This window comes from Sylvia atricapilla, chromosome 5 (assembly GCF_009819655.1).
Source record: "Sylvia atricapilla isolate bSylAtr1 chromosome 5, bSylAtr1.pri, whole genome shotgun sequence".
NCBI lineage: Eukaryota > Metazoa > Chordata > Aves > Passeriformes > Sylviidae > Sylvia > Sylvia atricapilla.
In genome coordinates this window covers 16289281-16400526 of record NC_089144.1, presented here as the reverse complement: position 1 = coordinate 16400526, position 111246 = coordinate 16289281, and the positions used below count along the sequence as shown (strand labels likewise).

Below are 111246 nucleotides of genomic sequence, written 5' to 3'. Positions count from 1 at the left end.
AGTAGAGCTTTTCACTGCCATCAAATTACATTTGTCTACCTCTCCTTTAATTTTTTCCCTTCTCTCTCCATATGTTTTCTCAGCCATAACTCCAATTCATTCTCCAGAACACTGTTTCTTTTTTCATCACTGGACCCATATCCCTGTAATGCAGAAATGCCTTAATTTTTATGAGCTATATTTAATTTGATTTAATACCACACAGGTTTCATTTGGTTCCCTTCTCTTTCCATTATATTTTCCAAATAAAATGGAATGGAATTTTTTGACAGCTGTGACAGACTTTCCTGTATGACTTTTCTCAGCTCTGCTTCCAAATCATTACGTTGTTGAACATTCTCCCAGGCAGTCTAATGGTGCAGTGCTAACATTATGGGATGCAAACCAATACCATAGACATTATTTACCTTAAAATAAGCAAACTGCATTTTCCAACAATTAAGCAAGTGTAAACTGAAATATGTGAGCTGACTTCTGCTATTCTTTCTGTTAAAGATGTAGTAGAGAGGGGAAGTTTCCACTTTCCCATAAGAGACAAATTTTGGAAGCTTTTCACTGAAAAATCAGCTGTCTGTGACCTCTTCTAGTGCTCTGCCAAAATATACTTACAGCAACCTCCCCCTTTTCTTCCACATGGAATCACATTAGAAAACTGTTATTTGATGCCATAAAACAATGTGAATCAGTCTGTTATGTGTTCATTTGATTAAACTGAATACATTTTATTGCTGCATTTGCATGCTTTTCTTTCAAATCTGGAGTCAGGCAACTGAATCTCTTTGAGGATTAAGCACATTTTAATGGTGTCTGTATAAATTATTGGCAAATTAGCAGAACGTCATTGTCTCAGCTTTGACACTGCTTGCTAGGGGGGAAATGCACAAAGAATGTGTTTTGGCTTGGCTCTGATTGTGTTAGTTGGTGTTTGTAATACAGAATACAATTGATTAAGGTTTGGGGAAATCTACGTGTCTTAGAGCCACAGTGGGAAATTACTAAGTAGCTTCAATGGTCTGTAATCTTTGTTCAAAGAAAGGATTTGACTATTTGCTTTTGAAAAACAGGTTTTGGGATTCTTTGATAGTAGAGGGGAAAGTTTGTAGGTTTTGTCCTTCCAGATGCAGTAGTACCTGTAAAATCAAGGTATTATAATCAGATAGCAGCAGGTGTCACCATTGAGGGGAGAGTGGTTGTTGACTCTTCTCTAGCAGTGACCAACACAATGCTTCAATGTAGTTGTAGAAGCAGCTTCAATTAATGCTGGCACTCCAGTGGGGATGACATTTCCTCCTCAGTGAGGAGTGCTGCTGGTTGATCCAATCATGAAGCATAGAGGACTTAAATAGCTACTAAATAATATTCCACTTCTCTGGGAAGCATAGTCCAGTCCCTCACCACCCTCGCAGTATTTTCTCCTAGCATGTAATCTGAATATCCCCTGTTTTGGTTTAAAACCATTCCCTCTTGTTCTATTACTATCTGCCCATATAAAAAGTAACTTTTTTAGAAGCTCCCCCTTAGGTACAAGAAGACTGCAATGACATGTCCCCAGAGCCTTCTCTTCTCAGTGAGAACCTCAAGAGGACTCTAGTGAAGTTCTGCTTGTCTTTGGTGGTGTTCTCTCTTAGTCTTTCCCCTTGTGTGCTACATTCACTGAATCCCTTGTTTTTATTTCTTGTTGAAGACTTCTGAACTTTGCTGCTTTGATAAGATGTAAGGGGAGAAGAAGAGAAATAAAAGGAAGTCAGGCTCATCCTAGAATATGCAGCGTGACATGCACAGTGACACCCCCAGTCCCCTGGCTGGGTGTGCCACTCTGAAGTCATGCAGCAGGAAGGAGAGACACACAAGAATAGAGCTGATCATAGGCTGCCATTGTAGTTTGGTTGTTCCTCTGGATCTGTAGAGTAGGAGCTCATCAGGAGGAATTCTCTAAGGTCTGTGTTCTGTGAGGATGCTGCTGTAACAGCACCTAAAAGCCACAGGAGGGTTTTGTGGTGTGTATTTGCTACCCCATCCTCTTCCTCTTGCAAAACCAGCCCAGCCTGGTCCTGGCCTTTTCTTATTGCAGCAATAAAGCTCAGTTTTGCCTGTGTTTGTGTTGTTGAGAAGCTTTGAGGTGGCTCTGGATAAACAGCTCCTGCCCTTTGTCTTGCAGACTGCAGGCATTAATGAGTAGGCAATGGCACCATGGACATCAGACTGTATTTGGTGATGAGTTAAGGGTTTGTTTTGGTCTCCTTACTCTAATTGTAGTAACAGGGTGAAAGATCGCAGTGGAAATCTCCTTAGACAGAGATGAAATTTCTGGATGTGGTCAGGATATTTTGGACATCTTTTTCCTGATTTCTGGAATTTTTTCCATACTGGGAGGACATAATATATTTTAAATAGCTTTTGATTTTTAAATTTGAAAAGGCAGCTCATTTTTAAATTTGTTTGGCTATGAGTGAAACCAGCTGTGTTCAATTAATTAAGGAAAAGCAATCACTTGAAGAAAAAATAAAATATTTTGGTTTTCTACAGTAAATTTTGGCCTTGCTTTCAAAATTCATTAAACATTTAAAAACCAAACAACTCTTCTAGAAAAACCAAGCCACCAAAAAACACACCCAAACCCATGAACAAAGACAAAAAACTCACAAACTTTATTTGATTGGCCTGCAGTAAACTTTTTGAGTCTTATTTTACTACTCTGCTAATAAATAAAAAAAGTGATCAGTTTTTCACAAACCTTTCTGCAGTTGTGATTTTTATCAGAGAGCTGAAATATTTGGAACTTGGGACTTCTGAATAAAAACCTAAAGTTTTCTTCAGCCTCCAGTTAGGCATTGTAGATGCCGGGTTAAGCCTTGCTCTCATCCACAGCATTTCCTCTGATTTCAGCGTTTTAGTCCTGAGTGTGCAGGGCTCAGACTGGTGTGGTGACTCTCAAGGCTCACAGTCAGGGTGCTTGGAAGGAGCTGTGACAGGACCCCCTCTGCTTTGAGGTGAATTGCTCAAATTTTTAAATATGATGGGAGCAATAGACTAGAAAAGGTTTGTACTCTAAACACAAGTTTTACATAAATGGGTCCAAAAACTATAAACTGTTAAAAATAGAGAAACTAAAATATTGATGTGAGACAACAGCAAAGAAAAAGAAATTAAAATTCCCTTTCTTTAAAGGTTTTCATGCCAGTATGGTGTGGAAAGCCTCTGCTTTGTCATTTTCCTTTTCTGTCCTGCTGTGTTTTGAAACTGGATTACTTCATCAGGCAGTACCAAGCAATCTGCATCTGTGGACATCCAATGGAAAATAGTGAAAGGCTTTCAAGACAAAGCCAAATAAAGTACAAGAATGTCAGGAACATTCAGTGGGGATGGAAATCCAGAGCTCTGTATGTTTTCGTTATTGGGTTTTTTTTGTATGGAAACCCCACATGAAAGTGGCTTCCAAAGCAACTAAGTATTCACCGCAGGTGTTCAGACACAGACACTGGGTCATTTTCTCAATAGTGCTATCAAAATGAATGAAAACTCCAGCACAGTGAGATCCTCACCTGCTATAAATTAGCTTCAGTAAAGTCAATTTAGATTCTGGGGCTGGAATTCATCTGACACAATGCCTTAATTTTTAGTGCAAACTCTGTGATCTGAGCAAGCTGTGCTCGCCTTTATTTGGAGAGTTTCCTCCCTGCCTGAAGTGTCTGCCCGAGATAAGCGAGGGGAATTATGTGTACTTCCTTCCACTGAGTACAAAGGGAGAGGGGTTGACCATCTCAGAGGTAGCTGTTTACTTTGTCCTTGTACACAGTGAGTGTTAGATGAGGTACATTTGACTCTGATTGTGACTTTCCATAAAAATTGAGAAGAAACTGTCATCAGCCTAGGCATTTTTAAGAGCTCCATAAAGATGAGACGTCAGAATTATGGTCAGATAGTCTAACCTTTTGTCACACTGTGATCAGCCTCTTAGACCACAAAAGAGCATACCAAAATCAAATGAATGTAGCTGCCCAACGTGAAGTGCTTTAAGAGGTCTTGATTTGAAAAGGAAGGCTCCCAGCCTGTCAAAACTTGACCCTGTGCCGTGCATCAAGGTGGGAAACAAGCCTGAAACATCAGGCATGGCAGAGGTTTGGAGATGAAGGATCTGAATGCAGAGCTCTGCGTGTAGGGTGGGCTGATCTATGGCTATTCTGGGGAAAGTCACAGGGATTCCTGTTCTGGACAGATCCACGATGAAGAGGCTTAAATGGCTGCCTCTGTCATGGAGGTGTTGACATCAAGAGGTCTTTGCTGGTGGACATGGGGATGTTTAGAAAATACAAGCATCCATCTATTGTAGAGGCATCCATGGACGGCAGGGACAAGGAACTCTGCAGACCTGAGATATTCTAGAAACATGGTTTTATTGCAAGGCTCATGGGTAAAGAGGGCTGCTTTCAGCCACCAGCCTCGGCTGAAGGGAAGCCCCAAAGAGAGAGGGAGAGAGACAGGGGGTATGAGGTGAGGGAGGTAAAAAAGCTACGAGGGGTAAGAGAGGTAAGAAGAGTGCCGGGGTCAGGGCTGTAGGAGAGAGGGAGGTAGAAGAGGCAGAGGGAGAGAAGCGGGCAAGAGAGAGGGGAAAAGAGGAGCAATGACCTTGTTCCAACACATTATATCTCCTTTTGTGTTGAATATTCTAATTTACAGTGACCAACCAGCGCAAGATACAAAACCTACAAACTTTGCATGCAACCTATAAGAACTGCTAAATTACCATATCATCCTATATTCTAAACTCTAAAGACTACTCTTCTTGTCTATTTTTTCCTTGATGCCTTGGCAGGGTGGAGACCGGGCTGCATTCTTGGGTCCTTTTGTTTTCTGTCCTTCAACCTATCTCCAGTTAATCACCGTCTTCCTGCCTGCCATGCCTACATCTCAGAGTTGATTTTCATTTCTGTTTCACTCACAGATTTTATATCTCCAGTATTTCTTACCAGACAGTCATATCCATAAGCCCTTCCTGTCCCATCTTTCCCAACAATCTATGAGTAGGAATTTTAAGAACCTGCATCTTTAATTTTTGCATTCCAAATGACAGCTGCTTCCTTTTGCCGGTTCAGCCCTAAAGGACTTGCAGCTTTCCAGAAATGTGTGAAAACATCTGCAAGTGCAGGAGAATTGGGCTCCAGAGAACATGTACATCCCACACTATGTACCTGTAGTGTCTGACTTTCAAGCCTCACTAGTGTTGCCTTTGAAGTCGATGAGAATTTTGCTATTGACCTCAGCTGGAATGAGATCAATGGGAACAAGCCCTTAGGTAAATATGCTCAGGCACATTAATCAAAGGTGTGTTTGTTTCCTTAATGACTTTTTGGACCTGGCAGAAGAGAGGATTTCAGATTGTTTCAATAGAGTGAGGGCAGCTCTAAGAGTGCAGTTTCAAAAGCTAGACTTTTAAGGTATTTTGCAATTGTCTAAGTAGGTGGTATGTGTGTCTTGAAGCATTTGGTTGGAACACAAAGGTCACCCCAGAGACATGTAAATGTCTCCTGCATTTCTCTTTTTTGACATTCTGGTCTCTGTGGTGCTCCAATTACCTTTTACAGCACTGTTGATGCAGACAAGTTGAACCAGCTTTGTTTGGGCTGGAGATATTAAATGGTCTTAGCTAGTTTTCTGACAGATTTTCTTCCAATCTAATCTAAATTCTTTTTGTTTTTATATGCTACCAACCCATTGTATGCATGACAGAATTTAGTTGTGCCAAATGAGTGAACCAGGAGTAAAAAAATGTTTGCTATCTCATTAATAGGAAATTAGACATTTTCATGTTTGAAAATTACCCTATATTTTAATAACAGAAGGAGAAATTGAGATGCTTTAATGATGTTGGAGTTTTTTTTTAGGAAGAGGAAATTTCTATGTGACCTTGAAAAAGCATTAACCATAAGCAAATGTATTGTGATAGGGTTTTTATAACACAGCACCAACCAACACACAAATACCTGTGTACACACACTCCAGATTTTTTATCCTTTTTACCTAACCTCCTCTCTAGAAAAATGTAATGACCTTGAGAGAGTAAGAAACAAAAATGAAACCATGCTGAAAAACTTTTATCTTTTTATTACTGGTGCCTTTACATTAATACTGCTGTGTTGTGCTGAGAAAACCAATCTGTTACACGTAAGGTAACTGTAATATACAACATAGAAATGCAGTCTAAGTTAATTACAACAAGGAGCTACAAAAAAAATCCGTAGGAAAGAAGTCACCTAACATTGCAACTGTGCTTGCAACAATCACTCCCTTACTGCAGGACTATGCACATTGTGAACCATGGTTATTTACACGTCCCTTACAACCGTTAACAACAGAAGGGCTAAAATCAGTCTAAAAAGTTCCAGAACGTCACTATATACTGTACAATCCTCAAAAATAATTTATTACACTGTTTCTAAAAAAAGGTACTAATTTTGCTTGGACGTCTTTTGTTTTCTGGTGTTCTCTGGAGTGCACAACATGTGCAAAATTTCGCCTAACAGTCTAAAAACTCAAGAACTGAACCACGAGCCACAATCACAGAGACGAAGTGGTGGAGTCCAGAACTTCCCTCCCATTGCACACGGTTGGCACGTACATACTGGCAGATGCTGGAAGAGAAAGAGAGGGGAAAATCAACTGACTTCAGGACAGCAAAAAAGGGGCAACACACAGGATTAGAATTTGTGTTGGTCTGGACCATCTCACCCCATTTAACCAAGGTGCTTAATGAAAAGCCTCTGCCTGTGTCAGCAGCAGAGCTGAGGGAGGTGCTGCTTGCACCTCTACATGGCAACTCAGACCTCAGGCTGAAGCATCTTCTGAAGAAACCTGATTTCACTTTGCACCCCACTGGGAGCACAGAGGGCGATTACACTTCTCCCAGAAGCATCGGAATAAATTACTTTTTTTTTTTTTTTTTTTAATTGATTCTGTGCCACTGGGTCTCACTTCATAGCACTTTGCATGGTAGTGTGAATTAATACGGCTATAATGGTGCTAAAATAGCTCACTAGAAAAAACCTTTGGATTTTTTGTGTTTTATTGGCAAGAAATGCTAAGGTCTGATCCTTTGAGCTTTCACATAATTGAAGCGGACATTAGTCAAGAAAATATATGTAGTTTTAAATCCGGGAGATAATCTACCATATTAGAATTTTGTGTCAATCACCTTTTAATTAATAAAAATAGGAATTATAAGAACATATTGGGTGAAGAAATTTTTTAATAACTGAATTTAAAAGCAAGATTATGTCTCACCTAATCCTGGAATAATTTCTGCCTATAATACACTTCACTTTTAGGAGCTCTGGATCAGGATTCAGCATGCATCCAGAGGTAAGGACCAGATTCTGATAAACTTGTTTACCTGGTATAACATTTTATACATCAGTTTTTCACTGCTTCAGGGGTATTAGGTGACAACTGAAATAGCAATCTGCTTCCAAATGCATTTTTATCTTAAGTGGAGAATATATTACCCTATTCTCTTTAAGTCTTGTGGATTTGAATTTAAAAGCAAACTGTCTTGTCCGTCTTTGTTAAAATTATCCATTGGCCATCGGGAATGTGTTTTCAGATACTCTGTGACATCTCTGCTCAGGGCGCCATGAAGCTGCTTTTTGAAAGATACATTAGGTTAATGGTAAAAGTGACCCAGAGAAATGTGACGCCTTCATCAAAGAAAACACACGGCAAGCAATGACTTAGTAAACTCAATCATCCAGTGTAAAAAGCAATTTATGCAGCTGACAAGGGCATGCTCAATCTTCCACATCTGGTGCTGGCTGCACTCTCAGTTGCATACTGGTTCTGTACAGATGCTCAGTATAGTTTTTAGAAAAAATTATTCTTTCTTCAAATCAGCTGGTATTTTTCATTCTTTCCTTGACTGAATAAATATTTCATGGAAAACAGAATTGCTTTAACAAAAGAAATCTAGAGGCATCTACTGAACTAACCTACTACTCAGAAAGCAGGATATTTTCCTGAAACAGGAGACCCAAGAACAAGCCCCTCTTCTGGATTAGGTCGATGGAATTTGATCTTTCACAACATGGATGTGTGTCATGAGCCATAGGTGTGGAGTAACAGTTGTATGTAAAAGATCACAGGGCATCATGTCTGTGATTTGTAAAAATTAATTTGCATTTTGTATTCTGGTTTTGTCTTCTGTTTTTAACTGAGTATAACGTGGCAGCACAATGACCTAATTTTTTATTGTGGTTTGTTTTTTTTTTTTTTTTTTCTACTTCTTGTTAGGGAATAGAAAAATCAGTTCTGCTCAGGAAACCTGATTCAAATCCTTGTTCTACTGCAGTATGGCTACAGGCAAAAACATTTTGTTTCCATGAACATCAGTCACTTAACCAGAATTTTTTTAGCTTCAGGCTTTTTTTTTTGAAGTCCAACACACTGACAAGCATGAATAGCTCAAATACTATGGTAACTGGGTCAGGAGGATATCAAAATTGGATAGAAATATATGGTGGTAGGCGAGAAATGAGTGGCCTTGCCTTTTAAGTTTCCAGGCTTCCTGCACAGCATGCACCTCTCTTCTAGTGCTGGGATGCAGTTATTAACTCTGCTGGGTGGAGCAAAGTGTTCACACCGAGCATCCAGCTCTCCTGAGACAGAACAAAAGACCTTGCTTTTTATTACAGACCTCAACAGTGTTAATCACTGGCCCTGCAGGGTTCTGAGCTACACTCCGTGTCCTATGGCAGCCGCCAAAGGGTTGCCTGGAATACTGCTGGATATGCAAGAGACACTTCACCTTCATTTTGTGTTGAGACCAAGGATAAAAGTGTGACATCAGCAGAAGTTGTGATTTGGCTCAGGTTCATGCTTTTGATCTCCCTCTTCCTGGCTGTCCCTCATTTTGCTTAGATAATCCAAGGGAAAGAACCAGAGGTACAATGCAAGAGGCCAGCACTGCCACGGTGACCTTGCAGCTTTGCCTGCGCAGCCAAGAACAGGCAGATCTGAATTTGCTGTCAGTGTGCCACTTAGAATCATAAAGTCATAGAATTCCTGTCTTGAAAGGGACCCACAAGGGTCATTGAGTCCAGTTCCTGGCTGTGCACAGGGGAGCCCCAAGAATCCCACCATGTGCCTGAGAGCATTGTCTCCTCTACTCATGCTCACAGCTGGACAACTGTGAGTTAATCTCAGTTATGTCAGGGCTATATGTTTGCAGATACATATATATATTTGGAGCCAGGCCTGGGAAAATCAATCCAGAGGGAAAAAAAATTGTCAGTGTGGCTCTGAACAGTAGGTTCACTTCTCCTGACCCCTGTGCAGGTAACATGGAGGAGCTCAGCTCTTTGTGCAGATCTCCTGTGGATGTTACTTGGATAAATGACTGTGTAAAAGCTTAGTCTGAATTATAAAAGTGCTTATGAATTCAGGAAGGTGAGTTCTCCATGAAGTTTTGTGGGTGCTAAAGTCCATGAAAGAGGAAAACAGGGGAACATCCCAGCTGGGGAGACACTGCTGGGCCAGCAGAATTTATGCAGCATGCTGCCAAACGGGAACTTTCACAACCAAAACTATGTGTACAAATATGTGCATTTCAAAACATGTTGTATACCTACGCACACTTTTACCCTGCCTCTATTTGGCTTAAATCTATATTCTTTTTTTAGTCCAGACTTCAGCTATCAAAATGATCAAAGCTAGACACTTACACTTAGACTACCCAAAAGCATCATGAGTGTCACCTTTTCTCAGTGTTTGACCAGTTTTCATGGCTCAGGAAGCTGTGTTAAACACTGTCTGTGTGTCACTTGCTGTTCAAGAGCCACTATGCTCATGGCATTCATGATCAAAGGAATGAAGAAGTGGTGTCAGCCCTGAGATACAATGGAGATGGAAATCCGTGGAGATAGTAAAAATACTGACCTCTAGAGCTCTGATAATGTATAAAAAACTATCTTTTCAAAGTTACTAGAATGCCCTAAAGCGAATTCTGATGAGTTTGATATTAAGAAGTTTCTGAATGATGAAAATGCCATCGAGACCAAAATAAAAACAAGCTGACAGCCCCAGGAGTGATAAGTGGAATATTTTAGACAAAGATTAGAACCAATTTGGATGGCAACCTTTTTGGAGTTTTATAAATGACTAGTCAGTTAAGAAAAATAATGGAAATTTATTTAAAATAATTTACAAATTAATGGGAGGGAATAAGGGCAGATTTTTCATCTTGAAAATATTGTCACTGTGATAGACAGTGTTATTTTCCCAAATAATTGTCCTAGATGGAAACTGTAGGGCTGTTTCCTTTGAGTGTGATGGACCTTTTAGCCCTACTTCTGTGTCTTTCCATGGTTTCCATTAAAAGCCCAACAAGGTGAGCAGCCCTGATTCAATTAGGTGTAAGCAGTAAAAGTAAATAACTGCAACAACCTTTTGAAACAATGAAGTTGTAAGAGATTGTAAGTCTGGATTTTGATGCTTTTCTTAATGTCCTCAAGCTGTTTGCAAGCCTGAAAATGCAGGTTTTAGTATGAAGATGTGCACTGAGGATGTTTCTCAGCTGCATGCAGGCTTACACACATATGTGTTATCCAGCCATTAAAATAAAAATACCAAATTCCAAAATGCAATCCAGAATCCAGTACAAAGTATTTATGAATCAAAATTATTTGAGACTAAGCTCATTCCATAGCATGAGGGCATTAAAAAACTTGGAAAGACCACTTACACAAAATTGATAATACATGAAAAGAATCTCATGGGACTTGCCATTTCACCAAGGGACCACACTTCTAAGAGTTTTTGGGATTGGTCTTTTAGGAGTGTTCAGCACTTCAGGCACACAGTGCCATTTCATTAAATTTTCCAAAACAGCAAGGAGTGTTTGCTCTCTGGTGTCAGGACAGGATGCAGTCCTGACTGATGACACTGGGGACTTATAAAGTCACATGGCTGATCTCTTGTTAGGGGCCCTGGGTATTCTTGCAGATGTGTTTTGGGATGGGAGAGCCAGGGATGGCTGGGATCCCTTCACTTCCTAATCCCTGCTCATGTGATGCACAGCAGGGTGCCCAGTTACTTCCACTCTCTGTCTGAAATCTGAAGGACTAAAGTTTTGCAACAATTTTGAAACTTAAGTGACACTCAAAAACCTCAGGCTAGGTTTTTGTGAACTTGCTGGAAAAGCCTTGTTCTGTGTTCCTCCCTTTCCTCTTTTTCTATTAGATTTCCAGGGTGGACATGTTGTCCAGAGAGTTCTGTGAATGGGGTGCTGTGTTCTCCCATATTTGATGAGTTAAGTAAGTTAAGCTAGACAGAAAAAAACCCCAAACAAATATACAAGTGACCTATTTTTTTCTGTAATCCATAAAACTCTCTGAGCAGCTCACCCAGAAAAGGAGTGACAGCCTCAAAACAAAATCACAGCTGTGAACCTGCTTGTGATGAAGAGAGTGAAGATGAAGGAAAGAAGGGAATCAGAGCAAATGAGTTGTCCTTGCAACAGAACACTGATTGCTTCTCCAGGCTGTGGCACTGACAAAGGCTATTGATCATGGTCTGCATACAGATGCAGTTTATGGCATCCCTTGGATGCATTTTCTGCAGACTTGGAGCCTTTCCTTATAATGCAGGTGATGAGCCATTGAGAGCACGCTGCGCTGTGGCCCAGATCCTGTCAGCTTGCTGCTCTGACAGGAATACTCCAAGGCAATCTGCTCCTGTCACACTGCCAGAGTGACAGTGGGACCCAGGCTCTGCTTGGTGTGTGCAGCAGGCTGCAGTCAGTGCCCGCCAAAAAACTTTCTGCTGACTTCAGTGAGCTTCAGAGCAAGCTCTGAGCTGACTCCTATGTGAGAGGGATGAGGTTCCCTCTCCGGACACAACAGAAATGGTGCTTTCACAGGGTTAAATAGTTCAGCCCACCTTGTCTTCATAGGAACTCACCCCGACCCCACAGCAAGGTGTCAGCCTTGTTACTTACACTGGGAGTAAGTGGTCCCGGTCCCACTGACGCTGAACCTGTTGAGGTGGAGTCTGTGAGTGACCACGTTCTTCTGGGGCTGGAAAAGGATGATGTGCACCTTGGGTGCAAACAAGCAGCCCAGCACAACAAAGCCACTGAGACTCACAGAGATGCACATGGTGGTGGTTTGCACCTAGGAGAGAGTGGGCACAAAGCACTGTGTATCAGTATGGAAAGCTCTGAAATGTGAAATATTAGAAACATTAGTATATAACAGCACGAACCATAGTACTGGGGGTTTGCACTGGTGCAGGCTGGTATGAACCTCTGTTGCATCCTTCTCATCCACAATCCCAGTATCATGGGAATGAGGTGCTGGTGGTACCCTGTGTCTCTGCATGTCAGGGAGAGATTGACTGTGCTCTCACTCATTTTAGTACAGAAAGATCTGCTGTCTTTCTCTCCTACCCCTTAATCTCTAACCTGATGAGAGAACCCTCTGTAATGCTCTGTCATTTAGTGTCTGAGCAATATTGGCTGCAGTGGGAGCCAGCTCACACACAGTGTACATATGTGGGTTTACATCAGGTGTCTTATGCAAAGCACTAAACTGAAAACCAGTTTAGTCTCTAACTCCAGTCCTAATCAGGGAACGTGAGTAAGCCCTTGCAGAAATATAAGTGTGATTTGGAGTACAGATAATATCTGGTGACTGTTTTCAGACTGGGTCTGAAAGGTGCCCTGATTTTGAGACACCAGTTTTTGGGCTCAGAAATGAATTGTTTGTAAGGCTTCAGGATTTTAGAATAGTTGCCCTGGGGCATTTGTTAGCATAGCTTTGCTGGCACTGTCTATCTTTTACCCTTTTTATTCAATAGTATAACTTGGTGCCAGTTTACTGGCTCATTTTCAGTTTATATTCTTTTCTTCCAAGCAGATTCCTTAATTAAGATGTTGAATTAAACTGCTTTAAACTCTATTGCTTCATTTGAATGATTATACATCTACGGCTCATTTTTCCTTAGTTATATTCCTGCAGTTCTTTGAGATTAACCTTCTTCCATGGGAATGCTTCTCATATCTCCTTGTCAGAAATAATTGGTGCAAATTGGAAAACAGAGTAGGGAATGGACATTGTTGCTTTACATATATACTGAGCATAACTGGTGTTTTGGCATCAATGAGGATAATTAATGTGATCATTTAATAATCAGTCTTTGCACAACGTGGATGTTGCAAGCACCATGAAATGTGCTCAGCTTTCACAGGGTGAGTGAACATGGAAGATCCAACAGAACCTGCATGAGAAAGGAGCACCTCAGCTTCACATTCTCCTTCACCTCTCTGCGTATTGTCCACAAACCTGTGCTGTCAGGTCAGGTGGATATTGAGCTGAGTGCTGTATGGGTAAGGCAAGACAGGAGTTTTCTTATAAAACAAAAATAAATGAAGCTACCTTTATTTTAATTAGTTTCAAGTTATGTTTTTTTTACTATCAGAGCTCACTTCCCCCACCCTGCTTTTCCTAGGGTTTGTGCTGCCTGGAGCAGCTCAGCTGTGCTGGCATAATTATACACTCAATCAATTAAATGATTTGGGTTAAAAATAGCTCCATCCCACAGGGTTCCTTTTAATCCAGGTCACTCCAGTGGTTCAGTGTGTAACCTGGTCTCACAGACTGGAGTGTTGTGCTGGCAGAGGGGAGGAATTCCCACTAGACCACGTGTTCTGCTGAGGCACATGGAGAGCAGGGAGATGATTAGGTTCAGCCAGCACAGCTTCACCAAGGGCTATGGATGTCATTAATCTGGAATTCTGTAAAGCCTTTGATAGGTGCCCCCCAGTGCCATTCTCTCTAAACTGGAGAGATGTGAATTTGATGGGTGGGCTGTTAGATGAATAAGAAACTGGTTGGATGGTAACATCCAGAGCACAATGGTTTATAAACCTGATGGGCATCAGTGACAAAGTGGTGTCCTCCAGGTGTCCGTATTTGGACCAGTGTTATGCAATATCATCATAAATTACATAGATGAAGGGATCAAGTGTATCCTCAGCAAATTTGCAGATAACTCCAGGCTGAGTGGGGCTGTTGTTAAGGCTGTTTATAGGTGGGTGATTCTACCAGACTAGGGCTACACCAGGATGGCACAAGTTGATTCAGAGCCAACATGTGACACTGCATGGAAACTAAATATGGGCTTTTCAGAGGAACCATAGAAGTGTAGACTTGTCATGGAAGTATCAAAAAGGAGGTTAAAAGCATTTTCTGCTGATTTTGTAGTACTTGAGTTGGTTTATTTGGAACCTTGTATATAAATTCAGTGCCTACAAGTGGTTTTGAAAACTCCACTCACGGGATAAGGCTGTTAAATTCTGCTTGAACAATCAAGTCATGCTCCTCTTGGCCATTACTGTCTGTACTGCCCACTCATGTGACTGTCTGCACTGATATTTCCCTCCTCCTGTGTCTGTCTTCCTGATTGCTTTGGGTGTCCTGAGCTGTTCCCTAGTGCCTTCCTTAAACTTTTCCTTCATTAGCTTCAATCCATTACTTGCTGTTCTAACTTCTCTTGAGACTGAAAAATCCCTTCCTCTCATTTTGTTGCCTTGAAATTATTTATGGTCTGTGATCACGTCTCCCTGGGTTTACTCTTGTCTAGACTAAATATATTTAGCTCTTTTACTGTCACTCTGCATGTCTCACTGCGTCATTTGTTACTTATCCTTGTTTTCTAGAGCTTTTCAGTACATTTCCTAGGCTGAGTAAAATAGTACTGAATATATTGTTCCAGAGTGACCACACCAAAACTATGTTAAGTGACATTATTAGCTCCACAGTTTTATATGCTATTTAATGTACCCACTATTGGCAATAACACCCCCTTAAGGTAATCTACCTTTCTTCTGGGCAGAAAGTTGAACTAATTCTCTGCAAACTGCTGCAAGGGCCAACTCCCACAGTCACTTCTCACATCGTAATAACTGTGAGATTTCCAGTGGAGCAGATCTGTGTCTTTTTTCTGAGACAATTTCCTTCTGTTAAAAAATATGATTTTATTGAACTTGAAGCTTTACAACACTATCTGACAATTTAAGCAGTTTAATGTTTCTAAAGTTCGCTGGTGAAGGCTGACCAATACTTGCTACTCAGTGAGGTATGTGTTTTATAAAGTGCAGAAAGGCTAAAAAGTTCAGTATTTAAGTAGAAGATTTGTTGAAATTTTTAACAACCCTGTTTCAAAGGAAATTTTGAAATTCTATCCTTATATTTTTTATTTGGAAGGAAATATCATGTTTTAATATCAGATTCTTTTGCAGAAGAAGATGGGTTAGTACAGATTTTATTTTAAGCTCAATTTCTCCCAAATAACACATTATGACTAATTTTAGGTCACGATCTACTGAGTTTTTCTGTTTGGACTGTGACTTCAGATAGTGATGAACCAAAATGAATACTTAATCCATATGTTATGCCTCTATTGCAATCAGTATTAATCCTTTCCAGCTCTGACTGCAAATGCTCTTTTTGAAATGAGCATTTTCACCTTTCTTAGCCACAATCTGGTAACATTGAAAAAGAACTTGTTTGCAAGGCCCCCAGGGCACAAAAGGAAAAAAAAAAAAAAAAAAAAAAAAAAAAAAAAAAAAAAAAAAAAAAAAAAAGAGCCTTTAGTGATTGCTGACATGGTCCTCTAAAAGTGTTGCATATGATTTATGGAAACAGATGTCCAAAGACTTACTCTGTAGTCACTGGATGTCACATAAAATATAGGGAGGAAGGCCAGCCAAATGATGCATGTTGTGTACATCGTGAAACCGATAAACTTGGCTTCGTTGAAGTTCTCTGGACATTTCCTGGTTTTGAAGGCATAGACAGTGCATAAAACCACGAGGATGACATCGTATGTCAAGGACATTAACATACTGGAATCTTTGACGTTGCATTTCAGGATGACCGTCTCTCTCTTCTCAGGAAGCGTATACCGCCTGGTGCCCGGCGCCTCCAGGATGAGCCACACGGACACCACCACCACCTGCACCAGAATGAGACTCAGGCAGATGAACACCTGGGAGCTGGGGCTGATGAACTTGGGCCTCTGAGCACCATTCTTTACACCATCAAATATCCTGGCGATGCAGTTCGTTTTTGTCAGGAGGGCCGAGTAGCAGACGGCGAAGGAACTCCCCAGCCCCAAACGGCGGAGGGTGCAGATGGCTGGGGAAGGCTTGGCTATGAAGAAGAAAGTCATGCTGTAAGACAGGAAGACCCCAAAGAGCAATATGTAGCACAGTTCACGGCCAGAGGCTTTGACCAGGGGTGTGTTGTTGTGCTTGATGAACACTCCGATGACCATGAAAGTACAAATAAAGCCCAAGCATGCGATGGTAACAGGACCTATTGCCCAAGCATCTTCCCACTTGATGTAGTCTTCTGGTAGGTCATAGCAGCCAGTCAGGTCTGCTGTGGGCCATTTTCCAGGCCCACAGTCTGCACAAGTGAATTCATCAGCCAGGTACTCATAGGTTTCACAAGGAATACAAATCCAACAGCAGACATCTCCTGGCTGCATATTCTTCATCTCATTAGGAGCGCAGGGGTCACTGCACTGGGAGACAGGGATAGAGCTCCTGGACCAGTGGATTGAGTCCACCTCCAGTGACAAAGTTTCTGCCCACTGACCAACCTTCACGTAGGAGTACCTGTCTCCAGTGAACTGGAAATTGAACACATTGTATCGTCCTATCCCATCTCCATAGGCATCAAATTTGACCATACTGTCTGCATCATTGGGAGGGTTGAATGGAGCTGTGGGAATAAAGAAAAAAAGAAAGAGAGAAATGTTATTACCAAAGCTACATATGATATTGTTTTTTCATCCATTTTCAAGTGCAGGCACCTGACAGCTTATAGAATACAATTCAGTTGTCAACAGGTATGTCAAGAGGTTTGTGTCTGTCTCAGTTTTGAACTTAGAGGAAGTGCTCAGATAATGGAACTCTATTTCACTTTATAAATCTAAGATGACCAATGCCCTTACTTTATTTTGTCTTGGGTACAAATTAGTTCTCTCCTCTAATTATTTCTCCCAGTATGCAGCACTGCTGTCTCTCACATTTTCTCTTGAAAGAAAGAGGTTTGGTTCTGAGTCTCAGCATTTTTTGGTGAAACTTGGCTGCCATGATATAAGAAAATTAAATGGTTAGACCATTAAATGTCAGTTTTGATGCTAACAGTCTGGAATGCAGTTGAATAAAGGATTCTTTTTGAGGATGATGGAGATGTAACTGTGAAATCCTCAACAATTTCTTACTATGTCTTTTTTCCTTCTCTCTGTGTTGTAGGTAGTTTTGAATCCCTTCTATTTTGCTTCAGTTTTACCAGTTTCTGATATTTCTTGTATAGTCTGAGTCCCCAGAACATGCTGCTTTTGTCCTGTATCTTGTTTGGCAAACAGATGAAAAAAAACACAAGCTGGGTCTGGGACCTTCTGTGAAATCAATATTGTAACACTTCTAACTGGTAAGCTCTGGAGAGTTTTTTTGTTTTTCCTCCAGCTGAGGCTTATCCAGGGAATGAAGAAATATTAAAAATCTGGGAGGAAATTGCATTTACCATGTGATTTATTGGTCATTCACTGTAGCATCAAAGGTAAAAAGCTTTACAGTCAGGAAGCAAAAGGATTATTTTTACCATTGATGAACAATAAAAGTGATTTTTATTTCCCAGTGTCTTTGGCCATAGAAGTGGTTCCACTGTCATTGCTGGAATAAATCTCTTTCCCTGCCTCTGTGCCTGTTCTGTGCTTGAGCTTGAGCAATATTGTATAAGTGTGTAATACCATCCTCCACTTCAATCTCGAGATACTTTGGATTTCTTGTGGTAGATTTATTTAGCTTCTTTAAAACACTGAGGCCAACTTCTTTCACCTTTATTCCTGCAGAGCATTACCTTATTTTGCAGTACTCAGGCTGAAGTCAGTAAGAGGGACACTGGTTTTTGGCACAGAAGCCCCAGCTAGAGGGTTGAAATTGTGATCTGCAAATCCTCAGGTGCTGCACTTTCAGTGCATTTCTTTCCCAGCTTTCTCCTTATTGTAGGGTAAAGTCAGAATATGATTTACAGCCACCTATACTCTCTTCTGAGTCAAGACTGCTTGTTCTCATCCCTGCCCTCTCCTGCTCCTTCCCACCTCAGCTGTGTCAGCCACAGTGGTGGACAGCCTTGGTTTGCAGGATTGCAGAGCCATGCAATTACAGAATAATTCAGGTAGGAAGGGGCCACCAGTGGGGCTCTCTGATCCAGCACCTCTGCTCAAGCAGGGCCATCCCAGAGCATAGGACACAGGATTCATCCAGACAGGTCTGGAATATCTCCAGTGAGGGAGGCTCCACACCCTCTCAGGCAACCTGTTCCAGTGCTCGGTCACTGCACATAAAAGAAGTTCTTCCTCATGTTCATGAGTTCCAGTTTCTGTCCTTTCCCTCTCTCTTACTGCCATTGAGAATACTATGGCTCCCTTCAGACACCCACATACGCTGAGAAAGTTCCCTTTCAGTTGTGCCTTCTAAAGGCTGAAAAAGCCCAATTCCCTCAGCCTTTCCCCATAACACAGATGATGCAGTCCCCTTATCATCTTTGTATCCCTCTGCTGGACTTGCCCCATGTCTTTCTTGTACTGCACAAATTGGGACTGGGTAGCCCAGGAACTTGTAAGAAGTTGGTTTGTTGTTGTTGTTGGTTTTTTTTTTCCCACTGTTGGCATCTAATTGTAACACTCTGTAGTCCAACAAGACCTCTGAGAGCACAAAAATGAAGATCAGCATAACCCTCCCCCAAAATGGCCAGTCCTGCTGGAAGTGACATGCTCTAAATTAAAAGATAGATAAATTCAAAATATAGGTCAACAAGAAGAGTATTAAGCAGCTTTTCTCCTCCTCATGCACAGGCATGCAAGCTCCCTCATCCAGGAGCAGCATTAAAACAAAATCGTAATGCAGCACTTAACAGCTCCTCAATAATGTGCTGTCATTGCCAGTGTCTTCTTTCATTATTCATAACACTTATATGGATTGTAGAAGTTGTTAACACAGCAGCCCGGCTTTAAGAACCAGTTTATTCACTTCAGTGTTATCCAGGCCAGCTCCTGAGGTGGGCTGAGAGCCTGTGACTGCTGCTGGCTCAAGTGGAGCTGCAGGTCAGGAACACAAACTGCAAACTGGTTGGTTGACATCTTCTCTCAAGTGCATAACTTGAAGGCCACAAACACCCCAGTGCAAGTTACCTGAGGGTCTGAAGCACCAGCACTTTTCAGGAAAGGATTCCCTCTGTGTAGCACGCTTAACAACTTCTTAAATTTGTAATTTAAATACAGCAAAGTATTTTCCTTAGACTTTGTGGGTAAGTCTAGAAGGCAAAGCAGGTAATCTCACACAGAGTTAGCTCGAAGCTCAAGTGTAATTACCTTCCACAGGGCTCTTCCCACGCTACAAGAAACAAAAGATTTTTGTAGGACAACATGTTCTAAGTTAACCAAAGCTTGTAGCTTGAAACATTCATTTTTAGTGGCTGCTGATAGAGGAGAATAAATCACCCTGTTTCAGATGGAAAGGATGAAATCATTTAACCAAACAATGATGTATTAAATTATGGTATGGTGAGCCAAAGCCTACAAATGAGCCCACTGGGTGGCAGCAACTAATATACCCACTGGTTACATATAAAGTCACTAAGGCATTTTAGTATATAATTTATCACCGTGTTCTAGATCCTGTAGGATCACTTCCTAAAAGTCATGTTTTCACAAAATATGATGTAATAATAATCATAAAATTAAGATGCTTATAGGCAAGAAAGATGCTTATCACAAGAAAGCAGGACCTTATGTTTTAGAGTAAAAATAATAGTTTTTGCAAATTGGTTTTCCGAGAGATGATGTCAGGCTGTCATAAATCACTGCAATTTTTTTTATATGCCTCAGTTTTGAGAGGAAACCTATAATCTTTATAGCAGGTATTTCTGGCAGGTCTATTTCAGAGTTGTAGCTCAGCTCTTTGCATTCATCCCTTGGGAGGAGACAGACGAGTCTCTGGATCTCATCAGCTGCTAGCTAAGAGGCTGAGTGACAATATGAACTTTGCCTCCTTTGAGCCTTTGAATCTTCTCTTTCCCTTGCACTTCATGAAATGAATTAGTCCTGTGTAAAGCAGTTACACAAGAGGAATTTTGTAAAAGGGGTTATCAAGGAAAATAAAGGAAAATTTAAAAAGACTTAAAGCAGTGATGTTTTGTGCTCCAGCTTGCAGCATTTCAGCAATGAAGATGCAGCAGCTGTGACATTTGTAAGAGCACGAGGGCAGAGGACAGAAATCTTTGGAACCCTGGTGCAGGCAGCTCAACTCTCTCGGCTCCCTGGAGAAATCCTACTGGAGAGGATTCCATTGTGCAAGTGGAGGACAAACTCCTTCAGCTTCAGATAAGAGAGGAATAACTGCAGATTTATGACTGTTTTAGTAGCAGATACGGATAAGAACATAAAATAACATCATAGCTTTTATGTAGTGAATTATGTCATTTGTTTCCATCTTCTTAAGTGGGATCAATTTTTCCAACAGTCACATAACTTGCAAAAGTGTGCTTATCTGCTGTTGGAAGCAGGTGAGTTGCTTTTATTAAGAAATCTTTAATATTTTTGGTGTCAGTGATGTACAGCGCTTGGTGACATGAAAAATTTCAGAAAGAAAGTTCTGAAGGGGAGATTTATTTTACCTTTGGGCAAAGCCTTTATTTGAAGAAGTATGAGAAATATATTTAAATGCTTCTAATTCTGCACATAGCCTCAGCTGAGTGAAAAATACTCCAGGATTTTTTAACAATGAGATGAGCAAAACAAAGCAGTTTTCATCCTAATTAGGCACTGGGAATCTTTTAAGAGGTTGAGCAGCCTAGAGAAAGATGCGTGTCATCTTAACTGGCTTGGAATCAGACCAGGTTTTGGTTTTCAGCAACATTTTTGGGCTGGTAATGATGTTTTGCACAAATTTTCACATGTCTGGCACAGATTTGAGTGTGTAGATGATGTCCTATAGAAAACATCCTCAGCAACACTTCCTGGTAGGAATGATGACAGATCATTCACCGATCACCCCACATCTAAGAACATTCTCCATGTTCACTAAAACATGGATCTGTTCTATTTGCAAAGTGTATTCTTTCTAAACAAGGTAGCGATCACAGGCACTGCTCACTAGCTAGGATGCAATCCATTAATAGCAAGGCTTGATGAAAGCACTGCAGTTCTTCAGCTTGGCAGTTGGCAAAGCTGGGAGGTTTCATGTCATTTGAAAAGAGATGTAAAAAGGACTATTGGGTCCACAGAAGGTACCTTTTCCCACAACTTGTTGGCCCCAAAGACTATGAGGAGATTGTGATTAAACAGAAATGGAAAAGTAAAGAGGGAACAGGCTGGAGTTTCTGAAAAGTTGAGTAAAAGCTCCTTAGTCTCACTAGATGGTGCTGCAAAAACTCCGAATTTCTGATTTAAGACTGAAAAATAAGACACTTTTTATGTAACAGAAAAATACAGTTATTTTTTAATCCCCTCCTACTCTTCCTGTTACATATCCAGGGCAATGCCTTTTAAAACACTTTAACAAAGAGCCTAGATAATAATGTAACAGGATGTGGTGTGTTTGTCCAACAGGCTCATCTGTGTGTATGATGCCTTATCTTGAAAACTATCAGAAAAGACCCTGAGAATGCACATTTCTTTTCATTCTCTTTTATTTTTAGCTCAATATGGCTTGTTGAGGTCAAAGTGACTTATTTCTGTTTAGCTGAACATTTAGACCGAGCAACAGAGACCTGATGCACCCACTCCTGTTTCTGCTTCAGCACAGAGCAGCTGGTTTCACACCTGATTGACAGAAGGCACATTGAAATTTGGTGATTTTTTAGAAGATAGTGTGGGGAAAGATCAGAGTGATGTGTCACTAGATTGTACCTCACCACAATTAATAAAATGCTGGTTTCTACACAGACAAGCAGTCACTTTTAACCTCTGCACTACTCCTCTGGATGTGTTTGGGTCAGCAAACAGCCTTGATGCTTCTCATTCAAGAAATGAATGAGGCAAATGGGACAGATTAGTCCCCTACAAATGTCATTTTCCTATCTATGTCTACAGATTTTCCATTCAGGTCTATGGTTTCTGTCTTAGGCTAGACACATGCTGTAGGGAATTTTAAAACTAGTCATAGACCCCCACAACTTTTGCACTGGTCAGAGACAGAAATGTTTTCCTCAGGCCTTGTTGCAAAGATCTATCAAGAGATACATGTGGATGAGTTAGTTATCCCAAACTTGTGCTGTACAAAAGAGAATGAGTATTTCTAGGGTTCACTTTAGAGTAGTATCTAGAATAGCCCAGCCAAACTCTTCTGTTGAACACCATGAGTGTGACTATCTGAAATACATCCACTATTTACATATCTGAAGTCAAGTGAGATGCATACACCAATGCCTGGAGCAGAAAGTGGTTGCAGGATGTCCAAGCTCTCTGCAGTGTACCTGAGAGCTGGTGTCTCACAAGATGACTGCACAGGCTGCTGTGGGGGATATCAGAGAGAACACTCTGAACATTTGCAAAATAAGATAAGAAGGGTCTAAAAACTAGAAGGATTCCTTCACCTTGTCATTATCCTCATTATCCTCAGCCTGGCTGAGCACAGAACTCCCAGGCTACCTTTCCTGTGGATTGCTTGCCTCAAGCATAATGCTTTACATTTCCAGGTATGTGTTGTCCTCTTGCTTGGGTGGCTCTTGGGCATAGATGTGGTCTTTAGGACGTGGAGAGAATGAGCTAGATGCTGAGTTACAAACCCTTATCAAGGAAACTGTGAAATTGCCCTTATTATTTTAAAGGAAATTTAAGGAATTAAAGAAAATAATTCCTTCTTTCTTAAAGCATTTGGATTTTTTTATTTTTACCTTCCATTTGGAAGGTAAAAGCATGTAAAAATTCTGCACACCATTTCTCCTTAAAAATATAAACAAATCTCCTCTGAAATTAGAATATTTCTTGCACTTTTTGTTTAAGGTTGTATTAGTTTAACATTAAAATAAACAAATACTTATGGAAAATCATCAAAGGCAGTTTTTTTTTCCTTTTTTTTTTCCAGTAAGTCTGCTCTGTTGATAATTAATATGAGTAATTAATGAGATTCCAACATAGAAATGCCTTTCAGTTGATACCATTCCTTTAATTTAAGTTTATCCACTTAAAGAAATGGTTGGCACAAGAGGCAAAATGCATGCAATGTAATTCAAAATAGTAATCAACTTGCAATTACAAAGGAAATTAAGCCATGGCTTCAAATGCCTAACTCCTCCCTCAGGCCAACTTGCTCTTTTGTACACGGAAACAAGGGGAGCCCACTCCCATTATGGAGAATTATGGCCACCGTTTAGGGTGACAACACATCAGCTCAGGAGCTGGAACTGTGAGTTCTGGGCTGGCCTTTGGTAGCTCCTGAAATGTTTTGATCTGAGGAAAATTTGAGTTGGTTGGGGAGTTCTCTGTCAGTTGCTGAACATTAATGCTATTCTCAGAATCTGTGGTTTTGGTTGTGACTTTCTGCAGTTCAGGAGCTATGAACTTGAACCCAATTTGAACATTTGGGTGAGGGACACTCCCATATAACCTCAGAGCTGAGAACTGGTGCCATGCCTTTTACCCCTCTCTTCCCAGTACATCCGAGGTGCAGCTGGAAGAGATTGAAGCTGTGTTTTAATGTTGCTAAAATTTAATTAAATTTAATTTTTGACAAAACTGGGGACATGGTTATATCACAGGGGCAGGAATCTTTCTCTTTTTGGAGGCACTGTTCCATGATGTGCTAATTCCACCCCCAGACTGCATACGTAGCTGTCTAAGGAAGTGTAAAATACCTAATAATATTTTTGCCCTTCTTTGTCAGCCTGAAGGAAATATGAATAGATTTAGTTATTAAGATATTAAAGGAAGTTGGTTAAAACATTCTCTCCTCTTTGGGCACTTGAGGATTAGAGAGGTGTTTCCAGACACAGCTCTGAATAATTTAGTTAGATAGTTTGCCCTTAGAGATCAGAAGCAAATGAACCATGAAATAGACCCTCTGGCTGTTATTTCCTAATTGACTTGATATGAAGCCTCTCCCAAATCAGGTGGACTGACACAGATTTAATTACTTACACTGCAATGCTATTATTTCGTAGTAGTAATATTGTAGCTGTGACAGTCAAAGATGCAAGAAATTTCAAGTGTCTAAGAAAGGCAGTATTTCTTATTAGAATCACAGATGGAAGAAGCTTTCAGGCCCAAGGTCACTCCAGTAGGTCAGCAGCACCATTGCTCAATAAATTTGACATTCATTTATTTTGAAAGAACAACTCTGCTTGGAGTTTAGTATATCAGGTTTTTATTTCCTGCTGGAAACACAATTTCCCTTTGCAAACAGCCTCATTACTATCCATTTGCAGAGTAATTGCTGAAAGCTTTTTGTTCACTTCTTTAAAAGTATAGAGTTCAGAAATACAAGGTCTGATTGAGATACAAGACAAGATATGACAAAGAGATGTTATGCCAAAAGCTTACTTTTTTTTCTAGATATGTGGGCAGTCTAATAAAGGTATTGCCTCTTCCTACAAATCTTATGACTCTCTGCTATTATTCTTGTTAAGGAGCTAACGAAAACTCTCAGCAATCACCCTACAAATTGCTAATAATGAGGTAATTTGCAAAATGAAATTGTATTTGCAGTTGGAAAATAAAACCCTAAGTAGTGAATTCAAAGGAGTGCATGTATTTGAAATAATTGAACCTCAAATTTATTGAATATTTTGTGGGAAAAAAAGGAGCTGTAGAATGCCTCAGAGCTGGAATAAAGACACAATATCACAGTGAAACACAGGAACCTTTAGGCTCAGATATATTATGCATCTCAGTTACAGCATTTGGCACATCTGGCACAGTGCTGGTAGAAGACAAAGATTTGGATCATTGCTGGAAAGGCAAATGTTTCACAATCACATGGTGTAAGATTCTGGAGTGGACCAGTTTTCTCTAGGAATATAATATATGAATGAAGAAAAGTGACCTATATTTCTTGAAGAAAAGTTTAATTGGAGTGGCTATTTTGGGAGTGCAGTTTTCTTGCAGATTTCCTATGGAGAGTGGAAAGAAATTGGCACCTCCAAAGGTGGGTTCTGCCTAATGTGAGATGCCATCAGGGAGGTGGTTAACTTCCTTCATCAATAATTCTCCAGTTACACTACAAAAGTGTGTCAAAGAACACATGACATCTGGATGGCTTCAATTTTGGTCACTGATACAGAAATAAAACTAATGTTTTCTGTAGGGCCCACCACACACATTGAATGTGCTCATCTTCCTTTGTAAAGGTATGAGTCTGGATTTTATTTTTACTCTTTTCTATATAATAAGGCAGGGGCTGGAAATGCACATTTACTGAAATTGCAAGTTAATTCAGTATTCAACAGAGTCCATCTCAGCTGACCAAAGGCTGAGTCAGACAGAGAGGTGAAAGTGGACTTTAACAACAACGAATTTCAGTCAAAAGAGAGTGAGATAAAGGATAACTCTTGGCTTTTGAGGTTATTCCTGCATGTCACACACAAGCTTCCAGGGTAACACATCACCTCTCCCAACACCTTCAATATTCATCTGCATGTGTTATGCTACAACACACAACCTGCACATCCCATTAATACTTGCAAACTCTTCTGTTCTCAGGGAGAGAAGATAAAGCTGAGAGCACAGAATCATTTTTGCTAATGCTTTGCTCCACTGAATCAGTTCAGCAACAGCAATCACTGCACCTCAGGGGAAAATGTAAAACGAAAATGTTGATTTATTTGCCTGTTTTATGGTGGAAGCAGAGACACATTGATAGGATTAGACTGATAAAATGTTTCAGAGATCTAGAAAAGACATTAACAGTACTGCCTCAAACCTTCCTCTGACTTGAGATAATTTCTTCTCCAAAGAGCCTTTAAAGATGGGCTTTTTATTCTTTCAGTTACTGAAGCACTAACTAGCCATTAGCTATTTATTCAAATGGATGTGCAAATGTAATAGAGGAAGTTTAGCAAACTTTTTCAGCACATTTTCATCAGTTCCCAATGCCAGTTTCATAGTTTTTTCAGCCACTGTCTGTCTGGTGGAGTCCTATCCTGGTATAGCAGAGCAATCTTCGGCACAAAGCTCATCACTTGGAGCAGTGATCAGCTGATGCATTCATCAGGGCAATAGAGAAATGTCATGGAAAAAAATTACTTTTACAGAAATCACAGGTAAAATTTATTTATAGGGGCAAGTGGTGAATAGTTATTTAGTCAAGGGAAGGAACCACAAGAGCACAACCTTTTGCTGTTACAAAAGGCAGTGACATAATTGCTACTTAGGCTGGAAGAGTCTAGCAACAGCACCCAATAAATTTCTTCATACGATCAGGCATATCCTAGTGTTTTGGAGCAAATTTAAGACTTCTTGTAAAAGTTAGAGCCACAGGCAAAGTGTTAGCACAGGAAGAGAGCAGGACAGTTCTGTAGCAGAAGCACAGGAAGGTGCTTGAGGCTCCAGAGTTTCACACAAACTGTTAGGCAACTGATCACTACACAAATTCAGCCTTGGGAAGAAGGGAAGGTGGTTTTTAGGGCATAATTAATAGAAAGAGGAGCATATTTGCAACGTGTGCAAAATTTCCTGTGGATGGTGAAAAAAACGAATGCAGTAACAAGAAGGTACAAGGCCTCTCCAAGAAAAAGACTTGGGACTTTCCCCTGATTGTGAGTGCTGGAACTCATCAGGGCTGCTACCTGAACATCAGGATGTTCTCCCTTCTCTTTGGTGTGTAAAGACCAAAGATTCTGGATTTGCTGCTCACTCTTTATAAATGCAATCTCAACAATCATATGTCAATTATTACTTCTTATTACAGAATTTGGTTAAGTAAAATAAAATTTTAAAGTGGGTGAGTGCTCCTGTGAACGTGCATTTTCATGCCTCTTTGTGTGTTTTACATACAACAAATGTGGTTAATACTGGGTCACAGAATCAAAGTGATATCAGATGTAACCCTTGGGAATCACATTCCACCCTGAAAATCCATATTCTCTCGACTACAGAGTTACATGGGATTTCTGCGGCACACACATTCTGCATGAGGACTCTGTTCAAGCCTGGGCTTCCCTCAGCTTTCTCACCTTTCTCACACCAGTAGTTTCCCTGTTTTCCCTGAGCACAGTGCAATCCCTTTCCTGAATAAAATATGATGTTTTCTTTGCTGAACCTCATATTTCAGCCACAGAACTGGTAAATATTTCATATGTACAAAGGAATTGTTGCCTTAGCTTATTCCATCAAATTGTCTGGAATCTGTGTATAGCAGCAAGTAGAAAAATGTACTACATGAAACCTCCACTGAATTGAGGAGCAATTGCAGATACACATTTAAAAAGTGAATATCTCTCAACCTTCAGAAATGGTCTTGAAATTCTTATGTAAGAAATGTGCTGGAAGTATATGTCATTAGTCTAGAAGAGATGGGATGATTCATATATTGCCAAGTGGAAAGATGAGCTTGTACAAGAAAAGCAAAACTAGGAGATGAAATTCAGATGCAAGACTGAGGGGGCAGGGGTCTTCAGGTTGTGAGGTGGAATAACCTCTGCTTTCCATCTGCTGGGTGTTTGCAAACACCATTCCCATCCCCACAGCTACTGACCCTGAGCTGTTCTTCACATGCATTGAGGAAAGAGTGAGTTTTTGTGTGGAGACCCTACATACCAAATTACTGACCTTGGTAATTTCTTTACAAAATTCATACCTTAAGTTTAAGGATTTATATTTGGAGACATGGTCCTTTCTGCCTTAATGCTGAACCCATTTTCATCCCAACAGTGAGCAGGTGAGCTGCCCATGGATGGAGCAAAAAGCAAAAGAGCAAATCAAAGGATTGCTCCCTTAGCCATGCTACAGCTAGGATTTAATGGATATTTCTCTTGGAAGTTTCTCTGCCTCTGATATTCCTGTGCATGGATATGTGTCTTGTTCCCCTTGCCTTGAAGAGTTTTAATATTCTTTGTCTTCACTTGTTATATGCTCAGACAAATACACTTTCATGGCAGGAAGAAGGAAACAAAAGGAAATGACTCACTCAGATAACAGCAATGAAATATATTTTTACATTATATTCTATATCTGCTAACTAAATAACCATAAATATCGCAGTGATGCCAAGGCAGATATTCTCTGAGATGCTTTTAGAGGTGTTTAGAAACTTGGCTCTGACAAATGAGGAAATGAAAGTCACACACATTTGTCTGTCAGGTCCATCCAGTTTGCAGTTGATGGGAGTTGTGTAGAAGATCAGTTTGTGAAGAGCATGTAAAAGGAGTTTCTGCTCCATGAAGATGTAGAGGGGTTGCTTTTTGAAAAAATGGGGAAAATTTGGGGAAATATATGTTAGTGAAAAATGTTAACAATGGCTGCTTTGAGTTTGGGTTGAGTTTCTTTGTCCCTTTTTATAGAGAAACAGGCCTGTATCACTGGGTGGCAGGGTATTTTGCACTGGGAATCAGAAATGGAAAAGACAGACTTGAAGGGAATAGTTCAGGCTTTGCAGAAAGCTTAAATAGATTCACATACTAGTCCAGGCTGCAGTTTAACAAGTACAAATGCAGCAGTTGGCTTGGGATTGGTTTTCTGAAAACTTGCTGTGTGGAATTGATGTAAAATTCAGGCCATAATGCATGGCTAGATAGCAGCACCAGGCTGGGCTGAGTGTCAGTGTCTCACTAATGCAGCTGTACTGGTCTTGTCCCTGTTTCTGTTTTACCACTGTTAGCCTGGAAATATCTTTGTGCTGTGCTCTACTGGGTGAAGAAAATATCTTCCAGGGATGTCATGAAATTAAGGTTATTTCAGGAGAAAAGGTATTTTTCTATAGATTATGCTTTCACTTCTGCCTTTGTAGTATAATTATTAGCTGCCAACAAGGATATAGGTTTTGTAAAAATAACATAATATTTAGTTATCTTTGGGATTAGACATCTGTTTTTGTGACTTTCTGTAGTTTTCTTCATCACCTTTTGAAAAGATGAGTTTTCTTGGAGACTTGCTGGAAGGCCAGGACGCACCTGGATTACCCAAAAAGGTAGAATGGAATCACTTTCTCATGTGTTGTCCTCATCCTCAACTCTTCTGTGGTCATGTTCTGAGCACAGCCTTTGCCTTTGTCAGCCTCTGTTGTAGTATCTCAACATTCAAGGGAGACTAACTGATATTAGATATGAAAGTGCCAAAGTTCTCTTTTGTAGCAAGTGGTAGAGAAGAATCAGGCCTTTCCATGGGCTTTTCAGAGCCAGTTTGGATGCTAAAATGCAAGGGATAGGAATCCTGAACCAAAGTCTTCTTTCTTACCTGATATTTTCTCTTTCAAGGTCACAGGAAAAAGAAACAGACCTGGCATCTCTTTACTTATGTGTAAACATTTCTCCCAGGTAAATCTACATGAAGAATAAGAATGTAATCCCATGGTATGTCCTGGGTTGCCCCCCTACGGAAAAACCCAGTAGGAATGGGAAAGGGAATGTGCATATTTGGGGGATGAAAAGGTTGCATGAGACTTCCTGCTCCTCTGAGATCTTTGGTGTTTGGGATTCATGTATCATTTGCCAGCAAAACAAAAGATAAAATAATAACTATTATAAAGCAAGCAGCAGGAAAACACAGGAGCCTGATTTAGAGAAATTAGGTTACCAAGCCGTCTGTCTCTCAAATATGTGACCTGAAAGAAAACCATTTTTGTTTGTCAGTCATGGGTTTCTCCACAAACACAGGGTGTCTAATCTCATCTCCATTTACACACGCACATGGATGCTGTGAAATCCGGAGATTTATGGCTGCCTGAAGGCTACATTATTAATAGGAGATAAGCAGCTGAGTATAAATTACATACAAGGCATAGACTATATAATTTTGTGTTCAGTATTTCATAGCACAGCTGAAGTGGTGGGTCGTTTAAATATTCAAGTAGAGGAAACTGAGATGGAGATGTAGTTGCAATTTTAGGGATGTCAAAGTACTTTGACCTAAATATGCCAGTGTAACTAGTTTGGGGCTGCTGCTGGCCTGTGCTTTCTGCAGGCTTTCCAGGAATGACACCCAGCTGGGTAAAGGCCAAAGGCAACACATTTAGATACTTCCTGAGGACTGTGAAGAAAAGCTGTTGCTGCTCTGTGTCCTAATGCTGCATTTCCTATCTTGCTGTCCATGGGAGCTCAGTGCCCAGGTCAGGCAGAGAGCTGTGGCAGCAGGCAGTGGTGGCAGTAGGCAGTGGGGACAGTGATGGCAGCAGGCAAAAAAGTACCTTGTCCCTGAGTTACATGGTGAGCAACGACCCAGCACATCTTGACCTCAGCTTCTGGAGCTTATCTCAAGGGCTAAAACCACAATCCAACCTCTTCTCTTACTCACTCAGGCTAATTACTATGAATTGGTGACGAAGGAAAGCACAAACCAGCAGCTTTTTATGATGGTCTCTGGCTTGATAGCAGACACCCCTAACAGGTAGGTCACTGACCTGCTGTTATGGTGAGAGAAGTTTTAATGGAAATTTTATTTGGAACATGTGCCCTAGAGATGGCAATGATAGATAATTACACAACTGCCTTATCTTTCAGCAGGAAGTTAGAGTACAAACCACCCAATCTGCTTTATTCTTTAATTTTATGATTTTATATATTATGAATCTATAGCATACACAATTAAAAATCTATATAAATGCATTTATATAAGTACATAAATATATTAAGATATACACGTACTAAAATCTTCAGGACAACTAAGTAGAGATTGACTCATTTACTCTTGGAGGGTAAATTTACCCAAAGTAAAGGAGCAGCAGATCCCATGATGCCTGTAAAGAGAGGAGGGAGGAAAAAGCAGATCAGGACTACCAGGCCTTCCAAACCTTGGTGCATCTCTCTCTGTATTTACACCAATGTAACTCCAGTAGTGAGAGAATATGGGAAAATACTGTGCATGTCCAACTATTCCTCTGCTCTGAAACAGCAAGTCTCAAGTGTGCTTCCAGAGACTGTCCTTTAGCTGCTTGCAAGGTTTTAAACACTATGACACATTTGTGGTCCCAGGAAAAGGCAGTAATTTTTTCCTATAAATCTTATACATCTTTTTCATGTATCTTTTTAATTAGTATCTTGGGGAATTCACTCATTTTCCATGCTTTTATTAGCTACAAATCCATCATATATTACACTTTTACAACTCTTATGATTAACAAGATATTGGATGCCTTCCGCCCATGTGAGCTCCGCCTTCATCTGAAAGTATGTTCTGGTTTATTCTACAAATAAGCATCACAAGGAAGGCCACGAGGACCTCACTGCTGACTCAGTGCTGAGGGCAAGGGGGATCTCACCTGATGAAAAGGAGCTCCTTGGGTGATATGATGGAGTAGTAGAGCCATCTGCTGCAGAGCCTGGGCTGTGAGCTCTGGCTTTAGCTTGCACAGGTACTCCCTGCTGCAAACTCATATGTGGCCTTTGAAGTTTCTACAGGTGTAATCTGCTCATGATACCAAGTGAAGCATTCTTTTGGTCTGTGCTCCACACAGCATGGCTGAGCATTCAGTTTTGAAGTGCACTTTTGACAGGAAATATTCATGGCTAAATCCCAGAGCAGGGACCATGCAATGCTGCTGTTCTCAGAGGTAAGGTGACATTGCTTGTTGCAGACCATGACTTAAGCTCTTTCTTACTTGGATGGAACAGATATGATGGAAATGGTCTGTGAAATTGTGTTCCCACAACAGAGGTCACCAGTGTTCAAGACTAAATGAGAAGGTGAATTTGTGTTTCTGCTTAATATTATTTCAGTGTTGGCTGGGGCAGAGTGAGGAGGAAGAGAAGGAAAAAATGGACCACATAGAAATATAAGACCAGGTAAGAATAGAAGTTTTGTCATAAAGCCCAGTGGAGCAAAGGGGACAAATCAGACCTGTCTTGTAAGCCTTATCTCATTTGGAGTAGTCTTTCTGCTTTGCCAGGGGAGAGGATTTGCCCAGGATAAGCTAGTTTTGATAATACAGGCTTTGCTGTAGAAGAGATGGATTTCTGAACACAAGTCAGAAAGGTCCATGACAATGACTCTGGTAACTCAGAAGGGAGAAAGGGATAGGAAAAGATGCTGAGTACTTTAAATATGCATTGCCTAAAAATATTTAATGATCTTTTTTCTAAGTGAATTACTTTAGCCAAATTCCTCCAACCATTAGCTGTGCAGGTTCAGAAAACTGCATGAGATATATGGACATGCACACATCCCAAAATCCAACCCCCCCTCTGCCCAAATGCTCCCACACTAGACTGAGGGCAGGGTTAGTCCTGTTATACCATCAGTCCTGCTAACTGGAGTGGGAAAAGCTGGAGCCCAGCCCCACACTCCTGGGGCTGCAACCAGATAAGCAACCCTGGAGCTGATGCTGGTCTTTCACTATCAGTGCCACCCTTCCTCACCTCCACTCCAATGTCCTGGAGGAGCAGCTGCACCAGGAAGCCACAGGTAGGGCACAGCTGTGCAGGACCCTGCCACTTTTTTATCCCAGATGATGGACATCCCTCTCACGCTGTCCTGGCACTTGTCAAATGTGAGGCATGTAGTAGTGCTGTGGGCAATGACAGCGCTGCTTTTCTGTGTCCTGCTTAAGCAAGCTGAAACAGTCAGCAAAGCTGTTTGCTGCACTGTCTCCTCCACCCTCGTGAGGGAGCAAAGCAAGCAGTGGGTTCATCCCTGGATTCACAGCCCTCCCAGGAGCCCCTCTGTGTGCTGCCCTTCACCAGGCAATGGCTGGGCATGGCAAGAAGTTGAATTTACTCTGTGCCCTCTGCCGCGGACACCTTTACTTTTGTTCAGCACTTCTTTGTTGTTCTGGTAATACAAGTTAACAGCCTCTTGAGGTGGCATCTCTTTATCAGCAGAAAACCATCATGATTTAGAACATCAAGTGCTGCACTTGTGCCCTCAGGAGGGAACGTAGAGGATGGGGAGATCAAGAAGATGAACCAGCTTATATCTCTTTGAAAGGCCAAACAAACACTGAAATTGAGCGAGTGAAACAGTGAAACTGAATTATCAAGGGGCTGGACTTTGCGTTCTCACATCCTGCTGCTGGAAGCTGGAATTAGGCACAGGAGTCTCTTTTTTTCCTTTGTGGAAAAGATTCCAGATATCACAATATATATGCCATATATGTCTTACTAACTTGCAAGAAAATGATGTGCCTGGTGTACCTCACAGACAATAAGGAGTGAAATCTCACCCTGTTTTCATTCCACACTGCAGTTTTGTGGAGTTGTTTCAATTTAATGAAAAAAGAGAAATAAGTAGGAACCCAGAGACATTAGCGAAATATCTGTCACACAGCATGTCAGCAGCAGTGGCAGCACAAGGAGGCACAAATCCTGGCCAGTCCCCTACAACTACCCTGCTGCTAGCTGGTCCCTGAGTATTTCATTGCAAATCACATTTTGCTGTTCCTGAGAGTCTCATTTCAGACTTTCAGCTAAATGGCAAGTGAAAATAAACCTTAATCACCCCATATTCCATCTGTAGTTAGTAGCAAGAGATGTAGGGGCAAATCATACCCTGCATGGTCTGGAGCACTCTCTGCAAGTGCTGATCCCCTCCATTACCTGTAATCAAAGACTAATCAAAACTAATTTGAGTGTAAAGGGTAAATGTCTAAAATTGCTCCATCCCACACCAGTCACAGATCGTTTACTCAGACTGGTGTGTGTCAAATACACCATGTTCCAGGAAAATGGGATGAGGCATTCAAGGCCATTTACTTGATTTCTTTCACCATTTCTTTGCTTGATTTCTGTGCTTGCAGGGCTTATCTGTGTGGACCCTTGCCTTTCAGCAGAGGAGGCATTGCTTAAATAGCTACTTGTGTGTCTGCAAATTCGGTTATCACTGAATTTCTGTTCTGTTTCTTGCCTGCTTTCTCGTGGTGGGGGAGAATCGTTACCCAGGCTAAAGAAGAGAGAAAATTCACAACCTGACTTGGTTGCTGGGCTGCTGGGTTGCTGCTGGGCTGGTAACTTCCATACCACCCTCTCTCTGTGCTGGGAAAACTCTCAGGTTTGGAGGTGGAAATATGAGAGCATCATTGATCAAATGTACCATGCAACAAGATACTCATATTGCATTAACAACACACCCAAAGATTTTCTTCAGCCAGGAAAGAGCTAAGAATAATTCTTGATCCCATATAAATCAATGACAAGACTTATACGTATTAAAATCCAACACATGTATTAATTTTTCACACCCTTCTGAAAGGAAGAAGGGGAGAAGATTTGCTTAATAACTCACTACATAAAAATCACTCACCTGCTTAAAAAATAACTTGCATTAAAACACGAATTCACATTATTATGGAAGAACTAATTATAAAGAAAGGAGATGAGCAAATCATGTTGTAAGCCGGTAAAAAATGTATATGGAACAAAGCTATTGCAAAAGAACTTGACAGGTTTCTTAATGTTTTAAATTGGAAATGAAAATTAATGGAAAATAAAGATTGTCAGCATTTCAAAGATTTCCATGCTGATTTTTAATCAAATTAATTTGGTTCAAAAAAGAGTCTTCTATTATCAAAACTGAAAAATTACAGGCTTCAATTTTTTTTCAAGCTTGAACAGCTTCAACTCCCAATTCATAAAAATATAGAAGATATCTCAGTCAAAAATGAAACTAATTTTTCTAGCTCTAGATAAATAAAAATTTTCCTGCAGTTTTGGACAAAGAAAACTGTGGTCATTTTGACTTTATAGCTAGATGTTGAGTGGGAAAATTCTTGGGTGCTTAAAAATATCTGCATGTTAGAAAAATGATTAAGAATTCTATATTTGAACAAAGGTTACTTAGCCTTAAGGCTGGAATCTATTAATAGTGTTTTCATTTAAGCCCATAAAAATACCTGTAGTGTCAGAAAAATCTTCAAAATAATTGAAGTTTAAAATATTGAAGTGCCTACTCATTTAGGTAGGTCATTACAATCGTGAAGTATCTCCCTGGCAGGGACAGAAGCACACCACTGCCTTCCCTCCTGATCAGCATGCCAGGAACCAGCTCCCATGAAGTGCTGTCCTCCCAAAACCAATTGATTTCAACAATTTAAACATATCCAAGTATCTCGGAGAGTAAGTGCAGGCAAGTGAGAGAATAGTTTCTGTCTTGTAAGTGCTATGAGGAAGGGAAAGAGAAAGCGTTATTCTTAATTTCCAGAACTCTAAACTCAAAAATTTTGTTTCATTCTGACTTGAGTGCTTGGCTACACCAGCTGCACCCCACTGGGAGCTAGAGAAGCACCAGGGGTGTGGTTGGTGGTATCAAGAGGTGATCCAAGTCAAACACTGAGAACACCTCTAAAGGAGGGAAAAATTCAAGCCGCAATTGGACAGTTTTATGTAGTCTTCAGTGTTATTAGGATTGTACAATTACTGAAGATGTCTTGGGATTTAAAATGCTGCCATCTTAAACATGTTTTTCCTTCAATTCCTCTTGCAGCTGGTTCTCACTCAAAACACAGCATGGTGGTTCCTTTACTATGAACTCGGTCAGTTGAGAATATCAGTTTCATAATACATAGAAATGCAAGTTTAACCTAGATGCTACAGAAGAAACTGAGACGTAGCAACATAAAGACAGGATGTTCTACGCTTTACTTGTTTCCTCTGTAGATCTATTTAGCTTTGCCAAGGTGTAATATTGTTATGGTGTAGTATTAATAATAAAGCTAAACTCAGCCATGTGTGGTGGCAGAACCCCAGAGATGCCATGTGCTGTGCAGCTAGTCCCCATGAAGTTTGCTCATATCGTTCCCAAATTGACCACCCTCCTCCACATCTCCCGCAAATGTTTAATGTAGGTTTTTATAGTTTGTCATTAAACCTGTAGTTATGTAACACAGGTAATGAGACTACCCCATATATTTAAATAGCTTATATACATCTGGTTCTATGACAGGAATTATTACTTTACTATTGCAAGGACATTGGCCATGGTCCAGCAATTATGTAAATTCATAGCAAAGTGAGGGAGAGAAGGCCAAGTCTTGGCCTGGCAATAGCAGGTGGCTGCCTGATGTAGCAGGTGGTGAAGGGATCATTGGCTTTCAGACATGCCCAAATTGACTGTCAATTAAATGGGTGTTGGAGTGTGGAATTTTAGAGGATGGAGTGCAACGTTGCCAAGACCAACTGTTGTCACCTTCACCTCTTCCTTCTGCTGGAAGCAGGAGGAGTATCAACCTGTTTTTTTAGGGTTCTCACCAAGCTCCTCTTCCTTCTCCTTTCTGCCTTCTTGTGACAGGAGTGACCTTACCTTTGTACCACCCAGGTCTGAACTGTGTAAATAGTTGCTACCAGAATTTGGCTAGCTGCTACCATGACGAATGAAGGTTTGCTTAATTACATTTTGTAAGTACCAAAAGAGGAGTTATTACCTGTAAAGTTTACTTTCAGGAGATAATCTTTGTACAGCTTCCTGCCATCCAGGTGCTTCATGGCATCACAGAGTTTGGTGGTGTTTGGGCAGAGAGTCCTCTGCATTTTATGCAAGGCGTGAGCCATTGCATACACGGCATTCACAACAAACATGATCTTGGACTCTTGCTCGTAGTTGGAGCTGTTGATGGTGAAGTGCTTTTCACACGCCTTTCTATGCGGTTTCCGGTTCTGCAGGTTACACTGGAACTTTTGCTCCCAGAAGTCCTTGAACCAGGGGTTACGTCTGTTGTTGTAAGGGCTGAGGCTTTGGAAGTACCTGTCAAACTCTTTAACGGGGTGTGAAGCCAGCTCCAGGGTTATGGCCCCGGAGGCTACGTGCTCATTGCCCTTGACGATGCTCTCCTGGGCGCCCCAGCCGTCGCTGGCGATCCAGGTGAAGGAGACGTTGAAGCGGTTGGCGGCCGCAATCAGCTCGCGGGAGTCGTCACCACGCATGAAGAGCACCACCACCCTGGCGTTGGGCTTCTGCAGCAGCTCCCGGATCACGCCATCGTAGGACTTCCTGATGTTGGACCTCCCCACCTTCTCCGAGGTGGCGATGCAGATGTTGCGCAGGCGTGCCTCCTGCTCGAAGGCCTCGATGCCCGTCTCCCCGTAGTCCCCTTCGGAGGCCACAGTCGACACGTAGGTCCAGTTGAAGTAGCGCAGGATTTCAGCCATGGCTTTCGCCTGGTAGAAGTCCGGGGGCACTGTCCGTGCGAAATAATCATAGCGGGACTTGTCGCTCAGCTTGGCACTGGTGGAGGCGTAGCTTATCTGGGGGATCTGGAAGAGCCTGAGCAAGTTTGCCACCTGGAGAACAAAGTGGGGTGCAGGGATTATTTAAGAGTGGCATTTATGAAATGGGACAGAATTATTTAGGGAAAGGAGTTGACAGTGGTTTTTAATGAGAGATGTTCTGACGATCACAGATTGAGGGTGTTGACAGAGGATGTTGATAACAACCTCCAGGGAAAGCATTGCTCTGAGCATATGTACAAAAGCTGTTCTGATGCCCAGTTAATTCCCTGGGTCCTTCTGGGACTGTAATGGACCTTTATTTTCATGAAACTGAGCCTGTTTAAACAACAGATAATTAGACACAAGTGGACAGTATATTTCAGTTTCAGACTGTGTTCCTTACTAAGGCCTGGGGATTTGCAAGCCTTTGCTGTTCATAGTGGGATTCATCTTCTTCAAGATTCATTGTATTGATGACCAAATGCACTAATAAGACATAAATGTCCATTTTGTGCAAATACCACAAATACACAGGCCTTTTGCACAACTTTGTAATCTCATTTATTCGACATAAGTCCCTACCTCTCCTATTTTTTACTCATTTAAACTGTTTTCTGAGATGTTCTGGCTGCAGACCAGCTGAGATGGCACGTTTGTTGCACGTTAGTACTCTTCAAGTGTTTCACAACACCACAGAATCACAGATTCACAGATTCACAGAATCACAGAATTGTGTCAGCTGGAAGGCACTTTCAAGGATCGTCAAATCCAACTTTTAAGTGAATGGCCCATGTGGGAACCAGACCTATGACCTTGGCATTACATGCACTATGCTCTATCTAACTGTGCTAACGTCATGTTGACCTACAGTTTTTAATAAATAATAAAAATTATAATAATCTCTATTTGCCCTTCTGGTTTGATTTATGTGGTCCAAAGCCCTGCTATTTTTTTTCTTTTTCTTATGTGGCTACATCCAATACTTAATTATTTCCAAATCTACCCTGCTGCTCTCACAGAAGTACAACTCTTAATCACATCTGGAAAGAAATTAAGAAAACTTATGGCAGTTTTTTCCTATGATAGTTTCTTAAATGACAAAGGCAAGATTGGTGACTAGAAGTTCTATCCAGTAAATTAAATTTGAAGCTAATCTTGGAGTACAGCCTGATGAAACCATTTGAAAAGCAATAGTGTGCTTGAGATTCCTGTAGTAGTGTACTTGAAATTCCCAAGGGAAACTTATTAAAAATAGCTCAATCATTTAATTCTTTTTAATCTTACCCAGATGTTTTTTTTGACCACAGACTGTCTGTAAGAATTCAAAGGCAAAGGACTGTCTTGAAAAAATGCTGTAGAAGAGGGAAATTTTGAAGGCTCAGACATCAGTAGCAAATTAGATAGTCTAGTAAAACCACCCCCCCCAAAAAAAGAAGAATTTTATTGCTTTTCAGCAACCTGTATGACTTAGGATTTTACAGATTTAGAATCTGTTTTTTCTGTAATGCAGACACTGAACTAGCGTCGTGTTGTAGCTCGGTCTGCTCTTGTAAACTGGTGTAATCCTATCTGGGCCAGACTCAGCCATATATGTACAGACACTTTCACAACCTCTGGGCCACATGGAACTGAAGACTTCAGGAGGTTCTTATCCTCCTGTCCTTCTGGAACACCAGGAAAGACCAGATGTCCTGGCATCTCAGCTGTAGCAGTTGGGTTGAAGTTTGCCTTCACAAAAAAACCCCCACTGGTAGTGGTTTATTTTAGTTTAAGCCAAAATAAAATCTTTTCTACAGTGCTTGGAAGGATTATCCTGAGCTGTGGCTGACACGGCAGTTTTGCCAGTGGGTACAGACAGAAGGCTGGGAAGTGCTGTGGCTGAACGAGTTACCATTCCCCAGAAAGCAGCTGTTGTGTTCTTAACCTCCCTGCTACATGGTAACAGTCATTAAACTGCCTTATACTGGAAGTGTGGGATTTAATTTGCATCTGGTGATGGAAATGAACAGCTTTAAAGCCACAGGATGGGCAGAGAGGCTTGTTCTGTCACCAAGGTACAATGAATGCTTTGAGCATTGTTAAGTCCCTGTGGCTTTGTAACTTTGATTACATGCCCACATATCCACATGGTTTGGTTCACATGTCCTCTCTTAAGAGCACTCCAATGTGGTAATAAGAATGCACTCCATACAGCTATTCTGGAACATTTCCTGCAAAACTGTGTGGGCTGGAATTGCTATTCTTGTCTCAGTTTATTCTAGCAGGAATTATTTTATTTGTGCTAAACCATAATGAAGATCTGCACACGTATCTTTCTACATTTCTCCGCTCAAATTGGCTCAAGAAGTCCATTTTCAGCAGCTGAGGTTGTGCTGGTCAGTGAGTGGACAGGCCTACAGCTCATACAAAGGTGGTCCTAACAAATACAGCAGCTTTATAGTTAGTTTGGTTTATTTTTTCTTTTTTATTTTTCTGTTTGTTTGTGCCCCTTTTTTTTTTTTTTTTTTTTTTTTTTTCTTTTAGTCTAAGCAGCAAATGCATCAATAGAATTACTCTCCCAGTTTACATAGGGGACCTCAGCCTTGGAGGCCACCACACTTCTAGGGCCCCTGAAAACAGCTGCAATTTGGATTCCTGTGCTCTGGGCAGAAGAAAGTTTTCATGTGTTTACAGCTGTTTGCTGTAAAGGTCTTCATTACAAAGCTGTCCAGACAGTAGATTTTTCATGGACTAAAAATTTTAAAATATAAGAAAGCCTGATTAATTATAAAGGACAGTGACCTAATCATCTCTGAGAACTATCACTAGTCATGGAGTTCAGTGAAATTGTGTCTGTTATTAATTCAGATCAGGACTCTTCTCTTGAAATTCTCAAGTGAGGATTTTCTGGAATATTGTAACATCTTGATATTAGGGACTAATTTTTCAAAAAAGCTCAAGTCTCAGGCACTTAGCTGATGCAATTGATTTCAGAACAGACCCTTTTCCCAGCCATTTTCATGCTGATCTGAGCATTTAATCATGGAAATGTTATCCTGGTTAAGAGACTAACAGGAGGAGAGCACAGGTAGCAGGTTCTGCAGAGGAGCTGCTATCTAGGACTGTGTCTGCTCAGTGTAGTAGAGGACAGTGGGATGTAAACCAGGGTTATGTGCACTGAGATTGAACCACCTGAGGCACACCTCCTGTGTAGCTCCACACTGCCTTGGCATGTGTGGAACAGCTTCAAAATTGCAGTGCAGATCCAGCTTTTGCTAAGTGAAATAATTTATTCTGGCAAAGCTCCAGGGAGCAATTTAATCAAGCCGTGGTGCATGCAATTAGTGCCTGAAATCCATATGTTGGCACTTAAGCAGCAGTAGTAGCCAGGTTTTTTCACTGTCAAAGCTGGTGGGTTTTGCAAATACCTTTGAAGATAAGTCTGGATGTTCTGCACCTGCAACCGCAACAGCTACTTTGCATAGCTTGCTATGAACACAGCACGTCAACGCAGTCCACATTCAGAGAGATGGGAAACCTCTATCTGCTCTCATGCTGCTGTCCACTAGTTCACCACTATCCTCTCTGGTCAAGTGTCCACTCCCCAAGCAAACCTGGCTCTCACTCAGCTGCTGGGATGGTGGGTGATTTGTTGCCCAACACGAGCCTGGCAGTAAATCCAGTGCCAGCCACATCCCTCCATAGGGACTTACTGGCACACCAGTCCTGCCAAATCTGGCACACCAAATCCTGCAAATGGAGTGGCAATGGCAGTGCCAGGGGAGACCAGTGTCCCTCTCCCTCTCCACATCTGTCACTTCTGCTTCTCTGAGCTGCAGGGGCAGGATAATGATCGTGGCATATTGCCAATCTTGTTTAAAACACTTATGAAAATGGCTTCATAATAACCACCTGCCATGAATTAGATACAGCTATCAAACACATGAACCTGGTTTCTGGGTGTATTTGTGGCCATATAAGAATACTGCTTGCAAATAGGGGACCTCTGTGTCTTAGTAACCTTGATCTGTCTTATCATTTATTGAATCTCACTGAACATTTTTTTGATCGTCATTAGTTTGGTTTTTTTTTTTTTTTTTTTTCTGGCTGTAGGATTTATTCTCATGTTTTTGTTAAAATTTCCCTTTTTAATGGCCCAGAGATTATTACATGGATTTTTTTTGAATGCGTATGGGACCAGAAAACACAGGTAACATTTTTGAGAAAACAAGAGAAGATGAATCTCAAAAGTGCTAGAACAGGTAGGATGTCTTTACCATAACACACAAGTGTGTATTGCACATTTGTCGGAGAGAGGAGGCCCCTTGTTAGATGACAGTGCTCTCTGCCCTTCTGAAATTTAGCCATGTGAAAATCTCATGGCACTTGGCTTAATGAGTCTAATTTCACAGAGCTCCTTTGAGACAGGAAAGAGCTACTCTGAACAGACAATAAATTAGGCTGAGGAGCAGAATAAGATTAAGGTAAAGGAGTTTTTTCTCTACTGAGAAACTGGGCAAATTTCTGTCTCTCTGAGCTGCAATCTGTTCTAATGGAGATTCTGTTGCAGCCTTTGGTCTCCTGAGAAAGTCTTTCTATTTCTGGGGAAAAAGATTACCACAGCAAGACCATGGCAAAGCCATGTCCCAAGGTTTTCCAAATTTCTATATTATTGCTACAACACAGAGCCCGAGCTTTTGCTTTGAAGGAACATGGGCTGGATAAAACATGTTTTATCCAGTCTATGTTTTATCCATATTAATAAATGATGGCAATGATATCTTGTTGGCTTTTTGTCATTATTTGGGCAGTTGTAAGTCAAACTGCATCTAAAGCATTCATACCAATATACAATGCAGGGGTTTTTCTTATTTAAATTTTTCTTGTTTCTTGAATCTAAAAATACACCAAAACTTTAGCAGAAAGAGCTATTTTAGAAAGGCAGGAAAGAAACACTGGTTCTGAATGGGCTGGAACGTGGGTATGTGGTAGGTGGGAGGCACAAACCTAATGCAAAGACTAAATGAGATACCTCTCTAGTCTCCACCGGTCTGTGCAGTCTCCCCACGGTCCCAGCTCCTGGGATGCACATTTTTTATCAGATTAAAATCTCCCCTTTTTCAATTTATAAGTGTTTTCTTCTATCCTTTGGTCCTACATCATGTTGATAAATACATTTACTTTGTGTTCCTGAGAACAAACTTGTACCTACTGAAAAGCTGATATTAGGTTCCCACCAAACCTTTTCTTCTCCAGTCTGAAAATGTACAGTTTCCTCAATTTCTTCTTGTAGGGTTTGTGCTCCACACTCTCCTCCCCATGATTGTGTTTGTATTTATCCAATCAGCCTTTTACCAAGGGATCCAAAGTTAGAGGTAATATTCTAGATGTGGTCCAATGAGAATAGAATAAACAGAAATATTTATTTCCATCTCTGTACTGGCGATGTTTCTGCAGATGCAGCCCAGCCTACTGAGCTGCCAGACTCTATCACTGGCAATAAAAACGAGCAATACTGAAAAACTGGGCTGCACTATAGCTTTCCCTCTTGTCTTGGGATTTAGTAGGCTCCTACCTGGGGACAGTATGACCCAGAGTGACTCAGTCTGGCCACTTCTGACACACTCACAAAGTTCGGGAGTATTTGGGAGGAGGAGAGTTCAGGGATGCAAATGCAGCTGCTCACCTTGGACCCAAGAAAAAATTCACTCCAAGCAAGTTTGTTTTCAAAGGGAAATTAAGGGCCTCACTGCTTTCAGAACTAAAAAACCTTTATCAGCTTGGAACATGATCTCTCCCTAGCCCTTTTAAAACAAGAGTACCATCTCTGGGATATTATAATAAGCACTATTAAGGGCAGTGACTGCAAAGCGGCTGTGTCACGACCTGGAGCAGAAAGCACCAATTTGGCTTCAGCAGGACTCAAGCACTGACCCCAGAAGGTCACTGGGAATGCCAGTATTCCATTTCTTTAAATCATTAAAGGTCAGTTGTAAGGAGCTCAGCCAGTTGCAGTGAGGTTATTTAGGAGTCACACACTGGCTTGTTCTCCTATGGAATCTTCTGGTGCATTGCAGGACTGAAGCAGTGGGTTCCGTCAGCTTTGTCACTCTTTGGTATTAAAAGGGCTGTTTCCTAGTTTGTAAGTAATGCTCCTTAATAAAATTCCTTCACAAAGGTAACTCAGGAAAAGATAATTCACTATCAAACAAATAAAATTGTCTGGCATTTTTTGTTAGCAGGAAGAGGGGTGAAGGAACATTATTTTTAGCCTTGCTCTTCTCCTGAAAATTTAGGCAATAAAGTTGGAAAAAAAAATGATAAATATTTCCAGAGGACTCAGTAGCTGTCACACAGAGAGAAGCAGTGTTTGAACTGTGAAATAACTTCATCTGCAAAATGAACATCAAAAATAAGGAATACTGTCAGAACAACAGCTAAGATTTCTGCACAGGACCTGGGAATTTGTTTTTATATTTGTGTCTGTCCTGTGCAATCAAAAGTAAACCATGGATAGCATACAGAGAAACGTTGTGCTTTGAAGGAATTGTTTGGAAATGTTTTTTCTTTTTTCCTGCAGGGGACGGCACAGTGAGCTGCCACATATGCACTCTGCCTCCACACAGCATTGCTGTTCAGGTGAAGTAAGCTGAGCACCAAATTTGCATCCTGAAAAGAGATGCAGAAGACCTTGCTTTGCATGAGGAGTGCAACTCATCTCTGAGACTTCATAAACTTGCCTGTGACTCCTGTCCCATTTACACATGATCAGAAAAGATGCTAAAACTGGGGCTGTTAGTTCTAAAGGAACATGGAATTGCTACTGGAGTTAAAAGAGCTATCAGTGATAAATATGGTGATTTGAGACTCATTAACTAATGAGTAAGACCTAGTCAGAAGGGGTAGAATAAGTATAGGTGATGTCTAGGTGGCCCTAGCTAGCTCTTATTTTTGGCCACTTTTTCTTGTAGTACCATCATTTCCCACTTGGAACAGTTTATTACTCCCTACAACTCCCTAAAATGAAATTGCAGCTAGGTGGGGATTGGTCTCTTCTCCGAGGCAACAAGTGATAGGACAAAAGGAAAATGTCTCAAGTTGAGCAAGGGGAGGTTTAGATTAGCTACTAAGAAAAATTTCTTCACTGAATTGGTGATTTCCAGCACTGGAACAGGCTGCTCAGGGATGTGATGGATTCCCCAGCTCTGGAAGTATTCACATGACATATAGAGGTGGCACTTGGGAACATGGTTTAATGGTGGACTTGGCAGTGCTGGGTTAAAGGTCCCACTCAATGATCTTAGAGGTATTTTCCAACCTTGATAATTCTGTGATTCTCTCATTGTATGGTAGAGCTCCTTCCTTCTTACCTGTGATCTCAGTGGTTACTTATCTATCTTATCTACTTATCTAAAGTCTTGAAAATTCCCTTTAGCAAAAGGAGAAAATGCACACACAGAAGAAATAAAAATCATAGCCCAAAACCAAGGGAAAAAAGACTGGAAAGTAGTCAGTCACTGTGGGATTTTCAGAGAAGCCAGAGGGAGGTGCCCATATTCCTTTGAAATCTCTAGGAAAGAAATGCCCAGTGTTCTTTGGACACTTTGAAAATCTCAGCCTAGTGGCTGTTCAGTTTCTGAATGTGGAATAGAAACAAAGAGAGGAATTAACAGCAAGGATCTGGCTGAGAGGTAGTGGAGAGAGGGGAAGAACAGAGATAAAAGAGGCGAGAGTTTAAAGGAGACACAAGGAAGCTGGCAAGTGCATGTGTAGCTTAAATGCGGGTGGTAGGTGGTCCATCTCACAGAACAGATTTTTAATAAGGATCTGGTTTACATTTAGAGCACAAAATCACCAGAGGCTCTCAGTGCACAGCACAAATGGCGTGTGTGACCTGGCAAACCTCTACAACCCCCTGCACATTTCCCCTGCCCACATCCCTGTGGGGTCCGTGCACAGAGGGACAGAGTCCCATATCTTATGTTTTTTTTTTTTTTTTAATTTTTTTGGTTCATTTAAGGATTTCACACTATTTTCAGTGGTGATGGAAGTCAGAAACTACTGTTAAGACTCTGGTTGAAAGATGGTTTCTCCTTGGAGGAAGGAAATGAAAGTGATTAGCTTTCAGGGTCCATGAGCCCTTGGCAGACTTTTGTGGCTAAGGAGAAATGACAGCCAGGAAAAGACTGCCAGTAAATGAGTACATATTTTGAATTTCATGCCAGATGGTCACTCACTTAGGAGTGGCTTTAGCTTTTGTGATAGCAGTAATGCACCGTTAAACCTGCTGCAGTGGTTTTGTTACAGTTTACTTGAGACACAGCAAGGGACTGAGGAGAAGACAGCAGGGCACTGATTTCTGGTCTGCCATTTTTTCTGGATGAGGCATTAACTTGGAAATAACTTTCATGGTCGTGATCTGGAGGTCTCATGGGTTGACAGCCAGGTAAAAATCTTTTAATCCATGTAAATATATTATACATTGAAGTTAAAAATCCAGCCCACATAAAGGAATGTTTTAATTTTTCTAACAGCTGACTGCAGGGAGTGGACCCTAGTCTTCATTTTCAGAAAAATGATCCAGTTTTTGGAAACAGGGAAGAACAAATCCAGCACTTGAATAAAGGTGTTCTTGCTTCCACATGCATATTCCTGACACGAGCTGACCTAAGAATCTTAAACATGGAATTGGGATTGGCTATCCATGTGCTCCACTGCAAATGATTGCTGCCTCTTTTTCTTATCATTTTTACTGTGTCAATCTCTCCAAGGAAAATATATTTGAAATTTCTGTTGTAAACTAAGAAAAAGTGGATGACCTGGCTCAGATAAAAATGAGCCACAACCTCAAAAGAAAACTCTCAAAGTTTTGAGTTCTTCACCTCCTGATGCTAGATTCAACTCAAGTCAGATTTTTTTTTCATGGAAACAGCTTTTTTAATTTGTATTTTTTTTAACATGAGCTTTTCCATTGACTAAGAACCCTGGCTCGAGTTTTGAAGGATCAAATGCTGTGCAGATTGGGCTCACTGCTAATTTAAACACAACATCTAAAAACTAATTATCCAGATCATCATTAACGATAATAGCCTAGTCTGACCAGAAAATAATTAAGCATTCTGCATTCTCATGTTGTTTTTAGTCTCTGCAAAGAGTGCCTATTGCACATACTGACTCAGTGGGGAAGGTGTTCATTGCTGATTTACCAGCAAAATCTTTTATTCCTTGGTGGAAGGGTAATGAAAGAAGTACAAATCTGACAGCAGGAGCATCATGAAGTGATTTGGCACACAGCTGTCCAGACAAAAAGCAGGAGAGGGAGGGTGAAGGGAGGGGAAGAAAAAATATTGAAATATAAAGACAAATTCACAGGAGGGGGGGAAAAAAGCCAGAAATAATTTTTGTCTGAAGAACTCAGCATGTTTTATTTTAAGGCTAAGAAACTGCACTGTGGACTTTATGGTGTTTACAGCTCTCAGCAAAGGAAAAATGCTTGTCAGGGCCACATCTGGAAGCAGGCGGCACCCTGGATGCTGCTTGAAAACACAGGGAATGGGGGTGCTGAGCCTTGCACACACACACACACACCCCTGGTGAACTATTTTCACTTTCAGCAGTGGTGTGATTCTAGTTATTACTGGAGCTACTCTGTACATGTGACTGGCTCTGAAATCGTTGTGGCAACAAAATACTTCCCTTTAATGCTTGAAAGTCCTTACTGTTTCAGGCTTGAGTCTGGCAATGTCTATTATTCCTGACAAGGATTTTCTTTCGAAACAGAGTTTGTGACTGGCTATCTTAACAGGATGGCCAACAGGTGTGAACGGCTTAATTATGTCTTTTCTAAGGCTTAATTACATCTTTTTTAGGTGATATGAAATCTAGAGGAAAGCTAGAAAAGAGAGACTGAAGGAAGGCCACTACAACCCATGTCAAGAGAAAATAAACAACTGAATACTTTTTTCTATAGTTGTATTACCTTTTTTTCAGGTACTTGTTGAGAAAATCTCTAGTCAGAAACTTCCAATTTCCATTGGACAGCTGCTCCAAACCTAAGATTTTGGAATATGAAACATCTATAGACACTCTATTATTTATATTTGATTTCTGCTGCATGCAATCTACTGCCTCATATATGGATTTAGTCTTAGGTCAGTGATCACCAGAGACTGGCTTCAAAGAGACAGGCTGACAGATGTGCAAGAGGCCATAGGCTAATTTAGAAACGTGATCTGACTCCCTCTGGATTTCTGGGAGGGAATGAAACACCTGTATCATTTCCTCTGCTGTAACTACTTTCGCAGGTATGTCTTTTAGGCTACTTCATATCTTCGTGTCCTTTGGACACACGAGCTTAGGGTGGGCTGAGAAACACACTGACCACAAACCAAAGGTACAGCAAGAAAACTGCCACTTCTCCACCAGTGGGATAGGGCAGTCTTATGATGATTCAGAATACTTCACCAGCCTTCAGACAGCTGTAGTTCTGGGAACTGCTGAACCAAAGGAAGTATCTTACAGAATTTCTTTTTTTGTTTGTTTCTAGTCACTTCTGGAGCTCATTTAGCTTTTAGCACCCCTAAGCACCTACCATTTGCTGGTTTCATCTGATCTACTCTTTGTGTGATTGGAAGAGATAATGAATAATGATTTCCTTAACAGTTTGTGCTGCCCAGGGTTCTGTAGCTATCATTTTCTCCCTTCAGATGTCTCTTTTTCAGCCTGAAACTTACTGGTTCTTTATGCTCCAGTGATCAGACCCCACATAACTGGTGAAAGATACATTCCTGCTCTGCTAGCTGGTCCACAGTGGGACAAAACCACTTCTACTACAGGAGGTGGCTGAGGTTCTGCTCTGCAGAAACTGTTCTCCTACAGTATGGGAAAGGATTTGCTCTTATATTCCCTACTATAAACACACAGATGAGTTATACACTCAAATACAAAAGGAAATAAAATGTAATTTCTTTAAATTCTTCTGTGCTCGTGCATGTCCTATGGGATCTGACCATGCTCCCAACTGATGGGATTTCATGTCCTCACAAAAGCAGCAACCAGCTCCCCAGAGTATTTCTGGTTGAAATGAACATTGGATGAACTCTTGCCCTATTTATGAAACAGGAAAATGAGGTTCTTTGGGCTTTCTGTCACTACTAGGAAAGTCTGCAGTACACAAGAACTCTTATTGCTGTTGACACTGGTGCAGTGATTAAGGCCTGTGCTCAGTCTGGAAAAAAATATCCCACACCGAGTCTGAAAATATATCCTGCACATTCAAGACTTGATGCCTTTGGAATCCTGCAGCTGACCTTGAAGAAATACAGATGCAGGGTCTTAGTCTGCATCAGTCTGGGCTTAAGACACCACTCACTTGTGATATTATGAGTCATGTGAGCTGGATTGTTTTATTTGACCCAAAATAACGTGACTACAGAATCACAGAATCATTTAGGTTGGAAAATATCTCCAAGATCACAGAGTCCAACCTTTGACTGATCACCACCATGTCAGCCAGACCATGGCACTGAGTGCCACATCCAGCAACTTCTTTAATATGTCCAAGGATGGTGACTCCACTACCTTCCTCCTTGGGGACTCATTCCAATGTTTAACAACACTTTCTGTGAACAAATTCTTCCTAGTGTCTAACCTGAACCTCACTTAGCACATCTTGAAGCCATTTTCTCTCAACCTGTCACTGGTTGCCAGGGAGAAGAGGGCACCTCTCACCTGGATACAACTTCATTTCAGGTATTTGTAGCTATAAGGTCACCTCTGAGCCTCCTCCAGGCTAAATACCCCCAGCTCCTTCAGGAGGAGTCCTTCATAGGACTTTCTCTGTAGACATCTCCATCTTTGTTGCTTTTCTCTGGACACACTGCAGCACCTCCATGTTGCAGTGAGTGACCAGAATTGGGCACAGGACATGAGGTGTGGCCTCACCAGTGCCTAGCACAGAGGTCACTGCCCTGGTCCTGCTGGACCCACCATTGTTGATGCAAGCCAGGATTCCATTGGTTTCTTGGCCACCTGGACGCACCTGGCTCATGTTCAGCCACTGTCAGCCAGCACCCTCAGGTCCTTTTCCACCGGAACATTTTCCAGCCACTCTTCCTCCAGCCTGTTGTGCTGCAGGGGGTTGTGACCCAAGTGCAGGAGCTGTACTTGGCCTTATTGAACCACTGACCTCAGTCCATTGATTCAATCTGCAGAGTCTTCCTACTCTCCAGCAGATCAGCACTCATGCTCAGCTGAGGGTCATCTGCAAACTGACTGAGGGTATACTTGATCACCTCATCCAGGTCATTGATAAAGATATTAAACAGGTCTGGTTCCAATACTGAGCCTTAGGGAACCCTACTAGTGACTAGAAGCAAGAAAAGGATTTATTTTTTCATTTTAAATATCTGTTGTTAAAATGACAAATGTTATGAACATGCAGCATGGCAGGAACACATATATTCAGACACATAGGTGGTATCATTTATGATTGATGTGAAAGGAAATATCTGCACTTAGAGCTGTAGAAGTGTCATGAAATGCAAAGTTCAAAATAAATACTAAGATTTTGGAAACTTCAGATAGAAGAAAACCATAACTAGAAACTGTGGTTCAGAAACCATAACTAGAAGTGGGCAGCTGCTGGAGGTTTGAACTACAGTAGGTACTTCAAAGGGTGAAGGCAACCAAAGTAAATTCAGTAAAAATCATATGCTAAATTGACCCCTAGGGTATAGTGACCAAGCTAAGACTTGCTTTGTTGGCAAACTTACACAAACAGTGGTTCTCTCACTGGAATTGCAGATAAACCATTCTCAGCTGGTGGGGCTGCTGTGACTCACCTGTATGGAGACGCTGCTGTAGGAACCACCTATGACTCCTGCAATGAGCAGGGGCAGATTCTCTTGGATGGCATACGAGCCGTCAGGGCACATGTACTCTGTTTCATCCACTTTAGTCAAAGATGCCCTGACGAACTCCAAAGACTGTTCTAAGGCATATGTATCCCTGGAACACGTGTCCAAGATGTGGACTCCAAGCTTTATTCCTGGCAGCAAGTAGTTGTCCTTGTTGATTTCATCAATAGCAAACAGCATGGCCTCCAAGCGCTGGATGCCTCTGTCTTCATTGATTCTTCCACATTCCTCTACCCCAGTGCCTTTTTCCTTGATTGGGAATAAGCCTCCTAAGACCAGGTCTCCTTCTATCTTAATTTCTTTTCTGACAAAGCTGTGGTCACTTAGGGAAAGGAAAACTCCTTTGGAAAATAAAGCTAGGGCAAGGACTTGGAGTCTGGTGAACATCTTCATTGGTCCCGTTTTAGCAGTTCTAAGAAACATTGGTGGGAGCAAAACTGCTCTTCAGTCCTTCTGATCCATTGCCAGATAGAAAGTGCTGTCCCACAAGCCAGTGAAGAGCAAGTCAGCAAGTCTTTCCACTGGACCTCTGAAGAAGAAATGGAAAGAATTAGAAAAGGCAAAAGGAGACATAAAGATGTGAGATGCCTTAATCACCCAACCACCCCTCCTTGAGGCAAACCAAACTCTCTTCCAAGCAAATTAAGGTAAATACATAAATAAGAGAGACATAAAAGAGGAGAATAAGAGACATGACAAGGAGTCTCGTGTTTGATGCTTGCTCAGGGCATGAAAATGCTTGCAGATGGACTTTTTCGCTTTAATGTTAATCACAGTTCAGTGCTCAGATCAAAGGGAGAACACAATAGTGATGTGTGTACTTAGGATACGATTTTACTCTCACTAAGGTCAGGACAGTTTGTCTATGACCTGAAAAGGAGAAAAATCAAAACTCAGAGTGAAGATCACAATGTAACAATTTCATAATTAAATATACATTCACAAAGTCTGGTTAAGCAACACAGATGCATGACTTGTCCACAGACTCCTTGTCAGTATCTCTTCAAATTTATCAAAGTGGCTGCCTTGATCTCCCAACCCTGAGATGAATTGTGTGGCAATAGTTAAGCAGAACACTTTAATAATTTATTTCTGTACTTACCTTTTCCTTAACAGAGTATATACTATTAAAGTTGCAAGGTTATTTATAATTTAGAAACACTTAGCACAAAGAAATTGAAATCAGCAACAATTAAGATTTAACACTGAATAATGAATGAGCATGCTTACTGCGAGGCAGTTGTTTATCCTAGTATAATTTCAACATTGCTGTACCAAATTGTGTGAAAGGATAGCTTTTTATTCCAACATTGCTCTCTCATGAATCAGTAATGGGTCAGACGCACTGTTAAAGGTCTCTCTCTGCTATCCTAATAGTCTGAGCTGCAGACTGTCTCAGCAGAATTTTCCATTCAGAAATGTCAATGGAAAAAAGGCTTCCTCATCCCTAAATTATCTTTAAGTAAGCTACTTTGCTTATCACCTGTGGATTATTAAACAGGTCCAGAAAATAAATTTTCTGGTAATTTTTAAGAGAAGTAATGGTGTTGATTGTCCTTTCTGTATCAGACTTAGTGCTCTAATTTACCAAACATTATTCAAGTGTATACAGGGCATATAAAATTGTGGTACTATCCCATTGGAAATCATTATCAGACAAAAAGGTGACATTTTTCATATAAATGGCTGTGTGATTAATAATTCAGTTGCATTGACTTCCATTGTTTTCATCACTAATCCGCCGTTTGGATAAAAACAGGATTTGGGATTTTTTTAATGCAATAGCCATCTTATTTACCTCTGTGGCTTCTGTTGCCACTGTATCTCAGCAAACATTCATACATTTATCCTTATAACGGTGGCAAAATATTTGTTTTCCCTGTTTTACACTTGGGAGAAAAAACCACAGAGATTCTCACAAGATTTGAAATTCAGTTTTTTAGTTGCTCAGCACTCACTACCACTATCAAAATTTGGAAAGGTCAACTGTGCCCTGAACCCCCTGGTTCCCAGTGAGGCACTGAGTCTGAAAAACTTCCTAAACAAGTTCTTCCAAGCTTGTCCCTGAGTGATTTACCTAAGGTCATCAGCACAGAGAATTAAACTTTGATCTTTCCCAGTGCTCCTCTGATACCTTAACAATAAACATCCCTTGTTTCCTATTGCTCTCTCTGGCTTTTATGTGAGTCTTTTATAAGGTCATATTAAACCAATCTGCTTTCATCAGCTCTTCAACATGACCAAGAACAACTGAGTTTCCCCAAGAAAAGGCTTCAAAATGAGACTCTCTGTAAGGTCTTCTAAAACTGTCCTGGGACATACCTGGAGCTACAGTGGATTTACCCTCCCTGCAGGGAGGATGCTTTCATTCCCCTGACTCTTTCACAGGTGCTAGTTTCTGTAAATGGCATCACCTTTCACCTCATATCTCCTCTGTGTCTCAGGAATTTGTGTGTGTGTCTCCGATACACCATCATGAAAGGATAGAAAGGTACTGAAAATCATTTCATGGACAGTTGATTTCCCCAAAAAAGAATGCAAAGGATTTCTGTGTTCTGTCACTGATGCTCGTTACAGTGGTACTGCTGAGGGAAACTGGAATCAGTGATGGCACAGCAAGGGATCAGTGGCTGCAGAACCCAAGGGGTGATCTGAGTAGGTGAGGACTGGGAGTGACCATTAATTACCCTGCTTCTTCCTTGCCAACTTTGTGTTGACAGCCCTGCTTTGAAGGTGTCCAGGGACGTGAAAGGAGGAGGTGGTGGGAACCCCATTTAGGTTGGAGAACACAGGTGACTCAGTGTTGCTCTATCCAGTCCTGCTCTATCTGGGGACACACTGCTTGGTGAGGGGTGTCCATGGGTGAGGGGCACCCACCTAAACCAATTGTCTTCCCCTCTCCAGGGTCTGTGAAGTTCTGAGCTTGTCATGGAGGCTTTGAGACTGCAGGGTGACACCACGGATGCAGCGTCCTGCTTCCCAGGAAAAACATCCTGTTTCATCCTGCTCAAATCCTCTCTTTATAAATGGGAGACAGTAAACAAAAACACAGCTTAGGGTATCAAATGTGCTCCTCTCCTTCATCAGACTTAGCAGGCTGTGCGCTTCTGCCCATCTAGTGGCATTGCAGCATCCTGCTGAGCACCAAGGATGCCGAGCAGAGGTTCAGAGTGAAGGTGTTAATGCAAAGGCTGATTTGTCAGGGGAGGTTTCCCCTTTGGGCTGTGAGGGATCCATACCTCCGGGGTTTCTCATCAGTGGGACTCCTGAAGGAAGCTGTGGGGCAGATTTGGGTGGTCAGTGAGCAGCATCACTATGGTGACACTGAACAGACCTCTTGGTGTGATGGAGGCTGTTTTAAAGCAGATGACGGAGATGGGCTTGCAGCTCAGTTCCTCTCCTGCTCTCTCTGGTGTGCACCTCCCACATGCTTTCTCTGCAGCTTGTGTAACTCAGGACTATATATACAAACATTTCATACATATTCCAGGCTGATACAGCTCATAGTCCTCCTCCTAAACATGCTGAAGGTACCAGTGATCATATCCTTTCTGAAGTGATTTCACCATACTGACCATGCTTATTGGCTTTTGCAGTACTGTCTTCTACCAAAAGCATGTTTCTGGGATATTTCAAAAAGAAGTACTTGCTGATCAAGTGGAAATTCTTTCGTTTTTTGTTTATATTTAAAATTTTAATGTCAGCTACAGGCAGGGTTGTGTTGCTGTAGGTGTTCTGTTAGTATTGAAAATATGAGCATTCCTGTCCTATAGTCTTTGGATCTCTGGTGGAAATAGAAGTAGAGTCTGGGTGTAGAAGCAATGTAAATATCAACTCAAAAAATAAACAGACTGAAGGGGTAAAGTTTCCATATCTGCATCAGAGGGCTTCTGCCAGCATTGGTCTATCTGAACTTTAGCCAGAAGCACTTAGCTTGTGAAACATCTTCATTTGGCACTCCAGAGCCCCTTCTCTTCCTACCACAAAAAGTCCACAGGGGAAAGCTACATCTGCCCTTGGGGGACACTGTCAGCACATCCCTCAGTGAAAGCAACTCACTTGTGTACAACAGCTGCTGTGCTGTTCTCATTGAAAATGCACTTGCCTCTAGGTCTGAATCATCAGCTTTGGTGGATTATTTCTCTCTATGTGAAAAGTTGATTGCACAAATTTACTATTTCTTGGTGTAAGATTGCTTGTTTACTAAGGATGGGCACATTCTTGTTTCTGCGAAAGCAACTAAAATGAGAAAGCAATTTGGGGTCTGGGGTTTCTGTGTTCAATATCCCACTGATACCATCTCCAAAACTAAATCTGTCTTCCAGGGCTATATTCACATGTCAGCTCTGGTCCTCTGCAGACCTTCTGTCTGCAGCTCACGGAGCAGATCCTCCTGTGCTGTTGGTTCAGAGATGAATTCTGATCAGACTAAGCATTTTCAGTTTATTTGTCTAGGTGTCAAACTGCAAAGAGAATTGCAGCTGAATCTTTCATTTAGCCAGATGACTTACAAATCAAACATTTTCGCTCATACATCAGTGGCAATTTTGTTCATGCCTTCCATCATACCAGCACCAATGCTTGGTCCTGGCAATCCAGCATCCAGCAGACACGCATTTTCCAATCTCCCAGTTATAGGGATGGAATGGGAAGCCTTACTGAGAGCTGAGGCACTTCACATTGCCTAGCTATTTTTCAACACCATTAACTAATGAATAGGACAATCTCCACGACTGAGCTAAAACTCTTGAGATGTTTCCTCTCCTCCCTGGAGATGGTAATGTGCTATATCCAAAATTTCCTCACATTTGTTCCTCTTCACAGTGTTTTGCAGGGCTCATCTGTTTATGCAGCTTCCTGACAAAGGATGCAACAAGAGCTGACGTGGGTGCTGGAGAAGATTATGTTTAGTTTTATTATGGGTGGCTCTACCTTGGCAGTTGAGGATTTATACTGCATTATTCAGAACTATAATGTGTTATTGTGGTGCCTGGAGCCATATGTCAACTTGGTATCACCTGCTGTCCTTTGTAAACTTTCTTTGGAGGAGAACCATGTTCAGTGTAAGGTCACAGAGGAGTTCCCACCACACCTGTGCTCCTGTGGCATTTTACAAATACTGAAGCTAATAGTTTCATCAATAGATCTTTCTCCAAGGTCACCCATCAGAGGAGTATCTTTCCCCGAGCCCTTCCTGTGCCCTACCAATTTTATCTCAGGGAAGCAAATTTCTAAAACAATTCAAATTTCAGCTCAAAATTCTGGTGTGTCTTTCAAGAGTGACACAAGAAGCTGAAGGCAAAGATTTCTTTCTCTCAGAGATTATGGATAATTTACACAGTAGCATAGATCATCCAACACATTTATCACATCTATATGTGCCCTGGCAGAACTTGACCTTAACACCTGCTGAAAACTGCACTGAAATTTAACATCTTATTTAATCAGAAAAAAATTATAGACAAGCTTGAGTCTCCTTGCCAATTATAATTAGAGATGTTGTCACCTCTGGAAGAGAAATATCTGTAAAGTAACCCGAAGCTTACAGTGACAGGCCTGTGCCAAGCACACTAATTGCTCACGCCCTGATTCTGGCTGGCTGAAATCTGGTAGCTTAAATCAGGACATGAAAGAAAACAAAGAAACAAACCAGGGAAAAGTTGCAGAACACATGGTGAGGTGGAGAAAACAAGTAAATTTTTTCTATGGAAATGGAGAAGTTCCTTCATGAAATGTTAATCAGGTGCTGACATGTAAATTTGCTGAAAATTAATCAAAGTGCTTTAAATTTCTATTGTTGGCTGTTACATGTCAATTTTCTTTTTCTTGCCTTGTGAAAAATGACAAAAATGGCTTTGTAGTTAGATGATTTTGTGAATTTTATTTCGTCTTGAAAACCCATACATGAAAAACATTAATTATTGCAATTGCCACCAGCAGCATGAGGCTAAAAACCATATAAATGCATGCCATGTCTAGTATATTGTAAAAGAGTTTGAAAAGCCCTAAAAATTTAGGAGGAATTTCAGTATGAAGACATATAAAGCAAGAGATATTGCATCAGTGTAGAAGTAAATTGCTCTTAGAACAAAAACTTATATTCACTTACTTTAGAACAAGAAGAAAATTTCAGAACACTGTGTTACTATTTGTACTGTGTTAGCATCAACATCTGATGCTTTATGTTTTCTACAATGTCAACATACAGCAGATGCCCAGCCCTCTCCTCAGAGATCTATGATATCCTGTTTCAGAAAGAAATAAGTATTTAAAATATTAATCACACAGGAAAACAGATGTCTCTCACGTGTTATTCTTTAAGGTTCCAGATATCAAATAACTCTATAGATTAGAACTAGATGTATTAATTTAGCCTGGTGAGGAACAAGGAGCCCCTGAAGATCACCAGACATTAATATGGTGCGGAAATATGGGCCTTTGTTATTTGTTAAAATACATGAGAGCATTTGGCACCAGCTGAGTTCCTCCAAAGTGAGTTTGGTCTCAGGAGAGGGAGTTACACTGAGCAGACCACCAGAGGCAGAGCTCTGGGTCAGGCCATTCAGGCTCCTAAATCATTAGAGTTTCTCCCTGCTCTGACAATAAGTACATTCAAGTGCACTGAGAAGCCCAGCAGTGAGCCCGAGGCTTTGTGCCATCTGGACAATTTGTGGTGTAATGATCTTGATGTAATGCAGAGTTAGACCTTTGAAAGTCCCACCATCTTCCCTTCTGTCTTCTTTGGAATCAGCTGAATCCTACTGCTTTTTGTCCATCTGCTTATTTCTTCCAGGCAATGGTGACAGCTGAAAGCCCACCAGCAGTGACTGCAATGAGCAGGCAAGTGCTGTGTGCTTATTGATTGTGTGTTAGTTGACTTTAGTCTCAGCCTTCACGTGTGGTCCCAGAAAGGCATGGAAAAGGAAAAATGAGAGTATAGAGCCTCTGGGGACAAAGGAGCAGCTGGCTCCTGTGACCTGTGGATGTCACTGCAATTATTCCTCCTGGGTGGTGTGGGAGCACCAGCACCAGGCTAAGGTCAGGGATGTCAAATGCTGGGTGAGAGGGGTGATGGCACAAGTGTGGAGTAGTCTTGCCCAAAGTAAACCATGATGTTTTCAGTGTCATGTGCTGGGGATGAAATATTTAGCTAAGAGAAGCTTTAACACTTGTGCTTAATGCAAGTGAGGCTTAACTAAGTGAAGTTAACACCATCCAAAGTATAGCTCTCCAAGGGGTATCTGTGCATTTACTCTTTAGACACGTATTTAACCTTTCCCTCTTAATTGATTCTTAAGCATCTATGTTTTTCTGCCCACAAAGAGATCATTGCTGCTTCGTGCTCCTAATCAATTCTCAGCTCTCTGCAATGCCTGCAGGGTTTTCCTTGAGGCTGGATCTCCCCGTGAACCTGTGTTCCAGCTGAGGTGCTCTGCCTGGGCGTTCTTGGCTCACTCCAGAGCGAGCTGCCAGATTTCACTCTTGCTACTGTGTCAAGATGCTTTCCTCACATTTTGGCAATACAGAAAATACAGCTGAGCCTCTGCATATATGTAGTCCTTTGTTATTGTTGTTTCTGTTGATGCTCAGTCTGGCTGGCAGCAAAGGCAGCCTCAGAGCCACACCAGACTCACAGTGTGCACCCTTTCTCGTCTCTGGCTGCGTGTGGGGTGACATCTGCTACCACCCAGCCTGCTCTGATGGGACCCAATCCTGCCTTGGAGCTCCAGGTACCAGCATCCAAACCTGGCTTGGAGCTCTCCACATCACTGGTCAGGATGGGAGAAGCTGGAATAGTAGAGGCGACGGCCAGCAGTGGGCAAAGTTCCCTCTTGTGGCTCCTTCTCCCTCCCCCAATTTAGTGACTATCAATTAATACCTTCCCACGTTGGTGCTCCCATCCCTGTCTGGTCTGAGCTGTATCTCCCAGTTTGCCACAGCAGTACCAGACAGCTGGAAAATTTCCAAGTTAAGATGGTTCTTCTCATTTGCTGATCAAGGCAATATTTCTCCCTCTTACATATTCACTGCCAGCACTTCAGAGCAGGAGCTGATGCCTTGCCTGTGCCTGTGCAGGGCTGAACTCTTGTCTCATCACCACTGAACAAACATTCAGTGATAAGATTCTGCTTCACTTGCTCACTATCATATGGCAACATTTTAGGCACTTCTGACCTCCTCCAGGAGAATCTCCTGCCTATTCTAGTCTAAGAAAGACACCAGGCGTCTCTGGGACCCTCAAAGTCATGAAAACATTCCTAATGAAAATACAGAAGGATCTCTCTTTCTGTGGGTTTATCCAGCATCTACAATATGAGGCCTGATTACCCAGAGAGGGTTTCACCTACTGGCCACTTGTTTTGTTATGTTCCTGGTAACAGCACAAAGCAATAGAAAGGGATCAAAAAGTGGAAAGAATGTTCAGGTTTTTAACTAAAGACATATTTAGCCATGGATTGTAGCTTTTGATGTTTAGTGTTTTTTTTTTCTTTTTTCTTTTTCTTTTTTCTTTTTTCTTTTTTCTTTTTTCTTTTTTCTTTTTTCTTTTTTCTTTTTTCTTTTTTCTTTTTTCTTTTTTCTTTTTTCTTTTTTCTTTTTCTTTTTTCTTTTTTCTTTTTCTTTTTCTTTTTTTAACTTAAAGGGATTAAAATTTAACAACAGTAGCCTCTGATGAAATGATCCTTCCCTCCTCCACCTCCCTACACCCTCCCCTCCCAGAGCCCAGACTGGTAACTCTTCCATCACATGAATGTTACCTCCAGGCAACAGCGTTCAGCAGAGTGTGAAATCACAATTAACCGAGCAAGTGTTTTGTAAGTGAGCAGAGACGGCCACAAATTACATCCTGCTATTAGCAGACTTTAGAACAACATTGCTGAACAGCTTCATGATTACTGGGCTGTGGCGTGTATTAAAAAAACATTAATAAAACATAATTGATTGTGAATTGTGCTTACTGCCTTTATCGTTCTAATCACAAAAGTCTCAGAAGTTTGCTGGAAACAAAAGCTGCCCTCAGCTATTTATGGAAACTGGATTGTACTAAAAATTTTACAGAACTCGTTTTGCAGCTGTTGTAAATCAGTAAACTACTGAAGCCTATGGGGTTTGCTGGCTGGTAGATCCTCTTTGCCTTTTTCTTTTCCAGCCGGCAAATAAAGGCACAGGACTGCCTTACCTCTATCAGAAAGCACCACTGGAAGTGGAAATAATATGCTCAGTCTCTGAGAGTTGCCATGCACTAGGCATGTCCTTAGATGCAGGTGGTGCCACTGGCAGGGAGCAGGAGTTGGTGGCTGCTATTTACTGAGAAACAAGCAAATACAGAGCTATACTTCAAAAATACTCAAATTTATGTCTCTCTTTTGGCTCCCAGATTATTTTTAAGTTTTAAATCAGGTATTCTTACCACAACCTGGAATGTGAATTCTGATTCATGACCCTGTCTGGGCTCATGGAGGGACAAAATATGTCAAAAATCTTTATGGCTATGTTATCAAATTTAGATGCCTTGCTATGAATTTATGGACTTTAAAAAGGCTGCTCACAGTTAAATGTGGGACTTCAAAACAAATTGAGGCCCAGCCAGTAACACGAGCAGTCTGCTCTTCTTCATCAATTAGTGGTTCAGGGATCTGAATCTCACTTTCAGGCTGAGAATTCCCAAAACATTCCAGATACTGCCTGCACTTGCTGGTCAAGGTGATGCCTAACTCCACTTCAAAGCCAAATTTAGTTGGAGGGTGATGGACCTCTGCCCAAGTCCTCAGGGAAACAGGCTCAGGGATGTGGGCAGGATCTTGCCTTAGCTGTAACTATTTATGAAGTTTCCTCACCCCACAGAGAGGTGGCATAAAGTGAGGAATAAACCTCACAAGTTCTGAATCTCTCCTGCTGTGACCACTAAAAATGCTAGTGCTAGGAGTGTTGAAAAATTTCAGAAGTGGATCTAAATTAGGTAATATAATGCTGCATTATTTATTGACTTTTTCTTCAGCCTGTGCTCTGGCAAATAAACTTGTATAAACAGTGGGAGTAGATTGCTGAAAAGCATTTCCTGTTAAAGAGCTAGCAGCAAGAGTTATTTTTAATGAAAATAAACCTGAGAAAGCAAAATTTTCCCATTTCTGCAAAGATTTATCTCATGAAGGCAGCAACAAACATGCCTTGTTCTGAGCAAGGGAGTGACTTCTACTGCTAAGAAATGAAATGTCAGTCAGTTATCACTCAGGCTCATTTCAGTTTAGTACTCAGCTCTTCACAGGTGCATCCTGGAACAAACAACTCCAACCTGCACCAGGCTTCTCCTCTTTCCATACCACCTGTCCCTCCCTCAGATCTGATGCACACTGCTTGCTTGGCTCCTTTCATGCAGATCCACAGCAGGGTATGTACATGCAGACATATATTTTTATGAGAAGAGCCAGAACCTCACACCCCCAACACATACACTGCATTCTCTCACTCTAAATGGCCATTGCTATGGTAACAACATCTTAACTTAAAATTTAGGGAGGCATTTAGCACAAATTATGAAAGAAGAGATGAAACCCTGGGTAAAGCCATGCAGGGTTTGATGCCCCACTGTGGCTCCACTCACTGATTGCTTTGGGACACCCTGGGGACCTTGCCACTCGTAGTCTGTCACCTTCTGCCCAGCACCATGCAGGAAACAGCTTTCTCTAGCACTGGCCTTGTCTTTATTCTTTTCTGTGCTGACAGTAAATGGCCTTTCAGCCCTCTGATTGGCCACAGAACTGAGTTTGCAGTCCACCCAACTTGGTCCTCAATACCTCTGCCAGAATAATTCATGGCCTGGTAGTGTGAGGAGGGAATTCCTTGCTAATGAGGGGAAGGAAAGACACAGGCCCTATTTAGAGTATCTGGAACAGTGCTGGTGTTCTGCAGCAGCATATCTGGCCACAGATGAAGGCCCCAGCTGAGTTGTAGGATAAAGCATAGTGCATGTCTGTGACACTTCTCCTTGCAAGGGGTTGCTCTGTGCTGCCAAATCTCTGACATACTGACAAAGTAGAGGAAAGAGAAACATGAACAACCTCAACAGTTCCCAATGAATTTATGTTTTTCTAAAACCTGTTTGTGCAAACTTGTCATATGTTATTATATAAGGCCACATCTTATATAAGTCAAGATGAAAAGTCTACAAAGGAGAGGAACTTTTTAGAAGGGCATGAGAGGGAGTAGATTTACATTAGATATAGAGAAGGAATTCCTGTCAGGGTTAAGAGGCACTGGAACAGGTTGCCCACAGAAGTTGTCGGTTGCCCATTGCTAGAAGTGTTCAAGGCCAGATTGGGGCTTGCTAAGAGAGTTGAAATTAAATGGTCTTTAAGGTCCCTTCTAACCCAAATCATTCTATGGTTATTCTATGGTGATGATCCTTCGCTTTGGACAAAGCACGAATTTGGCAAAAAAGTATTCAGAGAAATATTCCTATCTAATTTTAGACATCTAAAGTGAGATTACTTCTTTGGAATCTAAAGCTAAGCAAGATGAACCTTGATCTTAACTGTGCTCCTTTCATCCCTCGCTACAGTCACACAAAGAGTTTTGGTCAAGGAGGAGTTAAAACTGCTTTGCATGGATGTTTGTATAGAGGCTTATTATTTCTTGGAAGGTACAGTCCACAGTAAGGATGTACTCCTGCCTCACTCCAGGAGGAGTTAGATCTGATTTATTTTGGGAGGATCAGGACTGGATAGTCTTTCTGTGTGGCCTGTGTGCCTTGTAATAACAAGCTCTCTTGTTATTACAATTCTCATTGCAATCTAAGATTAATACTTGTATCCTGAATTTCACCGAGGCCAGCATGAATGAATAATAATCCCATAAAGAATTCAAGAACTGGCAAGAGTCACTAGCTGTATTTGTTAACGAAACTGAACCAGAGGTGAGGATTTCATTGCTTTGCTTTGCACTTTTTGGCTTTGACTGGGGAGAAACTTCATGATTGCCAACATTTCTACTGACCACAGGAAGGCAGAGCCATCCACATGGGAGCCGGCACGCAATGAAAGCCATTCTGTGATAATTGTCTCAAATTCTCCTGTCAAGCAGTGATCGAAAAATGAGAGCTGAGAAACCACTAGACCAGGTGCACGAGAAAAAAATGTAGGTTAGGAACAGTACATGCCAGATTGTGAATCAGGCTGCACTCCCCTCAAGGGCATACTCTTCCAGTTCCACAGACTGTTTCGTGGAGAGAAAGATGATGGAGAACCATCTCTGGAGATTATTTTTCCCAGGGCTGTGGTGTTGCTCCATGTGTCATGGCTCCCGGAGGCAAAGGGCCCTACACCACAGTCAGTGAACTGCAGAGGTATCTTCTGTCAAGGAAGAAAATCAGAAAGCAAACAGCAGCTCTGGGCAGCAACTTGGGGTGTTGCTGAGCCCGGGGAAAATTTCTGGGGGTCTCACTAAAAGTTTCTGGGAAGATAAGGGTTGCAGAAGGATAACAAGTATAGAAGTGTGAAGGAATGTGAGGGGAAATTTTGAAATTCATTTTCTAGGGTAGATAGCTTTGACAAAATTCTAGGCCTTTAAGCTACTTGACAGCTTGCAGGGAGAAAGAACTTCGGTTCCCTAAGTTTTAAATTGAATGACCTTATGTGCTTTTTAGGACTATCACACTCAGTTTGGCAGCAAGCAGTGAAATACTTTCCCTTTATGGCTCAGGCACAGCTACCTTTTTTCTCAGGAAAGCAAAATCAGTATGGCCAACATCTTCTGCCTTTTCCTATTCCACACAAGAATTAAAAAAAATATACATGGAGAACAGGGGAGGCCTGTGAAAGCAGGTGACAACATTTAAAATGGGAACTCCTATGGCACCTCTCCAATATAAAATGAAGACAACACTTGAGTAACAGCCTACTCTTATCACAGGCTGCATATTTTTGGTACATCATAGTAGGTTGTAGAAGTGACATCTACATTTGCAATAAAAGGTGTCAAAGATGGCCAATACTCCTGACCTGAGGAATTCTCACCAGTTTGGATAAGCTACTGACTGCTTTGACTGTGCCCTAACTGTAACTTACCTGTCTAAAACAAGTCTGCAAGGCATGAAATCAGGGTTACTGAATTAAGAGCCAAGCTTTCATTGATGTCAGTCAAGCACAGGCTATCCCCAGGTGACACTTGTGTTCCAGTTTGACTGTTTTCTTTTTGACATAGAATAAGACCAGGGCATTTTATTTTTTCCAAGACACATACATTATCTGGCAGTTTCCAGCTGATGTAAGATAGGTACAATAGTGATACAGCCTATCTATGGAAATCCTCTTGCCTGTGGTTTCCTCCAGGGGGTTTTTTGGTGCTTGCTATGTGGCTGAGCTCACTCTTCAGCCTTTCTTTATCAAGGGATTTTAATCACATTCTTCTTTCCTTTATTCAGTCACTTTCCTTTCCCCAAAAAGGAAACATGTAACAAGTTAATGTCTTCAAAGTCTGTATTTTGTACAATTTTGTTGACTGGCTAGCATTCAAACTTCATTGGAATTGATAGTTAATGTAATTGCATAAGCACTATTTCCTTAGGAAAACAGCCTTCAAAAGACCGGGGCATGCTACAAGAACTCCTCAATCCTTGCAGGATCCCAAGCTTTAACTTTTAAACCTCTTCTATTGTTATGTAAGCCAAGAGCACAGCTTTATTCCTGGAATTTTTTAACTACAGAATGTGAATCATCAAATATGTTTTAGACATGGGAATAAATTGCACACTGTATATATTTGCCCTGTCATGGACAGTGAACAGGGTCTGCAGAACTGGACAAAAGAATTTCCTGGATGGAGCAGACTCTTCAGACTCCCATTCAGTTAGTCAGGTCAACATGGCCAAAAGTTGTTGGGATGCAATTCATTTCACAGAATCACAGAATCAGAGAGGCTAAATGGGACCAGTGGGTCATCTGGTCCAAACTCCCTGGTCAGGCAGGTTCATCCCAGAGCACAGGATTGGTCCAGGTTGTTCTTGACTATCTTCAGTGAGGGAGACCTCACAGCCTCTCTGAGGAATCTGTTCCAGTGCTCAGTCACTGCCACAAGACAGAAATTCTTCCTCATGTTCAGGGGGAACTTCCTGTGCATCAGTTTCTGCCCTTTGCCTCTTGTCCTACTGCAAGGCTGAACAGGCTCAACTCCCTCAGCCTGTTCTTGTTAGAGAGATGTTTCAGTCCCTCAAACACCCTGCAGCCTCTGCTGGACCCTTCAACTGTACTGAGGAGCCCAAACTGGATGCAGTATCCAGATGTGCCCTCACTAAGGGTGAGTAGAGGGGCAGGATCACCCCTCTTGACCTGCTGGCATTGCTTTTCCTAATGCATCCCAGGATATCATTGCCTTCTTGACTCCTGGGGCACATTGTAGCTCATGAGCAGCTTGTCGTGCCCCAGAACCACCAGGTCATTTCTATTTTAGGCTGACTCATACTCTGCACTTTATTGACTGTATTGATGAGATTCACATATAATTACTCGGGTCACATGAGACATCAAGAACAAAATATCTCAATAAGAGGGACTCTCCTTTATTCTCAGATTTTCAGTATAGCAGAGGTCTGGTCCTTCTGTCACATTATTGGATGTTATCAGGCCTTGGTAGTATCAGACCTTGTGCCTTAGCACTAAAAGCTCTCCTCTGTGAGTAGGAGCAATACCATATGAAATAGGGAGAACTCACATTTTGCAAATCCATTCCCTCTGTGGGCAATGTTTCAGTTTCATTCTGGGATCGTTGATTTGCTGGCTTTGAGCTGTTTTCTTCATCAAGCCCAGAGGATAAGCTTTTTTTTGCAGTGAATCTTCTCTTCTATGGCTAATGCTAGTTATTCTCCTTCAAATCTTATGTAAAGCTTTTACTGGAGAATACATCTGTGATATGCTCTTCGGCTGTTTTTTTTGGAAAAAAAATATGAGTAAACCAGAATAAAGTGGAAGATTGTCAGTGTATTTTGCAGATTATCTGTGTTCCAACTCTACTCACAGGAAAATGCAAAGTCGATTAAAACCCACCAAGTGTAATAAATATGTTTTTTGATTCTGTCAGCATGGCTAAAGATAAAAGCTAATGGCAAATCCATAATACAGTCATACAGATCAAATGATCTATCAATCCATAAGCTTGCATTCATGACAGATAAATGCTCTTATTATCTTCACAGCATGCCCCAGTTAGTCCAGCATGAACTTGGTGAGTTAACTTGGCACTCTGCAGTCAGGGTGTTGGCATGCAGGAAGTTTGTTTGTTACCACAGCATTTTAAATGCTGAAAGTTCCATTTCTTCAGTCTGTGAACTGTTCCTTTCATTGATTACTGCTCAACTCAGCCCTTCAGCAGCTCTCAGGTGTACCCCACTCCTTGTTCCCAGTTGTGACCTCCTTGTGCTCCTCTTCCAAGCATTCCCCCTGTTCATGCCATCAGCTTCCTTCTCCCAAGTTATTTGTGTACTGAGCCTCAAGCAGAAAACACCTTACGTTTCCACTCATCTAGGGCTTGAGACAACCACATGATGGGGAATACTTGACAAATTTAACAAGAGGCACTGCAGTCAGAGAAAACTTGCACATCTTCAAGATAAATTCAAGAATTTGCGGTCAGTTACCAACATGAGATTTTTGTCTGGTCCACTGGTTCAGTGAGTCAGGGGTATTATAGACTTGAACTACAAGTTCTCTTGTATGAGCAGACTGTTTTGAGCTAGGACTGTAATCACAAGTAATAAAACACTGTCTAATGCAATGGTCAAATCAAGTACCAGTGAAAGAGGCTCCATTGTGTCAATCATAGTTATCTTGTTGATGGATCGGTCCCATTGTTAATGTTAAAACCCTCTTTGTTCTCTTGTTCCAGCTCTTCAGAATTATTCATTCTTCCTGAATGAATATTTTGTGCTTAACTGAATCTTAGAAGCTTATTTAGAACACTTAAGATCTTAAATTAAATATGAGTGTAATGTGGGGAGGCATAGAAATGAAAGACCCATAATTTTTCAAGTGTAAAATTAAATTCCTCCCTCCTTTCCTCTCTGATTTGATGCATCTAGTACAAAGTATATGGAATTGAGTAGGTGTACTAAGAAATTCAGAGAGTTTTGATGGAAATCTGCATGTCAGAGATACACAACTATTGTAGATCCACAGAAATATCAATTGATTAGTTTCTTTTATGACAAAAGTTGCAGATTTTCTCCATTTCCATTTAAAGGCCAACAATTGACTTTTGATTTTTTTCTATTTTATCTATTGTATTTCAGGACCCACAGGGAAGAAATTAAAAACTCATCATGGCCAGCATGGAGGCTCAGAGCTTTGATGGTTTCAGCTGTTAAGCCTGCTGTTCCACAGAACCCATTTTTGCTCCTAGCTCTGCTGCCCAAACCAATGTGCTGATGTTTTGGTTGGCAGTTTTGGTTCCTGACAGGGTTAGCAATTTGTAAAATTTCCATCAGCCTAAGCATAGCAGTGAGCATATATGTGCATGCATGCATGTGGGCTTTGCTGCTGTTTTCAGCAGTCAGGAAACAATTACAGGAGAGCATTAGCTGTGCTTCAGTGCAGACTGTGAGTCTAAAGTAATGGCATGATCTTCACTCAGGGACCAAGAGTCCCACATGGATCAGCAAGGCAACAGAGAAGTAACCCTACAACACAACTAATTTTCTCTAGGGCTCTCTGTTTTGAACACCTAATCCTTACACTTAGAATTTTTTTTTTTTTAAGTGGAATTATCAACAGCTCTCTCTTTTTCAGCAGCTGAACCAATAAACAAGATTTTGTGTTTCTCCACAATTACAACTCCCTTTATTACAGGGTATAATGCCATCCCTGTATTTTAGCAATGAGAAGCTGTGGATAAAACAAAGTATGGCCTGAATTAATGGCAGAAGAAGCAAAGATCACTTCTTTTCCAGGTCAGCATAAAACTCTCAGAGATCCTGAATGTCTAAGAACAAGATAAAAGAAGCTGAAGGCAATGGGGTATTACCTTCAGTACAGCCCAGTCCATACACAAGAAGAAATTGTTCCTGTAATAAGACTGATATAGCTGCAAAAATAAACACTGTTTAGGTAACCAAAACACTTTTTCAAGTCTTCATCTTCCAAAATTTTTTCCCTCAAAAACATTCAAGAATACCCATTTTCTGTTTACCAATGCTGCATCACTTAAACAGACAATATGGCCACAGTTCTAGTCTTTACAAAGCTATTTTTTCCACAAAGATAATTGATTCCATGTGGAAATGCCCTAGCCAGCAGCAGAACCAAGAAAAAGTAGGTCTATAATAATAGGTCAGAACTATTTAAAGTGCTCTGAATACTCCATTATATTGTTGATGAGAAGGAGCAAACCTGGAATTTCTATGAAGATGTACCTTTAGCACTATTTTGACTGTATGACAATCATCTAATTGAAATACTGACTTCCCAAATCTAATAAAAACTCATGTATGTCACATATTTCCTACACTCTAGTCATTAAAGTGCATGAGATATTTTTTTTTTTTTTTTTTCTGGTGGTTTTGGGTTCACAATATAATACATAAAATCCCCTTCCAGTTGTTGGAAAGGCTTCAGTCTAGTAGGTTAACCAGCGCACTGAAATCTGATTCCAGTCTCATCTCTGTATTTGGCTCACCTCTTTATACCTATTGAAAATAGAAGATAACATAACTTTGTGACCTTGCAGCTGTGTCCTAAGGATTAATGCTTGGAATGTGCTACACACTCCTGCAAGTGAGCAGCAGTCAGGTCAGTGAGGACACTTGAGTACACGCTGTTCTTCTTTGCATGGAGGTAAATTAGGTGTGCCTCTGATGGCAGCAGAAATTGGCCCCATTGGAAGAATCCCATCATCTCCAGGCTTTAGACAGATTCCTTCATTCTGGCACCATGCCTCAGACCTAACCTCAGTGCTGTGAACATATCTTGCAAGGAAAGGTATCTTTTGGCTGTGAGGGAGTATGTTGATAGGTAAAGCAGAACTAGGGGCACACTGGAAAAAGAGGAGATATTCTCTGGAGAATTTTATCACCTACTCCCTTCTGAAAGGACTGGTGGAAGAATAATGCAATAGGGCATGTGGGGTCATCTCTGCTGCTAGCACATAGGAAAAAATCATAGGATAGCCATTTTTCTGAGGCTCCCTCTACTTTCCAGGCACATGGATGTTCCTTAGGGAAATCCCATGAGATTTTCAGAGCATTTGGTTTGGCAGCTGCTCCAAATTGCTTTCTGGAGAGCCTTTCTAATGGCTGTGGGAAGAGCAGGGAAGCCAGCTGAAATATGAGGGTGTCAATAACACCTATGGAGTCTGAATTCCCTGGGCCAGAGCTGCTGGTCAGACAGACACTACAGGCAGAGTGCTTGGCAGGCTGACTCTGCTTTCTGAAGCCAGAAATCCTACAGCCATGAGCTGGGTGCTGCTGGGAACTCCTCACTGCACAGAAAATAGCCATCCCAGAGCTTGTGTTGCAGCCTATAGTGTGCTGGGGGATCTGGGCAACAAAGGAGCCCTCTCCCCAAGCAACCCTAAGTCTATCATGCCTTGATAAGCGCCAGTTAAAACCTCAGCATACACCAGTTGGGCAAGCACCAGTTATTATTTGTATTAATTATTCATGTATTTCCATTTTATTTAATAACAGAGTTACAACTATTCATATTACTGTCCTTACTCCAGCACTTACACAGACTCAAAGGGCAGATGATAAATACATTTAATACTTCCTCAAATGCAAACGTTTTTTGTTTGTTTTCAATGTTTACTTGCTTGACTGGAGCATTTCACTTGAGCCTCATACCCCAGTTAGTTACAGCAGACTGCCAAAGTGGGATTCACGCCTGGGTAAAGGTAATTTTCTTGCTTTACAACACCAAGATAAATACTGGTCTGAAGCTCCATCACCAGGTCAATCAGGTCTAAGATATTAAATGCTAAAAGATTTACAATTCCATCCTGACAGCCCCTCTGCACCTCCTCATTTTTTCCCCAGCAATAACTCATTTAATCCTTAAAATATGGAAGCAGAAAAGGAGTCATTAGTTTACTTGCACAACAGCATTCACAACTTGTAAGGCTTTGACAGCTTCTTTAAACCCAAAGGAATTCAGATGGCCAGGGCAAGGAATGTGTACCAATACTTGTATTGGAAGGACAGAGTTTTCAGGGCTGAACACATATTTTTGTCCTGCAGGAAACTGACAGTGATGAGAGGCTGGAGGATGCTTCACTACTACAGTCACATGATGCTACTTAATTTCCCATCTCATCTTGTTCAGCATATTCCCTTTGTGTTTCTTAAATCAATAGAACTGCTGCAAGCCAACAGATTTTTTCAATATTCTGTAGGATGCTCTGCCCTTACCACCATATTTAATACCTATTGTTTTTGGTAAGACAAATAAACTCCTTAAATGTTACATTTGCCACTTAGGAGGAAGTTGACTATGTGTTTTGGGGGATAAGAAATTCAATTGCACAAAGCTAAACATATATGCGTGGAGCTGAATGCTTTTGGAAACAAATTCTGTGGGCTTTCATATTTGTATCACTGTCATGATTTTGGATGGAAAATGGAAAACTTGTGATGAATGCATAATAGGCCATTGCATTTCCATCTGAGACAGAAAGAACGTGCTCACTTCTTCAGAAGGGAAGACAGATGAAGGCAAGCAAGCTGAAGAATAAAACAAGAATTAAGTGATTGCCTCTTGATGATCATTGTTCTGCTATCTGTCCTTTATCTGTCTGGATGTAGGTAGCAAACACCACATGAATTTAAACAAAACCCATTACTCACACTCACTTACAGATGTGATGATAGGAGTTGCTTGACAGGTCTTACACAGGAAACTCGGATGTAATTGAGCCCGTTGCTCTGTTGATTCTCCTCCAGCAAAATTCTCTACCTGTGCAGGAATATTTTAAGACCTCACTAAATTTGACAGAGTGTTAGGGCTTTTTGCTTATTTGTGTTTTGTATCATTAATGGGTCTCTACAATAACAGATGGTGAAATCTCCTGAGTAAGCCAAATGCCAGTGATTTTCCTTACAGGATGTCATGCAAAAACACTAACAGCTCGGTTAGAAACCGATGGGCCAGCTCCAGCACCTTTTAAAGTTCCTGGGTGTCTTTGGATCAGCTCCATGGCACAGCTGAATGAGGCAGGCATTCTGCTTTAAACACCCCTTTATTATTCCCAGAGTTTCTGCTGAATATCCTATCAAGCAGGCTAAAAATCTCTCTTAAAGACCACTTTCTTTTTAGAATACACAGATTCTTTTAGAGACTAGTAAAATCAGGGCAGGTAAATTTAAAACACTTAAATTAAATTTAATTTAAATTTACTTTGCAAGTAAATTTAAAACACCCATTTCTTTTCCTTCTTGAATCAGGGACTTCTCACTTCTGAGATAGCCACTGCTGGTGGTTTGTTTGCTGGCAGCAGTTATACAATTGCATTTGGCATAGGTGACAACCAGCTTGGCCAGGCTTGTCTTTCCTTGGTCTTTTCCCTGTGTCTCTTGCTGTGCCATATTGAAGGAATATTGCTTAATGGCTGTAATGGGATATTTATATCTATTTCATGCTCCTAGAGCATGAATTGACTCTAATTGACTCTTTTCTCTCATCATGATTGACTTATCATCTGCTGATCATGAAATCTCAATAGAAATCATTGTTCTCTGTCAAGTGTGACTGTAGGGACATTTCTCCGACCCTCTAAATTCCCCACTCCCCACTGGTGATATGAAACATGTTGGAGTCCTCTCACCACACTCATGGACTTCGAGAGTTTGGATGTATTTATAAAGTCCATAAGTATAGATTGTCTTCTATTTATATCTAACTACATTTCATGTTGAAATTCTTATTTTCAAGCACACATATCTATTTATGATCACTATTAAAGTTACATTTCCTTTTGAATGAACTGCTGGTGGTCCCTTAACAAAGAGGGGTTTGCTTTGTTGGATCTCTGATCTGAACAGGTTCTGAACTAGGGGACAGGTCTGAGTCTTTTCTTTGCACTTAAAAAGAAAAGAAGTTATTTTCTTCTCCTTCCTGGTTCCTCTGAGGAAATAACTGAATTTCTGACAAACACTGTATTTTTAGCAATGTGTAAGTATAAGCAGGGGTCCTGAAGGGGTGACATGCTCACTGCAATAGGCTTCATACCCATGCCAAGAGGGAGTCCTTCCCTCTGTATCTCTGGGACTGTCTATAGGACAACAGTCAACAGCCAGTAATGGACACTGAATGACACAGTAGCAGTAGGGACAAGACGTCTGTCAGCTTCATACACCCCTAGTTATGTACAGATGTTTGTGGGTTTGGGCTTTCATTATTTTAGGCATCCTTGTTTTTCAGAGAGATAAGTCCTGAACTTATCCACTTTGGCATTTTCCATGAGAGAGGAGAAAGGTAGCAGAGACAGAGAAAAGGAGGCAATTCTTATGAAATATCTTCAAGGAGAGTTAATTTCTTTTGACTGATGTCTATGGAGTTTTCATATTTATTCAGAAAGAAATCATGCTCAGCAATTGTCATTACCTCCCAGAGAAGTGCAGTATTCGTTTGAAGGTATATTTGACACATACTGTGTCAAAGCTCATGGTCTCTCAAACATGACATGTGACAACTGAAATTATTTGACATGCTCCAGTTAAAGGAATTGAGAACCAAATTCCCAGAGGCTGTGGACAGTTTCTGTACATAAAGCTCTCTTTGAGTATAAAGAAGATTTTTCAAAAGCATTCAAAATCAGTTTTTCCTGCTCTCATAGAGTTAATTCTGGATTCTTTTGATCACCAAGGTAGTTCTTCAATACATCTGAGCCAGTTTGGCTGAAATGATCTTAGCAAATAGGATGGGTCATGGACCACTCTGATCTGGATACCATCTGACACAGCTGTGCTGTGCAGAGAAAAATCTCTGGAGCTCCAGAACTGAAAGGTCCCATCCCACAGATCTGATGTGAATACTGCTGGGGCTAAGACTCTCCAGTCTCTTCCCAGGTCCTCTCTTGGGAGAGTTACACTGGTCCAAACTCTGTGGCTGGAGACTGTTTTAGCCATTAAATGATACAATCATATTCTGGTGTCTGTCAGTGTTTATGAGCTGTAACTGCAATCTTTAAGCTCCTCTGCCACGAGTACAGGTGACCAGAACTGTGCACAGTCTTTGACATGAGGAGCTGCACCCTTGTGTGTATAGCTGTGTCTGGTCTCATAAATCAAACCTCTGTGGGACCACTCTGAGGCAATGAGATAATTAAGCTTACAGTGGTGGGCACTCATCCAGCTGGCCTCTGCCAGCCTCTGGAAAAGGGGAACCCCATTGTAAAAGTATCTGGTGAATGGCCCCCACTATGTCCCCACACGTGTCAATGAATTATTCAGAACAATGTCACACCCCAAAATAACTCCAGGGACCATTCAAGCAATTTCTCAGTATGGGCAATCAGGATTATATTGTCAATGTCTTTTCACTGGCACTGTTTAGCTCATTACTAATACAAAAAGACAGTCCTCACCACTTCTGCTAGAGAAATCTTCCCTGATGCATCCTAGCACTCAATTTGCTTTGCTAATAGCTGCATCAAGATTGTCCCTGGGTACTATCCCCCAGCTGAGAAAACTCATGTGCCTCTTCCCATGAGGTCTCAATTATAAGGTTCCAGGTGCTAACTGAAAGTCCTCATACTTTCTTCAAGCTGAAAGCTCCCCAGTCAGTGAACACAACTTCCAGAGCACAGACAGAAAGCGTATTTTCTGCAGGTGCAAGATGGCTTTGCTGCCATTGCACAGGGTATAATTTGAAACTTGTATTATATGTTTTATATACACATTATTTAATAAAATCCAAGTATTATTGTGAAAATAATAATTGAAGTAGGTATAGGTATAGAGAAGGAGACTGATGAATACAAAACACAGGAGACTGATGGACCTGTTTTAGGAAAGAACACTGTGGCTTCACGTGTTTAACTTAGTGAAAGGAAAGTTGAAGTATTTGACAGCTATCCATAGACACCTCAGGGGTCTGAGTATTCAAAAGGGAGGCGTAAAAGACATTTCTGGAATGAGAACAAATTACTGTATCCTGGTCCTAAATACACAGACAATGAAAATTATAAAAAATTTCTAAACAGCGGAGGAATGAAGTTTTGGAAAGCCTTCCTGACTGCAGGAATAACAGTCAAAAAAGCAAAATTTAAGAGGGAGCTGAAGAATTCCAAGGAAGGGATTTGGTTATATGACCTGATGGTTCATGACAGCAAGAACTGAACTCAGTGACCAAAGTCATCCCTTCAAGTCCTATCTCTGACCATCTGAAAAGTATTTAAGAAGACCATGTCCCATTGATCTGCAACGACAGAGAAGGTGGAGACTGAGTCTCAATCTCTCCATATCTAAATGCAGCATAATACCCTTGAGCAACAGTCCTGCCATTCCATATAATAGCAAAAGAGCCCAGGAATAGCTTCTATGGCAACAGTAACTTGATTCACCACAGTTGTGAAAGAATGGACTCAAGGAGTTATTTTTCCTACGCTGTAGTATCTTTTTTCCTGGATATGCTATAAACATGAGAAATAAATTGGCAGATATCTAGATACAAATTTTAAATCAATGAGATCTGAAATGCAAGAGCTTTTGTATCCAAATGGCTGTTCCATGCCCTAAATTCTCTGAGTTGTGCTTAATTCTTGCAGCACATAAGGCATGTAAAAACCACCCACTCACTACTTCAGAGCCATTTTTCTTCATCTAAATGAAATTTCTTTAGTTCCATTCATCTTTACAGCTCATTCAACAGGTCCCTCTGCAGCAGTGAAGGGAAGCATGTTTCAATGTGCTAATCCAGCTCTGAGATGGATTAATTGACTCACATGCCCCTCTGATCACTAGCCAGATGTCTCTCCCCAGCTGGCAAGCCTTACTAATTTTCTTGTTGTTGTTGTTGTTAATTCTGGGTTTCCAGCCAGCGGGGGCTCAATCAAGGGCAACATGCCCTCTGCTGACATTTTGTATTCTTTGGTCTGCTTTCCCTTGGGCAAAGGTATTCAGCTATGAACCTCCTTCCCTGGCTCTTTGTCATCTGGCTTGTGGCCCCTGGACAGAGCTCTCCTGGTGCGGTTGCACTTGTGTATCCGGCACATTGGGCTGTGCTGTGAATATTCAAGGTGGGTGAAGGAGGCATCTGGCGCCCAGAGGGGCAATTCCTAGAAGTGACCCCAAATTTCAGGTCTGTGCATTGAAGTTTTAAGGGGAAAAAACAAAAGGCTCATATCAAGAGTTAGAAATGTTTCCTTTGTCAGGCTACAAAAGGAAATTTCTATGAAATTACTTGAGAGAAAAGTCAAGAATGTTTGAGGACTGTGCATGACTAGACCAGTTGGGGCACTAAATTGGGAAGCAATATAACATAAAAAGTGGTTTGAAGATGGGATGTATGTGTGCTCCAGGATCTACTCCTTCTTCTGTCATTGCTCTGATGTCTTGGGTAAGACACTTCACTACTCTAATACTTTCTAATGCCTAGGAAAGTTTGGGGTATTTTTAAGGTACTTGCTAACGAGCAAGGCAGTGTGAAAATTAAATATAATTTACAATACGAAACATACAGCCATGTATTTTCAGTGTGATTTGCCTAAAACCATGATGTTGCTACACGGAAGGGCGTCAATTTTGGCCAGACTGTAGAACATTGTTTCCTCTTCTCCCATTGCTCACCTTGGGTCATCACTGTGATCACATTGAGTAGAAACTTAATGTACAAGAATTCAACTGGATGGTACAACTTTTATTCACCTCATCAGTGGCTTCCTCACACACAAGTTGTCGGGAATAGTCACTGAGGGAGGGCAGCTGAGAACAGAGGCAGCAGTAGGAATATTTGAAGATTTGTACTATTTAACACCAAGACCCTGAAATTCAGCTATGCATGAAGCTAGAGCATTCTGTGAATTATAAAGGTGGAACACTGGTTTTCTAACTTCTCGCTCATGAGAGTTGTTTATCCCAAGCTGTAAAGAAAAGGAATTCCTGGATTATATGAATATTTGCCTTTTCCCTTTTTCCCTTTTTCCCTTTTTCCCTTTTTCCCTTTTTCCCTTTTCTTTTCCCTTCCCAAAATTAGTTCAACAGGATAGAAAAGAAAAGCAAACACTTCTCCTTTTGTTTTTAGTTAGAAAAGTTGCAAAATATAGTTCCACGACAAGGTCAGAGGAGCACAACTTGAGAAGACACAAGTAAGAAGTTCATCTAAGATGTGAACATTAAGAACTCGACTGCATTTCTATGGACCCAGCACTAGCTACTCCAACTAAAAATGTGGATGAGCTCATTTCTTCAGCATCTGAGCAGTTGCTTACCATAAATAGGTAAGTAAATAAGAAGAAAATATCACTCTTGTAATTTAGCATCTTGAGTATTTTTTTAGTTTAGGTACATGCCTTATATAAATCTCTTTCCAAAACCACAAATTTCTTCCCACATCAGGCATAGCCCCAGGGAAGCTGTTTTACAGGGCAATAAAGATTTCGACCTTTGATCACTGTAACCTGGCTTCTGACAATCCTGAAAACAAGTCTCTAAAAAATTGAAATGTGAACAACACACACCATCAATATCAATTACTGCATTGTTAGGAGGTAAATTTTCCCCACAGGGGGTGAGCAATTCACTTGATGTATTTGGCAAAGGGTTTGATTCTCCTCCCCACTGGCAGCGATGTGGTGCTGACAATCTCTCTGTTCTTTGATGGGCCACAGAGCAGAGTAAGGGAGAGCAGAGTTAGACTCAAAGCTCTGCGAGTGCAGAGAAAAGCAGGCTCTGTCAAGAGAGGATTTATGCAGTCTGAACAGCGAGCTGCAATCTTTGAAGAAAAGACTTCAAAGAGGAAAGCAGAAAAGAAACAATGTCTAATCTTCATACAAATGTGCTCAGGGGTCTCTGAAATTCAGAAACTTCTAAAATCTAAGAATTAATTATCACTTGCCAGAGGGAAGCTTTATTCACAGGTAACAGTTACAGCAATCAGAGTCCTCCACGTGTAAAACTCATGGAGTTATACTGAACTGACTAAAGCTCAGTAAATCACCCTCCTTCCTTTTGGTGTACTTGCACACTTTCCAAGTGTTTGATGTTATCCTTCACATTGTTTATGTGTGACACATGACAGCAGCTCCTAAAATTTTGTCTTTGAAAGGCGATGTACTTGGAAATATTTTGGTACAAGATCTGTGACTCACAGGTTCACATTAAAACGTGCAACAGAGGGATGCAGCTCCTCAGTTCCTGTATAGCAATGCAGCCCTCTTGGCTTCTGTTTACTGCAGCAAAAGACAAGATTAAGTAATTGTTCAGGTCCACAGATGCATAAATAACATGGAGCACTGGGGGTGGCTAAAAGCAAAGCATTGCTGTTCTGATTCCTCTTAGCAGAATGGGGTGTTTAAAATGAACCTCAGGCCAAGCATCCAGAATATCTCAGCACCTCATAGGCTCTCATATTTGTTCTCATAATACCCTTTTGTGTAAGCATTCCTCATATTCATTTTACACTTGAAATCTGAAAGCCAAAGAGGTGGTAAGATGCATGGATGTGGGGCAAGTTAGCGGTGAAAGGAAGAATTAAGCATTTAAATATCTGGAGAACCCAGTTACATGATAGTGTTATTGTGCTCAAGAAAGTGAATGATTTGTTGTGGATGTCTGACCAGAGTCATACTCAGGGCATGGTAATGTGTAGTTCAAATCCTGCATTTACTGAAGCTGAGGGTGTGAACCCAGCTGGCTGGTGTGGCTCAGCTGCTGCACAGAAACGCATTAAACTGCAATAACTTGATTGTGCATCCCAGCCCTCTCTTTTTAAAAGCTCTGTCTGTCTTTCATCTTTAAGACTTCAATGAAAGCAGCTGTTGCAGAAGTTCACGAGAGAGCTGTACCACAGCAGGGAAACAGTTCCCTGACATGAGCAAGAGGGTCTTCAGGCCCAGAGCAGCTATATCTGGCATAAAACTGAAAATTCACCTCTCTTAAAATGTCAGTAAGGCAAGGCACCTGTACTGGCAGGAAACGAAATGGAAGACAGAGACCACGTCCAATGCAGCTACTTTGAAATAACAAAACCCTCTGGCAGGATTGGAATTACTTCGTTTTATGTTTACACCCATATGGCTTTTGAGGTTAAATAGAACTTGTCTTGATATTTGCCCACCAGCAGTCAGGAGGCATCTGTCACTGTTGTCTCCCTGTGCATATGAATATTTTGCATCCCAGTGATAAGTAGATCCAACCATTGTGCACCACCAGCATTGCCAGAGATGGCCAGAAACTGAGTAGACATGGCAGTTTGTGATATGAGGGTAGTGGGAGTGGTGGCATTCAGTCAAAGGTTGGACTTGATGATCTTGGAGATCTTTTCCAGGCTTAATGGTCTTGTGATTCTATGATCTACTGCTGCTTGGGAGTCCCTGGCCATCCCAGAAGATCTAAATAACTCAGGGGCATAGCATTACCCCAAGTTAGCATCCAGAAGGATGCAGAGGACAGAGTTTGACCCTGGTGTTGCATTACAGGCAGGGCTGTGGGTGTTTGTTTTCAAAGGAATTTTTCTCCTGCAAACAATCAGAAAAATCCCAGGCAGTCTCCTCTCGCAGACTGTGGCAGCTCCCAAGACGACAAAACCAAAGGTGCTGTCTCTCCCTCCGGAATGGGAAATGTTGATAGATACTTCAAGTATTTGTTTAACTGTGGATAGTTGACACAGCTTGTGAGAAATTATTCTGGGAGGAAAGAAAACTTTCCAAACTCCTTCACTTGCTTTTCTCCCGGCTCCTCTCGGCTCCTGCTGGGTGCTCGGAATCACCCCTCCAGCAATGTCCCTGTCCCGGGGCAGAGCTCTCCATTCCTTTCCCTGGAGGCTGGCGCTCTGCTGCCGGAGCCGGGATGCAGGGATGAGCAGGGAGGGGATGCTCGGCAGGCAGAGAACGCTCCCGGCATCGGTGGGGCTGAGCTGCGACACCCCAGCCCAGCCCAGGTGGGGCAAATCCCGCAGGCTCCAGCCCCGAGTGAGCTTGAACCAATACATACAATCTGGTACTGAGTTATTTTTACCCAGTGGGGGATATCTGCTGTGTTTGTTGGAAGATTTTTGGTGTCACTTATCACATGCTCGTTATAATGCATTGCCTGAGGCATAATTAAATTCAAAGGGCATGTCTGTGTTGAAAGGGAGGGTTGCAATTTGTTGCTGTTAGGATTTTTCATTAAAAACCAAGCAGTTTTTCTGACTGGCAGGAACAATGGTTGCAGAACAAAAATGCTATTAAATAAGGAGAAAGCAAAGGCTTTTCTTTTTTCTTTCTTTTCTTTTTTTTTTTTTTTTTTTTTTATTTTTAATAACTACCTGCCCGACATCTCCACACTGGCTTTGGATAAAGTACAGCATTTAAAAATAGTGGGATTGTAAAAGTAAGACAAGCAAAGAAAAGAAGAACCTTGACATTAAGAAAGGTCTGGCAGGTGACAGGTATATTATATATAGCAGATTATATGTGCATACCTATCAATACATACAAGTATCTGTATATATACGTGTGCATGTGTGTGTTTTATCTCCAGAGGAGAAATTTGCCTTTGCTGCTGAAATTTTCTTGAAAGCTCAGTTAATTAGTTCTCATAATACCCATGGAGGCAGACGTTAGTATCATCCTTATCCAGAGATGAGGAGATAGGAAAGAGCACAGAGAGAAGGATGCACAGAGAGATTAAGGGATTTCTGCTACAGTGAATTCAATGTAGAGCTGGGAATTCAGTCCAGCAGGCAAAATCCTAACCCTATTAAAAGCAATAGGAGACTAACTTGTGAAGAGCCTGGATTTAGCAATTTTTGCTTTCTTTGTTCAAACCTCTCTGATCTATTCACAGCTACGTGTGTCCTGATGATGCTTTCAGAAGAAAACTACACCTGTAACTATGTACAGCTCCTGGTCAAATCTCAGCTGAGTTCCTCAGTCTCAGAGCTTCAAAACGGGGGCTGAATGTTTCTTTGAGGGACTCTGTACCATACATTTACATATATCTTAAAAATAGTCTGGAGTGATAAGTGAAGTAATTTAAGATCTTTCTAAATAGAATACTATATTCTCCCAGGCCACCAGGGTCACAGAACTGAAATTTTACATCTCTAGTTGCTATATTCCACCTCACAGTGCTATCAAAAAATGACTGGAAGGTTTCAGCTAAACAGATGAGCTACTTTTAAATTAGACTGGGTAAAGTAAGCTCATTAAAAAAAAAAATAATGTCCTCATTTTATAATGGCTTTGTTGCCTTCTTGCTTATATACTTGTTCCAGGGCAGTATTTTCAAGTTATTAGGCTGTTTTTAGCTCTTATTTTTAAGCTCACTTCATTAATGTTGGTAGAACACTTTGAAGTACAAAATGTGAGTGCTAAGTGGTATCACTGACACACTTTCAAGGCAACGCTTTTGCCTTCCCAAAGGTCATCTGAAGCAAATTTGTCACACCTGCAAATGTGCACAACTGGTGCTGGCAGTAGAGAGACAAATTTCCCTCAAAACTGCTGCAGCAGCTGTAAGCTGGTTGCAAGTGCCTGGAAGAGGTTTCCTCTTTCCAGCAGGAAGCTGCCAGCCTTGCTGTGAGGAGTCTGGCAGGGAAGAAGCTGTGGAGCAGAGCTCCACTGTCTGATACTTATGTGCTGGATAAAAAATTCCTAAACTCATCTGGAAGCCTCCCAGTACTCCTCCTCCAGTGCTGGGCACCGAATCTTCAATTTCTTTTTCCTCAAAAGGACTTTAATGGAATGAGGAGTGTTGGAAGGAGCAGAGCATGTACTGTGGTGGGCAGAAGATGGACCTGCTGCAGCATCTTCGATCATGGGGACAGTTCCATAGAATCATAGAAAAACTTCGGATGAAATGGACTTTAAAGCTCATCTGGTTCCAATGCTCTGCCATGGACAAGGATACCTTTCACTAGACCAGGTTGCTCAGAGCCCCATCCAACCTTCCCTTGAACACTTCCAGGGATGGGGTGTCCACAGATTCTCTGGGCAACCTGTACCAGGGCCTCACCACCCTCACGTAAAGAATTCCTCCCTAACACCTAAAATCTGTGTCTTGGGGCTTGTCCACTGATCAGGGGTTTGCCAATGGTGCAATGCTGTTGAACACCAGGATTTATTGCTTTCCTTCCTCCAGCCTGGAGCATCCCAGGGCAGAAGACAGGTTTCTAACACCTGGAACAAGGGCTTACCCATGAAGAGTGGTATCTATAGAGTCCTATGGCATGTTTGAGAAGCCTGTGGCATCAAGGTTAATGTTGAAAATTATTGAAACCATGGCTTGGCTACCTATATCCCTTCCCCACCACCTCCTGGAGTGTGGGATCACAGGAGGGATCCTGTCGGCCTTGGATACACACAGTGCTGCTGGCAGTGTGAAATGGGAATCTGTGCTGGCACTGTATGGCAGCCTTCCCTCTAAACTGCAATAGCACAGCTGCCCTGCTTGCTTGTGGCTCTGATTTATTACCTTGTCATACTTCAAAAGCTGAAGCAGGTTGAGCTTGGTCAATGTTTAGATGGAAAAATCTCCAAGGAAAACACAAGAGCTAGAGGAAATGTTCCCTGAGTCAGAGTCAGGGCAATAATCCAGTGTGGTGTTAAGGATGTTGCTTTTGGTCTGATTGCAAAATCAATGTATGGGCCACCAGCGGTCTGTGGGGAGAGACTGTAATACCCAGCATGACTGGGCAGTAACTGACTGGTCTCTCTTTTCCTACAAGGGTCAACTCCAGCAGGTGTAAATAGGATGACATGGAGATGATGAATCTGCCTGATTGTTTTCTCTGTTTTGTCTCATTACTTGGATTTAGAGGTTTGGTTGGGTTTTTTTTTTTTTTTTTTTTTTTTTTTTTTTTTTTTTTTTTTTTTTTTTGTCCTCTTCCTTTGCATGTTTCATAATTCCTTGAATGGTGTGGAATGACACAAAAGACAAAAATTTAGCAATTTTTTTTCCTAATAAATTTCCCAGCTTCTGGAAATCCACAACCTAAGGGTCTTCTTAAAGGTTTAGTGTTTTTTTCTGCCTGAAACTATTGTTATGTGGATTTGAATTTTCCCCTGTCACTCCCACAGAATTGTCTGAAATCTCAGGCTGCTCACCACTGTCTGCAAGGCTGGATGCATTATCCACCCGTTTCTTGTACTGAGTATCACCTCTGTGTCTGGCCCTCAAAGAAAACCAGCTGCATCTCTTACTATTACCTCTGCAGATATTTGAGATACTGGACTCTATCAGTGTCCTGGGATAGTGGATTTTTCCACATTCATCACACAGCTTTTTTGGAATTGTGACAGTCAAGGAACATAGACATTTTTCTCCTGTGAAGCAAGGTGCATGTAATAGAAGTCACAATTCCTTTTGTAATAGTAAAAGCTATGTTAAAAGAACACTCATCTGAATTCAAGGAGATAATGAAAATAAACAATTTCATCCATGCACAAGTTTGGCCTCTCATGTCTTAAACAAATACCTGTTCTTCATCGCTCCTCCACTTTTAGCACAAAAAGAAATATTTTTCCATGACATGGTGGAATTCAGATTCCAAATCTGTGTTTTCATTTCCTAATCCTTTTTTTCTGGTTTAACAAATGGCAAATATGAAGTATGAAAAGTGCTAAATGATCTCATACTAAAAACTGCAAAGCAAGCAGAGAATCTCTACCCACACTGTTATTTTAGGTGGTCATTTCAAGAATGAATCAACCAGACAGTTTTGAGGATGACAAGGTGTTTAAGACCCACTATACAAAGACTCTGTGACTGTAGTAATTAGATGTGGTCCTCTACTGGGAAAACAGAGCCTTGATAAGCACACTACAAAACCCCCGTCAGGAGTACAAGTGCTTTGAAGAGAGCATTGAAAGGAATTTTGCTTCAGAATATAAAGAAAGTATGTAATGTGAGATTTCTCAAAGGAAAAGATTATCCTCTATTTGGGCCTTTCTACACAGATTGAGGAACAGAATGTGAGAAAACTTCACAACTTATTTAGGAACACAGATATTTGCAGGCTGGACTGCACCCAAGTCCAATCTAGCCCAGCATCATGTGTCAGAGACTGGCCAGCACCAGATGCTCCAGGAGAAGGTACAGGAGCATCTGAACAGGTCAGGTTTCCACAAGAGGAGAAAACATCTCCCTAATTTCCAGTTATTGCTGCTGCTGTTATGTGTAGATTTATTTTTTTTTTCTACAGCACAAACATTAAACAGAGGTGTCTATTTCAGACTTTAGATATCATTGCCCAAAGCATTAATTGTTTCCTCCCAGTCATACTGAATGACTATAATGAAGCCAAGAAACCTGACTCCCACCCCTGCATTCAGTAATTCCAATACATATTTCTAGTAGAGATCCCCACAGTCTGGGATATGGCATGGAAATAGCCACTGCCCTTCGGCCACACAGCAGTCAAGGCAAATGGGAATCTACTCTGTGGTTTTGAATGAGGTACAGGACTTTTTCAGCAGATCAGCACTAACATCCCCCAGCCCTCACAGAGGGGACATGAAGGAAGTGTGGCCCAGGCTGGGACCCTGTTGGTGGGGTTCTTATTGGTGCTGGCTGCCTTATAGGTACTCTACTGACTGATACTGGCCAAGATGTTTCTCATCTCTGTGTTGTCTCTATGGAGCAGAAATACTGTCACTTCCCTTCTTTGAAAAGTGGTGTGATTGACAGCTGTGGCTAAAAAAATAACTGTAGAATATAACAGAAAAGATTGTTTCTTAGAACTATCAGCTCCACCACTGAAACTTTTTAAAATCACCCACAAATCTCTTCTATAGACAGGAGAAAAACACATTCACCTCCATGCAAAGCTGTTCCTTCTGTTCCTCTTTCAGAATTAAGCTGAGCCTTTGACATTTAATTCTGGGCTTTGGCTTTTTTGTTGTCGTTATTACTATTATTGAAAACACACAACGTAAACTTAACTGTGGTCAGATCCCTCATTGAGCTGCAGTGGAGGAAGGACATTTGTACTGGAAATTAATATGGCTGGCATGTCTGCCTTGGTTTTGAGGATAGTGTTTTCATGTTCTTTTCCTTTCTTCCCCAGCTTTCTCCTCTTTTGTATCTGCCTGCTTCTTTCCTGTTTCTTTCACAGCCGCTATTTTTGCTCCAAGCAAAGAACTCAGTCATGCTCCCACTCTCTCACGGGCTCTGTGTACACTTGAGGTCAGGCTAGCAAACCTTAGTGGAGCCAAGCTTTGCACCCTTCCCTTGCCCTTTTCATACCTCTGCCTCGTCACGGTTTTCTGTCCCCCGAGTTTTCCCTGTGGTCCCGAGGGCAGTAGTCCCTCCCTCACTGCTGGCACATCTGGCTGAGCTCTGCCTGGGTGCTCTCAGTGGCTCCAGAGCAGAGCTCCTGTTGGACACTGGGCCAGTCACTCATGTCTTCTCTGACGTATTTTATCTATTCCAACCACATGATTTTCAGGGAAAGGGACCGTCTGCTGCTCTTTGTCATTACCCACTGTAGCACAGCACAGCTCCCCAGAGGTTCAAGGCACCATATGCATCCTTAAGAGACACAATCTCTTTGATGTGCCCTCACGTTCCTCTGAACTCACTTCACCTTCATGTCCCTTCTTCTCTCTACTGTTCTTTTAACCACGTCTTCCTTCTCAGCACTGTGGTTCTTCTTCCTTTTCCCCACACTGCCCTTGCTCTCCTCCAGAGCTGTGCTGCCAAGCCTTGGGCAGCTGTCCTGGGTTGTAGATGGGGCTGGGACCAGGGGACACCCAGGGGCTGCCAGGATGAGTTGAGCCACTCTGTCTCCTCTCCCTTGTGAGCAAGCAGGGATTTCCATGCCTCAGTGGGCAGGGAACTAAACAGAAAGAATGGGCAGAGCTGTATAATCAGCCCATCAGAGGTGGCACGGCTTGTAGAAAAGGCTGTATGCACAACGGGGAGCAAATCTTGCTGGGAGTAGTGTTTAACATCTGATTTGCAGAGCCCATTCCTTGGAGGCCTGCAGTAATTTTGTTCACTTTCAGTGCCTTCCATTTTCTTCTGTCTGCCCTAATTTGTGTGTTTCCCTGTATATGTTTTTGCCCAGTTGTATTCAACCTTCCTCCTGCCATTCCCATCGGTGTGGCCTATGGGCTGCTTCATTCCAACCAATGCTCCTAAAGTTCCTTGGGAGAGGTGCTCCAGTGAGGCAACAATTAATTCCTGTATTTGTAATTTGTTTATCTCCTTCTATAGCCTCTTACAACAAGCCTCGGGAGAGGGATATAAATGATGAATGCAGGTTAATAACACGGGAGTCTGCGGAAAATTGCATTAAAATGGCACAGCAATAACGGATATAAAAACAACTGAAGCATGGGGTGAAGTCCCTACTATATCAAAATATTTCCACTGGTAATATACATTGTAGTTTGTGCTAAAAAAAAATCTGAAATTTTAAACTGATAAAAAAATTAATACCTCCAAACTTCTAGTGAGAAGAAAGAAGGTTACGTAAATTATTCTCAGTTTTTACAATAGGTGAAAAAAATAAGCAAAATGAATGAATTTAATCCTATTTAATTTTAATCATTCAAAGGCCTGGAGCCTAGCCATATGTGTCAACAGACCTCCTTCTCTTATCAGTGCTGAGAGGCAGAGACCTCAAGGGAGACAGGTTCATCCCAACCCAGAAAAAAATGCTTAAAATGCAGGGACACTGGCTCTCCCTTAACTGGAGGAGATTAATTCATCTGGCCTTACGTATGCAGGATTTCTAACCCTTCCAAGAGCTACACTTGGGAGCTTCCTTCTTCCCAAAGCCATTTTTTAAAAATGGTCTCAGGTCACTATGGCCAGACTAAGATTAGCAGAACTATTTGTAGCTTCTGGTATTCCAAAAAGAAGGTAAGAACATTTCTATTTGCTTAATAATACAGAGGCAACTCATGGATTTCACCAGTTGCACTGGGCAACTCTCTGCCAGATGTGAGGTGTTGAGCTACACACTCATCAGGATGCTCAACAGCCCATATATCATCTTTGTGAACATTTTGTGTGCCATTTTGAGCTGAGGGGAAGCTACCTGTGTGAGTTGATATCACAGAGGGGTTTCAGGACACCTGCCACAAATCTTTAATCAGGCAAAAAAACTGGTGGAGTTTTACCTTCTCATGACAGTTCACAATTCTGCTTTAACAGGTTGAAAAAAGCTGTCAAGAAGTGATGTGGGAAGCCGTCACACTACTGTGGAATGGGAAATCTGCTTCATTCTTTTCCAGTAATAAACAGAACGGGAACAGAATACAGTCTTGGGGGCACCAATTGGACAAATGTGTAGGACATCCCACCCACGAATCCCAAATCAGACTATGTTCTGTGTCAGGACACAGACATTTGATTCATGGAGACACACATGGAGATGTAGCTTCCAGGATGATGGCAAAAGGGTGGGAGCTACCTGCTGAACTAAGGACACAGGTAGGGTGGGTCATCATGGTGAGATTGTTTCTACTAATACACTTCAGCATAAATAGTGCTGATGCTGGTTTTTGAAATGATAAAGAGGCACTGGGTAAATCCTTTGGCTGGAGGTGTTTTCCTAGGGAGCTAAGAGTGCAGAATCCCACATCAATAGGATAATATAGAAGAAAGCACTGCAGAAAAGTGTTTAGGTAAAGAAAGACTTAATTGATATAGTTGTCTGTTCTTCCAAAGCATTAGCCAGAAATCTGTCTGAAATGCTGCTTTTCAGTGTGTGTTCTGGTAGCTCAAAGTCTGTGTCTATAGTAAAGGTTGTTTTTTTGTGGGGTTTTTCTAATGCTATTCCCCAATAACAGTAAAATTTCAGTTTTCAGCTTGTGGTCTGTGATTCTTCATGGGTCCAGGATTAACTTCCTGATATCTATGCTTTTCTACTTTTTGAGAAACACAATCCTAATGATAATATATTTTCAGCAGAATCTGCTTCCACAGGGAAAAATAGGAAAGGTTTAGCAAAAAGGAGTGAAAAATACTGGTACAAAATGGTTGCTTTTGAACTTGATAAATTGAAATTGATAAAGATTCCTCTGGGCAATTTTATTTTAATTTTAATTTTTTAAATTAATTTTTTAAACACCTTGATTAATGGAATATCACCTACCTCTGTACAAGGAAAGATTTAAATGCAGAGAAGGTCAATGGTAATAATCATTGATAATGTCAACAACAACTGTCGTTGTTCAGGGAAAGTAGTGAGGAAAGTGCTGAACTGGAGTCAGGTTGCCATTTTTATTGCAGAAAATATAAATGTAGCATTGAACTCTGCAAGTTCCCAGCAAGCTGTTCTTAAAAAATCGTGGCATGTATTTTAGCAAAATGCAGATTTTTGGGGGTATTTTATTATACAGCAGGATGGCTGATCTACAGAATGAAATGTTGCTGGATTTGCCACAGCAAATGTCTGCCAGACACATCGCCAGTGAAGTGGTGAAAATATGAGCACATTAAAGATATTGAGGATTCCAACTGATCCAAGATGAGCCTGCAGAGTGCCTTTTCTTTCACCTATCTTGAGTTTGCTCAGTGGAATACCAGTCTGTGAGGTAAAAATAGTTCACAAAAAGAGAAAATGTTTGTTCCTTGGTGTTGTCTCTGTTCCTCACTTCCTACGTGTTGCAGTGTAGTTTGCTTCTGTGACAAGTTTGTGATGAATATCCAATGGAGAATTAGCAGGTAGAACAGAGATCAAAGTCTTTCCCTGCTTAATATCTGCAGCATTTCTCAGCTCTCAGAACCAAACCAAACCACAGAAAAAAAGTCATCCAGGAAATAGACTGTCAAATGACCAGATAAACTCCATGATCAACAGGAACATCGAGGCAAACCCCACATTTTTGAATAAATCATGTGGATGGTTGTTGAAATCACAGAGCTCAGATGTATGATACAAGTTACAGGTAAAAAACTTTATGAAATTACTGTCTTTGCTGTCATCTTAAAAATCTTAAGCTGGTTGTTCGTCTGTATTTGTGGAAAACATGGCCTTAACTCCCTCAGTTCATTGTGCTAGTCTCTTTTTAAAAAGGTAGTCGAATTTTTAATATTCTCCAGGGCTGTTTTGCTTGACTATGACATATTTATTTGTCAAAGACAGATGTCCAGAATTATGAAACATCTAGCCTAATTCACAATTTTTTTAACACAATGTGACATTAGGAACCAAATAATTTTTAGACATGAATTCTGTACCTCTAGTCATCCACTGACAGTTGGGATTTATTTCAAAAATATGTTAACTCTGGGCTGGAACAGTTTAAGAACAGTTTGGACCTAGTAATATATGAGTCATAAGGAGAGTTGTTTCCTGGTTCTGTGAGTACTTTTTGACTGATTTAAGCAGTAAATATGAAGCCTGGTGAGACATAAACAAAGGTTTGTCCATAAAAACAGCTCCCTTAGTCTATTTAACTATAGCTACCATCACAAGAGGGCTAGTACTAGTGGATTTGTGAATTCAAGTGATACAAAAGAATAACTTGGTCTGCTTCCCTGATATTTATGGTGCTGTAACTCAAAAGTTATTCAGGGAAATCGGTGGAGATCCTTCAATTTCATGCCAGAGATACATTTTCAGCTCTAAAGATATTAGGGAAAAAAAATTCAACGTTCCTGGGCACAACAGGAATATATTAATATTAAATTTCAGTTCTGGTAGTTCAGTTCTAGGTTAGGAAAAACCAAATCATCAAGAGCACTAGTGCAACACCAACATCCTGGTGGGTCAGTCCTGGGGATAAAGTGTAGCAGGGCTATGAGCACTCCCTGTGTTGGTGCAGTGGCTGCCTGTATTGCAATTAGTCCTCTGCCACAATAAGAGATATTGGAGCAAAGGCGTATGATTATAGACCCTTGGTACAAGGAGAGAACATAAATGTGAGAGTTTTTCCCAAACCCCTGAACCCAGAAATTGAATACAGCCCAGACTATAAGACTGGAGCAAGGTAGATGGTGTGTTCTTTGGAGGTTCAGCAGGGGAATGTCTTTGTAATTGTTGCTGTTACCTGGTTAAGCCATTAAGAGCCAGAGCAACATCTTGAACTAATCAGTAGGATGATTTTAATATGTAAAGGAATTAACCATTTTAACCAAAGTCACATGCATTGAACAGAAGAGGGATGTTATAAAGGCCTTGTCCTGATTCTGTTAGTATTCCTGTCTTTTGGGGCTAAAATTAGGTGACTTGGGGAACAAGTAGAAAATCCAGCAGGTGAGGAAACCTTTGCAAGATTATGGTACATGGGATTCTCCAGGAAGCTTTGACAACACTAGGAAAGAGTTCCCCTAACTCTAATTGACCCAGCTTCAGAATGAGACACACTGCACAGTGCACCAGAGGAGGAGGAGGAATAAAAGGTACCTTTGAGGAGGAGAAAGGAATACACGAGGGAAATCATGAGAATCCACTCCTAGGGGCTATAGGGCTCAGAGTCCTGCTCTTTTATGTGGAAAGGGCAAAGTCTAGCCTTTAATGGGAGACCTTCAAATGCATGACAGCTTTTAACAGAAACACAGCAAAGGCTAAAGAAAGAAAAGAAAGAACTCAACCCACCAGGCACCAAATTTAAACTAAACTAAACTCTGGTGAACCCTGTCAGGGAATCTGTGCTCAAAAAGGAAATTAGGGAACCCAAGGTCTCAGGGAGTCTTGACGTGAGGAGGAAGAGCAGGTATTTATGATACTGCAAACGCCTCTACATGAAAACTGGAGTCTAGCAGAAGTGACTTTCTGACAGCACCACTTGGAAGGAAATGTATTTGCTTTAATTTGTGCAATGCAGCCTCCTCCACACTCAAACCACAGAAGCTCTGAGCCTAAATCAGCTTTATGAACAGGAAACAGTGTTTTAGTTTAAGAATGTTAAATTCTTTTGGCTTAGGAAATTGTTGTTTCGGTCTTTATTATAACCAAGATGAAAGTTATCACATATGAATAGTATATAAACTGAGAAGAGTTTGCATATCTGAGTACCTTAATATTGGACTAGTGTGTTGACACTGTGAGATGATTGAAAGAATAACTTAATGTTTTCTGAAAGGTCTGAAATGCAAATCTTTCAAATCAACAAGATCAAGACGAACAGTGAGCTTAGACTTGAATGCTTGCCAGGTTTTCTAATATGTATTTCTTTCTCACTTTAACACAGTTTTAATTTGACATCACTGAAGATTATGGATGGCTAATTCACAGATCTTACTGATTTTAAAGGCATAGGGGCCATAACTGACTTTCCAGCTTGGCCTCTTGCATAAGCAAGCAAAAAGACCTCCCTGTATTAATTCCCACTTCAAGACTAACAATTTAGCACTAAGAACTTAGGAAGATTTGAACTGGATTAAAACAAAGGCTCCTGTAGCCCATGTCTGTCATTATTCAGCCTCTGACAGAGGTCATCTGTGTGCACTTAAGGAAGAATAGGTACAAGAGATCCCCAAAGCACAAGTCAGTTGTTGCTTTTATGTGTGGTTAAAAAGTCAAACCTCAATGGAAAGACAAACCCTCAATTCTGGGAGAGAAAATTCGTTTTGCAAGACAAACTTTTCTCTAAATAATAAAGATGGCATTGTGGGATCTCAGACACATTTTGCCTTCCTCCTATGTGTTGCAGAGAGAAAAATGTCTCTTTTTGGAACAGACACAGAGCAGACTCTTCTGGAAATAAGTGAGGGAGGACAACTTGGCAAGGACCAGAGAAAAAACCAGCAGCACCATGTTTTCCTCTCTCGCTGACATAGCACCTTGTTCGAGTTCAGTTACAGAGCAGGCTATGAATAAAATTATGACTAAAATTTCAGTCATGTGAGAAACATGGATAAAACTGATCCTGAACTGCTTGAATCCCATCCTAGACATTTAGGTAAGATTCTTCTAATGAAGCAGTCATGTTATATGGTTGTGCATGTGATCTGGTTATTTAAAGGCCCTTTTATAATCACTTTATCAAAAAATAAATAAAACAATATTTGAACATTATTTCTCTCTTCCTAGATGTTTTAGATGTCTAAAAAAGGTCAGTTGAATCCCTTCGTAAGAGTGCAATTCTTTTTTATCTTGAAATATGACTTTCCAAAGATGTAGACCTCCACACTCTGGCTTCAGGTTATGTCTGCTGAGGTAAATCCCATCCTCAAATGATTCTTTTCCTTGATTTGTACAGAAAAGAATGAGGCTGTGGAATGAAATTACCAGAAGAAGCACCAATTCCTTGGTAGTCACAGAAGTGATCAAAAGTACAAGAAGTCACTACAGATACTTCTCCTTCCTCCTGCTCCCTAAATTTCACAGGATTTTTCTGAACTGAGGAAAGCAAGATTATCTCATAGAAGTGGCAATGGTGAGAAACTTCTTATTCTTCCAGACATCTGAGTGGGAGTCAAGACAGTTTTGGTCTTTTAGAGGGAAATTAAATATTAATTTCACTGTTGGTATTAATCACAAGCAAAAGACTCCAGTAGAAATCCATTCATTTGACTTGAAGTGGAAAGAATTGCTTGCCTGCTTTGGAAAGGTTTTTATGTGGTGTAAGTCTGAAGTGTCTGAGATGTACTGCAAGTATTTGGTTAACTGCAAGGAGTTTTCAGGAAAAATAAATGATACTAGAGACCCAGAGGCAAAACAATTAACATAGCTGTGTAACCAGCTAAGCCTTTGCAGTTGCTCTCCACACACTTGGTTGGGCTGGAGAAACACATGACCTCAAGTGCTTGGGGCACAAGGTTCTCAGCCTGCTGACAGCAGGAAGTTTGTGGGCAAGAGCGAGGAGATCACTGCCTACGTGCCAGGCACAATCCAATCCTATTGTACTCTCTACAGGCCCAAAGGTCCTCTGAGACATTGCAATTTTACTCCAGAAGAATGTGCCTGAGCTGAGACAATAACCCTGTTTTGCAATTTCAGGTATTCTTGCCTGCTGTCACTCTGAAAAAGTCAGCAAGGGTCTTAGAAGTTCAGGAGGACTATCTCCTAAGGATGCAAGAGGCAAAAGAGTTTGCTAGGCAATCTGTCCATACCCTGAAGGCTCCTGGAAAACTTAAGGGAAGAAATCATTAAACTCTGTTCCCGGGTTCTGCAGTGAAATGGGAGGATTATACAAACAGAAGAAGAGCTCCAGACCTAAAGCATGGCTGACAATCAGCAATGAGGACAAGAGCCTTGGAGAAGTCTGCACATATCTCTGACCACCAGACAATGCAAAACTCCATCCCTCCATCTCAGTAGAAGGGAATTGAATTGACCTGGTACCAGGTGAGGTTGAGCAGGGCCAGGAAAATGCCCTAGTGAATCTCCATTGAGGAAATGTCTCCAAGCCCGAGGTTTAGCCAAGGCTGCTGTCTCCAGTTGCTTTGTTAGGGAAGACCAAGCCCTAGTGAAGAGCGATGGGCAGAGAGGATAAAGTGTTATCAGTAACTGTTTACTCAGGAAAGGCTTTGAACCAATTTGTTTTTGTTGCAATAATCAACTTGGGAAGCACTGTGACCCTTGAAGGAGTTTCTATTGATCATAGCAGAATAGGCAATTAATAGAGAAGAAATTATCAGAGAAAAAGACATTTCTGCCATTCTCAATACTGTTTTCATCAAAGCCCTTTTCGCCAGCAATAATTTTTTTCTTTTACTTATATTCTATTTTATTTTCAAACCAATGCTATTTTCCTCACCTAACACTAAGTCCTTTACTTTGATAGAAACTAAACATTTTCTTTAATGAGCATAAGACATAATAATGTAAAGCATTAGTTGGAACCATTATGCAACAAAAGCTCTGTGCCATTTAAAAACACTTAATTCACAGGCTGACGTTTGTCATCTCACTAAAGAACATAAGATTAGAAGTGCTACAACTTAGAAAGAAAGCATTATCCCACTGATGAGGTAGTGCTTTCATTTGTACTAATCACACAGTCTACAACATGTCTTTGTATCTATTTCTTATGTTAAAAACCCTAACAGAATGTTCCTGTAATAGGTGACAAAGGAAAAAAAACCCTCAATCCTAGGTCTCTGTTTTTTTCATGAGCATTACTTTGAACCTTTCCAGAGGCAATGAATGTTTCATGGCTTGATGGCCAATTCAGCAGACTGGAAGATCTCTCAGACTGAGAAGTGTGCCAGTTTCAGACCACTGGAGAAGGCACAGATAGATACACTGGCCTGAGACTCACAGTTTTCCAAATCCAATCAGCAGTCTCAGGTTCATCAGCTGATGCCAGATTGTAAGCAAATCTGCATCAAGCTCAGGGCATGAGAAATTAATTGGGAAGAAAGAACTTTGGTGTCGTTAGCTAAAGCAGAAATGAACTTAAACCATAAGAATAAATATTTAGGCTAGACACTAGAGGAAAATGTTCTCATCATAAAGGTACTGAGGCACAGGACCATGCTGTCTGCGAGAGCTGTGGAGTCTTTATACCATCACAAGATTGCAAGAAGTAACCTTTTTCCGGGAGGGACACAATAATACTGAGTCTGTCTTGGGCCAGGAGATAAATTGAATTGTCTCTTCTGGCTTTATTTACGTTGCACAACCCCTATATAACCTGTATTTATAAACTATCTCTGTCCTTGGAGCTTGTAACAGTGCAGTTACACTGATTTACACTGGCTGGGGGATTGGGACACGTTCATGACTCATGTTCTTGTGCCATCAGCTCCTCAGCAGCTTCCTACTGGTGATGGCCAAACTCAGAGGGCAGCAGCCACTCTCAATGAGAGGGGCAAGAGAGATGTTTTATTACAGCCCAAAGATTTTGCTGCAAAGTCCTCTCTACTGCTTGAGTAAGAGTAAGGGAAGGAAGAGGCTGACTTTGAAAACCCAAAACTGCAGATGTTGTTATCTCTTGAAGCTATTAGATGATGGAAGTGCAGCACTCCTGACAAATTGAGCAGCGCAGCCAGTTGCTATAACATAGACCAGCTCCACTGTTTGTTGCTAATTTATCACAATCTAGTATTTGACCCACTGAATCCTGAATTAAATTTTTATACATTCGTGAACTATTTATACTGTATGAAAAATCAATATCTTTTTACTGTTCACCTGATTTAGGACAGATAAAAGGAATATTTCAGTATTCTCCAGGGTCAATGCAGAGAGGCCTTGAATGATGAAAGATACAGTATCTTTTGAATGGAAGAAAAACTTCAGGATAGAAAGGAAAGAGTGTCATTTGCATGAAATATCTTTCTTATCCATGACATGAATATTTTTTCACAAACTCATGACAAAACGTAATGTCCTTTTAGAAGACAACATCTAATTCTTTATCACTTTTCAAGAAAGAATTATTAATTTGGAAAAATTTTTCTTTCTGAATTTCTTTGCATTTTGTATGAGCTGTAAAGCCTCAAAGGAGTTATTTGAATTTCAATACCATCTCACACTTTTATTAAAATATACTATAACCCTGCTTCAGTAATTAACATGAAGATAGGACTCTTAGTCTAAAAACTGAAATCTTTCTGTTATTTCATATTTTTCCTAAGTAAGCTTTTGATTAAATAATTACTGAACAGCAGTGTTAACAATTTATCTATGATAGAGAGCATGTCACAAATTTCCTACTCGTGTTCCTGCAGTTTATGGTTTTGCTGATGTGTTTTATGAGTATTTATTAAAGATGACGCCTTGAGTTAATAACATAAACTACCTACTAGTTTCATAATCATCACTGCAGTGCAGAAAGCTTTAGAGTTACGGTAGTTCTGCATTGACGACGTCAACAGATTTACTGCATTCATTTCCTTATGCAAATATTCCAAAAACATACAGAAGTTTATAACCTTATATAGCGTGCTGCCTACACATGAGGGTATCAAAGCCTGTGAACACGAAGAGCAGACTTTAAAGTTTGACAGCACAAGTCATGCTGCTCCTTCCTTTCTTGTTGCTCTGTTGTCCTAATATCAGAACTCAGTTAATGCTTGGTTTTGCAGGCACATAGGGACTTCTGCACAGTCCCTACAGTAAGAGGGGAGACTGCTCATGGTCTTTACATGACGTGTCTGCCTTTACTGGTCACTCATAAGGGGTCTGCATACGAACAAAGCAGAGACTTGTGATCTGTTCTTGCCCTGTATAGGCACACGATCTGTCCCTGCAGGGCAGAGTATGACTCTTTTGAAGTACAACTTTGTTTGCTCTTGCAATTTATCTATTTTCCCCTCTCTTCCCCAAGAGGTGTGTGATGCTCTCTGCTCTGACTGCCTCTGCTGCACCTCACCACAAGAAGTTTGCAAAACACAGGGATACGAGCCCTGAATTATGTTCAGGTCACTGAGACAAGAAGAGAGTTAGAAGGGACCCCAAAAAGTCTTGATCTTGATCTTCCTTTGGTATTATCCAAAGCAAGGTCAATTTTATTAATGTCTTATCTATCTCATGACTTAGGTGACTTTTTCCAGACACTTTGGTGAAAGGAACTTCTTCGATTTTCCAGCAGTTTATTCTGTCTTTCCCTTTCCTTACAATTAAAGCTTTTCCTGAGGTCTAGTCTTCTGTGTGACAGTTTAAGACTTTTACTCACATGTGACAAATCTATTTGTTCCACACTATTCTCTATGTTGCTATTCTGTTTACTTCAAGAGATTTATAGTATTTTCTAAAGTATAATTCTCAAAACTGGACACCATAGTCTGAAAGTGGCCCTACTAGTGTTGAGTAGAAATTAATGTTTACATTCCATATCTTGAAGACAATATTCCTGTTTATTAATCCTGGTAGAAATTTTTCTTTTTTCCACAGCAATATGATACCATGGGGTTGAGTCACGCTCTGCTTCTGAGCTTCCATAGCTTTAAACCTCTTCACGTTGCACTGCTACCTGGCCTGTGGCTCCTTTCTCTTATTTCTGGTAACATCTTTGTGAATACTTTTATGATAATTGTTCTCCTTCAAAAATTATTTTGGACAACAGAATCTGACAATATTAATATGCAGCTGATAAAAAAAATATTACTTTTTGGAACTTGAAAGACACGATAATCAAGTTAGCTATCAATAACTCTCCATCTACCTATCTGGCAACAGATAGTCAATTACACATCAGAATAATGTAAAAACTAATACATAATAATATTCAGCAATCAGCAATAAATTTTAGATCAATTCTTTTGGTCAGGTACAGTCTGGACCACTTTCATTGAACACTGCATAGAACTATGCATAATTTTGCAGAAAAATATGTCTCAATTAAATACAGAGAATATCTGGAATCGATACAGATAGAGAATGCACTCACATGAATCTTACTGAAAGAATTTACATTTTATTTTAGGAGAAGAGCAGTACAGAGAGTTCCAGTCACATATTGAAGTCCTTCTGCTACTGCTATCATGGAAGTTTTCCTTGAGAAAGGACTATTGGATGCAAGACCTGTATTTCAAGTGAGTTTTTTAAAATTAATAAATAGACAAAGGTGAATTAATACATGCAAAATATTTTTGGCATGGATAATAATGGAAATAGCTGGAAAAAATATTGAATGGATTAGCACATTCAATTGGTCTTAGGTTGCCTAATGAACAATTAGCCTTGTGTTTAATCCCTCTCAATCCATTAATCTTTGCAGCTCTTAGTCCCTAAAGATAAACATGGATCATTCCAAATGTGCTTTTATTTTTGAAAACTACTTATATTAGTATTTAATTGCAATCATTGGCATGGAAACCATCTCATAAATGGGAATGGACAAAAATTGGACATGTACCTATTGGTACACGTACCTATTGGTACTCTAAAAAAAGTGTTGCAAAAAAATTGCAGCACTCTAAAATAATACTGAGATAAGTCCTGTCATTTGAATAGAGATACATCTACCTGGAGATTGTTTTCAAGGCCTTGGGAACTCACTGCTGACCATTCAATAGGTGGCATTGCAATGCCAGGCCCTGCTGACCGTGATCTGACAGTGTATCTTAGGTACTTGATTTATTCAGTATGATCTAGGTTCAAGAGCCAACATATCAGATGAGTGTTTGGGGTTGCCTGTACTACAAGGGGATGGAAAAAAATTGTCAACATTCATCCATGAGTTGCCTGAATATGCCTGTGTCTCCCTATCCCAGACTGTAAAAAATTTCTCTTTCAGGTGGACACCAATCTTCCCTTTCACCCAGTGCATCCAAAGAGTGATTATTTAGCTGTCCCAATGTGACCAAGCTAGACAGAAAAAAAGGAACTTCTCTCATACGTAATGGTACCTTGTGCTCTGGTAGAGTTGGGCCAGCTAAATCTTCAAAGCAGCTGCTTACTTGTTCGGGGGAATTCAAGGCTTGGAAGTTAATGGTCAGGAAAAAGTGAGTTGGACTGGATATGGTTTAATTCACTGAGATATATTAAAACAGCATGTTGGTTAATTTGAAGGCTAGAGGGAACATTTTCTTTTGCAATATTAAGGTGCTCCATGAATCACTTTTTGTTTTTGTTTTTTCCTTACTGAGCTGTTTTTTTTTGTTTGTTTTTTTTGTTTGTTTTTTTGTTTTGTTTTGTTTTGTTTTGTTTTTTTTAGCAGTAACTAATGCCTTGTTTTGCATGAACCTAACAGATGTAAAGGGTTCTCTGAGGAGCCTTTGGGGCAAGTACCTGTGGCAGCTTCATTAGGACCTCTCTGACATTATCCATGTCCTGGACATTTTGGGAAATAGTCTAGACTGGCCAGGGAAAGTTTGAGTCTTAATAAATGAAGAGACATTAAACAAGTGAGGCACAAAGTGTGTCTAGGGGTCATGGAGTTCTGGATTCTTGCCTAATGCCACATTCATCAGGGCTAATGTAGATGAACTCTGTGTGGGTTTGCCAGCAGCAAAGTCAGACATCTCGTTGGAAACTCGACTCTGTGATTATGAGCCTGAAAGCACAAGCAGCTCCTGCCTTTCCATGGGCCTGCAGCTGGAATACCCAAAGGAGTACCCATCACACATCTGTATCCATCACTCAGCTCTGCAACATCCACCAGCATGTTTTATGCTTGGAGTTGGTCTAGAGGCTCCCTCTCTATGAAGGCTCCTGCACATGACACACAGCAGACAGAGCCAAGCATCCCCTCTCCTCAGCAGTGACTGAACCAAGAGATTCACAGCCCACACAGACCCTTCTGCCAAAGACCAAGCAGACAGGTTGTTCAAACTTCCTTAAATTTTTTCTTCTGAAATATTAATGTGGATGTGAGAGCTGACAATTGGTTGGAGGTGGATGTGGTTGCAAAATAGGAATGACCACAAGCAGTCAAGAAAAGTAGAGCAGATTGAAACGTGACAGGACAAGGACTTCACTGTGGCTCTGTGTCTGTGTAGCTCCTGAGGGTTCTTTGGGCAAAATGCTGATTGGACTGAGGCTTGGAGAACAGAAAAAAGAAATGGTACAAAGGATTTTTTTGAGAAATATTGTATTCAAGACATGAGAAGTCAAGTCTTTCATTGTCTGTACTCATCTTCTCAGTATTCGTCCAGACAAGCTACTGGAGAAGGCAAAAGGAAAACAGCACGAAAAAACAAGCTACTTAAAAAAGCAAATGGCAAAAGAAAACCAGTTATTTCACTGAGTCAGGAGGATATGACTGAGTGGAGCATTACCTAAATGAACATTAAACAGCCAAAATCTAATAATTTTGCAATATAAAAGGTTGGAATGGAAAAGAAAATACTGAATTGCTTCAAATTTCCATAGTAGAGAGGATAAGAGGGATAGGCTTGGTTGCAAAAAGAGGGATTTAGCTAAACTTTTGGAGACCTTCTGTCCCTAAGAGCAATGAAGCACTTAAGACATATGCTTTTGCAGGAGGGTGTGAAATGTCTATAATTTCAGATTTTAAGGAAATCATTCAATTAGTCTCAGTTAATAAAGACTTAAAGACAGTTTATGCCATCTTTGGAGGAGGAGATGGATCAGATGAGGTCCTTACTGGTGTCATTATCTGTGGAACTACAAATGCTGCGTTCAGGCAAAGGGAACGTTGTGTATAACCTTTGAAAATGAAGAATCTTACATGAAAAGGGCTTATTTCCATCCATTTCTACCCTAATGGACACTGCACTCTCTCAGGATAAGTTCTAATTGAAACCTCGTGCCCTCGCCAGGAAATCACAGGGACTAAGAAACCCTATTACTCTGCAGCCATTCCCTGGACATTGATTTAAGGTAGTTAGGTCTAAATGGGACTATCTGTCTGCTTCCTTCCTTAAAAAAATGTGGACTAGACAGGCAGATAAGTAGAAGTAATGTAAGATTTGACTTCATCTTACCTACTGGCCAAAATACCTGTATTTTGGGGCGTGGAAGCATCTCCCAGAGATAAGCAGCCAAACAGGGCATGACTGGGTCACCCCCCTCCTTGCTACTTCAAACTTCAATTTGCATTCCACCCTTTGGCCAAATACCTGATACACAAATTAAATCTCAGCTCCCAGGTGTTACTTCCAGACAAAACTTGTCCTTTCTTCATACTGAATAATGCCACTAGGAATATGTTTATCTGAGCTTGGTACTCAAGGTATTAGCATTAATCACTAAGCTTTGTCCTGGATATCTGCTTCTGGGGAAAAAAGTCTTGTTTAGATGGCTGATATTATTGAGAATTTTATAATCCTTAGAAATCTCAGAAATGTCAATGACACAATAAAAATAAAGCATCAAACCTAATTCATAAGAAGCCTCTATTGCTGTTGAAGTGTCTGATATTTCCAAGAGTCTTTCAGCTTCTGAAAATGTTAAAATAGAAACACCTTTCCCACATTTTCCTTCTCTGCCTTTAACAAATGATGGTTCTTTTAACCTCCTTCTCCCCTCTTTGTTTGCTCAGAGGATCAAAGCCTTTTTATTTATTTCTTTTTCCTCCCAAGCAGTTTCTGGAGTGTTGAAAAAGCACCACCAGTATACTGAGTTTACATTACAAACAAGTTAAAATTCCCAGTCTGTCAGAGCTTTTCTCCTAGGATACCAAGGAAAGCAAAGTTCAGCTAAACTGCACAATTAATCGGAGATCGCTTCTGAGTGAAGAAAAAAAGATTGCTTTAAGTAGAGCTATTCTCTTCTTAGAGATTTAAAGTCCAATTCAGAAAGGAAAGTTATTATTCTCTGAAAGTTATCTGATTTTATTTGTATTCTTGGACTGACTCCATTAAGTCATGTTCCCTTTCCACACTTAAAATCATCTTAGTGAATCAGCAGTGGGATTGGCCATATGTAAATGCACCTTATGACAGCCACAATGACAAGTGAATGGATGAAAAAGACATGGGCTGCATGTTGCTTTTGTTGGAACAGCAGTGGGGTGTGTTCTGCTTTTAAGACCTCAAGTAGACAGTTCATTTCTTTTCTCTTTTCTTGGTTATGAAGTAAATGCCTTTTTTTTTTTTTTTTTTTGAGTTAAATGCAATTTGTGATAATGGTGTGATAAAGAAGCTTGAGCTGTATGTTTTAGGAGTATTTGGCTAAAACAGACTTGAGTGGTGGTCTACCATTCCCACACAATTGCTTTCCTTTTCCTCCACTGCTGAGAGCAAAGACTTGCCTGATAATTCAACCTCATCATCAGTCAGTGTAGGACAAGCTTGCATGTGTTTAATAAAATGCATTGTCTGCTGATCTCTGGTATTGTCAGGGCTCTTCTAAAGCCATGGTGGCTGCGAGGAACAAGATGAGCAGCACAATTAAGAGATCCAGAGGGAATACAATAAAACGCTTATGAGACAGATTTAACTAGTATACTTCAGTGTGTTCTTATAGTGTTTAGAAAATATCTAAGGAGATTCCTATAAATTTTGCAAATTTTCTAGTAAAATATTATTTTATGGAGAAGTATTCTGTAATAAAGGAAAACGAGACATTAACGGACTCTATGCAAATAAGGCACTGTAATGTCTATTGGGTGTTGTTAGGTATCCTTTTCACACAATTTTGCCAAAGTTTAATCCAATATTACTGTATTGATGCCTCATGTGGGCGTTTTTCTTCCCTGCTTTTTGAAAGGCAGAGTTAAGTTACTGGTAAAATACATCTGTTACAAGGTAAAATCAAGCCATTTAATTTGCCATATGACAAAAACAGGTGGAAATTTTACAACAGAACCAAATGCAGTTTCAGTTGACATACAGTGAAGGTGTCTTTCTAATTGACTAAAAGTTTGTAAAAATATAATTAAAAATCTATGATAAAAAGCAAAAGAGTCCATAGTCATATTCTTGACTGGTGACACTCAATAATCAAATACACACAAAATCTCACAAAAATTTAAAAGGAAACTGATTTGTTGTGGCAGAACCAATTATATTTTTGCATAAAAATATCAATTTTAATTGGTCTTGCAGAGAAAGATAATTTTTGACATTTCATTGCCACAGGAGTTCACCCATGCATACTCTTAATACCTCAGCAGTTAACCCTACATGTGCTACTGCACAACATTTTTATCTTTCTTTTTTCCTCCATCCTTTTGTCTATTTTTATGCTTTCTCTTGTCATGAAAATACAGATAAATGAAAGCGAAAAAAATTGATAATTCTATGAGTTCTGGAAACCTCTCCAAAATTTGCTTCTTGATTTTTATCACATTTCTTACAATGTGAGTCTAACAGTAGGGCAGCCAATTTCTGCTAAGCATTACAAACGTAATACTTTTAAACACCAGCAGAACATGTCTTCTCATGCTTTCCTGATAATTTCTTCACTATATAATGCAACCAATGTGAATGAAATTTGTAATAACAATATAATATGTAATGGTTAAAAAGCAATACAGAAATTGCTAAGCAGTAAGTACTGAATCCAGAAATACCTCAGCCAAAAACCTCTAACAAAACACACATATAGAAACATTCCCTCAAGCACAGCTGCAGGTGGCCCATAGTGGAGGCCTGGCACATTCAAGCTGGGGACAGTTTGGGATCTAAGGAGACTTAATCACAGCTACATGATGGAAAAAGAGACAACCATCTTTATGTGTGAGCTGTACTTTTAACTGCTCAAGGTCAACAAGGTCAATACTGGTTTAGGAGCTCTCAGAGAGCCCTGGACTAGTTTTCCATAAGGTTCCTGTCCTCACCAGGAAGGAGGAATGTATTTAACCTGCATTCCTATAACAGAGACAATTTCTGTACCAGCCCTGCTATTACATGTCTGTGGAGCAGGGAGTCACACCACTGATGAAACAATTTTTAGGGCTAAAAAATTTAGGAATATATTAAGGGATAAATTTTAGGAATTTAGGTGTGAAACAATATTCTGTTAGATTTTCAAGCCCTTTTCAAATGGTGTCCCATCCTACACCTCGACATTGGTTTTACCACACAGTGTTCAAAGCCTGTTGGAAGCCCTTAATGTCCCTTTAGTGTTAGATTTGGCATCTGAGACATTAATTCTGCTGGAAGAGATTTAGAATCCCTCAATATAATCAGACAGCCCCTTGTTGCCCACTTATCTCAGCCAGCTTCTCTGCAGGGCTCATTCCAGATAAGAATCCCACTACTCTGTGAATTGTCTGCAGCATTCTCCTTCACAGAGCACAGGGCAAGATCTCTGTCAGCTCAACAAAGTGTCCTTTGGAGGACCAGCCACCACAACCCACAGAAGCTGAGGCTTTTCAGAGCCCCACATCATGCAGTTATGTAGTTGTGTGTCCTTTCTCCAGATGCAGCACTTAGGTAACACAGAAATTGTCCCTGGTTTGTGTGTGGGCTCCTTAGTGGAGCTTTTCATGGGAGTGGAAGCTAATGTATAAGATTTGCTGTATTTTTCAGCTGAGGGTGCTGTCAGTCTTTACATTCTTACATTCTGCATATTGTCTCTTCTTTCTGCCTTCCACCAGTGTGTCATGTTCTAGACAAAATTTTTTCTGTTTTCAGGTTCGCTTCAGCTCTTTCCTCCTGGCAAGCCCAGGCCTCCTCTGTACCAGTGGGAGGTAACTTTTCTATACCTCCCACATCCTTTGATACTCTTTATTTTTTTTTTTTTAATTTTTGTTTGTTTGGGGTTTTTGGGTTTGTTTTGTTTTGTCAATCCCTTCTTCCAGCCTTTGTTAGTGCTTTTCCTCTGATGTCATGCCAGTCCAAATCTTTTCTTTTTGCTTCCTTCTTTTATTCTTCCCTTTGTTCTCTCCTCAAGCACTTGTCATTTTCTCAAGAGCATTTTTGTTTCTTCTCACTGGCATAGTCTACCTCCTATATTCAGCACTCCTTCTTTCAGGTACTCTGTTCCTTACAGGGTACTCTAAACTGCCATGTTCATCCCTCTTCACATGAAAAACCAATTATCCCTTAATTTCTCCTAATAAAATTCTGTCCTATGAATTTGTTGACTTTGTGGTCACCCACTTAGCTTTTGACTTAATGCTCTCATGTAGACTTGCTTGATTTTCCTCTGGAATCTGACAGTGTCTTCATTGACTTTACCACCTTCATCTATCTTAAAATCTCTTCTTCCCACAACGGCTTATCATTTAATTTACTTTTCTTCCAGCTAGAATAGTCATTTGAGTATCTCTGCTGATATTTTTTTTTCCTTTCCTACCAACCAATTTTCTTATCTTTATTTTCCCTATTTTGTCTTGTACAGAGACATTTTGCTCAATCTTTTTTTGTTTTCACAACTTTTTCTCCCTTCTCTATTCACTTTTCTAGTGGAGAATTTCAAGGTCTTGACGGCAAAAGTCCAAATTCCCATTTCATCCATGAAAAGTTTATCAGCAATTCTCTCTCTACACACCTTGCTTGATGCACGTTTGATCTAGTTTATGTACTATCATGCTGTATCCCTTGGGATGCACTAGGAAGGTGACTTTGAGGACAGGGTCACCAGTACTATGAAGTTCAAGCCACCTGCCAGACTCTGAAGTGTCCTGAAGGAAGCCTGCCCCAATAACTGGGGTTGAGGACACACTTTTGCATGTGGATATGTTGAGTCTTAGTTTGGAAAAGCTGCTTACCTGATTCTTACATTTTGGGGAAAGCCTGTTGATTTACATGAGGAGCCCATATGTTCCTACACAAGCTGCATCATTGGTGACTACGTAAATACTCCCATAATCTCAGCATAGCCATGAAAACAAGCATGATAATTGTTCCAACTATATCATTTCATATTTGAGAGGACCAGAATCAGATAAAACCAATATAGTTCTACAGTCTATGTGGTTTTTGTATAATTTGATGTAGCTCTTGTAACTTCTTTTTGACTTTGACAGGTTCACATTGATTTATCCCCCATGAAAATTTGCTGCATTATTTTTGAAAGGTAGCTGGATACAAGATAGGATATTTCTTGCAGTATTTTTGAAACATCCTGAAATAAATGTCTGAAAACCTCTTAAGACAATAGGTAACCAGCAAATCCTTGAGATCACACAGGGCATTCTGGGCTTATCTGAAGAAAGAAACCTGAAGAAATTGCACTGATCTGCAATAGTTAAAGCACTCCTAACAATGGACTGTGGTTTTGTCCCAGTGGAAATACCTGACAATTGCATTGAGGCTATTCCCAGGCATCATTGTGCCTTGAAGGACCTTTTTTTTTTTTTTTTTTTTTTTTTTTTTAATTTTACTCCTACCACTAAATTAAACTCAGGATTTTCAGGCAATTTTTATTTTCATAAAATGAAATATGTTCCATTTTTCTTCCCCTGCTAGTTTAGGGCTGGATTATCAGAGTGAAAGCTGTCTTGCTACATTCATAGCAAGAAACAGTCGCAGGCAGAGACTTAGGAGGATGGTACCCCTGAAGGATACTGCCCTTCTCTCCTGCCACCTTTGGACCCCCAGGTCCACCACAGTTTTGCTCTGGACATTCAGGGCTGGCTGCAGGGGCAGGGTGGCTCCCTTTTATCACCCTTTTTTATTGGCTGTGGATACCCCTCCATTGCAAATGCAACCCACTCAGGGATTAAAGCAGAGACTTATTCTCCACACTAGGAGAGAGCAAGAGGACAATCTTCTCTTTAACTCTCTGACCTGGACTAAGTTATTGATTAAGCTTTAAACTAGCTCTCAGTTTTATACCAGTAAGCAAAAAATGCCCCAACAGTCAATATTACACCATCCTCACAAAAGCTTGTGTAGCTTGCCACAGTTAAACACATTCCCACATAGACAGTAATGCTGTCTGATCCTGGAGAGTGTCAAACATCTTGGTGGTGTTCTGTGACATCCTGAGAGTGACTTTACCAATGACAAAAATTCATGCTAACTGATCAATAACTATAGTACAACAAGTTGGAGCAAGCAAGGTGCAACAATCCTGATAAAATTTTAAAGGACTTTGGAGACAGCTTTCAAAAACTGATCAGAGGATGAAGTCTTTCAGTAGGATGGTGTTGGCAAATTTAGCAGCCTCATAGACAGGATTTCACACCCTGTGAAATCTTGAGGCTGGATTCTCAAAGTGCACTGCTACACCAGACTTTTGGTGGGTGCACACTTCATGCGAACCACCTGAATCCTTGTAGGCAAACAGAGAATTTAACCCACTGGCTTTAAACGTAAAATTGCAATTTGACCCCAGCATAAGCAACATTAGAACCAGGTCCTTCATGTCTTATAGTATTCTATATTGGACTCTGTGAGCCACAGCACAATTTATGTTCTGTAGGACACTGCCATGGGCGAGTTGTGTTCACAGAAAACATCAAAATTGTCCTTTCTTTAATGCCACTACATGTTCCTACATTGCCTTCATTTCCAAATTCAGCTCCACTTATGTAACACAGACCACTGAACTGAATGATAGCATTGTTTGTAATATATTTCTTTTATTTTGGCTTTCCAGTCTGATTTAGTACTTTGCTTTGTCACATTTATTTAACTGTAAAAACATTATGTGAATCCAGAAAGATACCTTACCCCTGCATCTTGCTTTAGATCCAGTCTTTCAATGATAAAATTAGAATCTTACTCCTAGACAAGGTGTCAACATTTGCCTAAAAAAACTTTATTCCTTTATTTGTAGAAGCTTAAAAGTAGGTCATCAACACAAGTAACCCAGGCAAACATCAACAATGATTAGAAAAGCATCTTGGCTCCAGGATGAAAGTCTAGTTTTAATGTACTCAATACCAATGCCATTTTACTTGTCTTTAAGTTACAGAGCAGTTAAGCAACTAATATATTCTCTGTTTTGGAGCATGTTTTATGTTTAATATATAATGGAGGGCTCTGGAGATATTGAAGGTTGTGGACAGCATTATTCTTAAAACAAACCCCTAACAAACACAAAAACAAACAAAGAAGAAACTCACAGAAATTAAAGTATGAAATATTCTAGTAGGGGAAAATTAACTTGCATTTCTCTTCAAATAATCAGTTCATTAAGAAGGATTTGCATGAATTGTTGCTGGTTTCACTGTAAGGATGAATATTACAGATGTATAATTTTTCTATTACCTTGATTGTGAATAAAATTAGCTTAATGTGCTTTTTCCCAATATAACTGGAGAAGTTACCTTTTCTTGTAATACATTTATCAGCATAAATGACAGCAGAACAAGTCATCATGATTTAGGTGCATTTCAAGAAAATGAAAAACATAATTTTCCCATAATATATATTTGATCAGGTGGGTTGTGTGATTTTCAAAATGTTTTCATGAATATTTAATCAGCATGAGACATATACTTATGCAAGCTGAAATAGGTACCAGTCTGTGTCCCAGGCTGTTCTGCTTCACAGTCTTCCAAATGAGTGTTTTGTAAAGCTGATTTAACTAATTAAAAGAAAACCAAATCAAAACAAAACAAAAAAAGAACTAAGATGATTTTCAGCAGGTGGCAAAACTGAGAAGAAGCCAAAGAACTCACAAACTACCAGCAAATTCTTAATTCAGTTCAATGCAGTACTGGTGAGATGCCTGCCTAGTTTTTCATGAATTGCTTGAGTTTTATCAAGATTGCTGAAATACAGAGATGTGTACAGAAAATGATCCATTGAAACACTGTGATAACGTGGGGGGCATAAAGCCCCCAAAATCCAGCTCTCCCTCCCCAAATCCTACCTATACACTGGCATGGAGATACACTTTCTCACACCCACACGTGTGTCCCAGCAGATACGTGGGGCTGGCACACACACAGATGGAAGGTACGTACCCACACACCTCTAGGTCTACAGAGGGTTAGATAAACACTGTCTAGGAATAAAAAACACATTCCTATGAATCTGTACATATAAAACATCCACATGCATCCGAGCAAACACAGAAGCACAGATAGAGACCTGCACACCCAGAGACACAGGGACATGGACAAGGCACATCCACGGGCACAGACAGCTCCAGAAGCACACACACACCTACACAGCTGGCTGTGTACTCACATGGACACAACAGATATGTGGGCAGATATATATAGGAGGAACAGTTACAATGGCTATATAATCCCTTTTAATATCTCCTTCCTTTTTGAAATAATCCAATTTTAGGATCCTGGAGTGAGCCAGGTCCCTGCAGGGGAGATATCCCCAGAGGAGCAAAGCACTTCCAATTTCTTTAAGGTTCCCCTCTCTCCCAGCAGCAGATCCAGGGAGATGAGCTGGGCACTCAGCATAGCTTTCCCAGCTGCTGGCTTGGCACTTTCCACCCCAGGTTAAGGAAGGGCATAGGATGGCAAGCTTAAGATATCATCCCTTCACCCCCAAACCCTGTGACGGCACGAACCTCTGGGCAACATCTGGACACAGCTCCTTTCTGCACACTGTCCCCCCCCATCCCCCTGCAGCTGTCGACTACAGGGGTGCCCCTGAAACCAACCCTTCCTCTGCAAGTGCAAAAGCCCTTGTTCTCCTCCTGCTCCCCCTTTCCCCGTTTCCCCTGCCTCCCGAATCCCGTCAGGAAACCTCTCCGCAATTTGCTCTGAACTTTTTCCCGGCTGCACAACCCGCAAACCCCGGGGCAGCAGCTGCCTCTGGTCCAGAGGGCAGAATGAGGCGGGGGTGGGCTGCAGGGACACCGGGATGCAGGATCCAGGCTGCAGGGTGTGGGATGCGAGGAGTGGGATGAGAGGACTGAGGTGCAGGATACGGGGATGCGAGGACCGCGATGCGCGAATTCCAGACGCAGGATGCAGAGACGGGGGTGTGGGATGCAGGGACCAGGACTCGGGATAGCGGTGCCCAGCTTCTTACCGTGCAATGAGGATAGGTCCTGGCGAGGGTCTCCAGCTGCCCCCGGGCATCGCGGGCCTCCCGATGCGCTCGTTAAACATCCACCGGGGAGTCTCGCCCCCCAAACTCGTGTGAGCTGCTTCCTCTGGGAATAATCACCCTTTCTCCCCCCCACCTTGGATCGGATCCCGATGGAAACTCATCAAGGCCTCCTAAGTGGTCAGAGGTAAGCTGTGAGGGAAGGAGAAGAGGGGGACAACGGGACGGAGAGGTTGTGATCACCAAGCGATGATCCCGTTCCTTTCCCCTCTCCTGCGGAGCACCCGCTTCCCGTTCCTCTGACCAACTTTGGCTCTGCTTAGCCAGGCAGCGCCTGGGACCGGCGCTGGGAATCGGGGTCCCTTTTCGCAGCCTGGCATCTTTCTAGATTTCCTCTCCTTTCCGGGCAAAGGGGATTGGTGCAAAGCTTTAAATTAGGAGGCGACCTAGAGTTGCAAAGACTGGGAGTGGGAGCTGGCTGGCGTTCGCAGACCGCCTCCCCCGGCGCTCAGCGCTGCGCGGAGGGGCCGGCTGAGCCTTATCCCTACCATTTATTCATTGACAGCGTTCCTAGCTCGCACTCTGGAGCTGCCTACCGCTCCTGGCACGGCCGGGAGCGGGGCTGTGGCAGGAGCCCTGGGAAGGAGGCGAGCCCCATGCTGCGGGGCTCCCCGCGGCTGTTTAACTGCGCCGGCAGCGCGGGCAGAGCGCAGCCCGGTGCCGGGGGGAGGACAGGGGTGTGAGGGGGACGGGACACGGGGACGCTGCTGTCGCCTGGCAACCCTGCATCCCTGCCCCGAGCATCCCTCCCCCAGCGGCCTGATTGGACGGGGCCGGGGCGGGGGGAGCACACACGCTCCTCCGAGGATGCTGCGCCCCGGCGCTGCGACTTGTCGCATCCTCAAAAAGCCGGGAGCGGGCAGGGCGAGCACAGAGCAGCCGGGAGAGCAGAGGCAGTTCAGGGCGTTGTATCGCCGTCCTCCTGCCTTCTCGCTTCCAGCTGGCTTGATAATTTGCTTCTGCTCTACATCTCCTAGAAAAAGAATGTGTGTGTGTATGTGTGTGTGTATGTATGTATGTATGGGTGGATGGATAGATAGATGGATAGATAGATAGAAACAAAGGACATGTAACAATATATGCACACAAATATACGTATCTACACATATGCATTTGTATATACAAATACATATATATGTATTTATCCATAGTTTTTATATTATCTCTCTGTATTCTAACTCCTTTATGGGAAGAGAGAATACTTACTGAGAAAAGATCACTTCAGGGTGCAGCAAAGCTGGATGCAAAGAGAAAAAGAAAGCTGCTTTTTGGCTTGTATTTATTTGAAAACCATAGGTTTACATCAGCTGGAGTGTTAACAGAAGGTTGTGGTCCCAAAGAAAGAATTAAACCCGGTGAGGGGAGTGAGCTGTAAGAGTCAGTGAGGATGGATGCATTGACTTCAGAGGGTGAGTTTAAGCCATGCTGCATGGGGCATTGCTGCTGTTATATGTGGCTTCATTGCTTTTTCTCTGCTATGGGGGACAGTGAGCAGCTGCTTCCTGCTGGTTGGGGCTAGTATGGAGAGGATATCTGTAAAATCCCAATACCTCCCTTTCCATCCAGCTCCAGTTGGGACACTGTGAATTTCTCATTCTTTAACAGGGAGAAGCCCATTGTCCACTTCTCCCTGAATGTTTCCCTCCAGCTTTGAGCTTAAGCCCAGGCAACTCCACACCAGTGCACAGTTAAAGCAAGGAAAGGGATGCTGCAGTCAGGAGCTGCAATCCAGCAGCTCACATGGGGCCACTAATGTTTCAGCAGTCACAGTTCCAGTAAGGAGTTAAGCCAAAGTAAAAGGAAATAAAATAATATATTCTGCTTCTGCTTTGTAATATTTTATGTTTAGTTATTTAATATCTGTTTACTTTTGTGATCTACTATTACATTTGAGCTGCTTGGCTAATTCTGTGAGTTTTTTCTTTCTTAGAAGCCAAGGACATTTGCTGAGATGTGCATGTTAAACTGTTTCATTAAGGACTAAAGTTAAGCAGAGGGCAAAATGAAAGACAGCAGTTTCTCTCAGGTTTACCCTGCTTCAGATTGGATCAAAATGTACATGAGATATAAGGGTAAACTGGAATGAAAAGGAAATCAGTCTCGTCTTTCAAATCATAGCACAATTTGACAGATAGGTTCAGAATACATGTTTTTTCACAGTTCTGTAGGCTGATTGCCAGGAAAGACTAGTGAAAAGAAGGATCTGATTCTGCATTGCTTTGTACATAGCAATCATGCCTCAAAGTGAGTATGAAAGCAACTTTTTCATTGGGTAGGATGTAAAACCCACTGTGTATGAAATTGGCCACTACAGGCACCAAGCAGAATTTGGCTGAGATGTGCTGTCTGATTTGCAGCAGGTCACTTAGAGCCAGGGAGGTGACCCATTCATTTGTTCTGTGCTTCAAAAAACATCAGTGAAACTGAGGGTTTACTCTCCTTCCATGCCTTGCTGCTGAGCAACATCTGATATCAATCCCTAACACTGCTACTACTTCCATTTACACATGAATCATGGCTACTGAGAAACAGGAAAATAAACCTCAACAGTCAAACAAGATGTAGGCAAAGACACAAGGGTTTCATTCCCGCTTTCTTCCAGGGTTCTTCCTCAGCCAGTTCTCCTGGCACAACAGGTCTCATTTTAGTCATAAGACAACCTAGCCCTGTCTTTCTAAAAGCAGGATTCTGGAGACCTCACATCAGTTTATGACTCTGGAAAACCATGTTTATTTTTGTAGGGAATGTAAGTGTGCCTCAATTCTCTTTTGGGATAGCACGTGGTGCATCCTCGTAGGGTGTTCTGAAGATGCAGCTGTGTACTGAGTGTGTGTTCTCAGCCAGTCAGATGTTCAGGCTGACAGGTACACACAGTGTGACAGTGCAAGGTTATACAAAGATCTCAGTGAAGCTCTGGGCCGAGCTGTGTTTGGGTGCTACCGGCAAATCATTCATTTCAGGCTAAATAGAGCACCTCATGCTACACTTAATTATAGATACACCCACGGTTAGACACAGAAATCAGGCAGTGTAACTTCTGCCAGGGGACAGCTTGGAGAAAACAATCAACAGCCCTCAATGTCTATGACCTGGATCCAAAGAAGGGGTTTGAATATGGAATGTATTTATTTATTTTCTGCCTGTGAATCAAAGAGGGTAACACAGCATTAAATTTCCTGAAATAGGAATATTTTGCCTTTGTGAAGTATCTCTTAGTGAAATAATAGTTATATCTAGTTAAAAGATCAATTCCTTTCAAATTGAGATCTCACATGACACCAAATTGAGTTCATAGAAAGCTTTGATGAGCTGAAGAATTTGTTTTTATAAAATTCGTGAATGTGATTAACAAGCTTATCACCACAAATAAACAGATGTGTGTCTTTTCCTCACACAGAATTTTAGCATGAGCTTCAAGACAGTTCGCATGGGAACTTTCCAATTTTACATTTGACGTGAAGATACTGTTCCAGCAAAACACTTTGTAGGGTTCCTCAACTTGCTATAAGCATCTGTTTTGGGACACACTCAAGTTATTTGCTGATTAAAGACTGAAGCAAAGCTTTAGAAAAATTGCAAATGTGCTTGTACAGGCAGTGAGTGATCTATGGATTGGGCCCGGCCTGCCTGAATAATTCATGAGGCTTATGGTCTGTCCTCCTTTCCTGGGGACCTTACAGAAATGGGTAGGAGTAGGGCCACAGATCAATGG

General features: G+C 41.1%; 1 protein-coding gene across 3 annotated transcripts; it reads right to left on the bottom strand.

Moving 5' to 3' along the window:
- Window positions 1–6082: 6082 nt before the first annotated feature.
- On the bottom strand, window positions 6083–107561 carry GRM3 (glutamate metabotropic receptor 3). Of its 3 annotated transcripts, none has more exons than XM_066318772.1 (7): window positions 107457–107561; window positions 70062–70170; window positions 50165–50768; window positions 36560–37415; window positions 15709–16775; window positions 11984–12158; window positions 6083–6629 (listed from the first exon to the last, which is right to left on the bottom strand). In XM_066318772.1, exons 3-7 carry the CDS (start codon window positions 50660–50662, stop codon window positions 6556–6558), a joined length of 2670 nt encoding a protein of 889 aa, XP_066174869.1. In that variant the 5' UTR covers window positions 50663–50768; window positions 70062–70170; window positions 107457–107561; the 3' UTR covers window positions 6083–6555. The 3 variants fall into 3 exon arrangements, with proteins under 3 accessions (XP_066174869.1, XP_066174867.1, XP_066174868.1); XM_066318770.1 differs by having other exon boundaries at window positions 70072–70170; XM_066318771.1 differs by lacking the exon at window positions 70062–70170.
- Window positions 107562–111246: the final 3685 nt, after the last annotated feature.

Bases quoted from the DNA above. Each gene is read 5' to 3' on its own strand.
- GRM3 (XM_066318772.1), bottom strand. From the start codon at position 50,662: ATGTTTCTTAGAACTGCTAAAACGGGACCAATGAAGATGTTCACCAGA. The intron at 12,159-15,708 runs GTAAGTCTTTGG...ACTCTCTCCTAG, and splicing joins TGACATCCAGTGACTACAGA to GTGCAAACCACCACCATGTG. The intron at 6,630-11,983 runs GTAAGTAACAAG...TTTCTCTTCCAG, and splicing joins CGGGACCACTTACTCCCAGT to CATCTGCCAGTATGTACGTG.